Genomic DNA, 144,179 nt, shown 5'->3' with positions numbered 1-144,179 from the left:
AGGAGCAATGTTGGGGGTCCTCTTAGAGTTCATGGAATCATACTTCCAATACTGGCAACAGTATTGGGGTATGATTCTGACATGTTTGATACCAACATGCCTAGGTTCAGAGTTAGCATTATGTAGCTGGACATAGGTAATGACATATGTCCAGTACATGCATAAAATGGCGTCCCCGCACTCACGAAGTCCAGGAAAATACAGCTGGAGTTCGTGGGGGCACCTCTGCTAGTGAAGGGGTGCCCTCACACACAGGTACTGGCACCCTGCCCTCTGTGGTAGAAGGGCCTAACATAGGGGTGACTTATAGTGACCTGATGCTGTGACCTGTAGTGAAAGGGGTGCATGCACACTTTCACGCAGGCTGCAATGGCAGGCCTTCAGATACACTTTGCATGGGCTCCCCATGGGTGGCATAATACATACTGCAGCCCATGGGAATCCCCTGGTACCCCAATGCCCTTGGTACCTGGGTACCATATACTAGGAATGTGCATGGGGGCACCAGTATGCCAAATGTGGGATGTATGTGGGTTATCCAAGTTTAAAAGGGAGACAGCATAATCTCAGGGGTCCTGGTTAGCAAGATCTTAGTAAACACAGTCAAGCACACTGACAACAGGCAGAAAATGGAGGTAACCAAGTAAGAGGGTGCTTTCCTATAGAATGTATGTATGAGGTATTTGTATAGCATTAACATAGCTAAAAGTCGGTGCAGTGCTGTGCAGTACAAGGTTAAATGAAAGCTTACCGCCAGCGAGTAATAAATAGAATTATAGATGGATAATAGCAAATCACAGGGATGTTTTGAGGTTCTGAGAGACGTCAAATAGGAAACAAGTTGTGTAAGATGTCACTTAGAACCCCGAGATGAAAAACGTCTTTGTAATTCCTAATATCACCTGCCCCTGCCTTCAGTTACTGTACAGGGGCAGATCATAATGGGAGGGCTATACATAACATACCCTCTCCTCCCTGATACAAATATGAAAAATAAATATCATATCTGCTATCCTTAACCAAACCAACTGCCTTCTTTGCCTTCCTTCCCCTCACGCAGCCATACTTCCTGCTTTCAGTCAAAGTAGACAAGCAGAGCTGCCATGACAGGCTCTCAGAGAGCCCTGTCACCTGGCCTGGAAGGCCTTTATGACATCACAACAGTTGGTAACCAGTTTTGTTATCAACTGTTGTGATGTCTTAGCAAGAAATTATGACTTTCAGAAACTGAAATAAACAACAGAGGCTCTCTATGAGAGCTGTACATAATAGAAATATTATCTGGGTTTTAATAGAAGTGTGCTGTTGTTCCATCATGATACCATTTTGCGTTTAGAGGTGCGTCTTTAATGCTTTCCTAAATGTGAGCAGTGTTTGAGCGTTCCTGGTGACATGGGGATGTTGTTTTGCTACACAAACAGGAAGAAATTGGCATGATAGAAAAAAGGACTTCCTCATTAACAGTTATGACAGAGCCTGGGCCTATATATTTTGTGCCACTTCGGTTTTATTCGGTGCGATATTGTGTGCAAATATTTGTTTGGCGTTTCACTGTATTTAAAACCTGATTGTTTGGCATTCAGTCACCAATCTTCACCCATTGGCTTGTTTTGGGTCATTAACATTTTGCTTCCGCCCACTACAGCATACAGCACAGGGCAGCCTTCTTAAGCCTCTGATTAACTCTGAGTGACTGCAATTTGCTCTTTCACCATTACCACATCCACAAGCAAAGTAGTTTAGTTCCCTTTAGTATGAGTGTTGCCTGATGTGATAATAGGAAGCATTTGAAGTGAGAAAAGGGCATAATCCAGCTTTATCAGTTCCTGTCTCCTTCAAATGCATTTGTAAATTCCTTTTGAAGAGGACGTCTGCTATTTCACAGCAAACAATCTTGTTTTCCTGGACTCAGTTTTACCAATGGGTCTTTAATACATTTTGCCCAGGAAGAAAGTCAAACTTTATCAGGTTTCATTTGCAGCACATTTTTATTTAAACATAGGTGTGTGGTAATTTGGAATTTAGTATTCAATATTTTATACTGTCAACCCTTTTTTCTTCCATCTTTATTTCTTTCCTTATTTTCATAATTAAGCTAGTAACTATTCACGAAACACAAAATGTATGCGGTACTTATGTAACCGTAGGGCAAGCCTTGTGGGTGCGAGACACGGTCGTGGTCAAGGGAGCTGCACGGGGGTCTGCTGCAGCCACTCAAGGCAAGGAACGAGGAAACAAGGCCTCGAGCTGGCCATGCTGTGCACCTCTGTGTACCTGTGCAGCTTTGAAGATGGCCAGATGGGTGGTGGATGCTGGAGCGGGAGGGAGTCTGGAAGTCAACAAACTGCGGGAGAGAGGTTCTAGGCTCATCCCAGAGGACCCGCAACCAAGGCAGTGCCCTAAACAGGTAGTGCTATTGCCAATCCCTCATTTTCACTACCTGTTCCCATTTCATTTCACTCCTGTTTCGCCTTCCCTTGTAATCACCTGCCATCTGCTATGCTTTTCGGGGCCAGCTGCTGCCTGCTGCCTGCCTACTTGCCCAACACTGCTTCAAAAATGTGTAAAGTGCTATCCACTGTCCACAGAGCCTGTGGAGCCTGCTGAGCCCTGAGGGTCTGCGGAGTCGGCCTCCAGTGCTGGGTCTCACTGGGCCCCTGTTCCTGCCCACCTTACATCATCTTCCTCTTAAACTCCACTGAGGGGATGAACTCCTGCACTCACACCATTCTCCTATTAAAATCCACTAAGGGGACAACGGGAAGAGCAAGGGAGCTGGAGGAAGGGGCACTGCATGATCTACACCATTGCTGGCCAGAAGGTAGAGGTTCGAGCCGCGGAAGCCGCCTGGCCTTGACAGGCAGAATATAAGCTCTCAACCTGGCCCCATACTCATTGGAAACTGACAAATATGTCTGTAGAATGCCACAAGGTCTGTCCCTCAGCCCTACCTTTATTTATTGCTTCCATGATTCCTCTGGCCAGGATTATCCACAACCACAACATCAACATCCTCTTCTATGCTGATGACATGCAACTCAAAATCTTCCTCTTATACAAAACCCACAATGTATGTAAAAAGTTCACAGCCAGCTAGACCGAAGTTGCCAACTGGATGAAGTCAACTATCTCAAGCCAAACAGTACTAGTGATTTTCAGCAAGAACACCTCACCATGGGACTTCACATGGTGTCCAGCCGATCTTAAACCCACCCATGTCAGGGACCTCAGGATTATCATTGACATCAAACTGGACATGACTGCGCAGGTAACACCATCAGTGCATCCTGCTTCCATGCCCTTATCATACTGAGGAAAATCTTCAAATGGCTCCCAAGCAACACTCGAAAGACCATCACACATGCCATAGGCACCATAAAACTGGACAACAAGAACACCCTCTATTCACATGTACTGCATACAGAGGGTGCCAATGGGCACCATAAAAACAGTGAAGAACAGTAAATGACAATTATTGCCACAATTAGGAGGTGTAAGAAAATCAACCACCTCCTCTGGCTTGTTCTCTTGTGAGAGACCTAGAACAAACTAGCCACCTTTTTCTAAATTAACATTACATAGAGTTGGAATATGACAGTTACATCAACTGATGTGCTAAATTCCCACAGCCTCACTTTTTGTGAAGTAATATGTTTGCACAAAGTTGCAATGCAGAGCCTAATTTGACAAAGGTCTAAATTAACATCCCTGTGTTCATTTTCACCAACCCACATTCATAGTTTGGTCCATTTATATCATACATGAAGTAACAGTCTTTTCCACTCCAACAAACAATGTTCAGTACAGTAATAGCCAACGCCATTTCTTCACACAAATAAACGTAGTGCTCTGTGATGGTGGGCATAAGGGCCAGGTGCTCCATCCTAGTTAGGAATTGAACTAAATAATTCCATATCTTACATTATTACTGTTAGAAATTGGGTTTCTGGTCGGCTAGAGTATGCACCTAAGCCAGGCAGAACCAACCACACTAGTCAGGGCAAGTAAGGTACACACCAAAGATAGCCTTTGCTCACCCCCGGTAGCTTGGCACAAAGCAGTCAGGCTTATATCCAGGGGCAAATGTGTAAAGTGTTGCACAATACACTCACACCAGTGATACAATAAATACACTACAAAAGAGACTCCACTCAGGTTTATATAAAAAATATTTTGCTATATTGTATATATCACATAAGACTAAAAACAACATAAATCATAAGAGCCGTGCATATCATGTAATCACTGACACAGTACTCCTTATCCTGGTAATGCAAATTTCCAAAACAGTATACAACATACTATGAGGGCATAAAATGCAATAGTGTGAGTAGGAACAAGCACATAAATCACCATGCCTCACTGTGAGAACAGAAGTCATTACCCATCACCCTCAGCGCATCACTAACAAAAAGCCCTCAAAAGCATCAGGACCCCTGCCCTCCTATTAGCAGGGTTACGGTAAGTTCTTTCATGAGGTGAAGCCACGTCCTGGTGGTGGACAGAATCTCCGTGGAGGATTCAGCCAGCAAGGCAGTGAACCACCCAGTGAACCAATGCTGCAAGTGGAGCACACAGGGGGACATCCACTGTAGATATCAGCAGGGAGACCTCAGCCTGTCCCCACCATGCATGCAGGATTGCAAATACTGCTGCAGAAACATGGCCCGTACTGACAGGCCTGGCTGCCTGGGAAGGAGCGTGGGGCAGCAGTGCCTCCTCCGCAATCCCGACAGTACTTTGCAGCCGTATGGTCATCCACGGACACGAGTACCCTCTTGAGGACTGTTAGAAATGGGGTCTTTGGTTGACAGTCAGGTTACCCCCTGTTCAAGCAAGGACCCTCACTCTAGTTAGGATAAAAGAGAATCACCCTCAGCTAACCCCTGCTTACCCCCTTGGTAGCTTGGCAGAGCAGTAGGCTTAACCTCAGAGTGCTGGGCGTAAAGTATTTGTACCAACACACACAGTAACTTAATGAAAACACTACAAAATGACACAACACCAGTTTAGAAAAATAGGAAATATTTATCTAGACAAAACAAGACCAAAACGACAAAAATCCAACATACACAAGTCAAGTTATGATTTTTAAAAGGTTTAAAATAAAAAGAGTCTTTAGGTAGTTGTAACAACACACTAGCGCTGCTAGCGTGTAAATGTACCTGGTTTGCGTCAAAAAATAACCCCGCACGGGCGGTGTGCGTCGAAAGTAACCCTGCACGGCTGTGTGCGTCGAAAACAACTCGGCACGGCGGTGCGCGTTGAAAAAGCCAGCCACACGACGATCCGAAAGTCCCGCGGCGCAGGGTGCGATCTCTCAGCCTCCGTCAGCGATGCTGCGTGTCGTTTCTCCTGCTCCGGGCGTCGGTTTCTCGGTCGCGTTTCCTGCGGCGTCGTTTCTCAGCTGCGGAACCGGCGTCGCGTCGTTTTCTCAGCCGCGATCGGATTCGCGTCGATCTTTTCTCCGCACGGCGCTCGGTGCGTGTATTTTTGTCCTTAGGCTGCCAGCCTCTCCTTTCAGGGTCCCAGGAACTGGAAGGGCACCACAGAGCAGAGTAGGGGTCTCTCCAGAGACTCCAGGTGCTGGCAGGAAGAAGTCTTTGCTATCCCTGAGACTTCAATAACAGGAGGCAAGCTCTACATCAAGCCCTTGGAGATTTCTTCTTCAAGATGGAAGGCACACAAAGTCCAGTCTTTGCCCTCTTACTCTGGCAGAAGCAGCACTGCAGGAAAGCTCCACAAAGCACAGTCACAGGCAGGGCAGCACTTGTTCCTCAGCGATCAGCTCTTCTCCAGGCAGAGGTTCCCCTTGATTCCAGAAGTGTTTCTAAAGTTTGTAAGTTTGGGTGCCCTTCTTATACCCATTTTAGTCTTTGAAGTCACCTTCCTTCAAAGGGGACTCACACCTTCTTGCGAAATCCTGCCTTGCCCAGGCAAGGCCTCAGACACACACCAGGGGGCTGGAGACAGCATTGTCAGAGGCAGGCACAGTCCTTTCAGATGAGAGTGACCACTCCACCCCTCCCTCCTAGCAGAGATGGCTAATCAGGAATGCAGATCACACCCCAGCTCCCTTTGTGTCACTGTCTGGTGTGAGGTGAAAAACAACCCAACTGTCAACTGACCCAGACAGGGAATCCACAAACAAGGCAGAGTCACAGAATGGTTTAAGCAAGAAAATGCTCACTTTCTAAAAGTGGCATTTTCAAACGCACAATCTTAAAATCAACTTTACTAAAAGATGTATTTTTAAATTGTGAGTTCAGGGATCCCAAACTCCACCTGTCCATCTACTCTCTAGGGGAATCTACACTTTAATCATATTTAAAGGTAGCCCCCATATTATCCTATGAGAGAGAGACAGACCTTGCAACAGTGAAAACGAAATTGGCAGTATTTCACTGTCAGGACATATAAACCTCATTACTATATGTCCTACCTTATCCATACACTGCACCCTGCCCTTGGGGCTACCTAGGGCCTACCTTAGGGGTGCCTTACATGTAAGGAAAGGGAAGGTTTAGGCCTGGCAAGTGGGTACACTTGCCAAGTCGAATTTACAGTGTAAAAATACACATACAGACACTGCAGTGGCAGGTCTGAGACATGATTACAGAGCTACTTATGTGGGTGGCACAACCAGTGCTGCAGGCCCACTAGTAGCATTTGAGTTACAGGCCCTGGCACCTCTAGTGCACATTACTAGGGACTTACTAGTAATTCAAATATGCCAATCATGGATGAACCACTTACATATAATTTAAACAGGAGCACTTGCACTTTAGCACTGGGGAGCAGTGGTAAAGTGCCCAGAGTAACAAAAACAGCAAAATCAGAGTCCAGCACACATCAACAACCTGGGGAACAGAGGCAAAAAGTTAAGGGAGACCACGCCAAGGATGAAAAGTCTAACAAGGACCCAATGGTGCAGCGCTGGGCTGGGGACAATTCCTTCCAGGGATCAGACCTACCCGCCGTTGTTCTGCTCTCCTCTCTCCAGAGGTGGCTCCTAGGAAGCCTGGTTGTCCCTGCAATGCCCGGGGACAGACAGATGCCTGAAGGAGGATGTCCTTGCACCTAGTGGTGCTCTCCTTTTGCCAGTGCGGTGTTGAGACTACCACACCAACCTGGCATCGGCTCAGTGAACGGCAAAGCACTGAAAGGCAGACGGTGCATTAGGCAGAGAAAGATGCTCAGCTTGTCATCAACTGGCCAGGGAGTGTGCAACACACGCTGTTTAAAAAGAGAACAACCAAAGGCTTGGGTGGCCTGACTCAAGAGTCCCATGGCCAATGCTAACCTTTGAGAGTAGCAGTCCTCACAGTAGTGGAAGACGACGTAGGCTGTCACTACTAGGACATGCAAAAACATAAAAGTACATGTCTTACCTTATACATACACAGCACCCTGCCCATGGCGTTATTTAGGGCCTACCGTAGTGGGGACTTAGGTGTAGTAAAAAGGGAATATAGTCCTTGGCAAGTAGTTTGCATTGCCACGTCTATGTGGCAGTAAACTGCGCATGCAGGCATTGCAGTGGCAGGCCTGAGACAAGTTTGAAAAGCTACTTCTGTGGGTGGCGCAATCAGCACTGCAGGCCAAGTAGCAGCATTTAATTTACAGGCTCTGGGTATATGGTATACCACTTTACAATGGACTTCCAGGTAAGTTAAATATGCCAAACAGGTGTAAGCCAATCACGCCAAGTAGTTGTAGAGGAGAGAGAGCGCATGCACCTAAGCACTGATTAGAAGTGGTAAGGTGCCCAGAGTCCTAAAGCAAACAAAAAGAGGGTCAGAAAAATAGGAGAAGGCAAAAACTTTGGGGACAACCCTGCAGAAAGGGCCAATACCAATAATTACCTATTTGACTATGTCTAAGTGTGTGTACTTTTCTCTAGGACAAGCTTCTATCATGTTTATTTGTGTTAAAAAATGAATCAAAATCAAGATGCAAGGGTTACATTTGTGCTTGAAGATAAAATCACAGTGAAGAAGATGCTTGGCAATAAGAAAGTTGTTTCCAAGTGTAAAACATTTGTAATATGAAATCTGCTCTAGCTCTTGCGAGTTTTTAATTATAAAAAAGAAAAACCTCTAAACCTTGGGGTTTGGCATGGCACGATTTCTGCTGATCCATCAACTGAGGACAAAACAAATAGGGACAGGGTCCAAAAAAGTAAAAATAGTGATTTTTCTCATTTTAATGGTTCCAGGAGGCTGTTCACAGAGATAAAAAAACAGCTGAATGTGGAACTTTAATCAAGGAAGTACCTTTGCTTAGTTTAGTGTAAATCTGGTTAGTCGTTTTTGAGGAATATCATTAGAGAAGTGGTTTTGTAGGCCTCAAATTGAGCCAGCATGCCAATCAAGCTTTGAAGGTAAGACTTATTTAGAATGTTGGTTCATGGATGGTATATGAACGTGGGTTCACAGAATATCTGAAAGATCCATATTAAAAAAAAATCTAATCCATATTAAAAAAAAAATCTAATCCAATTGGACAAGCAGCTTTTTCTCCCATTGTCCATTTTGGGTCTGCAATCCTTAAGCTGAGTTCACTGACTCAACCCTCTCTTACTTGTTGGCTGCAACTTGATCAAACATATTCCAGCTGTCATCACAGGACATGGGAACTTAGTCCTGAGATCCTAAAAAAATGAAGGGGGGTAAAATACAGGAACAGGATCCCCTGACCGCTGGCTCAGGTGGAAGTCCCCCGAAGAGAACCCCCATGTCATTTAATTATTTTTTAAATTGCAATTTTTCTACAAGGTTTGCAGAACTGAGGCCAGGTTTGCGAACATCCCCTGTGGTCCATGAACCCTCAGCAGGAGCGCATGAACCCTTGTTGAATATTTAGTGCCTCATTACGAGGCTGGCGGTCTTGAGACCACCAGCCTCTCTGTAGCGGTCAAGGCTGCTGTGCTGATTATGACCTCATTCTCCACCAGCCTTTCTAAAAGGTCTTATGTATATATATATACATACATTTTTATAGAGAGAGATTTATATATATATATATGTACTTTTTTAAGGATATCGCCATAATACAAAGAAAGATAGAGTTGAAGATTTAAGCCCTGATTCTGCGATGTGCAGAATTTGGCTGACAATTACAGCACCAGATAAGTACTGCTACCCTAGTGTGGCTTATGTACTGGGTGATGTTACTACCTTCTTTTCTGAGTTCCCCACTTCAGAATGAGACCTTACATGCTGAATCAGCATTTACTGCACCGAGTACTGAATGTTTAGCATTAATTTATGAGCATTTTTCTCCTGATACATTTCACCAGGTTTTGCGTGGCAAAATCTGTCAAGGGAAAATTGTGAAGTATTGTTGTAGATGCACAATTCAGGATCTGATCGGTGCACAAACTTCTATTTGCTCTCTGATGGAAATTAAAAACACTTCTTGGAATTATGGTCTGAGTAAAGTCTGTAAAGCTATAGAAGGTATGGATGGTTTATGTTTCTAGAGAATTGTTCATGGACAGAGCAGAGCCAATGGCCTGGCTCAGATCTTAGAGCCTTTGCCGAGCCCTGAAATTGTTTGCTATATAAATCACATAACAAATATCACATAAAATATGATAAAGTTGTTCAAAATTCAAAAAAGTGTATTTCTCTAACATGTGAGGCATTGACATTAATATGTCTCATTAAAACACTGCACTGAGAAGTACTTAAAAGATATGAAGAAAAAAAGAGATTTGGTGAAATAGAATATTTGCCTAAGATCACACAATATAAGAAATGAAGCTGCAATTTATCCAGGTTTTCTGGTTTCACTTTGTACAAATCAGCCAGAAAATGGGTATCTCTTTGTCTTTCCTTATGCTTAGGGTTTATTTTTACCTCTTTGTGACATCTTAAATTGTTTCTGATGTAATGGCGCCTTGGGTTTCTCAAGCATTGGGAAAGCGCTGTAAAATTACATATTAACACAATATAACTGTCTTGCTCAATTACATTTTAAAGCTAATGTTATTTTACCTTTTTAGAAGTAAAGGTATGACAAGTAACGGCTGCAGTGTATTTGCCAATGGAAATAATCGAGAGATATGCTAACAAGGCCTTTCATCTCTCCCCACTAAGGCCCTCATTCCAACCCTGGCGGTTTCAAACCGCCAGGGCGGAGGGCAGCGGAAGCACCGCCAACAGGCTGCCGGTGCTTCCTGGGCAATTCTGACCGCGGCGGTAAAGCTGCGGTCAGAAAAGGGGAACCGGCGGTTTCCCGCCGGTTTACCCCTGGCCCAGGGAATCCTCCATAGCGCCGCCATGGGGATTCCAACCCACTTCCCGCCATCCTGTTCCTGGCGGTTTTTACCGCCAGGAACAGGATGGCGGGAACGGGTGTCGTGGGGCCCCCTAACAGGGCCCCATAAAGATTTTCAGTGTCTGCTTTGCAGACACTGAAAATCGCGACGGGTGCCACTGCACCCGTCGCACCCCTGCAACTCCGCCGGCTCCATTCGGAGCCGGCTTCCTCGTTGCAGGGTCTTTCCCGCTGGGCCGGCGGGCGGCCTTTTGGCGGTCACCCACCGGCCCAGCGGGAAAGCCAGAATGGCCGCTGCGGTCTTTTGACCGCAGAGCGGTCATTTGGCGGTGACTGCATGGCGGGCGGCGACCGCCGCCCGCCGCGGTCAGAATGACCGCCTAAGTCTTTGACACCTTGTAAATGGACCTATGAGAGGTCAACCAAATGGGGCACAAGAAGAAATTAAAAATAACGCCTCCTCCACTTTTCAAAGGTGTGTGGATGGCCTTCGAAGTACAATAGCCACAGCATTCATGTCTGCTGAGAGAATCCTGAGACTGGAGCAGCCTGGGCTACAGAGCACGATGGGGAGGGCTAAGCATCTTTAGCCCAACAGGCATTGCCTAGCAACCGAGATGGAGAGTGTCCCGGAATCCCCTGGACCTAAGCACTGGTAATATGGGCAATGGACTGGATCAAGACACATTGGAGCATTCAGCAGGCTCAGCCAATCCGCACTCCTGCAGGGACATGGCCGCAAACTCAAGAAATAACGGCAAGCACAGATGGGCGCAAAAGGGAAAGAGACAAAACAAAAAATATGTTGCCCAGGAAGAAGCATACCCCTTATTCAGTGCAGCTTCAAGACAAAACGGGTCGACCCCTCAAGCCCCCCAAGCGAATGAACAAACTCCCCACTCATCAGAAGAACCATTTACAGGAGAAGTTGGCACCAGAGTGCCAGACTCTAATCCCCATGGCTGTACTATACTGACAATCACTCTCGACTGTCACTGACCTTAGAATCACAAGGGAACCTTCAAGGCAGCTGTTAGCTGCTACCAACTGCCACACCGACTTCCCACCCCCTCTTCAAAGGAGCATATTTGGGAATATAATGGAGACAGACCCAGGAAACAACATCCCGATGAGGGTCGAAAAGCTGAAGCAGACAGGAAATGAGCCCAATTTAACAAGAAGAGGCACAGAGCCCATAATAGAACCAAACGCAGACGCTTACCCGGAGCAGAGAAATTCAGCTAGGGTTGAGTTTAGAACAGAGGCATTCAGACCAACCCAACAAGGGTACGCTTTATCACCCGGCCAAAGGCTTTGGAGATATGGGAATCCTACCAATACCCAGCCACATCATCAGGTCAGTACCAAAGTACTAAATCTAGTTCCAGAATATAACTCCAGAGGAAATCATGACACTCTGAACAGTGGTAATATCCTTTGGCTCTTATTATCAAACTCAAAACTCTCTGACTTGAGGTCAAGAGATAGTGCAGCAATCAAGTTTGTGTGGACTGATGAAGCACCGGGAGGAGAAGCAACTAAGGTCACTTGGACCTCGATTGAAACTGCTCAGAGACTGTGCTTGGCAAGGCTAACCATTGAGAGATGGGGCATAAAGATCTCTCCACTCCTGAACCCAAGATATCCCCTACCCCTTCTCTCCCCAGGTCTGCCAAAAGGAAGAGGTTGGGTGCATAAACCAACTCTTTCTCTGCTCAGGGGCGCAAGGGGCCCTGCATCAAGGGAATTAGTAGCCTTTACTGACCAGCAGGGATTGGCAGAATACAACACCACCACATCAAACGGGGGCAAGAGATGGACTCTAAGAACAATCATTTGCTAACCTACAAGCAGATGACAGAACCCGGTCCAGGGGCCATCAGTAGGAGCCAGATGATGCCCATTCCACCTGTGCTCAAGGAACATCAATGGCCTAGTCACCAAATTAAATGATCCCGGATTTCTAGGCTACTTGCAAATGTTCCATATCATTCTCCTCCAGGAGGCCTGGCTTGCCGATCCTGGACATATTTAAGGCTCTATGAACTTTTTTGTGCCAGCTGCGAAAATGGCCAAACATAGTCACCTCTTGGGTGGGCTGGCAACTTATATCTCTATAACGAACATTGCCTCTGCCAAATCTCTGAGTGTTAAATCTCCTGATCTTAGCACAATTAAGTTTGCCATCCTAGCTAACAAGAAAGAACTCGAAGTGGTCCTTACCAATGCCTATATCCACCTTAAAAGGAAATCAAAGACCTCAAGGCAGCTGGCACAAGGTCTTCTGAGGATTACAGAAGAGGATAGCACCTCTTACTTTGTCTCCTCTGGGGACTTTAATCTGAATTTAATGGGCTCTGCCTCAAGTGACATTGTAATGTCTCAATACGCACACTGGGGGGTCCCGTTACTAGGGAGGAACAAACTTGAGGTTCCAAACAAAATTGAAAGGTAACTGCTGGAGGACCTTGAACATCTAAATTTCAGGGCACTGAATTGCAGATTTACAGGGAATAATCTTCCAGCTGCTACATATTATTCATCCAGAACCAGCTCAACACTGGGTTATATTTTCGTCACCCTTCCGCTACTCCACGAGATCTGCCCACCTAGGCCACTCTAGGAATAAACTCATCGCACAAGGGGCAGCATTCAAGCCGCTAAAAAGGGTGATAAACAGAACACTTAGGTCCTTGTGGAAAAGATCAGGTGATGAAAGCTTGCACGTGATTCCAAGACATCAGAAGACCAAGTAAAAGAAAACTGAAGTGGGCCACTAAAAGAGCACAGGATGATGACATTTGGGCTAAGCTCTTCTCAGACTTAAAATACATTGACAGTGTCAGGTTCTGGGCCACCATAAATAAAATTCTCCAGCCTGAACATGAAAGTATCTCCTCGCATATCTCGGAGGCCACTTATTCAAAGTTTTTAACGGATCACTTCAACTATCAAGACACCAGAAGTACTCCAGTGTCCATCCAGGAAGCTGCACACCCAATCCATCTTACAGGATCGAACATGGCTGATTTGGTGTTTATTAAACAACAGATAGCCAAATGGGTGAAGGAAGCATGCCCCAGGCCCCAATGGCATCCCTCCAGCATTTTTAAAGCAGGATGCCTCTTCCTGGGCTGAAACCCTGACAGCAGTTTTTACACACATTAGGTGCCTAGGCTTACTACCTGCATCATGGAGGGCTCTATAATTTCACCCATATTCAATAGAGGCGGCAAAGCCTTACCAACAACCTATCATTTAGTAGCGCTTATTGATAATAAAGGAAAGTTCTTTGCCTGGACCTTGCTCGAAGAGCTAACTCTGTGGTCTTCTAGCAATTCCATCATCCCACTGAATCAGATTGGCTTTTCAAAAAAGTCAGGCACAGCTTTAAACATCTTGGCAATCTCTCTTCTTAGGAACACAGCAAAAAGTGCTGGTGTACTTCTGCTTCATCATCTACAAAGCAGCCTCCAACCACGATGACTTGGAGAAGCTTTGGAGCAAGCTGGGCAAGCTGGAACACTCCACAGACCCTGCTCAACATGCTGATTTTGCTTCACAAGGATACATGGGTGCAGGTAAAGCTGGGGGCTGGAACGCACCTATCCAGGAAAATCCCAAAAACTCAAGGCCTGAAGCAGGGGTGCATAATGGCGCCAACCCTTTTCAATCTTTTCTTGGGCAGCCTAGCACAACAGCTGCAATCCTGGAATACCCACACTCCAAAAATAGGGGGCACCACAATATCCAGTTTTCTCTATGCTGACAACATGGTCTTAGTCAGCCATATCCAGGTGGGGCTGCAGCAGCTTCTCAACACCACAAGGTCCTATTCTATGACCAATGGCTTGGCTATCATCCTCAGGAACACCAAGACCATGGCGTATACAAAAACAAAAAACGAGCCCCGACATGGTTCTGGGGTGGTATCTGGATTGAAAACAAGAAATACAAATACCTGAAGGTCATAATTTATATAAATGTCTCCTTTACTGCCCAGCAAGAAGCTATTAAAGGAAAAGGCTTGGCCCTGGCTGTCATATTTAAAAAAATCTAAAAATGAAAATGGCAGGGCCTTCTCTGGCACCATTTCTTTGCGTAGTGCAAGCAAAACACACACCAATGGTTACATGTGGGAGTGAGCTATTGAGGGTCAGCGATGCTAGAGTCTTGGACAGCATAATGGCGCGCTCATACAGAATCATTTTCTCTCTTCTGTGATTCACTCGTCAGCACAGATTCGGGGAGCCTACCTAATATGCTGGAATAAAATCAGGGAAGCAGAGTTCAGTACACTGAACTACGTGTGCAGGATAGGGATGTGTCACTGGCAAGGGGGTATATCCTGGAATTCCTGGAACTACTGGGCTCACACAACTTTGGGAGGCACCTACTAGCCATCAGATCTTTAAAAAACTAGTTTGGAAATCATTAAAAATCTGCTCACTTACCAATGACAAGTCCTAATTGTGTTGCAGAACCAACAGATGAAAGACTACAAGGTGCTTGCACCACTAAAATATTTCAACACCGGGTACCCAGCTTTTGTTAAGGAGCAGTTTCTATAGTACCCGCTGCTTCCCCTAAAATCTCATCTCCCTCCTTGGCTAAGGGAGGGTATACCCGACACGTGCCGATTATGTGGCTTGGGGGATGATGACTAGCTCCACTTGGAATCCTCTTGCGAAGCATTGCGGGGCGAAATGAGACAGATGTTCAAAGCCCCGTTCAATCAAAGGTGCATATGCATGCAGAGGCAGGCGGTGCTGGCCTGCTTTCACCCAGGGGATCCCCAGCTGAACTGCTGATTTGTTAAATTTATGCCGAAGGTGGGCAAAAAGCTGCCTCATAACTTAGTGAACTGCGCTTCTACTCAAGTGCCGGCTACGACCCAAGAATGAGGGGAATGACAACTTCTATGTGGACAGCTTTGCTGAGATTAGAGGCAATCTAACCATGAGTACAGTTTTCCTGTGACTGAGGAGCGGGGTTGCTAGTCATTGGTCACTGTGGGAGGGTGTTCACTACAGGCTTGCCTCTTCCTTATGTCCACTGGGCCCCTGGGGAATTCGCTCCTACTTTGCACCTTGCACTTTACCCTAGCAGTCGGTTTGATCCTCTTCTTTCTATTACCTAGAACAGGCTTCTCCTTAACAGGGTTGCTCAATGTTGGCTGTCCATCCTTGATTAGCTGCTGTGGAGAATGCTGGTACATCATCGTTTTTTAGGCTTTTTAATCTGCGACATTGCCTTTTTCATTTAACTGTAATATGGGTTTGCTTGCTTATGCTTGGGTTTTAGTTAGTCTAATTAAAACTGTTATTGGGATTTGCTTTCTTATATATGGTTTTCAACCAATTTCATTAATTTGAGGATGTTCTTTCTATCGATAATAGAATTGGTGTTTTGTGTTTTAAGTTGTTATTTGCAATTAATAAACTCAATCTATTTCTTTTTTGTCTTCTATTCTCACATATTCTTTCTTTATTTCCCTCTTTCTTAGTTTCCGTTCTGTAAGGAAAGGCCTCTTTTTTATGTTCACCCCCACATTTTTGGACTGATGCTGCTGGTTTTTCGACTCTGAGAGTGCTCTGAGGCCTGCTAACCAGACCTCAGTGCCAGTTTTCTGACCCTGTAAAAATTGCAAGTCGTACTGGATACACCTAAGTAGCAAGGACTGACTTACTTGTAAGTCCCTAGTATATGGTACCCAGGTCATGTAAGGAACAGGGCTGCAGCACTATTTATGCCACCTTATGTGTGACAAAGTACAAAATAGTCCTCAGCTGCCACTGCAAACTAGTATAACAGAGTTTTCACTGCCAGTTTGTTGTTACCATTCACACCAATGACAAAGCCACCCTATCCCTTAATACTATATGTAAGTCTCCCCTAAGGAAGGCCTATAGAGCCCCGTGGCAGGGAGCTATATGTTGTTAATTTAGACATATATTTGTAATATGTTTTAAGAGCAACACTTCCAAATTGTCGTTCTTCTGTGGATAAAGTTAGCAGCCTCATTGTATAACACAGGGCTACTGGTTAGCACCCCAACTCAGCTAACTCCTGAATAGGATTACCTAACTTGGTCATGTAAGGTATCAAATTATTCATGACATTAAACCCGACCTGATGCCCAGGTCAAATTTACCAGTATTAAAGTGTAACAACTTTTGAGAGTTTCCACTCTATACTCCATCTAGCCCAGCAGTCTCATAAATGCCCTGGCACACATACAGAGTTCTAACCACCTGGGGAGATGTGTGAATGACTTCCTAGCACAGGAAAAAAGGCAGTTGCCACAGACTGAGGTGTCACCTCCTCTCCTAGGGTGACCACTCAGAGTATTAACCTAAAAGGCAAAGTTCAAACATGAAGCCGCCTTTGCGAGGGAGGTAGCGCCCACACCCCTGAGCAGTATGCCTTTTGGTTCTGCAGACAAAATGGAGACAGGATCAAGGAGGGAAAACTTGCCTCCAAATCAGTTCTGCCGTGGGCATGTAGCCCTCTGGTAGCCATGCCTCAAAGTTGGGCTACAGAGCTCCTAACGAACACCGTAGGGTTGCGCCATCTTGAAAGGGGCAAGAATGTTGCACTCTGGGATAGCTAGATGCCACACATTACAAGATTTTAGTCACTAGGTTGGAGGGGACCAGCTAGTTATCACGTGGTTTCCTTAGGGCACTTTCCTGGGATAACTATGGCACCCCTAGCACTCTGACCCTCACATCACTCAGGAATGAGAGAGAAGTCTGAAGGACTGCCCAGCTGCCTTGGACCCACACAAAGAGAAGCTACACCGTTGGAAGGACTGCACCTGCTGCACTTTGGGCTAGCAAAGTTTGGACTGTGTCTGTGGCTCTTCGCTCAGGGAAAAGTTGATTCCCAGCCCCAACCTACAGCAGTGACTCAAAGGATCAGTTGGCTGATCCACTGGAACCAACTGTAAGGACACAAGAGCTGGAGTAGCCCAAACTGACAAGTTGGTAGCCACCACAGACATTTTGCCACTACCAGTCACCCAAGAGGACAAATCTGAAAGAGCCAAAAAAAGTTGCACTCAAGGCTTCCTGACCCGGGAGTGCTATCCAAGTCTGGATTCATCACACATAAGGGACACTAGCCCCCAGCTAAGGATTTCGCCCCCAGCTGCGGTAGAGACTGACCAGTAGCCATGCATTGGCTGGCCTGCTACTCCCAGGTAACTGTCCAAAGTGTCCACTCTGGCCACCTAGACCTCTGTCCTGCTGGAATTGGTTACCCAACCTGGGCTAGAATAACTGAACTAAGTGTTTCAAACTTTTCAAAAGTTTCCAAAGTGATCAATGACCAATGCTTGTTTGCGATGGCATATAAAGTGATAATATCTTCTAAAATCTGTATCTCCGGAACCCTCTGGTGGATTTTGTTCATTAGGTCTCTAAAAATTCATAAAAACATAATCTATTTTTAGAAATTGTTGTCTTCTCTTTTTCATGTGTTGCTTTCTTGGTGCTGTTAAATGCTTAACACATAGTTAGTTTGCTAAGCCTTACTGCTCGCAGCCACAGCTACCCAGGGTTGAGCTTGTGGTTAAGTAAACCAGCCTGACTCAGGGGCATGGCCGGACGCCAGCATGGCAAGACATGACTCTGTGAGCTCCCGCTCATAACTCCCCCATCGGTTGCCATCTCTCATTCTGCCATTGGCAGGGAGCCCTGTAAATACATCTCGACATGCTGGCACCTATTTCTGAAGCTTAGAGATGCCCGGAAAACCTGTGACTTATAGAGCATGTGGCTGAAGGCTGGTTACTACCCATGTGGGAGGAACCTCGGCCTATGCAACATGGCGCCTGCCTGCAGCCGAAGGTCGGGCTATGATTGGTGCTAAGGCTACCTGCAGCTGTGGTGGTGAGTGTCCCGGAGGCCTGTTGGGTGAAGAGCAGATCATGGGGGGCCACCCTGAGACCTTTGGGGCCTGCTGAGACAGAGTAGAGGGGCCCCTGGCACCTCTACGCCTCCTGTGATGGACTTGCATCGGAGGAGATGCAGGTCTGAACACCGCCGACTGCCACAAAGCAGATGAGGTGAGTAGCCCAGTGGGCCACGGCGGTCTGGGGAGACTGTTGCGATGCTGATCCTAGTTTGCAGCCAGCCTGCAGCTTCCTGTTGGGGGGCGAGATGAATGCCCACTACTGCCAGGGTTTGGTTTATCGGCCGGTGGGGCCTTGAGACTCGCACCGATCATTGAGGTGAAGTGGTCTTGTATTAGCCCATGACTCAGCCCCTCCAGCCCTGAAGGAATGGGCACATCGGAGGCCCTGGGTAATCCTGAAGACATGGTGGCACCACATCAGCATCGCTTCTTAAGCAAAGGAGCAGACGAACACCCGGCTGCAAGCAAAAAGGACACCTGCCCATAGAGGCCTGTGGGGTGGATTTATTGGAAACTGGAATCGGCCCAGAGAACTCAGTATTTATGCTTAGAAAGACCACTGTATGGATGACCAGGCGGCAGATGTGACCCTCTTGAGCACTGGCCTGGTGGAACGATTGGTGCTCTGGTGTCCACGGGGGTGAGGAATATAAGGTGGGAACTGCCTCCCCGGTGAGCTGACTGAGGTGCTGAGACACCAGCCCCTGTCCTGCGAGACGGCCCCCTGGTTGGAGATCTGAAGTTGAGGCAGGCATAGAGCTGATGGTGACCCTGCATCTACTTTTCCCATGTGAGAGGCAACCTCCTCCCCTGAACAATGAGGCCGACCGAAGCCCCTCTGAGTAAAGCGTTGGATGTCTGGGGGACTATGTCTTCCCCCTTGGAGTGGCATGCTCCTAATAGGCCAGCAAAGTTATCACCACACACTGTGGGATGACGGCACTCCATTTCAGTCCCAGGAAGAACACGAGGAGTGCCGTAGGCCATTTCTGTGGTGAGCCTCCTGCCCAGCCATAGCACAAAGATCGGGGCTTGATTGGGGCAGCTGCCGACTCGTTTTCATTTAGGCCCCATTGCCACCAGCATGGACAACACTGTTGGGGAAGGCCTCCAAGAAGATGGACCAAGACTCTAGGTTTCAAGATATCCCACCACTGGACAAGGGTGACACACCGGCTGGAGGGGGGACCCGCTGCAGCCGTGGGTCGCTGGGCCCGCTCTACAGGATATCATCCAGGCCAGCACAGCCTCACAGGAAGCCCTCAAAACCAAAATAGACAACTTGGGAGCCGATCTTAGCCTTTTAAAGGATGACCACAGAAGACTGCCAGAGAGGTTCACAAGGGCGGATATCTCCCAGGACCTGTCGCACATGAATGTCTCACCGACCTCAAAGCCAAGGTCTGTGTGCTTGAGGACAGGGCAGAGGATAGTGAAAACAGGTCCTGCAGAAAAATATTTAAGTTCTTGGACTCCTGGAGGGCATCAAAGGTACAAAGATGGTAGCATTCTTGGAGAAATGGCTACAAGACTCATTGGCGCCAGAGGGCCTATCTAGCTTCTATGCTCTCAAGAGGGCCCATCGAGTGCCATCTAAACTGACCCCGCCAGGAGCACCCCGGAGACCAGTGGTTGCCCGCCTACTATATTATGGGGATCAAGACCATATATTGCCGCTGGCCAGATCTAAAGGAAGCCTCCAAATAGCAAACAGTACATTTATGATCTTCCCTGACTTCACAAAGTAAACTCAAAGGCAGCGAGCATCACTTGTGGAGGCCAAGAGGCAGCTCCAAACCTGGGGCCTACAATATGCAAAACTGTTCCCAGCCAGGCTGCGAGTGACCATGCCCTGGGGGAGTGCACTCCTTTTATACCCCACAGGAGGTCTGGGGCTGGCTGGAAGACCATCAGCAGAGTGGTCCAAGCAGCCGGGCCGATGAGTCCTCGCTGTGGCACTGGAGAAGAAGAAAGCTAGCCACATGTCTAAGGCAGAATGCCCCGTCCGATGTGGAGGTGCACAGGGAGCAGAGACAAGCCCTGGAATCCATAACTGCCATGCACAGGGATGACATCAGCTCTACACCCTCACCGGACCTGGCCCAACTTGGGACTACGACAGCCACAACTGACTCAGGATCTGAGACATCAAGCATACACTTGCCTATTATTACGCCTCGGATGGCAGGCAAACTATTATGAACCCTTGTGTGCCATCCTTTATCATGAACACCACCAATGACACGCACGAACATAGTATCAAAGCTGCTTACGGCTTGTTGGGCTCCCAGGGGGCCTACTAGAATTTAAATTCTAGTTTATCAGATGGATGGCAAGCCAACCAGACTGCTCTCCCTCCGCTACGATTTCCCTGACCGTTATAAGGCACAAGAGTACATGATTGTTGGTTTCTCAAAAGTTTGGATGTGTGGGATCTACCACTTGTTTATTTTCCAGTTGAAAAGGGGGTTGTTATGCATTGCCCCTACTTACTGCAAACTAAGCCTGCTATGTTGGGGGGATTCCTGCTGGGGGGTAGGGGCAGCACAACCAGGCCGCTCATATGTCACACACTTTACTTCCAATTACTAACTCTATGGAATACAAAATACTAACATGGAACATTAGGCGGATGAACTTGATGACCAAACGTCATAAGGTCTTTGCAAAAATCACTAGACGGGGATTCAAATTGCCCTCCTTTAAGAGACCCATCTAAACACTAAAAAGAGACTCGCCCTGCAATGCAAATGGAGGGGCCAAATTTACTGCACAACTTACTCAGCATATGCAAGAGGGCCTCACATGGCCTGAACCAGGAGTACCTTTCTAGCACTCTAGATCCATCATTGATCTCATGAGTCGATATGTAGTAATTATCGGGAGGCTGGATGGGTGAGAAGTCATGTTGGGGAGTATCTCTGGTCCCAACACCGATCAAATGGGGTTCTTGTCCGCTCTTTCTAACCAATTAGCTCCACACCCAAAGGGATCAGTGCTCCTGGTAGGGGATTTCAACTGTATCTCGAACACTGCATTGGATAGGTCATACTTCCTACTGAGAGACTTACCAGTAAATCGTTCTGCCAAAGCTTTTTCAGATTGGCAACAGGAATGGGGAAGTATTGGTTTATGGTCGGTCATAGCAAGCACACCACCCGGGGGAGGAGAGAATACTCTTTCTTCTCACCACTGCATGACATACATGTGCGTTTGGTCACATTTTTCTGCTCACCAAACGTTCACGAGTTAATGCAACTGATTTAATACCTTACCAGAGCAATATTTGACCAAAATCCCCTACTCCTGGGAAACCCCCTACACCCCTGACCTCCCATACCTACGTGGAGACTCAGACCCGAACTGATGGAAGACCAGGTCTTCCATGACACCACTGACTCCGCCATAACAGCCTACTTTGAGGAAAATGAGGGTTCCATGTCCTTGCGGCTTCTGGAATGGGATACTTTCAAGGCAGTGATTAGGGGGCGCTGCATCTCAGTGACCATGGGTGTCCACAGGATGCCGTTACATGATATAATGAAGGCAGAGGAAATGCTAAGAATGTTTGAACGTCGGCGACCAAAGCCTCCAGACTGCAGTAATGGAGGCTAAGGAAAAGGTGGCAGAAGAAGTCGAAAGGCTGAGCTGCTATGACTATAGGAATTCTGAGACCCGTACTCACACCGAGGGAGATTGCACCGGCTGTCTCCTGGTGTGGCTGGCAAATCCAGCAAAGCAGAGATCGATCATAGTTGTGCTGCACATGGCCTCAAACCGCGCAGTCTACCAGCAAGCTGTAATTATTATACAGGATTATACAGTAACAGAGTTCGCCTGATGCCTGCGGATATTCAGGGGTTCCTGTCACAAATAGCACTGCTGACCCTCACTCTTCAAGATTCTGAGGCCTTGGGGCAGACCATCACACTCCCAGAGGTCCAGGTAGCCATCAGGAACAAGATCCCAGGCCTGGATAGCCTCCCGGCTGAATTTTACTCAGCCTACATGAAGGAGTTGGACCCGAGGTTGGTCACTATAAACGCGGAGGCTAAGGAGCTGGGGACCATCCATCCGTCTGCTCGGGAGGCCCTCATTGTCCCTCTTTTGAAACCTTGGATATCAGCCACAGACACAGCAGCCTATCGCCCTCTATTGATGCTGACAGTAGAGTAGAAAATACTACATTGGCCACATGTCTACTTCACCACATGCCCTCCCTGGTCCACCAAGATCAGGCAGGGTTCATACCAGGCCGCAACACGGCCTTAACATCTGTGAACTCTCAATACTCAAGGCCAACACTTATGACAAGCACAGCTCAGTGACTTTCACTGCAGATTTTGAAAAAGCTTTTGATAGCTTAGAATGGGCGTACCTTTACAAACTATTGCATAGTTTCAGCTTTGGAGAGTGCTTTGTAGCTTGGACTTAGTTGCTCTTCACGATCTCAAGAGCAAGGGTCCCCCCGGTAAATCTATCTCAGAGAGCTATGCAGTGGAAAGGGGAGCTCAGCAGGGCTGCCCGCTCTCGCCTCTCCTTTTTACCCTTGCCATAGAGCCTCTCACTTGTCTTGCCCAAAGGGATTAGGTTTATAGAGGCATACGGGCCATGGAACATGATTACTACATCGCATTGTACACCAATGACCTCCTCTTATTCTTGGGGGACGCAGAGGCGGCCCTACGGGAAGTGAAAGACTTGCTGGACTGCTTAGGTTCTCTTTCAGTACTTTAGGTAAACTGGAAGAAATCTAGCCTATTTCCTACGGTGGCTGATAGGGCAGCTCCCCTTGATGTTGGCCCCCTGAGGAGAGTCGTGTCATCTCTCTTACTTGGGAGTGCACATTTACCACCACCCCTTGGACCCGATGGAGGGAAACGTGAGACACACATTAAGGGAACTCCACAGCAGCATGGCCTTCTGTGGCTCATTGCCCCTCTTGAGGGCGGCCTAAGGGCTTTACTAAAAATGATTACCTTACCCCGGCTCCTTTATTTCATTGTCACTCTCCCACTGTGGATCCCTGCACGTTCTTCAAAGAGCTGAACTCCTTACTTAAAGGCTTCCTATAGGGCTCGGGTCGACAAAGAGCAGCACTGACTACACTCCAGAGACCCACAACGGATGGCGGTATGGCCATTCCCAACTTCGAGTCCTACTACTTGGTGGGCCAATTACAATGGCTGACCAACTGGATAGCCAACCATACAACACCTGGTAAGGAGGTGGCCCCCTTCACCCCAGATCTCCCAACCTTGACCTGGACGCTTCTTCATCTCTATCCTCCTTTTGATCCTAACTCTACAGACCTGAATGTTGCACCGCTGCTGGCTGAGATGGCTCCACAGGTTGGATTGCTCAATACCCTACGCCGCTGAGATCCCAATGCGGTTCTTGGCAGAGGTACCCCGTGGAGGGGATTGGAGAGGACTTTCAGATTGAGCAGAGGCAGCAGCGACCACCATGGGAGCCCTGTATGAGGTGGACGCCTTCCTGCCATTTGAGGACTTCTGAGCTATTTAAAAAATAGTTACATACTGGGCTTTCAGCTAGACATCATCCAGTAGTCTGTGGTTGGTGTCATTCACATGTTTCTTCTAAATGCTCCAGTATACACTAAGAGGCAATGTATCAGCCCACTTCAGACATTGGATGAGTTCACTTGCTGCACTTTCACAAACTAAAACATACAAAAAGTGATGGATGAAATGTTTGAATTAATCTCAGCCACTGGTAATTACTTGGGCTGCATCCCAGTCCATCGCTATTTAGCACACCATGCCTCCTTGGTTTGGACCCAGCTATATGCAAATCAGTCTTGACCCGGCTTCAATGGGAAAAGTTCAGCCCAAATTGCCGAGCCAAGTCTTCCCTGAGCCAGAACACAAGCTACCCAGCACCGTTTCCACCCTTGTTATGAGCTCATCAGCTGGGGCTACCTTGGTTCCATCACTTTTTGTATACTTTAATATGACTCCCTTTCACAAGCAACATATCCATACACAAAGTAGTTCCCTTCAGTGCCAGGGAGTACTATGGCATTGTCTGGTTTGTTAGAGACCAAAAAAACGTTTGTGCCTGTAGCAAATGATTTTTTTTAGATTGATGAGGAGTCGGCGAATTCCAGAACAATGACGTTAAGCCAAAACCATGACATTAAGCCAAAACCATAACTAAACAAGAATTGTGAAAAGGCTGGCAGCTAACACCAGACCTATTGGCTTTGCCAATTCATGTTCTAGAATTGTAGCAAGATTCGCAAAAGCCACAGATTCGTCCTGAATGCTAAAAATTAACACGAAGTTGTATGTGGTGTCGGACATGTAGGCTCGCTGCATATAAATGAGCTCTTTATTGCGATGTCTATATAATACCCCGTAGGCATCACAACATGCCAGGGTTCCCTACATACATGCAGGCTGTGGGTCCTTTCTGAGCTCAAGGAGTCAGTGATTGAAGGTCTCTCGCCACCCTAACTCCCTCTTCAAACCTGTTTAAAATATCTGGGATTTAACACCTGAATTACAACATTTTCGATTAACCTAGTGGTTCTTTAAGCAAGAAATAAGAAGCATTTCGTAATCAGTTTATTAATGAATATCACGCTGAGCTGGTTAAAAATGCAGTTCTAACAGAAATCCGAATAGACGACATACTGATTGGTCATCACTTTTCTAAGTTCAAATAGTGTTGCAGTAAAACTGGAACTGGTAGAATAAATATGCCATCTGGAAGCATATTTTTGGTAAGTAATTGATTCCTTATTGTCACTCGGCAGAGATGAAGGAGTTCACAAGTTGCTGCGTACCTTGCTGGAGGAATGTAATCTAACCAGTTTGAAACGATTGGGTGTCGTCCAAAATGCTGTTGTCGCTAAACGAGATAGCAATAATAATTAATTTTTAGGTTTTGAACACCAAATAAGGCAAGAAAAACACACATCTCAACTGGCTTTTACAAAACTTTGCTCGTTTCATTACCATATTATTTAACGCTATTAAAGCACTTAACCGTTCTACTCATATTAGTGAAATAAACGTGCTCTGGGAACACATTTGAGCGGGTGTCATCCAACCAAAGCACCGTCTAATCCGACAGAATTATAGTAAAAATCGTGGCTGTAAAGAGGTTTTGTGAATATTTATATAAAATCGTTCTTTCTTAAAATGATAGTGCCCTTGCCATGGGTTTAATGTTTCTTTGATGTAGAGAAACATCTTAAGGATTTTAGGGGGCTGGAGACAAACGTATTTTGGGGGCCCCTGTTCAGAACAGCTTAGACTTTATGATCCAATTTCAGCTCTTTCATACCCTATTTGGCCAGGTCACTGACAGTGCGGAGGCATACTGGTCCAGATTCTAAATGTGTTTACATCTAATATTCAGGGATAGTGACAAGTTATTTTAATATTGTAACACAGCTCACTAATATTACTGCAAATAATCTCTGTGACGCCCTCAAGTTTCTTGTATGTGAGGTCCCCTGTTTTGAACTGGTGGAAACTTTTGAATGGAAATTGCATGAAACATAAGGACATTTATTTTCAAAATGGCTGTAGTAGACTCTCCTACATTACCCACATCAAAAATAAAGAAAAACTGTATTTTCAAAAGCGCTGTTTAAGAATTATTCAAGTTCATCAGGGCAAGACTCTCTGCAGAACAGAGTTGGCTCTATCAGGGGGTCACCTGAAAGCCTTGGGGCCCTTGGCAAGAGCCATCTTTGCCCATGCTTTAAAACGTTTCTTTTTAAAAAATGTCTACAGTGACCAGAACCGCTCCGACACTATTTCGGGAGACTCTCTAGTGAGACTAGGGTGACCACCTGATGTAAGGCCAATGTCAACTTTTTTAACAATCCTGAACTTTTACCTAAAAATCATTGCTTTCTGGTAAGGTAGTCTAATTAGTTCACTAACACACTAAAGTCCATGACTGTCCATACATTGTTCGACCTTGAAGGAGGTGGTCACCCTAAGTGGGACATGTGCCAGCCAATTGCTATTGTGACGACAAGGTTAGCCGAGGCAACTTAATATACATTTAATTAAAGGTGCCTAGCGGAAGCAGGCTGCTGAGCCTTCTGCTATTAATGGGTCATTTTCTGTTTCCTTGTATTAACTACTTTAAATAAGTGTTGAATGACAGCTGGGTTAGTGCTGTAGAGTGCAGGGCAGGTGGCTTTGTAATCTGCTCCCCGTGGTGTTGAAGGGGATGGGATGGATGGTGGGCCTTCCTGTATCTTTCGCCACACTCCTATTTTTCCTCCCAATGGTGGAAATAGTTAATTAAAATCACTGCCGATTACAATGAAGCACCACAATTCTTGCAGATGTCTTGGTGGGCCTGCAAGATATGTCTACCAGTGCTAAGCCTTTAGCTCTGGGTTTTGAGCATGATTGGTGATTGCGTATGTCTTTTTGTGCAAACTGCTAAGTGAATGGGTTTCAGAATTTGTCAAAGCGTGGATGAACGATAGAGTGCATGAATGAATAGATGGATGAGTATCTGGTTTGGTGACTGGATGAGTGATTGGATGCATAGATGACTGAATGACTGAATGAATGCTTTGGTGATTGTGCACATTGATGGATGCGTGACTGTATGTATGGATGAATGACTAAGCAAATATATGCAGATAGCTACATGAAGGAATAAGTGTGTGCACGGATGGAAAAAAGATAAACTAATGAGCGAACACACTGGTGGATGAATGAGTAAGATGCTGTGGGTGTATATAAAATTTGAATGACACATGTAACAAAATAATGCATGAAGGAGCTTGACCCAATGCCTCACACAGCCTCATTCAATATCATCTCTCACCTCTTCCTCATCCAATGCCTCCTTCACAAAACCGGCATGCACAGACTCTCTCTGTCTCTGGATCAGCTGCTTCCTCACTGGGCTCACCCAATTGGTCAGCCTGATGCATTACACTTCTCCGTCTGCCAACTTGATCTACTGAGCCCCCCGAAGGATCCTGCCTCAGCCCCACGCTATTCAATGTCTACATGGCACTGCTTGCCAACATCATCCAAGCCCATAGAATTAGCATCATCTTGTATGCCCATGACATCCAGCTCATTCTCCAATGACACTTTCAACACCCACACAAAATTTGCCACCTGCATGTCGAAGTCGCCAATGGAATGAAAACCAGCTGTATAAGACAGAGGTGGTATTCTTTGAAAAAGAGACCTTGCTATGGACCCCAGTCTGGTTGCCAAGCCACCTAGGACCATCACTCAACATGCCTAAATTATTTAGGAACCTAGGAACAGTGGTGGGCAATCTACTCTCAATGACTAGCCAGATTAACATGGTTGCCTTATCCTGTTTCCACACCCTCAGAAAAACCTCTAAATGGCTCCCGCTTAACAAAGCGTCTCATAGACCATGATTACCAGCAAGCTGGACTATAGCAATGCACTCTATGTTGGCATCAGTGCACATATTACAATGAGACTAGAGATCATCCAAAAGGCAGCATCCAGGCTCACACTCAAACTCCCACATCACAACCACATCTCCACATATCTCAAAGAGCTCCACTGACTCCCAGTGCACAAACATGCACTCTTCAAGCTCCTCAAAAACACATATAAAACCCTACACAACCAACACCCTACATACTTAAAAAATGGCATCCCCTTTCACACTCCTGCGAGAAACTAATGCTTGGCCAGCCTTCTTTTCTCCACATCCCTCACATCCAGCTAGCCAAAGCCGGTGGGTGTGTATTCTTACACCTGGCCCTCAATGCTTGAAAATGACCTACCCCCTGCACAGTAGAGCCACCAGCTAAGTCCCTCAAATGTTGCAAAAATGGAAAACCTAGTTCTTCCAATAGGTTTTAGCCAAGACTAACCAAACCTTCTTCAGACTCCAGAATACCCTTCTGAGTGATACATGCCGTACAAATAAACATTACATAACATATGATGTAATGTGACCCAATCCAAAATGTGACTGACACTTGTCTTCATTTCATGAGCTCTGAGAGATATGTAAAGCAATCACACATTACCTAAAAATATTTTTAAATGGAAATAAACTCCCTTACACCAGTGGTTTAAATGTGTCCTCGTAGGTATTCAACTCGCATATACACTTACTGGTGGTAATTAAGGGAACCCCTTAGCTTGAAAAATAATGTGCACATTTAGTTGTGTGTATTTTTTCAAACCTAGAGCATACTTTGTAATTTTTAATTTCATGAACTCCCCTTGAGTTTGTGAAACCTTTTGAAGCCTAATCACATCTATCAGTCTACAAGATTCAAACTGTTTGCAAGCTATGAAATACCAGCTAATGATCTGCAGATATAGATCCAGGAGCGGAAGGGGCGGGGCGGTACACGGGGATTTCCGAATAAAAATTAAATGAATGAAAAAAAATATACACTTGCTGCTGCCACCACACCGCTCCATCCACTTCTCTGCTGCCGGCACAGGCTCCCACCCTGCCCTGTGGCCAATCCCAACGCTGCTCAGAGCAGTGTTAGGATTGGCTGGGAGCACCAGGCCAGGGTGCTCCCAAGCAGACTGTGAGCCTGTGCATGCTCCCTCCTGACGGGCAACTGTGTTGCTGGCCTGGAGAGAGCCTACTATTCATGTGTGTTTGGCCAGCCCGAGATAGCCGGCCAAGCATGCATGCGCACTGAGCGGGAGTGCGGTGCACTCCCCATCACTGCTTGTCACACCCATGGCCCCACCCCTTTACAAGAAAACGATAATAAACACTGTTTATTATCATTTTCTTGTAAAAGTTTTGCAGCTTCCGCTGCTGGCAGGAGGGCAATGCTCCTCCGCCCTAATGGATGAGATGCCCCTCTATAGATCTCCCCCTGAACTGAGGGGCATATTTGCAAGCCCCTAGCACCACCTTGCGCCACCCTAGCTTCATTTACAACATTTCACTGTGCCATTTTTTCCTTAAGTTTTAACACCTGCTCATAGCAGGTGTTAAAATGGCACACCTATTTTAATCAATGGGACTCCCTGTGCTTGCTGCACTAGCATCAACATTTTTTACACTAATGCAGCAAAGCGCCCCAATAGCATCAAAAATGTTGACACTATTGTCCTAACAACAGCCATGGTGTTCCATATTGTATATAATGTGCAACCATGGTGTTGTTCGGTGGGGCGATGCAAGAAAAGTGGTCCATCAGAACCGATGCACCCCTTTCTTGTAAATATGTGTCTCATCATAACTATGTCTTCTGGAGAGAAGTTAGGTACTTGTGAATTCTTGCAATCTACTGTTATTTTAGCCCTGGGAGTAACTGCAATTTTCTTTTACAGTTTTATATAGCGGGAACATGGCCAAAGGGTATTGCAGTGCTTTACATGAGCACCTGCTTACATTACAAGAGGTTCGATTCCTTTCTGTTTTTCTTTAGGCATGGGGAAATTAAGTGATTTGTACAGAATTACAGGACTTTGGGCAGATGCCAGTACTCAAACCTGGCTCCCCAGTTCGAATGTCAGAAGGCCTGGCTTTTGTGCCGCATCTGCTTCTAATGATCTGGCTTATTTCTCATTTTTATTTTCCTCAGTATGGGTTATGTTTTTTGGGGGGGGGTACTCTCACTATGTCTTCATTCACAAATTATGAGTTATGTTCCGTATTTATATTTATCTTGCGTGGTATGTCAAGAGAGAATACGGACCTCTGCTCGCCTGTTGGAACCAGCTTATGTCTCGTTCCCATTCCCCTTAAGTCCCAGAGCCACATACAGGATTTACTTCTTGGAAATTATGTTTAGTAAATGTATTGGTTCAGGAAGAACGAGTGTGGGTTATCATCAGCTCACTACACCCCTGTGGACAACAGCTTAGTGGGACAAGCTATTATACTGGCACATGCCCCTTTACGCACAGTGATTCTTTCATCCCGTCATATGGTGACTCTCAGATTTGCACAGCTGTGTTTCAGTGTGGAAGAGTCACTAATATGTCAAAAGAACGGCGGCTTGAGAGAACTGGAATTGTGTCCCTTTTCATGCCAGACATGACTGTGCCAGACCAATTCTGACAGTGAAGCAGCATGCATGACTACATCTTGCAATATGATGCTTAGGCAGCTTGGACAGAGGGTCATACAGTACTTAAAGATGAGTGGGCACCAGTGGACATCTGTCAAGAGTGAATGCACCCAAAGCACAGTTTGGTGGGACTGGCGACTACCGGGATGCTTACAATAAGGCACAGTGTCAAGATGATTACTGAATAAACGGTTTGAATGAAACAGGAAGATGTCACATTTCTGTCAGGAAGACAGACGTCAGCTCACTCAAATAACATGTGTGTGGTTGCATCCATTCTCATGATCCTGCTAGAGCAAACAGAAGGCATTCCATAGAAAGATATCACTAGGGGGTGTCAGGCATACATTGCAGTTGTACTCTCTGTGTGGCACAGTAGCTAGAGTGCCTCACGTCCAGTCGCTGCTTGCATCGCATAAAAGGGGCGAGGCGGGGGCGGGGGCAGCACGACGGAGAGGGGCAGGGGGGACAAGAGGAGTGGGGAGCAGGGGGAGAGAGGTACATTATTTTTTTCTTTTTAAAAAAAATGAAAAACGTACCTCGTCTGCCGACTCGTGCTGCTCCTCTCCAGTGTCACTGCAGGCACAGGCTCCCAGCCTGCCCTGCACCAATCCTGATGCTGCACCAATCCTGATGCTGTGTTGCCGGGCTGGAGACAGCCTACTGCCCATGTGAGTTTGGCCGGCCCAAGCCGACCGGCCAAACACACATGAGCTCTGAGGGGAAGTGCTGAGCACTCCCCCCACTGCACGTCACCCCTATGGCCCCCCTCTTTCAGAACAAAAGGATAATACACCTTTTGTTCTGGAAGGTTTGCAGCTTCTGCTGCTGGCGGGGGCGACGCTCCCCTGCCCTTATGGAGGCACCGCCCCCGCTCAAGTCATGGAATGGAAGATATATCTGCCACGTGGCAGCACAACAACCATCCCACTCTCACACACTCATCATGAGCTAGGAAGCCTGGCATAAGCATATGACAGAGCTGCTCGTGCACTGAATAGATGCAATGGCACACCAATGCCAACAATCACCAGTAGGGACACACTGGGAGAAGCACTAATGATCAGGCACTCAGCTGCAGGGCCAACAGAGATCCTACTGACATGCACTTTTGGAAGTGACGTGCATACAAATCACAGACATCACTCCACTGCATCACCACTTGGCATAGTCTTAACAGCCTTAATGTTCTAAAAACGACTGTGAGAATGTGCGTCAATTATGTTTATGGTATCATTTTATTGCCATCTGGGTTGCAAGGGCTGGACTAACTCAGTACAAGGTAGGTTCCAAGGCATGCTTTCCTTTTCCTTCCTAATCTGATTCACCTCTCCCTGCTTCCTAGCTAATCCCCTTTGTCCTTTCTACAGCCTTTTCCTCATCAGAACATTCGGATCGGAGTCCCTTGATGCTTTTATGATGTTAACCCTAGAGATACTTAACAACTCCCAATACCCGCTACACTGCTGTCCAAAACTAAATCAGAGATGTAGCAAGAAAACACATGTAAAATGAGTTGCATAACAAACATAGAGACAAGGTAGTCAGAAGGAAGGTCCAAGGCAGTTGGAACAATCTGAAACCTATTTGATCTCTCTCTCTCTCTCTCTCTCTCTCTCTCTCTATCTCTCTCTCGCTCTCTCTCTCCCACCTACTCCCTCCCACTAATCACCCACTCCCTTCCCCTTTTAGGAATCAGGTGTTCCCTGCTTTTCTGGAGTGTGATACAGAAAGTATGACGTCGTAGAAGGGAGGAAGGTGGGATTAACCTTGAGATCTTTCCACCACAGTTGAAAGTGTCGTGGCATTGTTTCCCAGTAAGTTAAATTCAATCTCTTTTTATGATCCTAGCGCTGTCCATGTGACATCAGGGACTGTATATTCAAATTAGACCTCATACACAAACCATTTCTCTTTTTGAACCGGCTTAGGTATGATCATTTTTTTTCACAATATCCTGTGGGCTTTGGGTCAGCCTCTTTGAGGCAGTGGCCTCTTGACAGAAGACCCTTAAGCCATTGGCTTGAGACATTGTCAGTCACATCTTTGATTAGGTCATGGGACTGTTTTTATCTCGCCTTTTTCACTGTTTGGCTGAATCCATTCCACAACACTGGGACACACGAGGCACTATTTTACATCAGACAATTATGGTCAATCATAACTCTTTTTGTTACATACAATAAATTATCTGCATGCATGCATTTTATTCCTAAAACAATCACGTTTGTACTGCAGTATAAATTTTCCAGATGCTTTTGCCGGTGCTCGTGACTGCAGCTCCCAAACGTACATGCCAACTGATATTGGATGTGGAGGCCATCTTAGAACAGTATTGTACATAGCGTATAATTATTTTATTATTCAAAGATGGCCATTGCATTTAGAATTAGTGTAGCAACACTCTTGGAGTGTTATTTACGTAATGTATCGCTGCTTTACCATTCCAGGATGGCCATCACATCTAGGATAAATATAGTAGCCATCTTGTTTTGTCCTAGTTTTAATAGTGTGAGCTCGGTCTACCCTGTGTACTCTATTTGAAGCTTGTTATCTGCTGTTGACCATGCAAAGTTTATTCTTTTGGTTTAGATGATTACTGACAATGCAATCTTTGATGTTTTTGGACTTCGATTATTATGAGTTCCACAGCAGGCATGTGACTAGCCTATTGCAGTAGTTTACTTTACTCTAATCATTTTGAAGTTTGCTGTATGTTGATGGTTTGATTACAACTCCATACCTTTGAAATCTACCTTTGAAGGATAATGTTAGATCCATTTCCTATCCGTAAATGTTAACTCGATGAGTTGTGATTGTTAAGCTTGAAAGAATTGGGTATATATCATAAAACTTTGCAGAACACACATTGGTAAAACCAGTGGAGTTGGCCTTAACGTGGTCATGCATGCACATAGCATATATGCATGCCTGACTTTGCATGTTTTAGTACATTAACGCAAGACCTATTGGTTTTGTCAATGCTTGTTTTTCAAACATTTCCTCAGCATCTCGACCACATGACATAGTCACATCTCACCTACACAATGATGTGTGGAAACATATAACACCTTTTCGCTCACGAACGTCATAACCAATTAAAGAGTGTATGAAACATAACTGAATGCAGGATACATGAAGAATGTCAGCGTGCATTTAACTACCAGTACACTCTTATAGAAACATCAGATGGATTTTATGAGTGAGTAGAAACCGAAAATGTGTCAGAAAAAGGTGTATCTAGTTATGCCCAGGATGTAGGGGAAAAATGCTCTATTGTAACTGATGTATTAATGTACATTTGCCGCAGTTGGCGACTCATAAACACTGTTATTCACACATTCCACAAATGTCAAGTCAGCAACTGAATGGTGCATGTCATGCGGTCATGCGTTGACTGACAACTGTAGCAGTTGACAGGTAAAAAGCCTCATAATCCCTATTTCACAAATCATGTAACAATCAGATTTTTTAAACTAATTTCGACACTTTTCAGATCAATGCTAGTTAGAAAAATAATTTAAAATGTTGGCAAAAAGTAAATGCACACAATCCATACATTAAAATAACAGTATCTATGTCTGGGTGTGTTAAGTCAGACACGCGCAAAAACGATTTAAGCACGAACAAAATGTAGCCTTAGAGAATGTTCAAATGGAACCTAGAACTGTTACTGTTCTACACATAATCAGAACAGTAACATTTTCTACGTGTGTGCATGTGCAACAGGACTGTTTTTTTTTAACCTGTACAATCTTTAGAGTAGGTTCAAGGATCCAATGGGCCTTTCACCAGGGTGTCTCAACCGTCCAAAATAATCGGATTTAATGTAGAAACTCCTAAAAACAGCTAAACTAACCCCCTCCCCCCATGAAGGAGATTATTGACTATAGTAGTGTAGGCATTCCCCAATTGTAGGCTCCGGGAGTGGTGTGGACTTCCCCAAAATGAATACATTGGAGATTTAGTGCAGAAACTGCAAAATGGTTTAATCAAGGAGGGGTTAAATCCCTAAATGTGGGTGGATTGTGGAGGTGGACATGGCATTCTCAGTGGAAGGTGCATGGTCCTGAAGGAGTGGGGGTCAATTGAGATGGGATGTATGTCAGAAGAATGAATAAAGGGGTCATTTTGACCTCTACAGATGTTCTTCTATACTCTCTGAGTGGCGGAGGCCATGTGGCAGATTGCTCTCCATATTTTAACTCTGTGTATTTATGTCAATGCAACAGGAGCAGTTTTAGTCAGAAATGGACTCCCAGGCGGGCCATCATGCCATGGCAGTCCACTCTGTATTATTTTTGTTTCTCAGATACAAACTCTTGAATTGGGCCTTTGTTTCCAAATGATGTAACATCCAAGGAGTTTACCCTCCCTATGGCCATTTATTACTTTTCCTGCCAAGGACCACCATACCTAGTCCTTAGCAGGCTACATATGCATCAGAAGGTCTGTATTAATCAGGGTGGGCTTTTCGATGAATTGACTGAGAGGCCATGTCACAGATTTGCCACTGGTCAAAGATTTTCGATGGTAGAGCCAGGAGAGGCTACTTGTGGTACTATACATCTAAATGAGGTAGAGAAACTGCAAATATATTGGAATGGGAGTCTCACCTATGTTTTCTTCTGTGAAGTCTATAATTTTCAAGAACCATTTTCATTGTTGACCATACCTATTTTGATGGACTTTATCTATGAAGAACCTGTTTTTTTGGTCAGTGATTTTCTCTGTGCCCAGCAATATTCCAACATCAATTCCTTTTCCAGATTTTCAACCAGTCGAGCTACATACATTCAAATGTGTCAAAAGTCTAGAAGAAAAGGGCACTTATGTGTTAATGCATTATCCCATAAACTCAGGGTGGATAAAAGCCTTTGACCCATCAGGCACCAAGTTTTGCAAAATTGTGCAAAGCTGCATTCCATTGGATCCTTACCTGGTTTGCCTGTCAGAGACGTGCTTCCGTACAACCGTTAGAGACACCTCAGTATTTATTATCAAGTTGTAGAGTTTTCAAAGCGGATCTATTTGTTGATCGGGAAATGCCTTGTGCAAGACCAGCCAGAACACCGAGTGCACTGTTTTTATTTGTTTTATAGCTACCATTGCACTACTCCTGACAGTATCTGTTTAACCTTGTCTGCCTGTCCCTTTGAGATTTTCATTATTTGTGCTCTTTGTATGTATTAATTTTAAAATTGGTTATCTTTCTTTTGTCACTTAAAAAAGACTGCAAAACGCCTGAGATGATTTGTAGATTTTCAATCAATAATAGGATATCTTTATCGTCCCTTATTTCAGTATGTTTTGGATTGCAGTTTGCAAGGTAACATGTACTTTTCTCAGAAAACTTTTGCTGTTCTTTTAGATTAACCATTTGCCCTTGTTACTATGATTATCTTTATCTATGCTGTTATTTTCATTATTTCTCAGGCTTGCAACATGCCCTTTTCCTGAAGTTTCTTCTCTTTCTCGTAGTTACTAACTTTGCCTGTGCTGCTTGTTCACTTTTGTAATTCTGGTAGTGATGCACATTATATTTCCTTCGCCAGGAGCTTAAATGGGTAATGCGTTTGCATCATTTATTTTCTTAGGTTTCTTGTTGGGATAGAAGAAGCTATAAGAATCTCTCTTCTCTGAAAAAAGAAACCTTTATTATGAAGGCTTTAAACATTTAGATCCAAATCCACATTGACTAGAACACGATCCGAGACAATGAACACCCTCAACAGGGCCACACATATTATCAAAATAGTGAGTTACTGGGGAAATATAGTCCATGGCAGCAAAAGGGTAATAAAAATGTTAAAAAATGTAATCGCACACTACCACTTCCACGGATTCGCATTAGGCAACGGGACTGCCCACCTAGATTACTTTCAGCAGAATCTGAATTTCTATGTCAGTAATTTCACTGCGGAGGTCACAAAGTCTGATTTACATGTATCTCTTCTATTGTGAGTGTGGGGATTTTACCTCAACATGAAATGTTTTGAAACTTTACCTATTGTAGTGTTCTCTTTCTCTGTGTATTCTTTTGAGAATGTTTATGATCACATTGATTCGAGTTGGACCTGAGAAGGAAGCTGTAAAGATGACGATGAGATTATCCTGTATTCACGCTTCAGTACTCCTGTGTTACGTCTCAATAAGAACGAATCGCCTTTTTTAGCATATTGTCAGGGAACTATTGTTGGAGACGGGGTCAAAGGCCACCGCAATTGTCATCAATTTCCCAGCCCAGCCGTGTTTATCATAGAAATCTGCATCATGTGTTTAACTTACTCCTTTGCATGATTAAAAGTGTCAATCAGAACTCTGACTGCTTTGGTCTTTACAGAGTCCTTTATTATTTGCCTGGCATGTCTTGTTTTATCACTTCATTTGATCTTTTTGAGTAGATACTTGCCTTTCAAGCACACCAATTAAGTGGAGATAAGTCACATAGGGGGTCATTCCGACCCCGGCGGGCGGCGGGCACCGCCCGCCGGGCGGAGACCACCAAAAGACCACACCACGGTCAAATGACCGCGGCTGTCATTTTGACTTTCCCGCTGGGCGGGCGACCGCCAAAAGGCCGCCCGCCCGCCCAGTGGGAAAGCACCAGCAACGATGAAGCCGGCTCCGAATGGAGCTGGCGGAGTTGCTGGTGTGCGACGGGTGCAGTGGCACCCGTCGCGATTTTCAGTGTCAGTTGCAGACACTGGAAATCTTAATGGGGCCCTGTTAGGGGGCCCCACGACACCCATTCCCGCCAGCCTCTTCCTGGCGGTGTAAACCGCCAGGAACAGGCTGGCGGGAAGGGGGTCGGAATCCCCATGGCGCCGCCTTTGAGGATTCCCTGGGGCAGGGGAAAATCGGCGGGAAGCTGCCGGTTTCCCTTTTCTGACCGCGGCTTTACCGCCGCGGTCAGAATTGCCCCTGAATCACCGCCAGCCTGTTGGCGGTGCTTCCTCCGTCCCCGGCCCTGGCGGTCCATGACCGCCAGGGTCGGAATGACCCCCATAGTTTCTCTTTTTGGAGCTTAATCTTTTAATTGCTAAGCTACCTATTAGTTTAAGGCTTCAAATTGTGAATTTGCTAATCAGAGTACTCATGTCACCAGTCCTGACAGGGTTGGATTAGTAAGGACCGACAGGTCTTGACCTCAAAATGCATTTTTTTTTTCTCCTGGTCTGCATCAGTTTGTCCCACCTCTCTCTCACACCCAAGATCAGCATTCCCCCTAAACACAAACCCATTACCTCCAGTATTTAAAATCAGAATACTAATGGAATCATTTATGTCTTTATTTGTTTTTTAATGACTCAAGGTCTCTAGATGGGAAGCTAGCAGAAAAGCCTCTCCTGCAGGAAATATTTATTATCAAGTTGTTGCATGTGCTGTGGGAGCTTGTTCCACAGTTGTGTGCTCAGCACTCAGAAGGACACACCACAGGTCAAATTTAAGAAAAGTGGTGCAGCATCCAATGCAGTGCCACTTTTCTTGCACCCTTTAGCGCCCTCCTAATGCCACCATGTGTGCGCCGTATTTAACAAACGGTGCACCATGGTGGTAGTTAGGGAACTAGCGTCAACATTTTTGATGCTAGTTTGGCACTTTCCAGGATTAACGCCAAAAACATTGATGCTAATCCTGCAAAGCACATTGAGGCCCATTGAAACCAACGGTGTGCCTCCTTTTAATGCCTGCTTTGTGCAGGCATTAAAAATGCCACTAAAAATAGTGCAAAGAAATCTTTTAGATTTCATTGCGCCATTTTTTGGCCCCCCTGACGGGGAACACCCCCTTTGCATACATAATGCCTAGTGCAGGCATAATGTGGTGCAAGGGGTTACAAAGTGGCACAATGCATGCATTGTGCCACTTTGTAAATATGGCGTGGCATTTTTGCCATAATATCGCCACATTAGCGTAAAAAAATGATGCTAATGTGGTGATATATGGTGCTAGGCCCTCTTAAATCTGTGCCCAAGTATTCTTGGAATGAGAGACTGGAGACAGAGGGAGAGAGAGGCAAAGAGAGAGAAAGAGAAAGAGAGAGAGAGAAAGAGAGAGAGAGAGAGAGAGAGAGAAAGAGAGAGAGAGAGAGAGAGAGAGAGAGAGAGAGAGAGAGAGAGAGAGAGAGAGAGAGAGAGACTTTTCTGCCATATTCCGAATTACCCAAATGATCTTCCAGCACGAACAGGTAGGCACTGTTACCATAGTCTACCGGGGCCAGGATCATGGAACCAACTACTTAGGCACGTTCATCCTGTGGAATAAAGTTGAGCATCTTTCTCAGCAGCCTATCCACACACACACTTAGGGCATCATTACAAGTCGACTCGTGCTGGTGGTCGGGCCGCCAGCCATGCTGTGGTCCAAGTGCCACATTATGACCGCAGCAGTTGCTCTGCGGTCGGACCACCAGCACCACCAGGATTAGTTGTCCTGGCGGTCTGGCGGTCTGGCGGTCGTGGCGGTCCTAATCCACCAAGGCAGCGCTACAAGGGGATTATGACCCCCTTTTCTGCCAGCGATTTTATGGTGGTGACATGCCATGAAAAGGCTGGCAGAGAGGGGATGCAGGTGCACGTTGCTGCTGCTTTATAGACAGTGAACATTGCGACAGGTGCTGGTGCACCCTATGCACTACAGCATTGTCGACGGCTCTATTACAAGTCGGAGACAATGCTGTAGGCCATTTCCTGCTGGGCCAGTGGGCAGAAACTGAGGTTCTGCCCGCTGACTCAGCGGGAAACTCGTAATGGGCCCGGCGTGGAGGCTGCTACACTGGCGGCAACCTATCCATTGGGATTTCAGTGGACGGGCTTTTCCGTCTGCCGAAATCATAATCAGGCCCTTAATGTGGTAATTGAAAACAGTTCCCGATCAATTTATATACCCAAGTTTATATGTAAGTTAGCTGCTGTAGGCAGATTTCTATAGAGACTGGCCACAGACTCTCTCTCTGTCCACACTGACCGGTCCTCTCCTGCCACTAGGATCTCTGTCTTATGCCAGTGTCCAAGGCATCCTAAGCTTTCAGCAGCAAAATGATCAAACCTCAAAATTAGCCTTTGAAAGCGACAGGAAGCTCAAGGATCTGATTAGTTTCCTAAGAGGCCGGACAGAGATATTAAACAGGATAAGAAAAACAACGCAACCCTTTACATTCCACATTCAGTGTACAGCTCCATGAACCAAAAAGACAGTAGGGTCACTGTCTGTGTGCATTCGCTAAGAAACTATTTCAACAACTGTAGGACCAGACCAGAGAGTCTTGCTAAAGCAGCATGGTCAATCAAGATGAAAAGATTGGCCGAATAAAAGGCAGCAAAAGGTCCAGAAAAGGCAGTCCTGCTGGGGGCCTATGTCTCCTGTACTTCATAGCTCATCAAGGGTGGACAGATAGACAATATATGTGCTATGTCTGACTCCAAATCTTGCTTGTGATGTAGCAGATATGTTATTGCTACTTTGGCGCCACAGTAATCATCTATATGTGACAGAGTTAGCATTTTGTTATTTGAAATCCAAGCAATAACTGCGAAGTGGTGCACTAAAAGCATATAATAAAGTGCATTTACTGTAGAAAAGGGATTTTAAGTGATGTGGTATAGTCCTAAAATTTTATGTATAATCAATTAACTTGATTCCATTTTTTTCTTTATGATGAAATTGATAGTTTTCACTAAAACAATAATGAATTTCCAAAAAGAAATGTTTTAAATGTTGCATGCGAATGTGGAAAATGCAATTCTTTATTATTCTTATTGAAACGTATTAACAGAGTTATTTTGTTTTAAAACTACTGTAACATGAACACTGACAGAGCTTATTAATTATGATTTTATAATTTTAATGTTATATGTGCCTTACTTGAGATAAATCAATGTGCCATTGTAATTCACTTTAGTTAGCCTATGTGAGGCCTGCAAGGCCCTCTTTCATAAACGTGTAGAAAAATATTTAGTCATTCTTGGTAATGTGATATTCTTCAAGACTTCATTCCCATGAAATACAAGGCTGGAAATAGATGGCCTATTGTTATACCCATAGTGAGCCTGAGACAATAACCTTGAACCCTGTACATTGAGGAACTGTGGAAATAAACTATGTACAATTGTTTCAACCAGTACAGATGAGCTAAGATGTTTGCCTTTTCCATATTGGTAATGGGAATCTTTCTTGATGTTTCAAGTGAAGGTCATGTGATGGACTTAGGATAGTGAAGTCTTCTGATTGATGTCATGCAGCTGATGGACGAAACATCAATCACGTTGGTCTTTAATTTACCAACCCACAGTTGGATTAGCAGCATTCTTCTTGCTCTTCCCTTTAGGAAACATCCCCTTGGACTCTGAGAGATGCAGACCTCTCTACTCTCTCCCCTTCATTTCCAATGCTTTGTGAGACTTAGATTTTTCCCCTGACCCAAGAAGATGCTTAACTGAGCTTCTGAAATGCTGACACCTTCCCTTTTTAGATACATTTTGCCTACCTTGGTTGGTCACCTTTTGCACCAGATGTCGTTCTGTTCAAATTCTTTCTTTTTCTTTTTACTTTTTGAACTCATGTATTTCAGCCCAGCACATGCACATTTGTGATTTGCTAATCTGTAGGGATTCCCGTTGCCCTAGCTAGCTAATTTAAATATCTTTTACATTGCCTTCATGCTTAAAAGACCTGAACAGTGCTTGTTTTCAACTCATCAAGTAATTCTTTTGATGTTTTGTATTGTCTTTGTTAATTGTTTAGTCCTTTTGATGTTAGTTCATCTAAACCTTTTCCAATGCCCTGGTCAACCCATGGTGATTCTGTAGCTCTATAGTTTTGTTTTGAGAATGATATATTTAAACTTGAGCATGAGTCTGTAATAAAATCGTTAACCTTACTCCAGACTGGAGTTTTCCTTATATGGCCACATGGGTTATACTGTCATTTTGAATTGTCACTTGAGTTTTGATGCCCAACCTTTCTATCTGTTTATGCAGGGTAAAAAGGCCCTATGACCATGTTAAAAGCATAACTGAAAAATGCTTTACCAAATCTGGCAGGAGAGCATTGGTTCCTTCCACAAGGGGGAAGAAATAGATAGGCATAGTGGTAGTTCCCAAATTCCAGGAGCTAGGATTTTTGTCATGCAAATTGCCCACCCTGAGAATATTTGTCCCATGGTTCACTCTGAAGATTGATGGAGTTCCAATGTTGTTCCTTTGCAGTGGATGTGTGAGTATTAATAGGGTTTGTGCTTGTGTTGCTTTGACTATGATTGTGGTGAAGTGTGACATTGTGAAGTGTTTTGCGGTGTTTCCAAAGTTTTTTGTGATTATGGCACTTTTGTGCTAAGAAGTTGTGTTGGGTAACGGGTCAATTGTGGCCTCAGATCCCATGATGATGCACAAGGGCAACAGAAACTTGGTCAAAACATTGTCTGCAGTGTAAGGTGCTTGCCGTGAGACGTCGTAGAAAGTGTCAATAGTATTCCTTGAGTCAATATGGGTGGTTGGTATTAGTGACTCCTGAATGCACATGTAGGAACTGTGTCACCCAGAGTGAGATGCCTTGTTGAGTTTCATTTTTTATGTAATAGTAGAAGCATAGTCAGAAAGTGTAGCTCCCTACAGCTTTGAAATGTTTGGTTACCCTATCCTGTAGGGAGCAGAAAGGTTGTTGGTCTTTGCTCGCAATATTTAGTACTCATTTAGCATGAGTGATAGTGAGAGACATTGTAAAGGAGGGTGAGCTGCCGCGAGGAGTGAGACTGACGTCATTGTGGATCAGATTGGTACACGTCGGTTCTTGCGAAACCGTAATTGTGGACTACATCACAGAGTGTTACGCTGGTATTGGCTGTTATCACCGAAAAGAGAATTGTGAGTTACTTCCTGATAGTGAACAAAAAAACGCCTCCAAGACCTACAAAATTTAAAGCACTTAATATTTGGGAACATATGACTCATCAGAAACGGCGGTGAGAAAAGTCCGAGAGTAGAATGAAAAATACATGAAGGACTGTTGCAGAGGCAAGATGGGTTTTCAGCAAAAAGCTTGGAGAGCAGACATCATTGAGGGACCAAGGTTGTTTCCAGCCATTACTAGTTAAGAAGGAGAAATCTCTAAACCAATGACTAAGAAAAAGACAGAAAATGCAGAACAGACAACAGATACTGAAAAGAAAGTTGAAACCTATGAGAGTGATTTGGATGATAATCAGCTATTGTGAAATCATCCACCTCCATACAATTCTGAGCAGATAGGAGTGACAGGTGAAGCAGCAAGAAATGTTACCTTTGATGTACCTACTACACCTGTTGAACAGATCCCTAATCAGGTAGTGTCAGATTCAAATGCGAGTACTATGACTGACCTCCAGTACAAATCAACTAGTTCAGAGCTTTCCCACAAATCAGTCAGTGCAGAGTTCAAACACAAATCAGCCAGCACTGAGTTTTAATTCAAATCAGTCTGTGCAGATGTGTAAGGAAATGCCTCCTTGGCATGGTTACCCCCTACCTTTTTGCCTTTGCTGATGCTAAGTTTTAATTGAAAGTGTGCTGGGACCCTGCTAACCAGGCCCCAGCACCAGTGTTCTTTCCCTAAACTGCACCTTTGCTTCCACAATTGGCACAGCCCTGGCACTGACATAAGTCCCTTGTAACTGGCACCGCTGGTACCAAGGGCCCTGATGACTGGGAGGTTCGGTATCAAACTTCTCAACACAATAAATGCACACTGATGCCAGTGTGCAATTTATTGTAACATACACCCAGAGGGCATCTTAGAGATGCCCCCTGAATACCAATCCAGATTCCAATTGTAGGCTGACCAGTTTCTGGCAGCCTGCCGCACACCAGACATGTTCCTGGCCACATGGGGAGAGTGCCTTTGTCACTCTGTGGCCAAGAACAAAGCCTGTACTGGGTGGAGGTGCTTCTCACCTCCCCCTGCAGGAAGTGTAACACCTGGGGGTGAGCCTCAAAGGCTCACCTCTTTTGTTACAGCGCCCTAAGACATCCCAGCTAGTGGAGATGCCCACCCCTCCGGCCACTGCCCCCACTTTTGGCAGCAAGGCTGGAGAAGATAATGAGAAAAACAAGGAGGTGTCCTGAGCTGATGTGACCCCTGCCTTTAGAAATCCTCCATCTTGGGTTTGGAGGATTCCCCCAATAGGATTAGGGATGTGCCCCCCCTCCCCACAGGGAGGAGGCACAAAGAGGGTGTAGCCACCCTCAAGGAGAGTAGCCATTGGCTACTGCCCTTCCAGACCTAAACACATGCCTAAATTCAGTATTTAGGGGCACCACAGAACCCAGGAAATCAGATTCCTGCAACCTGAAGAAACAAGAAGGACTGCTGACCTACAAGCCTGCAGAGAAGACGGACGACGACAAGTGCTTTGGCCCTAGCCCTACCGGCCTGTCTCCGACTTCCAAAACCTGCAACCAGCGACGCATCCGACAGGGACCAGCAACCTCTGAAGCCTCAGAGGACTGCCTTGGACTAAAGGACCAAGAAACTCCCGTGAGCAGCGGCTCTGCTCAAAACCAGCAACTTCTTTGCAACAAAGAAGCAACTTCCAAATATTTCACGTTTCCTGACAGAAGCGTGAGACTTCACACCCTGCACCCGACGCCCCCAGCTCGAGATCCAGAAAACAAACACCACAGGGAGGACTCCCCAGTGACTGCAAGCCCATGAGTAGCCAGAGACTACCCCCCTGAACCCCCACAGTGACGCCTGCAGAGAGAATCCAGAGGCTCCCCCTGACCGTGACTGCCTGTAACAAAGGACCCGATGCCTGGACCCAGCACTGCACCCGCAGCCCCATGACCTGAAGGAACCGAACCTCAGGAGTGACCCCCAGGCGACCCTCTGCCTAGCCCAGGTGGTGGCTGTGCCGAGAAGCCCCCCCTGTGCCTGCCTGCACCGCTAGAGTGACCCCCGTGTCCCTCCATTGATTCCCATCTGAAACCCAATGCCTGCTATGCACACTGCACCCTGACGCCCCTGTGCCGCTGAGGGTGTGTTTTGTGTGCGTACTTGTGTCCCCCCCCAGTGCTCCACAAAACCCCCCTGGTCTACCTCCCTAGGACGTGGAGACTTGTAAGTGTCTTACTTACCTCACAATCTAACCTTTACTTACCTCCCCCAGGAACTGTTGATGTTTGCAGTGTCCACTTTTAAAATAGCTTTTCGCCATTTAAAAAAAGACTGTATATGATATTGCTTTTATTCAAAGTTCCTATCTTACCTGTGTGAAGTACCTTGCATTTTATGTGTTTACTTCAAATCTTGAACCTGTGGTTCTTAAAATAAACTCAGAAAATATATTTTTCAATATAAAAACCTATTGGCCTGGAGTAAGTCTTTGAGTGTGTGTTCCTCATTTTTTTCCTGTGTGTGTACAACAAATGCTTAACACTACCCTCTGATAAGACTACTACTCGACCACACTACCACAAAATAGAGCAGTAGAATTATCTAATTTTGCCACTATCTTACCTCTAAGGGGAACTCTTGGATTCTGTGCACACTATTTCTTACTTTGAAATAGTAAATACAGAGCCAACTTCCTACAAGAAGTGTAACCTAAATTAAATAGGACAAGACTTAAATACTGCTTTGGCAGGACAGAGTGCAGGAATTGCAGTTCCACAGAATCCAATAAATTGCATGAACCCAGATGCAAATACAGTCCCAGTGACAATAGGTCCAGTTGTTCCTTTCTACGCTTCAGGAATAACTGGGAATAATTCACACAAATTAAATGTCCCAAATGTTCAGAATATTCAAAATGTCCTGAATACCCCAACTGTTCCAAATGGTTTTGCATCAAACAGTGCACAGTGGGCGTGTTCTGGCCCTGAGTCATGATGGCCACCTGAACCGCGAGCTCTGCGGCGCAGGGCACGAGTTGGGTGTCCCACGGTGATCATAGGATGGGCGCTGGGGGCCACTGATGTCGGGAGACCCTCCCTTGAATGACTCCCAGGGGGCCCCGATACATCCTATGCCCTACATCATGCTGGGCTTCTGGGAGCCGATGTGGCCCGGCGGCGTGCACGCGAATAGAGAGCTGCGGCCTCGCATGACTCGGAGGCCTGGCTTAGAACGGGCGGCTCCCCGGACGCACCAGGCGTCCTGAGGGGGGGGTGCAGACGGACAGAGGCGACGAGCCCGGCAAAAGTGAGGGCCCACACTGTGAATTCGGCTGCATGCAGGTGCCTCCGCTTGCCCTGCCTTACTTACTGCCTTTCAGTTTCCTTGCCCCCTCGCTGATGAGCGGGAGATCCCTGGAGTGGCACCTGCAGCACTGTTTTTTGGAGCGCATTCGAGCAGGATTTTAACAGGGGCAGGGAGTTGCCGGCCTGATCTGTCCCTGCATCGGCACCGCCTGACCCTCCCCAGCCCAGGCGGTGGCCCAGGGGCAAGCTTTGGTGCATTGGTGCGGCTTACCAAGGCCTGAACGAGGTTGCTACAGGCACAAGGGGCACGGCAGAGCAACACTACTGAGGACGGACCCCTGGCTGGCAGAGCTGGACGGGGGCCTGTGACAGGATTGAGAGGGCTGACCTCTGTGAGGTGCGGAGAGGCGCGTGGCGAGGTGGGGCCTGGCTAGCCCCTTCAGCAAGCCGCTGCTCTCTCAGATGGGGCAGTGCTTTCTACCTTACATCTTGCGGACGTGACTGAGGTGGGGCCCCAATCCCATCAAGAGGAGGGGATCACATGCAATGCTGCTAACAGTGGGGGGCCTGTGCTGCCCCCACATTACTTCGGACCATAGAGATGGTGCGCTGACAATACTTGGGGAGTCGTCCCGGCGCTGATTCAACAAAGGGTCCTCTGGTCTGTCATTTCTCTCTCTGTTGGGCCATAAGCGACGGAGCCCAATGCCGCCCACCCCGCCATGGACCTTGGACTCTGGGCTTCTGCCTTCTGCCTTTTGATTTTGACCCTCAGACCCCTGATTGTAGGTGCCCCAGTGGATGCTTTTTGGACTTCGTCAGGCCCTGCGCCTCGGGAGACGCCTCACCTCCCTCTTCCCCACCCCCTACTCAGCTTCGCTCACTGGTCCTCCCTCATCTACCTTGCCATGGGGTGACACCCTCCCGACCCCTGCTTCTATTGGGGAGCTTGAGATGCCTGGTGGTAGGACGGTGAACAGGCAAACGGGAAGCCATCCCGGCAATTACTCTTCTCGGAAGCATTGTGCCACCAGAGAGATCCGCCTCCAGAGGAGAACCCTCTCACTCCACCTAGCAGTATGGTGGACACCGCACAGGGTGTGACCATGGATCGCATCCTGCAGGAGATATCGGCGGTGGGTTGCAAACTCGAAGGTATGGACAGTGCCATGGCCTTGTTGACGGCAGAGACAAAATCCATGCGCTTGTACATCGCAGGCTTTCAGTCACAAGTTACAGGTCTGGATCAGCGAGTAACATCGGTGGAAACACATATGGCCTCCTGGGTGGACAGAGACCAAGAACTTCTGTACCTCTGTAGCAAACTGATTGACTTGGAGGATAGGAGCTGCAGGAACAACATTCATTTCCTAGGGTTCCCGGAAAATATCAAAGGCATGGACATACACTCTTATCTACGGGAGACCACTTAAGCTGACCGGCATTACTTTTGACCCTCCCCTGGAATTTCAGAGGGTGCACAGACTGGGTCCCAAGCGGCGGGATGTCACCAACTGCCCCGCCCAATCATAGCCTGTCTGCTGTGTCACGTGCAGACCCGTCAACTACTGCAAGCGGCCCGAGCGCACGGCCCGTTCCGGTCAGATGACCTTGAGGTCAGATTAACGGCCGACTTTTCCAAGGAGAAGAGCGACCGCAGGAGAGCATTCTTGGCTCTCCGGCCCGTCTCCATCAGCTGGATGTGAAATATGGCCTGTTTGAGCCAGCCACGATGTGGATCACCAAAAATGGGTCACGAAATTTCTATGACCCAGCAGACCTGCAAGTGTTCTTGGAGGGACTTCAGGATCACACCCAGTCCATAGACATGGAGACTCTGATCAGGACTCAGGACATGCAGAGTCTGCTCCTGAGTGTCGCCCTTCGGCTCCCGTTCTTGAGGACGGGGGACGGGCCATCGTGGACTCCCCTGCAAGGGGGAGAGACATGGAGAGACTCACGAAGAGCCATGACGATAGAGGTCAAGTATTGCAGGCGGTAGCAATGCATATGCAGCTCGCAGACAGGGACAAGTCCCGTTCTCCTATGAAACCAACCTTGACCCCCTACCTGAGTGCAAGAGGACAAGGTCACATAGTACTCCAACGACATCTCCCCATCGGCGGACAAGGAGTTCTGCGAGAAGTTGCGGAGGTCTCCCGCGAGGACGACGATGGGAAGAGATGAGTACCTGCCTTTATTGCATCATTGATGGTTTATTTGCAGAGGACCAGTATCTCCTCAGCTCCTAAGGCAACCTCCCTTGGCTGCCTAGCTCTGATTTAGCTTGTTCAAGTGTACTTGGTGACGCTTAAGAGTCGTTTTTGATTCTGTTTGCTAGCCATATGTCTTACCGTTGGCAGTTTTTCACTGATAAGCGTTTGTTATTGTACACTCTCCCCACTGTTTGTTTGGTGCAATATGACAGAGGTCTTTTCCTCTCTTTCTCTCTCTCTCTCTCTGGCTGGGCGAATGAGCTCTGTAGGCTTAGGTTTAGACCCGCAGGTTACAGATCAGGATAGTCTGAACCTTTGTTCTGATCTCTTTATTTCTCTTTTCCTCTTTTCGCTTCTCTTCTCTCTTCCTCCACCTTCTCCTCCTTTCCACTCTTTCATTCTCTCCCCCCTTTTTATTTTCTTTTTTTCTCTTTTTCTCCCTTTCTCTTACCCCTTCCCCATTTCTGAAGGCAGCAGAGAGTCCCTCCTACCCTCCCCTTGGCCCATTCCTCGTGTTGCTTCTCCCCTTTCCCCCCTTTTCTTGCTCTTAGCCTCTCTCTCATCCACCCCCCCTTCACTGTCTGTCCTTTTTGCCAGGACTCTATGATGGCAGGCCCCCACACGCCCTCTCCAGAACCGTTACGAATTGTATCTTGGAATGTAAATGGTCTCACACACCTTATAAAACGGAAAAAGGTTCTGTCCTATCTTAACTACAAGCAGGTTGATATTGCTCTACTACAGGAGACACATTTAGACAAAGAGGAGCCTAGTAAACTGCACAGAGACTGGGTGGGTACTGGGCTATTCAGCTGCGGCCCTCCCCGCCCGATATGGGTAGCGCCCCCCGGAAATGTGGTGTTGCATTGTTGATACGAAAAACCCTCTCCCTCGTAGTAATTAAGTCATGCACTGACCCAGGGGGATGTTATGTGTTTGCCAAATTGAAGATCGGCGACTCCTCCCTGTGTGTGTGGGCTCCGTGTACGCGCCAATTGGCTCAAGCGCCTGTTCTTCCTGAAACTCAACCGCCTTCTGACGGAGATAGCTGCAACCCACTATGTGATAGGTGGCAACTGGAACCTAGCCATGGATGCAGTGTTGGGCAGGACGGGGCCCTTGGACGTTAGTAATAATGCTGACAGAGCCCTACAGTCCGATATATTGTCAGACAATGGCCTGGTGGATCATTGGAGGCTGACGCACCCGACTGACAGAGAGTACACTTTCCTGTCGCCGTTGCATGGCACCCAATCCCACCTCGACTACTTCCTTCTGTCACACGACCTAGGGACCCATGTCTATGACACCCGCAAACTTGCATGTGGCTTTTCGGATCACTCTCCAATCACTGTCGTGGTTCAGGTAGGCCTGGTATCCCCAGGCCGTAAACCGTGGAGATTTGCTACCTTCCGGTACCATTCCCCTCAGGGCAAGACACAGGTGAGAGCTCATGCCTCAGCCTTTGCCCACGACAACCTGGGTACTGTTAAATCCGGTCGTATCCTGTGGGCTGCAGCCAAGGCAATGATCCGGGGGCAGCTTGTGTGGGAAGCAGTGTTAGCAAATAAAGAAAGAAAAGAGCAGCAAGCGGCACTGGAACTTGACATCTGCTGCCTCACTCGCTAGTATACTGACCGTCCTTCCCTTCCAGGGCGTCCGTGTCTGGAACGTGCCCGTAGGGCTCTTAATGAGCTATACACCTCTCAGGCCGAGTATGCTTTACAGCACCTACAGGGGAGGCACTATGAACAAGGCCAGAAGGATGGCCAGCTACTCGCAGCCCAGCTTTGTCAGAGGACGGCAGCTCTCACCATTCGGGCCATCCGTACCCACTCAGGAGAGGTGCTCACGCACCCACAGGCGATAGCCAACAAGTTTGCATCCTTCTACCAGCAACTTAATACACCGGAGACGGCTTCCAGTCCTACCCAGATTTCGACCTTCCTTGAGGATCTTGATTTACCATCTCTATCAGACGACAGGCTCAGCCTCCTGGAAGGTGAGATTAGCAGGCTGGAAATAGAGAGGGTTGTCTCCGACCTCCCCTACCACAAATCACCTGGAGAGGACAGTTTCCCTGCAGAATTTTACAAATGGAGGGGGGGAGAGGCGATTGACATGTTGCATGAGGCTTTGAGCGAAGCATGCAGGACAAAGGCTTTGGGGGTCATCTCCAACAATGCCACAATAGCGATTATACCAAAACCTGGGAGAGATCCCTTGCTCTTTAGCAGTTACCGGCCCATCTCCCTTCTTAATGGCGACATCAAAATCTTTGCCAGCATTTTAGCAAACTGGCTTCGCAAAGTAATACCTTCCCTGATTCATCATACCCAGGTGGGATTTGTATGGGCCGAACCTCCCGTAATCACCTGCATACTCTATGCGACACCCTATGGGCTGCCAGGGATTTGCCGGAGGCCACGCTGGCCTTGTCTCTGTATGCCGAGAAGGCGTTCGATCGCATAGAGTGGCCTTATTTGTTTGAGACGCTGACACGGGTTGGTTTGGGAGACCGATTTATTTCTGTGATACGACTGCTGTATGATCAACCAATGGCACGAGTTAATTGTGGTGGTTTTCTTTTGGACCACTTTCCCATCTGCAGGGGGACTCGGCAGGGATGCCCTCTCTCACCACTTCTATTCCTGTTGGCAATAGAACCCCTTGCCACATCTATCTGCTCATCCCCCTTAATAAAGGGCATAATTTTGCCGGAAGGCATCTCTCAACTTTATCTATATGCCGACGATGTTCTCCTGACTGTAACAGACCTCGGGCGCTCCCTGCCGGCCTTGCTGAAGATTATTGATGGGTTCGCACCCCTTTCAGGCTATCGTATAAATTGGGACAAGAGCAAGGCTTTCGCGGCTGACCACAAAAGCCGCACTCCTCGGCTTCCCATTCCCATGGACTCCGAGACGTCGCAAATATCTGGCGGTGTTGGTCAATCAGGGTTTGGTGCATATGGTGGCGGACAACTTAGACCCCCTTGTCGCACGAATGAAACTCGACTTTGAAAAGTGGAGTCATCTGGGCCTCTCTATGTGGGGCAGGGTACAGGTGGTCAGGATGGTCACAGTGCCTCGTTTCACATATGCCTTAGGGCTCTTACCACTGCAGGTACCTCTCTCTACCTTGCGTAGTATTGACACCCTCATCAGAGCCTTTGTGCGACCACGCTTGGCACCAGCTAAACTACTAGCGCGTCCCTCCCACAGGGGAATGGGACTCCCCTCAGTGGAACATTACATACTCGCATTACACCTCTCCCAACTGGCCCATACACTGCCAGGAGTGCCGGACCCACCACAGTGGGTAGCCCTGGAAAGGGTGTTGCTTTCCACGGTAGGGGGACTAGGAGTGCTCTATCGCGATGACCTCTCGGCCTCTACCACGGCTAATCCGATCCTGAGGGTAACCCGGGCGGCCTGGTGTCGGGCCCACCGCTTGTTTGGGGTCCATCCTCTCCTGCATGCCCTGGCCCCCTCATAGAACAATAATGGCCTACGGATAGGCAGGGAGGTGCTAAATTGGCCACAATGGAGCAGGGTAGGTATCCTAGACTTTGCTCAAGTTCTGGAGGATGGCGCGCTCCACCCCTTCGCTAAGCTGCAAGAAGAATTCAATCTCCACCTGCGGCAAGAATGGAGATACCTGCAACTCAAACACTGCATGCACCAGGGTGTCGACACCATCCGCTGGGGGCTTCAGACCTCACCCGTGAAGACGTGGGGACAGCATAGGGGCATCATCGCAGGCCTCTACGAGATCATTACCCGGCAGTTATACTCTCAGCCTCTTCTGGACAAGCTGCGTTTGCAATGGCAGGACCGCCTGAAGCGGACGTTTGATATGGAGGACTGGGCAGACATCCTGGAGACCTTGGACAGGGGTACCCGGGAAGCCTGATTAAAGTTCTAGCCCTTCAAGGTGTTACATGACTGGTACTGGTCTCCACGAATGCTACACAGTACGGGACTCCTTCTGCATGCAAAATGTTGGCGCTGTGCGGAGGTGCACTGTGATCTGATGCATATTTTGATTGAATGCCTGACGGTCTGGCTCTTGTGGACAGCTGTGGGCTCCACTCTGGCTGAGTCAGTACTACTGCCATTGCCGCTCTCCCCCTCTCTTATTATATTGCAGGATATGACTCCTTTCCCAGCTTTGTCTCGATGGCAAAGACGACTGTTAAAAACGGCGTTAGCGACTGCAAAGATTTGCATCCTTCGACATTGGCGATCGATGTCCGCCCCAACCCTGGAGGAATGGATAGTAGCCATGACCCATATAGCAGCGCACAAGAGAGTCATTTACAACCTGCAGGATCAGGCTCAGATATTTAACTAGGTGTGGACCCCCTTTCTCACCACAGGACTGACGTAGGTTAGCCGATCCTGCCCGCACTCGCTGAGGACTGCTTCCCCTCTTCTCCCGTGTCCCTCTCACACATCTCTGACAGCTCCTCAGTTTCTCACTGAGGTTACACCTATACGTAGACCCAGACCTATGATTCAAGCCGATGGCACTTCTGTCCCTCTTAAGCCTTTTGCTCGCAACCCCCACCCTTTCCTCCAGTACGACAGCTTCACCCTGACATGCTCGCCTCTCTTCCCCCACTCCCCCTCTCCCCTCTTCCTCCTCCTCCTCCCTCCCCTTCCCTTCCCCCCTTTTATATGTCAGGCTCTCCTCCTCCCCCCTCATCCCCACCACCCACCCCTATCCCCCTCCACCTTCAGCATTGATGGTCTCTATCAGGATCCACTTTCCTTCTACGGACCCTGCTGGTACCTATGGCACCCCCCCATCCAGCTCAATATCTTCTCCCATCTCCCTACTCTCCACTTTCCCACTGTCACCACTATCCGTTCTCCCCCTCTTCTCTCCCTCTCTCTCTTATCTACCTTTTCTTTTCCCTATTCGACAACTGAGCTTAGTCTTCTACTCTATCCCTCACAAGACCCCATTATAGTTGTGTCCTATTTATCATGTTACAGTTGTTACACGAGGCACTCATCACTGACCATGTCGGGAGCATGCCTAGACGCAAATCATCCCAACTGTTTTGATATTTTGGAATAGTGATATTTTATTAATCTGATAGCCTAATATTCTGCTATTTGGCACGAAGGAATGTAACATGTACTGGAGTTCTGTTGTAAATCGACGTTCCAATATGATTCAGGCATATGCCACATTCCAAGAGAGGATGGACGTCCCTGCCATTATGCACCTAGACTGATCTGTGTCACTATTGTCCTATTTTCCTGTTGTTCCGACCCACCCTTTTTTTCTCTTTTCTCCCCTTTCCCCTTCCCCGAGCTCCCCTTCTTCTTCCTCTCTTTCCCTCTCTCTCGCTCTCTCCCTTTCTTAATGTTCTTAATTTTTGAACTTTTGATTTTTCTCTCTCTAGTTGTTCTATTGTGCTTGTTCATCTCTCACGAAACAGAAGTATGGATGATGGTGTTTCATTGCTTCATTTGGTTTTTTTTCTCCCTTCCATGACTTATTCCGTGTCATTTTTCACTCATGCTGGGACCTTGTTTCCCCTTTGGTTTTGTATCATTTTGCAGTGTTAATAAAGAATTTCAACACAAAAAACAGTGCACAGTGATTTGTAAGCAAGTGGTTCAGAACTAGAGAGAATTTATTTGCTTCTGAGACCATTGACCCCTACACAAGTTTCACATCTGACTCTAATGAAAAGTCAAACAGGATTCCCCCCTAATGCGAGATTTCCTCAGAGATTCTCACAATATTTTGTGCCCAGACCAGAACAGAAACCGAATGTTGGTTGTAGTACCCCACATAGGACAAGGCATGTCCATTGCAATTGCAGGTCCTTCAAGAACAGAAGGATTGTCGAATACTCCAATAAGTTTATGAGGTTTACCGCTCAGCAGTTAAATGATTGGCTGAACAATTTGAGTTCTGCAGGCGCAACAGTAGGAGCGAGTTGCAGTGCAGGAGCAGAACACACCACAGAAAGAGATAGATCATTGGATGAACCCAGATTAAAATTGAAATTGAATGAGATGATATTGGGAACTGTAGACACAGCTCAATTAGCTGTTTACACTTAAGACAAACTGCAGTTTGTGTGCAAAGACATTACAAAATATACAGGATACTATGACAGAATAGTTGAATTAGTCCAGAGATATGATGTTGATTTGGAGGAATCAAACCATTGAAGAGAAATTACAGATTAGACTTCAGTGACAAGGATATATGGACCATGACACCTCCTGGAATAAGATTGTAGATTATGGAATTAATATATTACATTCAGAAAAGGTGAACTTTAGACAAGTAGGAAGGAAGATGGAAAAAGAAAAGAGATCAGAAGAAAACAAAAACAGACGTGCCTCTGTCTGGAGCAAGTCAAGTTGAGGGAAATATAAATAGACTTCCCATGAGAGAAATTCATGGTGAAACATATGTTCATGCACCTTGGTGTAAGAGTGATATTTTGTTCTTTACCAATGATTACCCGAATTTGAGAGAGAAACCAGTGGAGTGGTATAAGCAGACAGAATGATTTGTGAAACTTTCCAAATGCCTGTGGGAAGATTTCAATACACTGTTTGTCAGTGTGGCTCTGAGTGGTTTATAGAGTGAGTGTAAGATATCTGTCAATTGACCTGATAGTGAACCTCCAGGAGATCCAGTGACAAATGCGCTCTCTGAAGGGGTGATAAAAAAGTATCAGAAAGTGATTGCTTTTCGAAAAACAAGGTGTCCCCTAAAGATATTGATTGGCTGAGGATTGACAGAATGACTTAGGAATCTAATGAGTCAATACATTCCTAATATGAGAGATTGTTACAGTCTTTCAAGCATTTCAGTGGTACTGAGACCATAAAGGCGAAAGATACTGGTGTTCAGATTTGTGCAGGGATTGAAGCCAGACATAAATAACATGATTCAGCAGCATCTGATTTGTTGGCAGAACAAACGATTGATGCGATCCTGCTGTATGCAAAATAGTGCAGCAAGGGTTTGGAATTAGGGCAGGAGACGCTGATGGTGATGCAAGTGAAGGGAAACAACCTGAACAACTACGTTGGAACAACTACTTGCCTTAACAACAAATCCTGAACAACTACTAGGTCTTAACAACAAAGTTCAGAACAACTACTGCCTTAGCAACTATTTTGCGTCAACAACGAATGCCAGAACAACGAAATTTAAGGTAAGTGCTTTTTTAACAATACATTTTTAGGTTGGTTAAGTATTTTTATTTTTATTTTTTTAGGTATTAGGTATTAGGTAATAATGTAAATACTTGGGTATTTTTTAATTTTAAAAAAAATTATTCTGTGGATTTAGGGGTGGTATATGTGGGATGGAGGGGTTATGAGTAGGGATGGGTATTATTACTCAGGTATTAAAATATGTCTTTGAGTATTTTTTTTTATGGGGTGGTATGCTGTGGGTTAAGGGACGGGATATGTGGGATGTAGGGGTTATGGGTTGAGAAGTGTATTAGTAATTGGGTATTAATTTGTACACTTGGGTAATATTTTATTTGTTTTGTTTTTTTAAATAAGTTTTAAATAAGTTTAAATAAGTAATAATAAATGGGATGACAGATGGGATATATGGGATGTAGGCGTTATGGGTGGGAAGTATATTAATACTCAGGTATTTTTTATACATATGGATCATTTTTAATTTTTTTTTTTTTAAATAAACTGTGGGATAAGGGATGGGATAGATTGAATGGAGGGGTTATGGGTGGGGAAGTGTTTTAGTATTTGGGTATTAATTTGTACACGGGTTATTTTGTATTTGTTTTTTTACAAACAAGTTGTGGTATAATGGATGGGATATTTGGGATCTAGGGGTTCTGGGTGGGAAGTATATTAATACTCAGGTATTATTTCATATATTTCGGAGGAGCGTTGCGGTCAAGATAGGACGGAAGCTGAGACCTCGTTCGGGTAAGTGGAATTATAATTCTTTTTACAGTATGTTTTAGAGTATTTTTTTTACAGAAATAGTTGTTGGAGGTAGTTCTAAGGTAGGTAGTAGATTTTCGATTTTTGGAATGTTTTTGGTGTTGAGTTTTTTCTTTCCGTACAGTTTTATATACAATAGTGGTATCGTATAAAAAAAAAAAAATGTTTAGCAGTGTTTTATATTTACAATAATTTTACTGCTTTTCTAATAAATACGAACAATTGTCTTTTTGATTGTGATTATTTTGTTTTAGGGCTTTATAAGGAAGGCAATTGTTCGGTTTTTGAAAATAATATTTGGTTAATTGTAACAGCCTTCGTAATTAATTATTTTTTTGTATTAGTAGTGTCCATCATTTTGCTTTCATGTCTTTTTGTTGCTTATTAATATTTTATTTAATGCTGTTGCTTTGGAAAGTATTAATTTATTTTCTTTTTTTGGGTAAAAATTGTTTTTGGGGTGTTTTTATTATTTGTTATTTTTTTCAATTTGTGGTTTGGTAAGTTGTTATATTTTCTTTTTTTAACTTTGTATTGTATACAGATTCGTTTTTTTATCATCTATGTTATATCACCAATTTCATTTTTTTTTTGGATGATTAATGTTTTAAAAAAAAAAATTCTGCAGTATAAAATGCTTCTTCTCTATTAATGAAGAAGATTTCCTCAGCAACACGTGTTTGGATAAAGACATGAAAACTTCAAAGGTAGGAATAGTTTTGGTTGGATTAATTTAGTGTAAAAATAATTTCAAAAATGGCAATTTAATTAATGGTGTTTTTTTTTAAAACTGGCAAGTAATTTTTGAGTAGGTTATTGGTTGTTAGTAATGTAGAATGTATGCTAGACTGTCGAGGTAGTCTGTTGCCGTTATTGTATCAAATTCTTGCATTTTTGCCAAAATTCTTTGCTTTTTTGACTTGTGTGTGGGTTCAGGCTACCTGAGAGTGACTGAGCAAGTCTCATTTCTTGGAAACTTTGCTCCTACTTCAAAATTTCCATGAAATGATACAGGTTTGGGTGGGGTTTCCCTATTGCTTTATTGAAGGAGTTGTGCCATCCCTCTATGGCATTATTAGTCTTTGCACCACCTTCTAAGCAGGTCTGGTAGCAGTTCCACCATTGTATTGGAAATCTTGGTTTTTTTCTGCGACCAGATCTGTTTAGGTGTCCAATCTAGGTTTGTTCGAAATAATTTAGTAAGGGTACCAATTTGTCTTCATTTACTGTATAATAGTTAGAATCTGTGATTGTTGTGTAACACTCATCTACTTTATCTGGTTGTACAAAGCATAATGCTGTGAGTTTCCTTAATTCAAACTGTAGTATGCAGTCTGAGAAATATTCTCTACTTAAGGATGATTTTTGAATTCTACGCCAATATGCTTGTGAAAAGTGGAAAAAGCATCCTTGAATTTGGGTTTCTGGATGTATATTTTCAGTATTGTGTTTATCATTGATAATTTGAAATCTAGTATCACTTTTCTAGGTGTTTTATTTAGTGTTTTGATTGTTGATAAAAATTCAGTGTAAGTAGAAGAATGTTTATCAGGCAATAATGCATACACTAGGGGGACTGTAGTGTTATTTTTTGTGGCATGTATAGTGTAAATTTGAGTGGATGGGGTGTAGATTTAAATGTTCCATCCATCATCCAAATTGCACTATTTTGTAGGATTAGTAAATTGCGGGTTGTGCTAAATATTAAAATTATTTTTTGAGGGTTTTCGTTGCCATGCATGAGAAAAGTTTTTTTTGATAAGGTAATTTTTAGTTCTGGGGGATGTTAATGTCTTCATAGGATCGTGGTGTTACATGTTGGGGGTTACTTGCTAGTTTTTATCATTGAAACATTCGCCTAAGGTTTGGTATAGAAGGCATGCTACCTGCAATCTGTACGGGAATACTTTGTACTACCTCCCTTATAACCTGTCCGCAGGAGTCATTAGAGGAGTGTGCAATATGTTTTATTTTTTCTACGTTTTCTCTAATCTCTATTTCCATTGCAGAGGCAGAGTGGTTGTGCTCTGTTGTCCTAACAACGGTGTCTTCCACAGTAACAGCTCTGGCTCTGCAATGTGAAGAGTAGAATTGTACACACCTCCAATGACTCCTGAGGTCGACAACCTTGTCTCTGCTATAAAGATACCCTTCATACTTTAGTAGCTGGTGTCCTGTTCTTGAGGTCACGTAACTTGCTTCTCCTTGCGATGCTATTTGTGAAATATCTGTAAATAAGATTAAAAAATATATATTATAAGAACTTTTTAGTTTTTAATTTTAGATATTTGCTGGAATTCCTTTATAAAATAGTAAATTAGTTAACGTATACTGCATGTTCTTTGTAAGTGTTTGGTGTACCTGGAATATTAACTTTTATATTTGGTGATTATGTATTATCTGTGCTGAGGTAAGTATTTTGTGGATTTAGATTTGTAAATGTGGGTCTACTCTGTGAGTAGTGTCTGTTCTGAGGTAAGTACTTGGTGGAGTTGTAATAGTACATTTTCTTATAGTCACTGTTCAGCACCTACCTTTACGTAAGTATGTAGTGAAGTTAACATTTGTCATCTGCTATCAGGTAAGTAATTGGTGGTAAGTAATTTTAGTGCTATTTACTGTTCAGTACCTGCTGTGAGGTAAGTACTTGGTGGAGTTGCAATAGTATTTTTTTTTATAATCACTGTCCAGCATATATCCTAATGTAAGTATGTGGGGAACTTTTAATGATTAATTTGCAATGTGCTCAATGTGTGCCATAGTAATAGTAAAATAGTAATTTTAGTTATGTATAGTGTCCAGCATGTGCTTTGAGTTAAGTATTTGGTCGAGTTGTAACAGTACATTTTTTTTATAGTCACTATCCTGCACATACTCTCATGTAAGTATGTGGGGAACTTGCAATGGTTAATTTGCAATGTGCTGAATATTTGCTATCTGCTCTGAGGTAAGTACTTGGTGGAGTTGCTATAGTAATTTTAGTTCTATTTAGTGTCCAGCATGTGCCCTGAGGTAAGTATTTGGTGGAGTTGTAATAGTAATTTTAGGTCTGTTTAGTGTCCAGCACCTGCTATGAGGTTAGTGGTTGGTGGAGTTGTAATAGTAAAAAATGTTTATAGTCACTTTGCAGCACATACCCTCACTTAAGTATGTGGGGAATTTGTAGTGGTTAATTTGTAATGTGCTGACTGTCTGCCATCTGCTCTGAGGTAAGTAGTTGGTGGAATTGGAATAATAATTATAGTTCTATTTAGTGTCCAGCATCTGCCCTGAGGTAAGTACTTGGTGGAATTGTAATAGTAATTTTTTTTTTTAAGTTACTGTCCAGTAACTACCTTCATGTAAGTATGTGGGGAATTTGCAATGGTAAAATTAGATTTTGTTGAATGTCTTACATCTGTCCTGTGATAAGTACTTGGTGGAGTTGGAATAGTAATTTTAGTTCTATTTAGTTTACAGCTCTTGCTATGAGGTACGTACTTGGTGGAGTTGGAGTTGGAATAGTAATTTTAGTGCTATTTACTGTCCAGTACCTGCTGTGAGGTAAGTAATTGGTGGAGTTGTAATAGTATTTTTTTTGTCACTGTCCAGCACATACTCTAATGTAAGTATGTGGGTAACTTGCAATGATTAATTTGCAATGTGCTCAATGTGTGCCATCTGTCCTGAGGTAAGTAGTTGGTGGAGTTGGAATAATAATTTTAGTTTTATATAGTGTCCAGCACCTGCTTTGAGTTAAGTATTTGGTGGAGTTGTAATAGTAAATATGTTTTATAGTAACTCTCTTGCACATACCCTCATGTAAGTACGTGGGGAACTAGCAAAGCTAAGTTTAAGAAAAAGTATTGGCAAAGCACGTTGGTCTCCCATTTTTAGATCTGTTGTAGACAGTGCATGTGCTGTGTTTTAGAGATAATTTGTTTAGTGTTGGTGGATTTAAAGTGTTACATTATTTACTATTACTGGGTTTCAAAGTCAGTCCTCATTGTTTGGTTCCTGCCGGAGAATTCTGCAGTTAGCACATTTATTTTTTTGCATGTGACCATGCCCTATAGCATTTGTGAAGTACTTGTGTTTTACTGTTTGTACTTTTGAGAGATTTTTTATTGCGCAGCTCTACAGACTGTGGTGGTCATTACAACCCTGGCGGACGGTGTTAAAGCGGCGGTAAGACCGCCAACAGGCCGGCGGTAAAAAAATTGGAATTATGACCGTGGCGGAAACCGCCAAAAAAGACAGCCACTTTAACACTCCGACCGCCACGGCGGTACAGACAAACAGCTTGGCAATCACCGCCAACAGACAGGCGGAAGACAAAGTACTGCCCACAGTATCACAACCTACCAATCCGCCACCTTTTCCGGGGCGGATTCACCGTGGACAAAAACACGGCGGAAACAGGATTTCGAAGGGAAAACGCTCACCTCTACACACCCTACGAGGAATCCGGATGCCATGGAACCCGAGCTGCACATCCTGCCAGCCCTCATCTTCTTACTCCTCTACCAGGAGCACGAACGCCAGCGGCGAAGACAACGGTGAGTACTGCACCTACGACACAGGGGAGGGGGGAGGGGAAAAACAGGGACACACACATGCAACACCCCCACCCCCACCCCCACCCTCACCCACTACAATACACATATTAATACATATTTATACATTATAGTTACATCCCCCAATCCCCCCGGAAAAATGCAAAGACAAAAGAAAATGAGTGTAACCATAGAAATATATTAAAATCAAGTACGCAAAAATATATATATACACCATAAACAAAATATACACCAAGCTTAATAGTCCAGGTAGTGCTCCAATGAAGTCCATGGAACACTGGGCCCACACGGTATGGGCGAGGCCCACACAAGAACCCCGACCATGACGGAGAACACTGCAGGGGCATCAGAGAGCAAGAAAACAGGCACCTCAGGTGGAGGGAAAGGGGGGGGCACCTCAGCCGTTTGAGTGCACAACGCCAAATCCACGAGGGGGCCACATGCCCACTGTTCAATCCTGGGGAGGGCAATGCCACTGTCTCTCAAGTCTATACAGTGGGTGGGTTGCCCATTGTTCAATCCTGGGGAGTGCAAAGCCACAGTCTCTCAAGTCTATATAGTGGGTGGGTTGCCCACTGTTCAATCCTGGGGAGTGCAAAGCCACAGTCTCTCAAGTCTGTACAGTGGGTGGGTTGCCCACTGTTCCATCCTGGGGAGTGCAAAGCCACAGTCTCTCAAGTGGATGACAGTCTCCACTGGTTCTGGAGGGGGCATGGTGCCTAGAGTGCTTCATCCTGCTAAGGACAGAGGTAGTGGATGTATCTCTCCACTGGTTCTGGAGGAGGCTCTGTGCTCAGAGTGCTTCATCCTGCTCGTGATGGACTCAGTAGCGTCAGTGCCCTTGGCGCTCATGGGCCAGCGGTGGTTGTGGCAGCGGTGCCCTGTTCAGCGGTGCTTGTAGCGGCGGTGCCCTATTCAGCGGTGCTTGAGGCGGCGGTGCCCTGTTCAGCGGTGCTTGAGGCAGCGGTGCCCTGTTCAGCGGTGCTTGAGGCGGCGGTGCCCTGTTCAACGGTACATGAGGCAGCGGTGCCCTGTTCAGCGGTGCTTGTAGCGCCGGTGCCCTGTTCAGCGGTGCTTGTAGCGCCGGTGCCCAGTTCAACGGTGCTTGAGGCGGCGGGCTCCTTTGCAGTGACTCAGCTGCTGGCGGTCCTCTCTGTCCCAGCAGGGCTTGTGCTGGCGGTCCTCTCTAGCCCAACGGGGTTTGTGCTGGCGGTCCTCTCTGGCCCAGCAGGGCTTGTGCTGGCAGTCCTCTCTAGCCTAGCAGGGCTTGTGCTGGCGGTCCTCTCTAGCCCAGTGGGGCTTGTGCTGGCAGTGGCCTCCTGGGCAGCAGAGAAGGTGCTGGCGGTGGCCTCCTGGGCAGCGGGGATGATGGCAGTGGCCTCCTGGGCTCCGGGGATGATGGCGGTCTCCTCCGCCATGCTGCTCTTCCCAGACTTTCCGGGTTTCTTGTGACCCTTCCCCGCCTTGGAAGGTGTCGAAGCTGACTCCACACTCCCACCGGGACCCCCGGAAGCGGCTTTGGTGACTGGAGTCTTCCCCCTCTCCTGCCGGGCACTGGCCAACTTTTGATGCTTGACAGGTGGGGGACTGTCCGTGCTGTGGCTCCGTGCCACACTGGCTGCCCTGGTGGCCGGTGCACTCCAGATTCCGGTCACTACAGGCACCACTGGTCCCGAAGATGTTGTGGCTGAGGTGCTAGGTTGGGACCTGGAGAGTCGGGCCCTAGGAGATGGACGGGGTGGGGGAGGTGTGGGAAAGAGGTTAAGGTTGGACAGGAAAAGTTTTTGGGAGACACTGGGACGGGTAGCTGGAGGGGGTTTGGGAGTGGAGGAAGAGGTTGTGGTTGTAGGAGGTGTTCGTTTGGTGATTTTGGGTGAAGGTGCATGCACTGGAGGCTGTCGTGAGGTGGATGGCTGTTGGGTGGGTGTGTGCCTGCGTTTGTGTATTTTGGGAGGTGGTGTCACAGACACACTGGGAGAGGACACAGGGGACGTGTGAATAGTAGTGGGGGTGGTGACTGCACATGCGCGGGGTGTGCTGGTGGGTGTGCTGGTGATGGCAGTGGTGGCTGTAGATGTAGTGCATGCAGGTGTGAGTGTAGACGAGACTGGGAGGGAGGAGGGAGACGAGGAGAAGGGGGACACAGTGGAGGCAGTGGATGTTGGTGTGTCTGCATGTGTGTGATGCTTGCGTGAGTGCCTGTGAGATGTGTGGTGCTTATGTTTGTCTGAGCTTCCCTTGTGTGTTGACATGTGTGCATGCTGGTCTGAAGGTGTGCTTGTGATAGGCTGGGGTACAGGGGATTGGGTCTGGGTGGAGGAAGTTGGAGGGGGAGGCTAGAGACAGGGACAATGGCTGCCATCAGTGCTGGGGCAAGAGTCTGAAGAGCTCGCTGAAGGGCTGCCTGACCAGAATGAATGCTCTCCAGGAATGCATTGGTTTGTTGCAACTGCCTTTCGACACCCTGGATGGCATTCAAAATGGTAGACTGCCCAACAGTGAGGGACCTGAGGAGGTCAATGTCCTCCTCACTGAGGGCAGCAGGGGAGACTGGGGCAGGGGCTGAGGTGCCTGGGACGAAGGTGATGCCCACCCTCCTGGGTGAGCGGGCACGGGGCAAAGGCTGAGGGGCTGCTGGGAGGGTGGTGCTGGTGGGGGGGGGGTGGCAGCTGTACTGTAGATGCGGGGGGCACAGATGTTGCCGCCACCACAAGGGATCTCCCATCAGAGGACGAGTCCGTGTCGCTGGTGTCAGCTCCTGCCCCTTGCCCTCCGTCCCACTGGTGAACTCCGAGTCCGTTGTCTCGCCCTCCAGGGCCATGTGGGTTGCAGCTCCCTCATGCTCCGGTGCCACTGCTCCTCCTCATGATGATACTAATGCACACAAGAACAGGGAGACCACAAAAAGGAGGGGGACGACAGAAGAAAGATATGTTCAGTGCATGACGGACACGACAGACACAGAAGCCCCCTGCACTACGCCGCGCTCTTGGGCTCCACTTTTCAATCCCTGGGAAATGGCCTACTAGGCTATGGATGACATCTGCACACATGGATGACACAGAGACATGACTAGGTGTACTTGGCACTCTACAGAGGTGGGGTGGGGTGCCACATGGCTTGCCTTACGGAGGGACCTTGCCTACTAAACTCGCCCTGGCCTATGGAAACCCACAGCCCACCTCCCCCACCCAGACACCTCCACTGTGCGCAAAATCAGCAGGATGAGAGTGTACTCACCCCCTTGTGGCTGCTGTGATGCCCTCAAGTGCCCATCCAACTCCGGGTGTGCCACCGTCAGGATCCTGAACATCAGGGGGGTCATGGTGCGATGGGCAACCCTTCCACGTTGGGGACCATCCCCAGCTGAGCCTCCGCCGTCTTCTTGCTCCAGCGGCGAATGTCCTCCCATCTTTTCTGGCAGTGGGTGCTCCGTCTGTGGTAGACCCCCAGGGTCCGGACATCCTTGGCGATGGCACGTCAAATATCTTTTTTCTGGTGGGTGCTAACCTACATGAATTGTACAGGGGGAAGAGAAACTTATTACCAACTGCACTGTCACAGTCATTGGCCCCCATCCCTACCCTTGCCATGTGGCACATGCACTCACTGTCATTTCATGCACGCCACAATCTCCCCCCCTTCTGACATCCACCCCACTCCACACAGGCATAGCCCATACAGCATGCTCCCAGTGTACTTACCTGTTTGTCTGGAGAACCGTAGAGTAGCGTGTACTGGGGGAGGACCCCGTCCATGAGCTTCTCCAACTCCTCCGATGTGAAGGCAGGGGCCCTTTCCCCAGACACTCGAGCCATTGTCTCTTCCAGACCGAGGTCACAGCAGCACTTGCAGTGTAGGTCCTCTCCTGTCGAAGATCAGGTATCGAGTGATTGAACAAATAGAAAATGACGGTCACGTCCGCGGCGGTGCATACCGTCACCGCAGGCGTACATCGTCATTGGCTCCTGGGACCCATAGGGTCCAATGTTAACCAATGCAGCATTGCGCCGCGGTCTTCGACCACCTACCGTGACGGTGTGCAACACCAGCGCAGTTACCTCACATTCCATTGTCCCACTTTAGAGGTCAGGCAGCCACCATTTCAGGGGCCACATGGCTTCATTTTTAACTGCGTCACACATACCTAGGCCTAGACTCAACACACATACAGGCCACTTTTCGGATTAGGATTTGTGTTCTGTGTAAGCTGTGGGTACGTACCTCTGAGTTGTTTGACTCTGTGCTCGCTGTTGTCCTTCATAGGCACCGTCCGTTGGGACATGTGAGGAGATGGCGGCATCCTCCGGTGTACAGACCGCTGGCGGACCTGTCAACAATGGAGGAAAGACATGTGATCATCACATACAGGCTTGACCGTGTCACAATCCAGGAACTGTGTACCCAGCTGGAGCCAGACCTGAGGTTAGCTATGAGGCCCATGGGCGAACACGGCAGATAATCGAGCAGACCTTCTGCCTCCTGAAGGCCAGGTTCAGGTGCCTCCATATGACAGGTGGATCCCTATTCTACTCACCAAAGAAGGTGTGCCAGATCATCGTGGCCTGCTGTATGCTTCACAACTTAGTTTTGCGACGACAGGTGCCTTTCCTGCAGGAGGATGGTCCAGATGGCGGTGTTGTTGCAGCTGTGGAGCCTGTGGACAGTGAAGACGAGGAAGCAGAAGAAGAGGACATGGACAACAGGGACTCAGTGATCCTGCAATATTTCCAGTGAGACACAGGTAAGAATACAAACCTGCCTACTACATGTACTTTAACACTACTACCTCTCTACTGTCTGTCGTTTTCACCCAGTGTATGGTCACTGAGTTGTCACTTTCCCTTACAATTTCACAGATGTGGGTCCCACTGTGTGACATTTGCTTTGATTCCTCATGGACTAGAGCTGTGTGACATAGGTATGTTGACATTACAATTCAAAGAGCTTTTTGCCACAGTAATTTCTAATACACTATTCTGAAATCACAGACCGACTCCAGATTGTTTTGTGCTTCAAGGGTGTCTATTTAAGTGCAAAATATTGGAGGGGGTTGCAAAATGGTGAGGGGTGATGGTGGAGGAATGTCCATGGCAGAGTCCAGTCTATTAGTCTCACAGGTGCATTGCCCAAATGGGCATAGGAAGTGGAGATGGGGCAGTTTAAGGATGGAGAGGGTGACACAGTGGGACAGAAGGATGACATTCAGGGTGGTCTCATTTCTTGGCGGTGGTCTTGGCATGGTTCTCTGTCTTTGATCTCAGGGACCATTTGCGGGGTGGTTCTCCCTCTGCAGGGGGTGGGGTGCTGGTGTGGTGGTCCTGTGGCGGTGCCTCCTGTCCACTAGCGCCGGCGGAGGTGGTGGGGAGTTCATCGTTCATGCTAGTGTCAGGGGCCCCTTATTGTGCCACAGTGTCCCTCCTGGTGTTGAGTACTTCCTTCAGCACCCCTACAATGGTACCCAGGGTGGAATTGATGGATCTGAGTTCCTCCCTGAAGCCCAAATACTGTTCCTCCTGCAGGTGCTGGGTCTCCTGAAACTTGGCCAGTACCGTTGATATCGTCTCCTGGGAGTGGTGGTAGGCTTCCATGATGGAGGAGAGGGCCTTGTGGAGAGTGGGTTCCCTTGGTCTGTACTCCCTCTGTTGCACAGCAGCCCTCCCAGTTCCCCTGTGTTCCTGGGCCTCCGTCCCGTGGACCGTGTGCCCACTGCCACTGCCCCCAGGTCCCTGTTGTTGTTGGGGTGGTGGGTTAGCCTGGGTTCCCTGTAGTGTTGGACACACTGCTGATTGACGTGTCCTGGGGACAGAGGTATGGGCCCGCTGGGTGGGTGCTGTGCTGGTGTTTCCAGAGGGGGAAGCTCTGTAGTGGCCAGTGACTGTGTGATGGGAACCCGCTGTCCCGAGGTCCCCGATGGGCCGGGCTGGTCATCTAGATCCGGTTGGACAGAGCTGCTGTCATCACTGTGGGCCTCTTCTGTTGGTGGTGTGGACATGTGTGGACCCTCCTGTCTGGTGACATTGGGTAGGGATCCTGCAGGGGTATAAAAGGGTGTTTATTACATCTGTGTATGCCATGGTGTGCAATGGGTGGGTGACTGTGTACCCCAGTGCTTGCATTCCTGTGTGGGACCTTGTGTGATGATGGTTTAGGGGGGTGTATGGGTTTGTGCAGTGGGCATGCTTTGGTGATGGGTGTCCATTTGTTGTTGCATGCAGGGCTTGGTGTTGGGATGTGTGGTTTGTGATGTTGGGACATTTGTGAGGAGTTGGAGTGATGGGGGTGAGGGTGGGGGTATGTGATGGCATGCAGGTAGGGTGGGGGATGTAATAGTTAAGATTTGACTTACCAGAGTCCATTCCGCCATCTACTCCTGCAAGGCCCTCTGGATGCAGAATCGCCAAGACCTGTTCCTCCCATGTTGTTAGTTGTGGGGGAGGAGGTGGGAGTCCGCCGCCAGTCTGCTGAACCGCAAGGTGGTGACTTGAGCCCACGGAACGCACCTTCCCCCATAGGTCGTTCCACCTCTTCCTGATGTCATCCCGATTTCTTGGGTGCTGTCCCACTGCGTTGACCCTGTCCACTATTCTTCGCCAGAGCTCCATCTTCCTTGCAATGGAGGTGTGCTGCACCTGTGATCCGAATAGCTGTGGCTCTGCCCGAACGATTTCCTCCACCATGACCCTGAGCTCCTCCTCCGAGAACCTGGGGTGTCTTTGCCGTGCCATGGGGTGGTGTGGGTGATGTGTGGGGTGGTGTGTGTGGTAATAAGTGTGCTGATATGTAGTGGGATGTTAAGTGAGGTGCGTGGAAGTTATGTTTGTGATGGTCTGGTGTGCCTGTGGATGCTAGTATTGTTGATGGTGGTGTCTCTCTGTGTGCTTCTTTCTCAATTGTTGTCGTAGGGGTTTGTGGGTGTGTGTTTTTTTATTGAATTGGGTGTGTGGGAGTGGTGAGTGTATGTGTATCAGGTGTGTGTATTTTGAATTGTCCAATGTGGCTGTGTTTTGTATGTGTTTGTGTGTATTTTGAGCGTGGATTCGTGTGTCGTGGTAGTGTGGGTGTATTTCTGTCGCCGTGATGGTGGAGGTTTTGTTTTCGCCAGTTTATCACTGACCTTTGGTGTGGCGGACTTGTGTTGGTGTCTGAATTTTGGCAGATTCCGTGCTGTGGGTCATTAATAGCTGTGGCGGATTTCCGCGGCGGTGTGTTGGCGGTCTTTTGCATGGCGGTAAGCGGCTTTTACCGCCAAGGTTGTAATGAGGGCCTGTATGTTTTATAGCTTTGTTCTCTGTGTTTGGTTGTTTACTATCATTCTCTCGGACTTTTGTGCCGTACCCTTGTTTATTTAGCTTTCACCTCTTTTTTAACTGCATCTTGGCAGTATACATACTGTGGGCCTGATTCTAACTTTGGAGGACGGTGTTAAACCGTCCCAAAAGTGGCGGATATACCACCTACCGTATTACGAGTTCCATAGGATATAATGGACTTGTAATACGGTAGGTGGTATATCCGCCACTTTTGGGACGGTTTAACACCGTCTTCCAAAGTTAGAATCAGGCCCTGTGTTTTCTAAGTATTTTTAATTTGCTTGACTTTATGTGAGTTTGGAATGAGTGTAAGGGGTCTTTGCAGATGACTGTTTGTTTAGTGTTATCACATTAGAATGACTGCTTGCATGTTATATACATAATGTTACACTTACTTTAAATTTTTATTTTTTTGCTGAGCTTCTTTTTTTTTAAGTTGAATTTTTTCAATTTTTTACATCTGCTGGTGGTTTTATTTGTTCCTTGGAGTCTAAAAGAAATAATAAAGAGTGTATTATTAAGTTTTTTATTTTGTATTATTAATGATTAATTGGCTTAATTTAGAAAGTAATATTTTTCTCTAGCTTTGAATTTTGAGGTGAGTAATGTCTTGCCTTTCGATTAAATTTAGTAGGTGAAGTCATTTTTTTTTACTAATTTGCACTTGAATTATTTATAGATATATTTTATTTGTATCATATTTTTTTTTTAGTAGTCTTATCATACTTATTTGTTAACAGTTTTTTAAATATAATTGGTAATGGTTTAATCAAATGGTTTTTTAAAAATGGAAATTGTTTACCTTTGATAACACAGGTGTTGGTTTATTTTTTGGTGACTTTCATGAAATATACGCCTATAATACAAAAGTGAAAAATTACCTTAATTATTTTTTTTTCGCTGTGTTATAGGTTTGTATATTTATTTATATTTATTTTAAGTATATTTTACCTTGCAATGTCAGTAGATGGTGCTGTTGGATGAAATATAGATTATTTTCTCTCTGTAGTGGTTTACACGTCCTCTGTAAGCTGTTCGGTGTATTAATGAATACAAAATGGAGGTGGTTGGTATATATATATATGTGTTTTTGTCAGTAATGTTATAATTGTAAATGAAATATGTTTTGGACGTGTTTTTTTATTCTGTACTCGTTTGTGACAGAACATTTATATAATTTACAAGTTCGTAATGGAGTGGTACCCATATTCGTTATAAAAGAGGTCGTTGTTTAGACATAATTCAGTTTATGCGTTTTTTTTTTGTTGTTTAGACTACGTTGTAAAACAATTTGTTGTTTAGGCATTTTTGGTGTTGGGCAGTCGTTGTTTAGGCAGTCGTTGTTTAGGCAGTAGTGGTTCAGTGGCATATTCGCAAGTGAAAGCTGCACAGAAAGCTAGTTAGAATCAACAGTGCTGTCACAGAGACAGCAGAAACCAGTTCTACAAGCCCCAATGTCCAAACATCAGACAACTTTTTCCAGAAAAAAAACAGGTTCCAAATGTAAATGCAAATCAGTTGACAGCACAGTTTCCTTTAATTGATTTAAGTGATGATGATTTTTCAGACTTTTTTGTAGTTAAGATGCCCCAAAGAATAAGAGAAGTGCATGATTGGTGCTTCTTTAGATGTAGATCAGCAAGGACCATATGTGGATGGTGGTATAAATAGTCACCATTTACCATTTCTAGCAGACACAGGTGCCACATGCTCTACTGTCAGAACAGAAGAAGTACCAAACTTGCCCCTTTCAGGAAAGAGAATTCAAGTTGTAGGAGTTGCAAATACACAATTGTCTAACCCAGTAACAGAATCTGCCTCCATAAAAAAATAGGTTCCTTTGAGGATGAACACCAAATTGTGTCCTGTAAGTTTGCTTGGAAGCGACTTGCTATGCAAGTTGAATTGTTCCACCATTTGCACCCCACGTGGTATTGAGATCTATACCAATGATGAATACACAGCATTTAAAATTGTGAATCAAACCCTGAGTGTTGCATTGTACCCAATGTTGACATGTAGTGACTTACAGAAGATTTAAAAGATGTCTCCCCTAAAGTTCAGGACTTTTCAGGAAAAGAGATAGGACTCACTAAAGGAGTTGAGCCAATCAAGATAATTGTGAAACCAAATTATGTGTTCCCGAGAATTCCTCCATATAACATGACACCTGAAAAAATTGCAGGAATTACCCCGATGATTGAGTCTTTGATAGAACAGGGAATTCTAAGAGAGATAATGGGTAGTCCATGTAACGCTCCCATTATGGGACTGTGGAAGACAAGTGGAAAATATTGCATAGTCCGGGACCTTAGAAAGGTGAATTAAGTTATTATTTCATGTTGTCCCATAGTATTGAATCCAGCAGTGATTTTATTCTAAATTCCATGTGAAGGAGAGTGGATTGTCTTGTGCCAAGTGTTATTTTCCATAACATTGCATTTTGGTTTGGCAATACCACTTACCTAGTCAGTGAACTGCTCTGCCTCCCGTGGCTCCACCTGCTAAGTAGAGCCCTCGGTCCTCACTCCTCTGAACTCCTGACCCCGGTCAGGAGTTCAAGGCCTTCCTCTACCCGCAGGCTTCTGCCTGCACCTCATCCCTGGTGTCTAGTGGGAGAGCTCTGCTTTCCTACTAGGCTGCCTCTCTCCTCCTCTTCCTCTACTTTTCTCCGTGTGCTCTCTCTTCCGTGTCTGCCCCCCTGTGCCCCTTTTTGCCGTTTGTTGTCTTCTTTGCACCATTGACTTTTGCTTTATATTTGCTTTATTTTGCTTTACTTTTGCTTTAATTTGCTTGACTTTTTAGTTACTATTGCTTTCCCTCCACTCTCTCTCTCTCCTCGCCCTCCCACCTCTCTCTCCCCAGCCGCTGCAGCCCCCACGGCAACGGCCCCCTCCGCTCTCTTGCACCGCTCTCCTGCCGCTGCTGCCCCCACGGCTCCCCCCTTTTTTTGTGCCATTTTCATACCCGCTCCTGTCCTCTCAGCCCCTCCTCTCTACTTAATGCCAGCCGATGCGCGGTAGGTTGAGCAATACCACTGGTCTAGACAGTGAACTGCTCTGCCTCCCGTGGCTCCACCTGCTAAGTAGAGCCCTTGTTCCTCACTTTTGTGAACTCCTGACCGCTGTCAGGATTTCGAGGCCTTCCTCCACCCTCAGGCTTGCCTCATCCCTGGTGTCTAGTGGAAGAGCTCTGCTTTACTACTAGGCTGCCTCTCTCCTCCTCTTCCTCTACTTCTCTCCTGTGTTCTCTCTCTTCCGTGTCTGGCCCCCTGTGCCCCTTTTTGCATTTGCTTTCCTCTATGCCCTCTTGACTTCTGCTTTACATTTACTTTATTTTGCTTCACTTTTGCTTTAATTTGCTTTACTTTTGCTTTATTTTGCTTTACATTTTCTTTACTTTTTAGTTAATATTGCTTTCCCTCCACTCTCTCTCTCACTCTCGCCCTCCCATCTCTCTCTCTCTCCCCCACTGCTGCTGCCCCCATGACCCGCCCCTCTCTGCTCTCTCGTGCTGCTCTCCCACCACTGCTGCCCCCGCAGCCTAGCCCCCTTTTTTCATGCCGTTTTCATCCCGCTCCCGCCTTCCAGCTGTCCTCTTCTCCCCCCTGCTTACTTAATGGCAGCCGCTTCATATCCGTGCCCCTGGCGCGCCAGAGGCATGCCAAAGTCAAGCCCATCTGCGCCCTTCTATGCCTGGACCACACCGAGCGCCGGTACCCCTGGCTCTCGCCCCCCCACCATCACCACACCCGTCTTCATTATGACCACGCCACCCTCCGTGCCCTCAACACGGGCCGCTCACCAACCTTCCATCAAGCCACCCCGCACACCACCCACGGACCCTTCTCCTGCCGGAGCTGCCCCTTCACCAGCCTCCACGCCAACGATCCACCCACCAAGGCAGGATGGAACCATCTCAGATGCATCCTTCTCAACACCCGCTCCGTACACAAACATGCCGTCGAACTATGGAATCTACTTGATTCAGCTTCCCTAGACGTCGCCTTCTTGACCGAGACCTAGAAGAACACCTCCTCAGCGCCAGACATCACCATAGCCATCCTGGACGGTTACAAGATCACCTGCAGGGACCCCTCCAACAAACCAGGAGGAGGCATCGCCATCGTCCACAAAAAGACCCTCTGGATCATGACCAGCACCAAAGACACCCTCAGCACCACCGAACACCTGCACTTCCAGATCCACACCGACCCATACACCACCCTCCGAGGGATCCTGGTTTACAGACAACCCAGCCCCCAACAGCAGTTCAGCGACTCCATCACCAACGTCATCAGCATGCACCCTCTCACGTCCACAGGCTACATACTCCTGGGGACTTAAACTTCCACCTCGAGAACACCAACAATAACAACTCAACCACCCTGCTGGACAACCTCTCCAACCTCGGCCTCAAACAGCTTGTCATGACACCCACCCACTCCGCAGGTCACACACTCAACCCAATTTCTCCACCAGCAAACATGTCTCCTTCAGCCACACCACCAAACTTGACTGGACAGACCACCGCTGCATCCACTTCTCCTTCAAGAAACCCACAACTCACCATCTCCCGCAACGGATCCCACACCACAGATGGAACATTTCACCGAATACCAACTTATCGCTACCCTTTCCCGGAACCCACCCATCGACACTACCGACACTGACACAGCGCCCCGCAACTTTAGGCAATGGACCGACGACTGTGCCATTACTCTTGCCCGATCAAAAATCCCTCCAACAGACACACTGACAGAAAGGCCTTCTGGTTCACCAACGACATCCAAGAATCTAAGCAAACATTCTGAAGACTTGAAAAGAAGTAGAGCCAAGATCAGACTCTGGACAACCACACAGCCTTCAAAAATGGCATCGGCAGACACCACCAACTCATCCGAACCACCAAGAGAACCGCCTTCAAAGAATGCATCAACAACCATGCACACAACCACAAGGAGCTCTTCAACATTGTGAAGGAACTCTCCAACCGAAGTTCCAAAGCCAACGACATCCCGCCATCACAAGACCTCTGCAACTCCCTAGCTGCCTACTTCCACCGCAAGATCGCATCCATGACAGCTTCAGCACTCAGACCGCCCATCAACCACCAACACAACAGACTCACCACCCTCCAGCCTCCTGCTCTCCTGGACCCACATCAACGACAACAACACCATCGAAATCTTGAACACCATTCACTCCAGCTCACCATCTGACCCCTGCCCTCACCATATCCTCAACAAAGCAAGCTCTGTTATTGCACGCCAACACCGGAGGATCATCAACAGTTCCTTCGAATTTGCCACCTTCCCAAAGAGTTGGAAACATGCTGAGATCAACGCCCTAGTGAAGAAACCTAAGGCGGACCCAAAGGACATCCAGAACTTCCGTCCCATCTCCCTGCTCCCCTTCCCTGCAAAAGTCATAGAGAAAATTGTCAACAAACAACTGACCCTTTTCCTTGAGAAGAACAGCACTCTGGATCCTTCCCAATCCGGATTCCACAGCAACCACAGCACCAAAACTGTCCTCATCGCTGCCAGCGACGACATCAGAACCATACTGGACAATGGCAAAACTGCGGCCCTCACCCTCCTGGACCTCTCAGCCGCATTCAACACCGCCTGCCACCACACCCTACGCATATGCCTCAGCAATGCAGGAATCCGCAACAGAGCCCTAGACTGGATCACCTCCTTTCTCACTTGCAGAACTCAGACAGTCTGCCTCCTTCCATTCTGCTCTGAAGCCACCAAAACCATCTGCGGCGTACCCCAGGGTTCGTCCCTCAGCTCGACCCTCTTCATCATCTACATGGCTCCGCTCACTAACATCGCTCGATCTCACAACCTCAACATCATCTCATGACACCCAGCTGATCCTCTCCCTCACCAAGGACTCCACCAAGACCAACCTCCACGAAGGAATGAAGGCCATCGCCGAATGGGTGAAGAAAAGCTGCCTTAAACTGAATACCGACAAGACTGAGGTCCTCATCTTTGGCTCCACCCCCTCCTCATAGGATGACTACTGGTGGCCTGCCACACTGAGAACCTCTCTGACACCCACCAACCAGGCACGCAACCTGGTATTCATCCTGGACTCCTCACTATCTATGACCCAGCAAGTCAACACCATCTCCTCCATATGCTTCAACACCCTCCGCATGCTCCAAAAGATCTACAAATGGATCCCCATTGAAACCAGAAGAACAGTCACCTAAGCCCTTGTGAGCAGCAAACTGGACTACAGCAATGCCTTCTAAGCAGGAACCACGGCCAAACTCCAGAAAAGGCTGCAATGCATCCAGAACGCCTCTGCACACCTCATCCTAGACACCCCCTGCCACTGCTATATCACAGGACACCCGAGAGACCTGCATTGGCTCCCCATCAACAAGAGAATCATCTTCAAACTCCTCACCCACGCTCACAAGGCACTGCACAACACCGGAACAGAATAAATCAACAGACAGCTCTCCTTCTACACCCCGACCCGACTGCTCCGCTCCGCTGACATCGCCCTTGGCACCTTCCCACACATCCACAGATCAACCACCAGCGGCAGATCATTCTCGCATCCCGCCGCCAAGATATGAAACACTCTTCCCACCCACATGCGCCAGACAGAGGACTTCCTTACCTTCAGGAGACTTCTCAAGACTTGGCTTTTCAAGCAGTAGCGACCCCCCCCCCTCAGCGCTTTGAGGCCCTAACGGGTGAGTAGTGCGCTTTACAAATTCCCTGATTGATTGATTGATTGATGTTTTGGCATAGTGCGGAGTCTCGCAAGGGTCTACTGAGAGCCCTTCCATCTTTAAGCAGATCTTGCAAAAGAATCTGGAAATGCATTAACATTCATTTTTAGTTCACTATATTGATGAACTACTAGTCTCATCAAATACTAAAAAAGCATGTAGGAGAGATACAATTGCCCTGTCGAATCACTTAGCTGAGAATGGACATAATGGTTTGCCCAACTAAATTACAGTACTGTAAGAAAACAGTCTTGTATTTAGGACACCATATTGAGAAAGGTGCAAGGAAGGTGTCACAAGAAAGAATCTCATCAATTCTGAAATGAATCCCCCAAAGACGCAGAAGAAGTCAGGATGTTTTTGGGAATGGTTGGCTACTGTCACCAGTGAAACCCAAACTTTTCCCTTTTGGCTAAGCCTTTACAGAGGCTGGCATACAAGGATGTATCTGATCCAGTACCATTGGATGACAACTGCAAATGTGCCTTCACAGAGCTGAGAGAAAATCTCTGTCATGCTCCTGCTAAGGGAATGCCTGACTGCAATAAATGTTTTACTTTGTACTGCTGTGAGAGGGAGGGATGTGCTCTCTCAGTTTTGACTCAAATGCATTCAAATGCCAACAAACCTGTGGCATATTTATCTTCCACACTTAATCCTGTGGCTTCGGCTTTGCCTGGTTGCCTTAAAGCCATTGCTGCAGTCAGCATCAGCAGTGAACAGTGAGAGCATTGTTATCAGTCATCCTTTGATTGTTTTTGTCCTCCATTCCGTGGACATTTGGTTAACACTCACCAAAAGCAGCATTTGAATAGTGCACGTCTAACACCCTATGAGCACCCTATGAGCAGGTCATACCGGCTGCACATAACATCTGTCTTAAATGCTGTAATACTTTGAATCCAGCAAATCTCTTGCCATTACCTGTGAATGATAAAAATGTAAAAGATTATGTTGATGAAATTGAGCATGACTGTCTAGAGGCCACTGAGCTATGCACCAAGCTAAGGCATCATATTCAAGACATTTCACTGGCCGAATCTGATTATGTGATGTTTGTTGATGGCTCCTGTTTAGGAGACAATGATTGTGCCCTGAGAGCTTGTTATGAAGTTTCTACAGTTTCAGTGGTAGTCGAAGCCTCCTGGCTTCAAGGGTTCTTTGCTGCCCAAGTAGCTGAATTAGTTGCTCTTACAAAAGTATGCTATGTTCCTGAACAACTGACGGTGACAATTTTCACAGACAGTCAATGTGACTTTGGTGTCGCTCACGACTTTGGCCAGTCGTGGTCCCAGAGAGTTCTATGACCTCTTCTGGCTCACCCATTCACAATGGAGATAAAGGGGGTCATTCTGACCTCGGCGGTAAAAGGCGCCTACCGCCGGTCAGAAATCCTCCATAATCCCGCCGCGGTCGCGGAAACCCGCCACGGTCATTCTGACCCGCAGAAGGCAAACCTCCGAAAATCCGACCGCCACAACAGACCGCCAGACCAGCGGTCGGCGGAAAGGTGGAGGTGACCAAACCTCCACCGCCACGCCAACAGAAATACGCCCATGCCATTACGACCCACGAATCCACGCGGCGGTCATTCAAACGCGGTATTCCATTGGCGGGACACACCGGCGCGGTCAGAATACACACAAACGAACAAAACTCACCCACATTGGACTATTTGAATCCCACACACCTGATACACATACACACACCACTCCCACACACACAATACAATATAAAACACCCACCCACATCACCCACAAACCCCTACGCTTAAAAATTCGTAAAGAAGACAAGAGCGAGACACCAGCATCCAAAACATAACAGCCACAGCCACTCAACACCATCACCCACACACTATCCACACACAAAACAACACACACCACCACACTCAACTCACTTAAATACACATACTCCACCCCACACATCATACACACCACCCCATGGCACCCCAAAGACAACCCCGCTTCACAGACGAAGAACTCAGGGTCATGGTGGAGGAAATCATTCGGGTAGAGCCCCAGCTGTTCGGCACACAGATACAATACACCAGTATTGCCCGGAGGACGGAGCTATGGCAGAGGATTGTCGACAGGGTGAACGCAGTGGGACAGCACCCCAGAAATCGGGAAGACATCAGGAAGCGATGGAACGACCTACGGGGGAAGGTGCGTTCCATGGTATCCAGGCACAACATCGCTGTGCAGAAGACTGGCGGAGGACCCCCACCTCAACCCCCACAATTCACATCATGGGAGGAGGAAGTCTTGAACATCCTGCATCCTGACGGCCTCGCAGGAGTCGGCGGAGGAATGGATACTGGTAAGTTGAAGCTTCAATACTGCTTCCCCCCCACCTGCATGCCAAATCAGACCCCAACCCTCACCCCCATCCTCGAACCCCACCCTCACCCCCACCCCCATCCTCACCCCCACCCTCACCCCCACCACCATCCTCACCCCCACCACCATCCTCACCCCCACCACCATCCTCACCCCCACCCCCAGCACACCTATTCCCCGCCAATGTCTCACCATCACAACCTACACATCCCAAAACCTAGGCCTGCATGCGTCCACTAAGCATGGACACCCATCACCAAAGCATGCCCAATGCATATACACATCCCCCCCACAAGCCACCCTCACCAAAGCCCCCACACACGAATGCCAGCACTTGGGGACACGAGAACCCACAGATACACCCATATGCCACACATTGAAACTATAACCATACCTCTATACCCCTGCAGGACCCGACCGTCAACACACCGCGGCGGAGGGGCCAGAATTCTCCACACCCCCCACCCAAGAGGCCGTCAGCGATGACAGCAGCTCTGTCGACCTGGACACCGATGACCAGCCCGGACCATCGGGGACCTCTGGACAGTCGGTTCCCCTCACACAGGCCCAGGCCACTACAGACCCTAACCCCTCTGGGAACACCAACACAGCTCCCACCCAGCGGGCCCATGCCTCTGTCTCCAGGGCGCGTCAATCTGCGGTGTGTCTACCACTACAGGGCACCCAGGATAACCCATCACCCCAACAACAACAGGGACCTGGGGGCAGTGGTAGTGGGCACACCGGCCAGGGGGCAGAGGCCCAGGGAAACAGGGCAACTCGGCGGGCAGCTGTGCGACAGGGGGGGGAGGAGAGGCCCAGGGAACCCACTCTCCACGAGGTCCTCACCACCATCATGGGAGCATACAACCGCTCCCAGGAGACGATGGCGACGGTACTGGCCCGGTTCCAGGAGATCCAGGTGCTGCAGGAGGAACACTATCGGGGGTACAGGGAGGACATCAGAGCCATCAACACCACCCTGGTTACCATGGTAGGGCTGCTGCAGGACCTCGTAAACAGCAGGGCGGACACTGAACAACACCCAAGGGCCCCTGCCACTAGCCTGGACCAAGAACAGCCATCCACCTCCGCCGGCGCTAGTGGACAGGAGGCCCCCGCACAGCAGCAGCCCACCAGACCCCCACCTCCTGCAGGAGAAGAACCACCCCGCAAGAGGGCCCTGAGATCTCGCAAGAAGACAGAGTAGGATGTCAAGACCCCCGCCAGCAATGGATACCACCTGATGTCATCCCACTGTCCCACATTGTCACCCTGTCCATCCTTGAACTGCCCATGCTCCATCTCTCCACAGGCCTCTGGACAATGCACCTGTGTGACTGTTACTCTGGACTCTGCCATGGACATTCCTTCACCATAGCCCCCACCCACTTGAAACCACCCATCCCATTTTGAGCACTTCAATAAACACCTATTTTGCACCAAAATATCAGGAGTCTGGCTGTGATTTCAATAGATTGTAATTGACATGACAGTGCAAATATGTCCTTGTACATGGTGAAGTCAACAAACAGCTGCCACAAAGCTGTAGTCCATGGGGAAACGAAGCACAGGACTCGTAGTGGGGACCCCAGATCTGAAATAGGGAGGGAAAAGCCAAAACTCAGTCATCATACACTGGGGCAAATAGACAGGCAGCAGAGATGCTGCAGAGTAGTTAACATTTACTAAATTATCTTTGAAATGTTACCTGTATCCTATTGGAAGTACTGTTCAATGATTCTGTCCCTGTTGTCTGTTTCAGCCCCGTCGTCTTCCTCCTCGTCACTCTCCTCAGGTTCCACCGCTGCCACAACACCACCGTCTCGACCATCCTCCTGCAGGAAAGGCACCTGGCGGCGCAAAGCCAGGTTGTGAAGCATGCAGCAGGCCACGATGATGTGACACACCTTCTTAGGTGAGTACATTAGGGATCCACCGGTCATATGCAGGCACCTAAACCTGGCCTTTAGGAGGCCAAAGGTGCGTTCGATCACCCTCCTAGTACGCCCATGGGCCTCATTGTACCGTTCCTCTGCCCTGGTCCGGGGATTCCTTACTGGGGTCAGTAGCCACGACAGGTTGGGGTACCCAGAGTCCCCCACTAGCCATACACGGTGTCTCTGTAGCTGTTCCATCACATAAGGGATGCTGCTATTCCTGAGGATGTAGGCGTCATGCACTGACCCTGGGAATTTGGCATTTACATGCGAGATGTACTGGTCAGCCAAACACACCACCTGGATGTTCATTGAATGGTAATTTTTTCTGTTCCTGTACACCTGCTCCCTGTCTCTTGGGGGAACCAAAGCCACATGGGTCCCATCAATGGCACCAATTACGTTGGGAATATGTCCAAGGGCGTAGAAATCACCCTTCACTGTAGCCAATTCGCCCACCTCAGGGAAAATGATGTAGTTCCTCACGGATTTCATCAGGGCAGACAACACTCTGGATAACACCTTCGAAAACATGGGCTGAGACATCCCGGAAGCAATTCCCACGGTTGTCTGAAATGACCCACTTGCCAAGAAATGTAGTACTGACATGACCTGCACCAGAGGGGGAATCCCTGTGGGTTGGCGGATGGGGGACATCAGGTCGGGCTCCAGCCGGGCACACAGTTCATGGATAGTGGCACGGTTAAGACGGTAGGTCAGGATAATGTGGCGTTCTTCCATTGTCGACAGGTCCACCAGCGGTCGGTACGCGGGAGGATTCATCCGTCTCCTCGCCCAACCCAGCGGACGGTGCCTAGGAAGGACAACATGGAGCACACAGTCAAGCAACCCACAGGTACGTACTCACAGCTAGCACAGTATACGATTCTCTATGCAGTGAATGGCGTGTCTGAGTGGCTATGCAAGGCCTAGGCCTGTGTGACGCAGTTGAAATTGAGCCATGTGGGCCCTGGAAATGGCGGCTGCCTGACCTGTGAAGTGTGACAATGGGATGTGAGGTCAATGCGCTGGCGTGGCACACCGCGGCGGGCGGCGGGCGAAGACCCCGGCGCGAAGCCGCATTGGTTAACATTGAAGCCTATGGGTTTCAGGAGCCAATGGCGAAGGGCGCCGGCGGTGGCGGGACGCCCCGCCGCGGTACGCACCGCCGCGGACGTGACCGCCATTTTCTATCTACTTATCCAATTGCGACTTGAACTTTCACAGGAGAGGACCTATACTGCAAGTGTTGCTGTGACCTCGGTCTGGAAGGGACAATGGCTGCTGCGACTGGGGAAAGGGCCCCTGCCTTCACTGGAGAGGAGTTGGAGAAACTTGTGGATGGGGTCCTCCCCCAGTATGCGCTACTCTACGGTCCTCCAGACCAACAAGTGAGTTTAATTCAATATGGATTTGGGGCCACTGGCTGGCTTGGGGGCCTGGCGGGGATGGGGGGCATGTTGGGGCTGGCGGGGGGCCTGGCGGGGGGCCTGGCGGGGATGGGGGGCATGTTGGGCATGGCGGGGGGCATGGCGGGGGGCCTGGCGGGGCTGGGGGGCATGTTGGGCATGGCGGGGGGCCTGGCGGGGATGGGGGGCATGTTGGGGCTGGCGGGGGGCCTGGTGGGGGGCCTGGCGGGGATGGGGGGCATGTTGGGCATGGCGGGGGGCATGGCGGGGGGCCTGGCGGGGCTGGGGGGCATGTTGGGCATGGCGGGGGGCCTGGCGGGGATGGGGGGCATGTTGGGGCTGGCGGGGGGCCTGGCGGGGGGCCTGGCGGGGATGGGGGGCATGTTGGGCATGGCGGGGGGCATGGCGGGGGGCCTGGCGGGGATGGGGGGCATGTTGGGCATGGCGGGGGGCCTGGCGGGGATGGGGGGCATGTTGGGGCTGGCGGGGGGCCTGGCGGGGGGCCTGGTGGGGATGGGGGGCATGTTGGGCATGGCGGGGGCATGGCGGGGGGCCTGGCGGGGATGGGGGGCATGTTGGGCATGGCGGGGGGCCTGGCGGGGATGGGGGGCATGTTGGGGCTGGCGGGGGGCCTGGCGGGGATGGGGGGCATGTTGGGCATGGCGGGGGGCATGGCGGGGGGCCTGGCGGGGATGGGGGGCATGTTGGGGCTGGCGGGGGGCCTGGCGGAGATGGGGGGCATGTTGGGCATGGCGGGGGGCCTGGCGGGGATGGGGGGCATGTTGGGGCTGGCGGGGGGCCTGGCGGGGGGCCTGGCGGGGATGGGGGGCATGTTGGGCATGGCGGGGGGCATGGCGGGGGGCCTGGCGGGGATGGGGGGCATGTTGAGGCTGGCGGGGGGCCTGGCGGGGGGCCTGGCGGAGATGGGGGGCATGTTGGGCATGGCGGGGGGCATGGCGGGGGGCCTGGCGGGGATGGGGGGCATGTTGGGCATGGCGGGGGGCCTGGCGGGGATGGGGGGCATGTTGGGGCTGGCGGGGGGCCTGGCGGGGGGCCTGGCGGGGATGGGGGGCATGTTGGGCATGGCGGGGGGCATGGCGGGGGGCCTGGCGGGGATGGGGGGCGTTGGGCCACTGGAAAGGAAAATGCTGAGTAACTTGAACGTGGTATTTCTCCCTCCCTGTACGTGTCACATAGGTCCGCGCCCATGAGAAGATCGGGATTTGGCGTGCCATCGCCAAGGAAGTCCGGGCCCTGGGGGTCCACCATCGACGGGGCACCCACTGCCGCAAGAGGTGGGAGGACATCCGCCGCGGGACCAAGAAGACCGCCGAGTCTCTGCTGGGGATGGCCTCCCAACGTAGGCGGGGTGCCTGCCGTCAACTGAGCCCCCTGATGTTCCGGATCCTGGCAGTGGCCTACCCTGAATTGGATGGGCGCGTGAGGGCAGCACAGCAGACACAAGGGGGTGAGTACAAGCATTATCTACTCTGTTGTCGCGCAGTGGAGGTGTCTGGGTGGGGGAGGAGGGCTGGGGGTCCCCCTAGGCCAGGGCGATATCTGTAGGCTGGGCACCCCCGTAAGCCCCTGTGTCCCCAGCCACCACCCTCAGTAGTTTGTCAGTACAGCCATCCCTGGGCCGTGTCATCCATGGGTGCAGTTGTCAACTCTAGGCGTGTAGGCCATGTTCCACGGAATGCGTAGCGTACCCCAAGTGCGCAACTTAGTGCAGGGGGCATCTGTGTCTGTCATGTCCGCTAACTGTACCGGAGATCCATGTACTCAATATCCCTTTATTTCTCTCCCCCCCCCCTTTTTGTTTGTCTTTCTGTGCTTGTGTGCATCAGCATCATCAGGCGGAGGAGAAGTGGCATCGGGGCAGGAGGGAGCTGCATCTCACATGGCCCAGGAGGGCCATGCCACAGAGTCAGACTGGACCAGTGAGACGGAGGGCGAGGGGAGCTCCACGACGGGGACGACTGGAGCCTGCAGCGACACGGACACGTCCTCGGAAGGGGGCTCCCTTGCGGGGGTGGCACCATCCGTGCCCCCCGCCATTACAGGTACAGCCGCCACCCAGCGCACCATCTCCGCCCTCCCAGCAGCCCCTCCGCGTTCGCCCCGTGCCCGCTCTGCCAGGAAGCCGGGCATCTCCTTCGCCCCAGGCACCTCAGGCCCTGCCCCTGTTACCCCCGCTGCCCTCAGTGAGGAGGTCATTGACCTCCTCCGAACGCTCATTGTTGGGTAGACTACCCTTTTGAATGCCATCCAGGGGGTGGAGAGGGAGGTTCATCGCAGCAATGCGTACCTGGAGGGCATTCATTCGGGTCAGGCTGCCCATCAGCGATCGTTCCAGGCTCTGGCCTCAGCACTGACGGCAGCCATTGTCCCTGTCTCCTGCCTGCCTCTACTAACTCCCTCCTCCCAGTCTCCTGTTCCTCTGCCTGTCCCACCCACACCATCAGACCAGCCTGCACACACCTCAACACCCAAGAGAAGCTCATCCAAACATAAGCACCACAGATCACGCAGACATTCACACACGCAACATTCCGATGCAGACATGCCAACAGTCACTACCACCTCTGTGACCCCCACCTCCTCGTCTCCCTCCTCCCTCCCTGTGACGTCTACACTCACACCTCCATTCACCTCACCATCAGCCAGTGTTTCCATCACCAGCACACCCTCCACTCCAGTCCGCACACGTGCAGTCACCACCCCCACTGCCATTTACACGTCCCCTGTGTCCTCTCCCACTGTGTCTGTCACCCCCTCTTCCACACCACACAAACGCAGCCACCCACCCACCCAACAGCCATCCACCTCACGACAGCCTATCCCTCCTGCACCTGCACCCAAAGACAGCAAACGTGACTCACCTACAACCACATCCTCTCCCTCCACTCCCATTCCCACTGTACCTACCACTCTCCATTGTCCCAAGAAGCTCTTCCTCGCCACTACTAACTTCTTTCCTGACCCTGAGCCCCCCCTCCTTCTCGTCGGGGTAAGAAGAGCACCTCAGCCACCACCAGCCCTGCAGCCCCCTTGACAAGGGTGCAGGGGTATTGGAGCCCGCCAGCCCGCATGTCTGGATCTTCGCCCAGCAGCAAGGGGACAGCCAGCCCACCCCCTGGGAAGAGGAGCAGAAGGCGGAAGGGGCGCCGCAGGAGCCCGCCTTCTACATCCCCCCCGGACACCACCCAGAGACAGTCACCAGCCACAGCTCCAAAGGGAGGAAAGGGCCACAGGCCGACGACTAAGGAGGGCAAGGGCAGCAAGTTGGAGAGGTCAGGCAGCAGGCCTGCTGCCCAGGAGGAGCCCACAACCCCCATAGCCGCTGCCCCGGGAGGAACCGGCACAGCTGCCCCGGGAGAGCCCACCACCCCCATAGCCGCTGCCCAGGGAGGACCCAGCCCAGCTGGCCAGGAGGGCCCCACCACCCACAGCCCAGGTGGGCAGTGAAGGAGCACCATCCCCGCTGCCCAGGAGGGCACCACCAGGCAATTAGCAGTTGGCCATAGACCGTCCACCGTCTCAAGAACCGCTGAACTGGGCCCTTCAAGGCAAGAACCGCTGAACTGGGCCCCGCCGTCTCAAGAACCGCTGAACTGGGCCCTTCAAGGCAAGAACCGCTGAACTGGGCCCCGCCGTCTCAAGAACCGCTGAACTGGGCCCTTCAAGGCAAGGAGCGCTGAACTGGGCCCCGCCGTCTCAAGAACCGCTGAACTGGGCCCTTCAAGGCAAGAACCGCTGAACTGGGCCCCGCCGTCTCAAGAACCGCTGGACTGGGCCCCGCCGTCTCAAGAACCGCTGAACTGGGCCCTTCAAGGCAAGAACCGCTGAACTGGGCCCCGCCGTCTCAAGAACCGCTGAACTGGGCCCTTCAAGGCAAGGAGCGCTGAACTGGGCCCCGCCGTCTCAAGAACTGCTGAACTGGGCCCTTCAAGGCAAGAACCGCGGAACTGGGCCCCGCCGTCTCAAGAACCGCTGAACTGGGCCCTTCAGGGCAAGAACCGCTGGCCCTTTGGCAGACGTGGCAGGGCAGGATCTATCTCGGGCAGGGCTGCAGGATGTCCTCTGGCCAACTTGCCTCCTCCAGTGGCAGTGGGGTCTGTTATGGACTGTATGGACTGTGGCTTTGCTCTCCCCAGGATGGCCCAGTGGGCAGGCCACCCACTGTATGGACTGTATGGACTGTGGCTTTGCTCTCCCCAGGATGGCCCAGTGGGCAGGCCACCCACTGTATGGACTGTATGGACTGTGGCTTTGCTCTCCCCAGGATGGCCCAGTGGGCAGGCCACCCACTGTATGGACTGTTTGGACTGTGGCTTTGCTCTCCCCAGGATGGCCCAGTGGGCAGGCCACCCACTGTATGGACTGTATGGACTGTGGCTTTGCTCTCCCCAGGATGGCCCAGTGGGCAGGCCACCCACTGTATGGACTGTATGGACTGTGGCTTTGCTCTCCCCAGGATGGCCCAGTGGGCAGGCCACCCACTGTATGGACTGTATGGACTGTGGCTTTGCTCTCCCCAGGATGGCCCAGTGGGCAGGCCACCCACTGTATGGACTGTTTGGACTGTGGCTTTGCTCTCCCCAGGATGGCCCAGTGGGCAGGCCACCCACTGTATGGACTGTATGGACTGTGGCTTTGCTCTCCCCAGGATGGCCCAGTGGGCAGGCCACCCACTGTATGGACTGTATGGACTGTGGCTTTGCTCTCCCCAGGATGGCCCAGTGGGCAGGCCACCCACTGTATGGACTGTTTGGACTGTGGCTTTGCTCTCCCCAGGATGGGCCAGTGGTCATGGAGTCCCCTCGTGGATCTGGCATCGTGTACTCAAGTGGCTGAGGTGCCCCCCCTTCCCTTCCCCCTGAGGTGCCTGTCCTATTTTCTTTCTGATGCCCCTGCAGTGTTCTCTCCGTGGAGTTCTTGTCGTGGGACTGGGCCTTGCCCCTTTGCACAGGACCCCTGTGATCCACGGACAGTGGTTGGACTACATTTAGTAGCTGTATATATTTTGTACATAGTTTATTTATTTATTGGGATTAATGGTGTACATATTTCAATATATCTGCCCGTTTATGATCTCTTCTTTTGGTCTTTGCATTATTTCGGAGGGGGGTGGTTTGTGGGTTGTGACAGTGATCTGTGGGAATGCATTGATGTGTGTGTTGTAGTGGGTGTGGGTGGGTGGGTGTGTGCCGGTAATCTTTTCCCTCCCCTGTGTCGTAGGTGCCGTACTCACCGTTGTCTTCCGCGCCGCCGGGCGTGCTCCTGGTATATGAGGAGGAATAGGAGTGCGGGGATGACCTGCAACTCTGGCTCCATACTGCCGGAATCTCGCGTGGAGTGCGTAGAGGTGAGCGTTTTCCCGTTCGTAGTCTGTTTCCGCCGTGTTCTTATCGACGGTGCTCCCGCCCCGGAAAAGGTGGCAGATTGGTGGGTCGTAATAGGGTGGGCGGTACTTTGTCTGCCGCCGGGCTGTTGGCGGGAACCGCCGCGCTGTTTGTTTGTACCGCTGTGGCGGTCGGAGTGTTAAGTTGGCGGGCTGTGTTGGCGGTTCCCGCCAGGGTCAGAATTGCATATTTTAGACCGCCGGCCTGTTGGCGGCTTGGCCGCCGCTTTATCACCGACCGCCAGGGTCAGAATGAGGGCCAAAGTGTATACACTGTTGAATGCATTACAGTTGCCTGCCCAAATTGTGTTTGTGAAGTGCTCAGCTTACGGCAAAACCACTGATTATGTTACTCTCGGCAACAACTGTGCCAATGAGGTAGCAAGATACTGTGTGCTGAATCATACTGCCTTTAATGGTGAAAGCTCCAATGAGTTAAATGATGAGACAAGCCACAATCTTCTCTTAATTGCTACAGATACCTCGCAGGAAGGTAAGAGGTTGCAGGAAGAAGTGTCAGAGGAAGAACAGCAAGCTTGGGTTAGAGCAGGTTGTATCAAAAGAAGTGAAGATGATGTTTGGGTTTCAAGTGATGGGAGAACTGTGATGCCTAATAGTTTGCTACCGCCCATTGCAAGGCATTACCATGGCACAGCTCATGTTGTCTGTGATGCTATGGTTAGAACAAGGAAACAGACATGATTTAAGCCCAGATTCATATTGATGGCAGAAGCCCTGTGACGCAGATGTGTTACATGTCAGTAGATGAATGAAAGCAAATGTACAGCAGTTACACTGAGTCACATAGGCAGATCAGGAGGACCCTTCAACAGGATGCAGCTCAGTGTTATTGAGCTACCTGTGTTCAATGGACTGAGATATATCTTGGTCACAGTTTGCATTTTCTCTCATTGGGTTGAGGCTTACCCGACCAGGAGAAATGACAGTCTCACAGTTGCTAAACTGTTACTTAGAGAGTTGATTCCGAGGTTCGAATTCCCAACTTCTTTAGAGTCAGACCGAGGGTCCCACTTTAATAGTGGAGTCCTGAAATTACTGTGTGTGGCATTACAAGTTGAGCAAAGGCTCCACTGCAGTTGCAGGCCAAAAGCTGATAGATTGGTGGAGCAAGTTAATAAAACTCTGAAGTCCCCACTGGCAAATGTTTGTGCCTCCACCTCATTGAAATGGTCTGATGCATTACCTCTTGTTTTGATGTTTGTTCAGTACTCCAGACAGAAAAACAGGATTGTTTCCGCACAAGGTTATCATGGGGCATGCTTTGAGATTGCCAGCTATTCCTGCAAATACATCACAGATGACTTGGTACTCACAGATGACTTGGTATTGGATTATTGCAAAGGACTAGCTGATGTGGTTTGTTCTGTGTCTCATCAGGATGGAGATGCTACCATCCAGCAGCAGAACTGCTGCCATGACTTGTGTCCAGGTGACTATGTCATGGTGAAAAAACATTCACGGAAGTCCTGCTTAGAATCGCGGTGGAAGGGGCCTCACCAGGTCATGCTGGTAACAATGACAGCTGTGAAGTGTGCTGTTCTCTCCAGTTGGGTATGCACAGCTAATACTTGCAAGGTTCCAGCTCCCCTTGATGATACAGCACCTGTCGCTGAAGGGCAGGTTACAGTGAGACGAAGGGAACAGGTTAGTCAAGCTCCTGGGAATGCACAAGTAACCATGACAGCACAATTACGGTCTGAGTTGGGGGGGGGTCTGAGTGAGGTAATAGAAGTGGTTAGTACAGAAGGGCTAAGACAAAAACAGTTGGCACCAAAAAGTTTAGATGCTAATGAAGGACCTAGTGCTGTAGCAAAAAGAGTTGCACTCTGACACAGATGGCCAAGTGTACAAACAGCGCCAATAGCTTAAGCGCCCCCAACGATTCCAGAAGAAACTCAAGAATCTGGTCAGAGCAACAGTGATACAGGTAGACCAGTAGCTTGGAGATCCAAGAGAGAGTACCTTGTCAAAAGAAGGGTCCACCTGAATGGATATATTTTGCAGAAAATGACTGGGAGAAGGAATTTAAACCTTTTGCTTTAATAATATGTATCCATTGAACATTATTGATTTTGTTCTTCTGGCAGGAATGAACTTTGAAAATTTTCTGCCACTTGATGAACTGAGATATTATAGGCTTCATAACGAGATTGGCGGTCTTAAGACCTCCAAACTCTGGGTGGTGTACTTCTGGTGGCCTGACCACATGGCGGTTTGACTGCCAGGAGAACGCCACCATCACCAGGATCAAGGATCCCGACGGGGTGCCGGCAGTCGAAGTCAATGTCAGCCACAGTGGTGTCCATGTCGGCACCCCTCTGCTGATCATGACTTCACTTCCTGCCAGCCTTTCCATGGCGGTTTCACCACCATGGAAAGGCTAGTGGCAAGCCAATGCTGGGGCCACAGGGGGCAACTGCACTGTTTTTACACATGGCATGGGCAGTGCAGGCCCCCCCGCCAGCATCCTCAGAATGTGAACTGCCTGCTCTGCATATAGTGCGCATTACGAGAGCGCAGGTGTATGATCAACCAAGTCCAATGCCGTTGCACTGCTTCCGCCAGGCTGACTGTCCAAAACGTCATAATATGAAGTTTCTGCTGGTCAGCCAGGTGGAAACATCATAATACAACAGTGGGTGGGGCCGCCAGAATAATGGCAACCTCAGCCCGAGAGTTTGGAAGTCCGACAGTCAGACTGCCAAACTCGTAATGGGCTCCCAAAAATCCTGGAGGTCTTTATTGGTAATTTGTGATATGCACAATAAATAGAGAACTTTCTAGAAGATCAAGAAGGGGTTTGCAAATAGCATTGTACTTTGCTGAAGAGACAATTTTTGCTATTTGGTTTGCTCACAAATAAAAAGGTTCTATGACACAATATCAAAACCACAAATATCATGACAGAGAAATATTGTGTGAAAAATATTGATCACAAAAATATCATTTAAATACACATATAATGGTAAGTACAAGAATATTTAACTAAAAATATTAACACTACTATAAACAAATATTGTTTTTTAGTATATATGTATTTTAAAACAGTACATCCTAAATATTTCAACATATAATATTAATATAATGCAAGTTAAGTATATGTTAAAAATTACATACATTTATTCACATAAATAATATAAAATTAAATACAAACACAATAGTAATATATGTTGAAACAAAATTAGCAAAATTATTAAAATATAGCAATAATAAATATACTACTCCCACTCTGATCTATACAACAGTAGGGAAAACACTGGACTCAGTAGGGGTAAATTTTACTATTCTCATTCCAATCTGTGCAACAGTAGAGAAATCGTTGGACACTGGAAATATAAAATTTACTATTCCCACTCCAGTGTGTGCAACAGTAGAGAAAGCGTTGGAGTCAGGAGCGGTGAAATTTACTATTCCCACTCGAGTATGTTCAACAGTAGGGAAAATATTGGACTCAGGAGGAGTAGAATTTACTATTCACACTCCAGTGTGTGCAACAGTAGAGAAGGTGATGGACTCAGTATAGGTGAAATCGACTATTTCCAGTCAAGTAAGTGCAACAATAGGGAAAACATTGGACTCAGGAAAGGTAAAATTTACTATTCCCAATCCAGTAAGTACAACAGTAGGAAAAATGTTGGACTCAGGAGAGCTAAAATGTACTATTCCCACTCCTGTGTGTAAAACACTAGGTAAACCGTTGGACTCAGGAGAGGTTAAAAATTTACCATTCCCACTTTAATAAGTGCAACAGTAGGGAAAGAATTGAACTCAGGAGGGGTAAAGTTTACTATTCCCACTCCTGTGTGTGCATCAGCAGGAAAAGCATAGGACTCAGGAGAGGTAACATTAACTATTCCCACTCCAGTGTGTGCAACACTAGGGAGCTGTTGGACTCAGGAGAAGTTACATTTTCTATTTCCACTCCAGTCAGTGCAACGGTATGGAAAGCATTATACTCAGAAGAGGTATATTGTACTATTCCCACTCCATTAACTGGGACAGTACAAAGAGAATACTTCACTTCAAACAAACAGCATATTTTAACACCTCTGTTAAACACCCCAAATATAAACATCTACTTATAACAATTAAATCTCTTTGTTAAAAATAAAAGTAAAAATAGCATAGTTATGACAGATGTTAATAGTTTGTATCCATTAAAACAAATATTATGATATATATATTTGAAATGCCAACACTATATTTCCACAAACATAACAACCAACAATTAAAATGTAATAAAAAAGTATAACACAATTAACCAATGTAATAATTAAAAAATAAATTAAAAAAGAAATTGAAAACCTTTTTTTAAAAAGTCTAATTACTTAAATACCTTCTCCTCCATTACTGTACAAGCTAAATAACACACATCTAAAATATACCTTAACATAATTATCAATTAAAAATAAATAATAAAGTAATAAGTAATTATCAATAAATTATTTATTAATTAACTGCCAGCACTGCAACCCTAAAAACACCACACAAACCTGAGATATAATCGAAACAATCTAATAATTACAGAATTTAAATAATTATTTATCAATTAAATCATTAATAATAATTTAAAATAAATATTAATTAATTGTAATTTATTTACTTCCCACCCTGCACCTCGATAAACCCCACAACCCGCACCTAAAACAGAACTGAAAAAATAATACATAAGAGAATTTACATAATTAAGTATCAATTAAATATTTAATAATAATGATTAATTAATCATTTATTAATTATAATTAAATTACTTCCAACCCTATACCCCTACAAACATCCACAACCCAGTATAACACTAAAAATTACAATAAACAATTAAGTGAAAAAACAGCTAAACATTTACAAACTTTGTTAAAAAAACATTAAAAACAGGTATAAAATGTATAATACATACAATTAAAACAAATGCTAAAACACATATTAAAAAAACAATATTATTGAGAATGATATTTTTGCAAACAATGTTAACAACATAGATATTTTTAACATCGATATTAACAACATAGATATTTTTGTAAATGATATAAACAACATAGATATATTTAACATTGATATTTACAACATAGTTATTTTTTTAGTTTCAATATTACTTACCTCTAAAACCGATATTGTTGTCAACAATATTCCTGCATCGTGATATTTGTGAATCACGATATTTAAAACTTGATATTTCTGTATCTTGATCAAATTTAATATTTTGTCCAAATATCAAATAAAAAAGAACTGGAAGAGACAGTTGATATTTTTGCTGCCGCTATTTGCATTTTTCTATTTTTTATTTTTTCTATTTTTTCTTTTTAATTTTTGGTCTGAAATTAGAGAACTCATGGAGTCAAATAGAAACATTAGTATTAAGCTTAAGTACGTATGCCCTGATTATGATATTTTTAACATCAATATTAACAACATAGACATTTTTGTAAATGATATTAACAACACAGATATCTTTAACATTGATATTTACAACATAGTTATTTTTGTAATTTCAATATTACTTACCTCTAAAACTGATATTCTTGTCAACAATATTCTTGCATCATGATATTTGTGAATCACGATATTTAAAGCTTGATATTTCTGTATCTTGATCAAATTCAAAATTTTGTCCGAATAGCAAATAAAAAAGAACTGGAAGAGACAGTTGATATTTTTGCTGCCGCTATTTGCATTTTTATATTTTTTATTTTTTCCATTTTTGATTTTTCATTTTTGGCCTGAAATTAGAGAACTCATGGAGTCAAATAGAAACATGAGTAGTAAGCTTAAGTACTTATGCCCTGATTATGAGTTTAGCGGACGGGAACACCCATCATCATGGGTCTCCTGTAGTTTCAGAAAGCCTGAGTGCCATTTCACAAGGTGTTGATCTATTATTTTAGAAAAGGCAGGTGAAGTAATTGGTCTGCAGCTCTTCACATCCCCTTGAATGTTGTTTGGCATTTTTGAAAGAGTTTGACAACTACATTTGTAGGTTTGAATGTGTTTACTGAAAGCTTAAGTACCTCCAAACCTCAACCTTGAGTGATAAATGGAAAAGTCTAAACCACAAATTTAAGCTCACAAATCAAGAAATTCAAGATTGGGCCCGATACTTGACAAAATTATGAATGTTCCCGTCACTAGCCAATAATCCTGAAATATTACGCAGTAACTCCACAGAATTAGGTACAAAAGAGAGGACAGTGGAGAGACAATAAAAGGTTCCCTCGTTTCTATAAACAAGCCAATACTATCAATATTGGAAATGCACTTTTAAATTCACAACAAAAGTGCATAGATTACATCAATCAGCCAATCAATATTCTCATTCAAATAATTGTCTTCCTCAGTATTCCAGTAGTCATGCAGAGGTCATCAGCCTCCAATATATTTAAGATGACTGTCATTTATGCTTAAGTGACACACTTACATAGACTACTAACTTTCAGATAAGTTAAATGTCAAAGGCCTTGGTCTGGTCTATAAGGTCACTGTCAAGAAAGGGCAATGCCAAACACCATTAGAACTACATGAGCTTGCTTTCCCACTTCCAGTTCTCTTAAGGCACCCCAAGTTTATGGACAGAGATTGACAGGTATGATGTTTACGCTCAAGGGACTCTCCTTTGAAATTCTCTTACTTGCAGATTCAAAGACATCGAGCGCCCTCCGGAGGGCCCCATGCGGCTTTTCACTGTCTGCCATGCAGACAGTGAAAAGCGCAACGGGTGCAACTGCACCCGTCGCACGGCCGCAACACTGCCTGCTCCATTTGGAGCGGGCTCCCATGTTGCGGCTCCCATCCCCGCTGGGCCGGCGGGCGGAAACTTGGTTCCGCCCGCCGGCCCAGCGGGGATGTCCAAATGGGCACCGCGGGAGTTCAGCTGCATTGGCGGCCGCCCGGCGGTTGCCAAAGTTGTGATGAGGCCCTATATGGTTCATTTAGACCCTGCCAATCAAGGTACAACATGAGTTATTTACTTATGGTAGCATGGGTGCAGTTTGCTGCTGCATCGGAAGCTTGATTATAATGGTAAGTAAATTGACATTTTGTATAACTTTGAGTCACCTTGCGCCACGTGGAAATAAATTACCCCTATCTTTATTGAATCTAGTTTTATACTACCACACAACTATAGCCTACTGCAATATGAGCTTGCTTATGGTTTGTGCTTGTACTTATCACCAAGTTTCATCTGAGGCGTAATACTAGTGAAAAAGCAGAATTAAAGAGAGTAAAAGGAGCATGAATACTATTTGCGTGCATCTGTCACCATTTAGAGATTGAGCACAAAACTCGGAAAACCATCAGGACAAATTTCAACTCCTCCAGAATTTCTGAAACATGGTTTTGCGGCGCACTCTAAATACCCCAATTGGGATCAGAAAACAGCTGTGCACAAAAAGCAAGTCCAAATATTCCATGACTCAAATAGCATTTGTACTCAGCGTTTTCTGAAATGTGTGCCAAATGTCTGCGAAAAATGATAAATGGCTCAACTTAAAGGTTTTTGATGCTTTTTTCTTGCACCTTATTTTTTTCTCAGACATTTGCACTTGCAGTTGGAACTAGTAAAAGTTGGTTGTAAGTGCTATTAGTGAGCACAGTTTACACTCTTCTCTTTATTATCGCTCTGGTGCTAACAATTTGTGACTATTGTATCACTTCTGTCAAGTGGAAATTGAGTCCTGCACAGAGTTTCATCAGTACAGGTCTACAAACCGGAGTATTTTTCAGTAAGTTGTACTGCATGCTCTTGCAGGTAAATATAGAAGTCCATTGTCAGCAGTGGCAGTTCCTCCGTAATGGCGGAGGAGCATTGCCCCCTTGGTCAGTCAGGCAGTGACAAATAAAATGATAATAAAATAATTGTATTACTGTTTGACAGCATGTCTAGGATGGGGCCTGGCCAGGCCACAAGGAGGAGGATGAGTGGTGGGCACTATAAAATGTGCATGTTGGTTTGGCCGGCTGTCTTAGGCTGGCCAAACCAACATGCGCACTTAAATTGCTCCAACCCAGCTGTGTTACACAGCCAGGTTGGAGAAATGGCATAGGCTTCCTCTGCCTGAGCAAGCATCAAACCAGCCCACTCAGGCCAATCCCGGCGCTTGCTTTCATGCTTGCTTTAGCATGATAGCAGTGGCTGGTTTGGGAGCCTGTGTCCCAGTGACTGCTGGGAGGACAAGGAGTGACATAGGCGTCGGGGAGCAGCAGGCAGGTATGTTTAAAAAAAAATATTTTTAAACCCCGCCTCCCCCCCCATGGTAAACCCCCCAGCCCATCTCCCTTGATCAGCAGCAGGTGATTACCTCACCTTAGGCCAGATGTATGAGGACCTTCCGTTTGAGACCGGTAAAAGCCTGTTTGGCATGTACCATCCCCATTTTGCAAGTCGGTAACCTATTACCAACTCGCAAAATCAGTTTGCGACTTGCTATTAGGAAGTGGCGTGCCAAGGATGTTCTTTCCTAATAACAACCCACAGGCACATGTAAGATTGTTTTGCACACAGGAATGTGGTTGCAAAACAATCTCAATTACCACGAACTTGAAGTTGGTGATAACCTATTAACAAACAGGATAGGGTTCCCATGGGACCCCTTCCCAATTGCAAATGGGGTTGCAAACATTTCTTAAGAGCAGGCTGCCTACTCATTAAAAATGAAAAGAAACTTTGCAGTTTTCTTTTTGTAATGCATCCCGTTTTCCTTTAAGGAACCGGGCTGCATTGCAAAAAAAAAGTGCTTTATTAAAAAAGCAATCACAGACATGGTGTTCAGTTCACCTCACCAGGCCACCATCCCTCAGATTGTAGCCATTCACAATGAGTCGCAAATTGTGATCTGCCTCATGAATATTGATGAGGCAGGTCCCTTTGCGACCCACTGCGAACCAATAACAGTGTAGAGGACATTGTAGTACATTTTGTATTGTGACTCACAATTTGTAATGTACAAGAATTCGTGAATTGGGAGTCGCAATACAAAATGGCAGTACACCTGGCCCCTTATTTCTAATTACATACAAGTTTCATGTTCTAATGTGTGCAGTGGTTTGTGATTTCTTTAAACATCTGGAAACTCAACAAATATTAGCTTACCTTAAATTCTGAGACAGGAATGCACCTTAGGACTCGTACACACAGCTGTAGACATATTTTTGCATCTTCTTGAATGTCTACCAATTCGTGGTCATCCATTATTCTTATTCGTGAAGGGTAAAATACAATTTTAAAAACAATGTCCTCTGGATTCTTTTCTCTTTCTAGGATGCCATATTGTAGAAGTATTTTTAGGATACTTGACTGCCTGGTCTGGGCAACATAAAACAAAGGCGTGATGCCACTGGTTGGGCTCGGGCAATATACTGGTGTAAACGTTCTGCAAATTAAAAAGAAAACCATTAGCTGATCCACATGGATACTCGTTTATTCCCTTTTTGTTGTGTAAAATTGAATGGTGTTTGCTACACTTGTGAATAAGGATTCTGGCAAAAAAATGTTTTCTGGTGCTTGTGAGAAATCTAATACTAATTTCCTAATGCTATTTATTACCTGCACTTATTTATATCTGTGATTACTCACTGCAAAGTAATAACAAACATCTATGTGTAAATGGGAAAGTGGTGGACTTCTTATATACAACTGAATTTATATGAGCTATTTTCATACGAGCATATCTCAGGTTTAAATATATGTATGGCGGGCTCAGTGAGTGAAGCACTTAACACAATCTTATGAATTCTTTTGACCGCAGATTTCTCAACTTGTGAATCTCTCCTTTGCAAGACCGCCCCTGAAAACTCCTTCACTAGCTACTGCACATTGGTAGGTAGCACCATCGACCTCCATTCCTTCTCAGTCCCACCTCTGGCCATAACAACATGAAGCTGCATTTAAGTGCCATTGCTGGACACTGACAATAGTTCCTCTTTATTGTGCCTTTAGATGTGGATCCAGAATAACGATGATAGGGTTTAAACACTGTCACACATTTCGTAACAGGCTTAGGTTACAGATCTGCATAACCTCTTCATGTAGTGTCTCCACATCAGAAACTCCAATTTCTGTGCAAGTGCTACCAGATGTTTCCCAAGGCTATGAGAGAGTAGGAAGCCCTACAACTCCACACTAAAAGTGGGGCTGTTCCTGGTTCAGATTGAGAAACGAGCCTGCTTCAGGTATCCGCCTTTAGGTAAGTCAACGAAGCGGGGAAAGTAAAAAAAAAACTTAGGAAGAGTAAACAATGGTGTTCAATGTCCATAACTCCAGTTCTCAAGAGAGACTTCAGTTGGTGTTCCACAAAAAGGCCTTGCTCTGCTCCATAAGACCATAATCAAACAACTGTCCACTGTGAACTCCATTTAAACTATGGGCCAGATGTACCAAGCCTTTTACCGGTTGCAAACGGCCCACTACTTTTTGGCATGTACCAACCCTATTTTGCGAGTTGGTAACCTATTACAAACTCGCAAAATAGGGTTTGTAAGTCTCTATTAAGAAGGGGCGTACAAAGGTCCTCCCTTCCTAATAGCAAGTTGCACTGGTATGTAGGAATGTTTTGCAACCAGGAATGCAGTCACAAAATATTCGCAGATTACCACCAACTTCAAGTCCCGAAGAAACCCCTTACAATTTGTGAATGTGGGTGAAAACATTTTTTAAGAGCAGGCAGTGGCCCCGTGGACCACTGCCTAGTCTTAAAAAGTGAAAATACAACTTTTCAGTTTTCTTGTTGTAATGCATCCCATTTTCCATTAAGGAAAACGGGCTGCATTACAGAAAAAAGATTGCTTTATTGAAAAAGCAATCACAGACATGGTGGTCTGCTGACCCCCGCAGGCCACCATCTCTGTGACTGTGGCCATATCCAAATGTGCCGCAAATTGAGACCTGCCTTATGAATATTATTGAGGCAGGTCTCTTGCAACACATTTGGGAATTGCAAACAGTGGTAAACGCACTGTTGTTCACATTTTTTGTGATTTCCTAATAGCCATTTGCAAAAAATTGCTATTAGAAAATTGCAAACATTAAGCTACTTACATCTGGTCACATATAACCTTGCTTCCCCACTTCCAATTATCTTAGTAAATCCTAATTTCATGAACAGTGATTCAGAACCATGACATTTTCTGTTAAGAGATTCTTCTATGAAATCTTCTCACTCGCATATTCAAAAACATTGTTCACCTTTTGGATATGATCTCAAGACTGATCTTTTTGGGCTCACTTTCCTGATTTCTTTCCTCCACAATTACATACCCCTCAATTAAAGTAGAGAAATGTATTTAACTTCACTTGCAGGGTTAATGTTTCAGCATCAGTGCTTAATTTGTGTTTACTGTTTCCGGTGCTGAGCACCGGCAATTACTTTTGAGGGCCGGGGCTTATTCGTCTGCCTCAAGCATTTACTGCGAGCAAAGACACATATGGGAAAGACGGAGGAAGGTAAAAACGAAAAGTCGTCACAAAAGTAGAAAGCAGACAGCTGCCAGAGTGACCTGAAGGGGCTAGGAGTGGCTGTAAATGGATTAAAGAGGCCCGAGATGGCTTCAGGATTACTGCCTCAGTATTTAGTGCTCGCACATTTAATTGCAGCAGCCTGTAGTAATGAATGATACCAAGAACAACGATGTCCTTGAACAAGAAACCTTTATTGGAGCACTCACACATGCTCCTAACGAACAAAACGCTTCTCATCGTAAGCCAACAGAAAACGTTCCATTCTAAACATTCTAAAATCTTAATTCACTATTACACATCTCCTTCTTTTCAAACAAACAAGATGAAATAAACAGACCTCGTAATATCATTTTTTTAAAACACTAAACAAATGTTGTCTAATACATTATGTAATCATTGTATTTGTTTGGTATTTTTTTATGTGTGCTGGCCCGGACACCAAACTCATTCATATTAACATTTGAAGAACTATATTCTTCACGATGACCCAACAGAGTATTGTCGGTATAACCTGTTGTACTGTTTGAATAAGCCTTGACTGATTCACACCCAAAATCAGGATCAGATAGATGACTTAATTCGTGACAGCCTTCAAAGTTTACACGTGCTTTTCTGATGGATACAACTACCTGTGGATTCCTCACCTGATGAATACTCCCATGGCGCCAGCATTCGACGGAAATCTTCTTACTAGTCTCTGCACGTCGACGAGGACGTCACTCCAGCCCACGCGACGCCGTCTGACGTCATACAGGCAATAAGAGGTCCTCGCCGACGTGCCGATGACAGTTCCCTTTTTTCCGTGCATTCGAAACGGTTATCTTCGAGGGAGCTACTGTTACCTTCGTGGTTACAGTGTATTGTCTGCTGCGTAGTCTTCTCTGCAGTAATAATGTCTCAGAGGAAGTCGGGTTTCAAGCCCTGTCGAGAGTGTGGGGGCAAGATGTCAGTTACAGATCCTCACTCCGACTGTCTATGGTGTTTGAGCTCCGACCACGACGTCTCGACTTGCGATTCATGTCAACACATGAATCCGAAGGCCCTCAAAGAGCGTGAAGCCAAGTTATTTATGGCAAAGTCAAAGAAGAAGGAGAAACATCATAAGAAGTCTTCTTCGCCAAGGTCTCACCGGCGCCGTAGAGACTCACGACGTCATTCCAGCAAGGAGTCTCGTTCGAGGTCACCTTTGGCTCGGCGTCGGAGGACTTGGGAGGTCAGCCCCACGGTCACGCCGCATCCGTCGACGCCGTTGCCCTCTCCGGCGTCACCGACTTCGCCTGGTCAGGCGTCAGTGATTGAGGTGGTGCAGCCTCTTGTGTTTTCTCCGGCGTCGCAGACGTCGAGGCCGGCGTCGGGGTCGCCCTCGATCCAGGCACCCCAGTATCCGGCTTTTCCCACTCCTGGAGCCGATAGTACCGCGTTTCTTAATGCGATGTATACCTTACATGCTCATCTGTCACATGTTTTGTCTTTTGCACTGTCTCTAGCGCAGAAAGGTTGTGCAGTGGCTACCATTAAGGGTTATTTGTCGGCCTTGTCAGCCTTCATTTGTCTTCCAGACCAACCATCGTTATTTAAATCCCCTATTGTTCTCAGATTCTTGAAAGGTCTTCTGAATCAATATCCTCCAAAACCATTCGTTATGCCTCAATGGGATTTGTCCTTGGTCCTGACTTTCCTTATGGGGTCCCCTTTTGAGCCTATGCATTCTTGCCCCTTAAGGTATTTGGTTATTAAAACAGTATTCCTGGTAGCTATAACATCTGCAAGGAGAGTGAGTGAGTTGCAGGCCTTATCGGTTAAACCCCCTTATATAACGTTTTATGGGGATAAGGTGGTGTTGAGGACCAAGGCTGCTTTCCTTCCGAAGGTTGTTTCACCCTTCCATTTGGCTCAGACAATCACTTTGTCCACGTTTTATCCTCCGCCTCATCCTTCAAAGGAGGAAGAAAGACTACATCGCCTGGACCCAAAAAGGGCGTTGAGCTTCTATATCGACAGAATGAAGGATATCAGGCTGGAGGATCAGCTGTTTGTCGGATACGTGGGCAAGAGGAGAGGAAAGGCAGTCCACAAGAGAACACTCTCCAGGTGGGTTGTTCTTTGCATTAAAATCTGTTACTCTTTGGCAAAGAAGGATCCGCCTGAGGGCATTAGAGCTCACTCCACCAGAGGTAAGTCGGCCTCTTCGGCCTTGGCCAGGGGTGTTCCTGTGGTCGACATCTGCAAGGCCGCAACTTGGTCGTCCCTTCACACTTTTGTGAAACATTACTGTTTGGACTCTGAGGTCAGAAGGGACGGTCATTTTGCACGGTCAGTGCTGCAGGATTTCTTGGTTTGACCATTTAGGCACCCACCGCCGGGCGTGGTACTGCTTTGGGACTCTATTCATCAGGTGAGGAATCCACAGGTAGTTGTATCCATCAGAAGAACGAGTTACTTACCTTCGGTAACGACTTTTCTGGTGGATACATTAGCTACCTGTGGATTCCTCACGGTCCCACCCGCCTCCCCGTTGCCTTTTTGGTCTCTCCAAGCAATCCTTGAGTGTGCTCCTTTTGGTCTTCAAAGTTGCAATACATTTTGCACATATGATATTTGTATATATGTATATATTTATATATAAATCTATATATATTGTGTATATACATGATTCGTATGTATAAATATATTTATTTGTTTAAAAAAAAAAAAAAAAAAAAGAAGGTTATATTAAATCTACAGCTATTTTATTGCAATGTTGTGTGATTTACAATATTAAGAGATGTTGCTTTGCTCTTTCATTACATTGGGTTATTATTATTCTCATGCACGTAACAAATGTTGGTACTGTCATCGGCACGTCGGCGAGGACCTCTTATTGCCTGTATGACGTCAGACGGCGTCGCGTGGGCTGGAGTGACGTCCTCGTCGACGTGCAGAGACTAGTAAGAAGATTTCCGTCGAATGCTGGCGCCATGGGAGTATTCATCAGGTGAGGAATCCACAGGTAGCTAATGTATCCACCAGAAAAGTTGTTACCGAAGGTAAGTAACTCGTTCATCTGGAACAATGCAACGATGAACCATTACTCAACATAGCTGAAGACCTCCCAACCCTAATAACTTTGCAAGGTTTTGAATACTTTGATTCTCCCTTTCTGACATGTGTGGGTAGCTTGATCTTAACCCAATCATCAACATTAAAACTTAGACTCCTTTGTTCATTTTCCTTGCACTTATTTTTGTACTTAAACTCAACATTCATCTTGGCCTCATTGTATATCCTATTCATGTCATAAATCTGTACTTTGTTTTGCAACCAAGATGGATTTAGACCTAGTCTTGGTTTCCTTCCTTTCAACATCAAAAATGGTGAAAATTTAGTTAAGCAATGAGGTGTACAGTGATAAGACCAAATCATTTGTGCAACATGTTCCTTAACATTAATCTTAGCATTTAATGCCAGTTGTACTGCCTCTACTAAAGTTCTATTGAACCTTTCAACTAAACCGTTCATATTGGGTGCATATAAAGCAGTTAGTTTATGATTAACTCCTAAATTAGACATGAAATCTTGTAATTTAGAAGACGTAAACTGTGTACCATTGTCAGTAGTGATACTATCAGGATAACCTTCTTTTCTGAAACAATCGTTTAGAAACTCAATTACTTCATCAGTACTGGGTCGCTCAATCCACTTATACTCAACCCATTTGGAGAAATAATCAATAATAACCAATATATATACTTTTTCGAAACTAATACCTTCATAAGGACCAAGTAAATCCATAGCTAAATCCTTCCATGGTTGTTCTGGAAACGGTAATACATTAACCTCAGTTTTCTGTGTCTTCAAAACTTTATCAGAATCCTGACACAACAAACAATTCTTAATGAAAACAACTACCTCTGAATCCATGTACAGCCACCAAAACTGATCTCTCAATTTTTTTATAGTTCCAGATTGTCCCAAATGTCCAATATGGGCTATAGAAATCAACTTTCTTCTTATTTCTGTAGGAGGTACGAAACATTCACCCTTAAGTAACAAATCATTTTCTATGGACAATTCATTTCTAACTTTCCAGAAAACTTGTAAATCCTTTGTTAAAGATTTCTCTAGTGGCCAACCTTTTATGATAAAACCCTTCACAATTCCAAGAACTTCATGTTTGTCATATGCTGAAACCCATTCTTTTTCTGAAATGACTTCAGAAATCGACAATACTGCATCTTTCACACTTGCAACAACACATTCTTCAATCACTTCAGAATCTGTAGACATTTCCTTACTGCCAGATAATCTTGATAAACAATCCGCTCTAGTATTCCTTGTACCTGGCAAATAAGACACTGTAAAATTGTATTCATACAATTTTGCTAAAATACGTATGAGTCTTGAAGACGCTCTACCCATACCATTTTTAGATAATAAAGAAATCAGTGGTTTATGATCAGTTCTCAATTTGAAATGTTTCCCTCATATATACATTTTAAAGTGTTCAACAGACCACGCACAGGCAAGTGCCTCACGTTCAATAGTTGAATACCTACACTCAGCTTCAGACAATGCCCTAGAACCAAAACCAATGGTTTATTCAACATTCCCTTTGACTTGAGTTAATACTGCTCCTAATCCTGTTGAACTTGCATCCACAGTAATAACATTTACTGCATCACCAGAATATGGTGAAAGTGGTTTAGAATTTACAATACACTTCTTTAACTTGTTGAAAGCATCAACCTGATCATTAGACCACCTAAATGGTTCATTTTTCTTTAGTAATACACGTAAAGGCATAGCTAAATCGCTAAATTTTTTGACAAATTTAGAATAGTACTCACATAGGCCTAAAAAGGAATGAACCTGGTCTTTGTTTCTGGGCTCCTCAATGTTTTGTATCACCTGTAGAGAATTTTTAATAGGTGTGATACCTTTTCCTGAAATAGAATGACCTAAATAGTCTATTTTATTAGTTAACAATGTACACTTGTCCAAATGAATCGTCATACCCCTATCACTTAGGATTGACATCACCTTGTCCAACTTTGTATAGTATTCCTCTTTTGTAGCTGTGTAGATCAAAATATCATCCTGAAAAGCAATGACATTCCCAACATCCTTAAATAAACAATGCATCAATTTTTGAAAAACAGAAGCAGCTGATGCCAAACCAAAAGGCATGCGTTTATATCGAAAAGCACCATCTGGAGTAATAAAAGTGGTAATGCAACGAGACTCGGAGTTAACTCTACTTGATGGTATGCTGCCTTCAGATCAATCTTTGAAAAAAAATTAGAACCCTCTAACTTTGTGAAAAGCTCTTGAATGAGTGGAAGTGAAAAACAATCCACCAAAATTTGCTTGTTCACAGATCTTAAATCAGCACACAAACGCACATCTCCTGATTTTTTCCGCACCAGAACAATTGGGGACACCCATTCTGCAGCATCAACAGGCTCAATAATATCTTCCTTACACATTCTGACTAACATCTCAGATAACTCCTTACTGACCGAAAGTGGAACATGCCTTAATTTGTGTTTGATAGGAACAGCATTTTTTTTAAGGTGAATGTGATGTGAAAACCCTGTCACCTTACCTAACTCTTTGCTAAACAAATTTTTTAATTTGTATAATAACGACTCCAATTTATCTGTACTTGTGTTCAAAACGTGTCCAGACTGTATATTATCAGACAGATACACTGGATTCTTGGCATTTGGATTGAGCACCATTCCCATTTTCATTTGATGATGCCAACCAATAACATGTAACCCATCAATGGCAACATATACTTTTCCAATAATTGCCCTGTTTAAAAATTTGATATCCGCTATGAAGAACCCAAGCATATCAATCTCTTTGCCCCCAAAACCATATACTTTGACATCATTTGGTTCTAACTTTTTATCACCCCAGTTTTCATAAAAAAACTGATCTGACAAGATAGTATATGGTGATCCAGAATCTGCCAAAACTTTCACATTCAAACCATCAATGACGATTTCACAATCAGGTGGAATATAGGGTTCTTTGTCAATTTCTGTGCAGTTAATACCCTTCCTGGTCTTTTCTGTATCAGACTTATTTATGCATGAAACCTTTTCCTTAAGTCTTAGAACAAAATGATCTTCCACCTTGTTATCAAACTTTGATTCCTCCAGCGTAGATATTCTTCTGTTGGCTACCGATCTGCAAACATTGCCAAAATGACCAATCTTCTTGCACGTGAAACATTCTTTGCCTTTGGCTGGGCAAAACCTGAATTGAGATGCATGTGTTTTGGAACCACACTTATCACAAAATGTCTTACTGAACTTTGTTTGTTAATACTGACTTGTTTTCCTTTAGAAAATGTTCCTTTGTTACTAGCCTCATATTTCTCTGTATCATTTAAAGCTACAGCTGCAATTTCTTTGTTAATGTCATCCACATTAATAGCTTTGAAAGATTTTATTGTACATTCAACACTCTTAACCGTGTCAATTGCTTCTCTCAAAGTGGGATTGCTTGTTTAAGTAATTGTTCCTGAATCTTTTTATTCTATCAGAAAATAATTTACTGATCTCTAATATAAATATCCGCTGTTTCTCCAAATTCACAGTCTGCAGCCAAAATTCGTAAAGCAGAAATATATGAGTCAACTGACTCATTAAGTTGTTGATGACGTGTGAAAAACTTATACCTTTCCATAACAATGTGTGGTTCCTCTGAAAACCTTTTTTTAAACCTTTCTACAGCTTCTGAAAAACAGTCATAATCTCTGGCGTCTGTGCCAGATGGTGGTAGAACTGGAGGTAAATGCTCAAATATGTCTTCAGCTTCCAAGCCAATTAAGTTGAGTAGTAGCGCTTTTTTTCTGTGTGATTCAAATGAATCTCCATTAATTGCCAACATGTAGTTTTTAAAATGTCTGAACCATTTTTCCCATTTCATAGTAGCCTCATTAGCAGAGTTTAAAAATGGCGGAGGAGGATTACCACAAATGTTATTCATTATGAATGAATAGTCAAGGATAGAAAATAAAAATGAGAGTTTTTCTTCTTGTTTTATTTTTTAAAACCGCAATAATGTGCCTTTAAATGCACTTTGGTATTGCAAAATAAACCCTCTTCACCTAAGATGGCCGCCGATTAATGACGTTGTTCTGTTACTAATCTTTTATACAAACAAAACTGTCTCTATGATGGCTGCCAAACAATTGCCAATTCAGATAAATAGTATGCAGTTCAGTCAAAAATGTTCTGCCTCATCACTTCCAGTTCCTGAAAGTATAGCATCTATCCTCCGAGAAATCCAACATCAGCGGAATGCAGGGACACTCCTAAACCGTCTCCATCTGCCATCTAAAAGGTGCTGAAGATGGTGAAAATCGTTGAGTCTGTGGTGAGTGCTCCTGGTTTATAAATCGTCGCCAAAATGTAGTAATGAATGATACCAAGAACAACGATGTCCTTGAACAAGAAACCTTTATTGGAGCACTCAAACATGCTCTTAACGAACAAAACGCTTCTCATCGTAAGCCGACTGAAAACGTTCCATTCTAAACATTCTAAAATCTGAATTCACTATTACACAGCCGCAGGTTTAAGAGGAGAGCTTGGGGCACCGGCACGTTTTTATTTATAACTTAAGCACTGTTCAGCCTAATGAAGGAGCGATGGACACAATGCTTCTCATTTAAACCTTGCCAATCATTTTAAAAGTTGAGTTATTTATTATAGGTAGCGTTGGTGCAGTTCTGTGCTGCATCTGCAGGTTTTCATAAGAGTAAGTAAAGAGACACTTTGTGGCACTTTGTGTCGCATTGTGACCCGCACAGAACCTTAGAAAATAGCACTCAACATTTGATCGATTTTTTTACTACTGCCTAATTAGAGCTTAGCGCAATATGAACCTGTGTCTAGTTTATGCTTCTCTTTCTAGCAAATTATATTTGCGAGCCTAATATTGGGGACAAAACTGAATTAACACAAGTAAAAAGGAGCAAAAATATGGTTTGCATCAGTTGCCTTTTTTCCTTTAATTTATAAACTGAGCACTAAACTAAGAAAGCCCTATGGACATATAAGAATTCCTCCAGCATCATGATTTTGCAACGCAATCTAAATGCCCCACTGGGGGGAAAAATTGCTGTATGAAAAAACTGGAAGCAAAAATTCCCTGACACAAATAACATTTACAAAGGGCATTTTTTAAAATTTGTGCCCAATTCAGATACCTGTGAAAAAAGAAATATAGCTCAAGTGAAAGGTAGTCATTCGTTTTCTGCCCCTTATTTTTTCAGAAATTAGAGTTTGGAGTTAGGACCAGCAAAAGTTAGTTGTAGATGCTCTACTCTTTATCGTTCTAGTGCCAAATATACAAGTTGTGCCCATTGTATCACTACTCTTAGGGCCAGATGTAGCAAAGGGTTTTACCATTCTGTGTCTATGGGAAAATGTGTTCGTACATATGCCCTTAGTGTGGAAATTAAGGCCCATATTTATACTTTTTGAGCGCCACATTTGCGCCGCTTTTTAACGCAAAAGCGGCGCAAACTTACAAAATACAATTGGATTTGGTAAGTTTGCGCCGCTTTTCCGTAAAAAAATGCCGCAAATGCGGCGCTAAAAAAGTATAAATATGGGCCTAAGTCCCATATAGAGTATCACCAGAATGACTCATGCAAACCTCAGTACTTATCAGGAATATTACGTGTCAACTACTGTGCCTTAAGGAAGTACATAATTTTACTGATAGATGACTATCTCACCTTATTTCTAATTACATGTAATGTTTGAAATTCCTTTAAGCATCTGGAAAACCAAGAAATCTTTGCTCACCTTTAACTTTGCAACAAGAATGCATCTTAGGGCTCGTGCACATAGCTGTAGACATATTTTTGCCTCTTCCTGAATGTCTATCAATTTGTGATCATCCATAATTATAATTTTTGTAGGGCAAACTATAGTTTTAAAACAATGTCGTCCGAATTAGCTTCCTTTTCTAGGATAGTATGGTGTGCGACGTAATTAAGGATACTTGTCTGCCAAGTCGGAGAAATATAAAGTAAAGGTCGGATGCCCGGGTAGGCTCGGGCAATTCATTGGTGTGAAAGCTCTGCAAATTAATAATAAAACCATTAGTTGAGCCACATGGAAACTTGTATAATCCCCTTTTTATATTGTGAAATAGAATGGTGTTTGCTTCACTTACAAATCAGGATTCTGACAAAAAGGTTTTTTGTCTCTGAACTCTAAGAATAACTTCATATTTGCGACCTTCACTTGATCAAATTTGTGACTGAGTGGTAACAGCACACATTTATGTGCATATAAGAGAGTGCTGAACTTTTTATATCCAAATGAATTTATCTGGACTACTTTCAAACGAGTATATTTTAGATGTAAAATATATGTATTTAGTGCTCTGTGTGTGAAGCACATAACACACATTTCCTATAGATGCATCAAACCGCAGATTTCTCAATTTGTGAGTCTCTCTAGGCGACTAACTGCAACTGAAAAGTCTTTCATTAACTTCTGTACACTGATAGGTGCCATCATCGGCCTCCACTGTGTATCAATTCAGCTCTGGACATGACGAAATAAAGCAGTATGGACCCCGCAACCACGTGCATGATGTTATTTCCTCTTTTTGTGCCATTATACATTGATACACAACTCTGCTCCTTCGATTTCAGTTGTTACAGAAGTCCTTTCATTTGGCAGCGTGCAGGGTTGTCAGCCCCAAAGATAATAGGCTTCAAACCATGTTGTGCAGGCCTTAAACAGATATTGATATGGATTCGCATGGCTTCTGTTTGCTGTGCTTCAGCATCAAGCTTGTCTCGAGTTCCTGTGGCGAATGGTCCCTGATGCATCAAGAAAGCTATAAGGGAGCAGATAGCCAAACTAATAGTTGGGGCCAGGCACTGCATCAAACACCCCTCCCCCAAGCATAGGCGGCTTAACCTCACCACGAACAGTCTTTGGCCGTGCATTAGATGGGGTTGGCAGCAGGGACCCTCGTGGGCATCCAGCTCCCTGCAGGTAGACAAATCTACATTCATATTTCCTACAACAAATCCACTTTTTTATTAGAAATGGAAAGATTCAGCAGAGGCCAAAAATACAACAGACTGGCACAGGCAATACACACAAGAGAACCAGAAGGGGGAAGAAAAAAAGGGGTAGATTCAGCAAACCACAAGATCAGCCATGCGCAACATGAAAAACTAGAAACTCCCACAACCTTTAGAGATGATCTATGGGTCATGATCTATCGGACACAGTGTTAGATGATCAGCAATTGAGTGTCCTTAAGAAGGGTTTAGGATTTGTACCAATGTCATTTCCGGACTTCACAGAGATGCATATTGATCTCTTTAAATTTGTACGGAAATGCAAATTGTTAAAAAAATGTGATCTTAAACAGCAATCTGACCCTAATCACGGCCATGACATTGATACATGTGATTTCTCTATTGGTGATATAAGGGACATACAGACCTTACTTTCCATAGCAGGAGAAGATGACAGTAGTAATGGAACCACTTGTGATGACATCTTAGGAGACTTGGGCATTAATAGCTCTGCCACATGCACCAGTGGATTAAAACCTCGATCCAGATTCACACCCATTCTCACATCAGATAATTCAATAGGTGTTTTCTACAAATTAGTCACCAGAGATCTTCATAAATTGGAAAATCAATACATACTTGGGCGCAAAACCTGGGCGCACAATTTGAGTCCACAGGAACAGAAGGCTCTATGCTCCTTTGATGACATTAAAGATATAGTTATCAAGGAAGCGGACAAAGGTGGAAACATTGTCATCATGAATCGCAAGGACTATGTCGGTGAAATAGATAGACAACTTCAGGATCAGAAAGCCTATTGTAAGCTCTCTAACAACCCTATAGGCAGAGTTACCAGAGATATAGAGACCAAACTGAGTTTCTGGAGAGACAGAGGTCTACTAACAGATTCTGAATACAAGTATCTCTTCAATCCCACGCCCATGTTCCCTTGCATTTACATTCTCCCCAAAGTCCACAAAACACCACCCTTTCCCCCTGGCAGACCTATAATATTTGGGATTAATTCACCCATGGAAAAACTTTCTGAATTCATTGATCTTTACTTACAACCGTTTGTTTGTAACTTACCGTCATATATCAAAGACACCACACATCTTCTCAGCCTCATTGCGGACTATGAATGGACGGAGGGTCACTTTCTAGCCACACTGGATGTTACCTCTTTGTACACATGCATACCCAAAAAAGAAGGCATGGCTGCTATCCAGTATTTTTTGGATAAAAGAGAAGCAACATTTCTGACACATTCTAACATGCTGATGGATTTGATGAATCTGGTCATGGACAACAATGTCTTCCTGCACGAGGGGACACGGTACAGACAAAAACAGGGGGTTGCGATGGGGGCGAAATTTTCGCCGTCCTTCGCTAACCTATACATGGGGTATTACAAACACCATCACTTGTGGACCAATGGTCCACCAGAACTTACGCAACACATCCTTTACTGGGGTCGGTACATCGACGATGTGCTCCTTTTCTGGTCAGGAGATCACGTCTCTTTAGAGCTGTTTACCAAGTACCTAAATGTCAACCAATACAACATACACTTCACTAGTTGTGCTAGTTTAGTGAGTGTGGACTTTTTAGACTTGACACTATATACTGAAGGTAGCCATATTTGCTCAAAGTTATTCAGAAAAACGACAGCATCGAATTCAATCTTACATGCCAGCAGTGCACATCCACATTCTCAAATTTAGGCTATTCCTTATGGGGTAGCCGTGAGGATCAGACGCAATTGCCAGAAAGACCCGGAATTCTTTAAACAGCTGGAATCATTAGAGCACCGCTTTCTCAACAGAGGGTATCCTAGTAAACTGTTAAGCAATACACGTGAAAGGATTCTCAAGATCGATAGAGCATCTCTTTTTCAGAAGAAAGCATGCAAAAAGGTTGATAAAACGAGGGCCCCAGCATTCATAACTACATACACTTGTGCCAGTGCAGAAGTTTTCAAGATTGTTAATAACAACTGGCACATTTTACTATCTGACAAAACCCTTAAACAAGGTCTTAGAAACAGACCAGACATGATCCACCGCAGGGGTTGCACGTTGAGGGATAAACTGTGTCATAGTTATCTACCGATGGTCACCAATTATAGTTTGCTACCCGCACCACCCTCGGGTTTCTACAAATGCGGCCATTGCCTTGTGTGCAGTTATGCCTTGGACAAAACAAAAAACTTTTGCTACAACACTACAACCACATACACGATTAAACAATTCATGAATTGTAACACTAAGTTCACTATTTACTGTATCATTTGCATATGTAGAAAGATCTATGTAGGCAGCAGAATCAGACCATTCAGGGATAGACTGCAAGAACATATCCGGGCGATTAAAAACAATAACAGTAATTACCCCCTTTGCAGTCCATTATAACTTGGCACACCCTTTACATGAGAAACCAGACAAACTCATGGCATTGCCACTGTGGGCAAGTGTCCGAGGGGGGGTAACAAAACTCTCCTCCTGAGGCAACTTGAGAGCAGATGGATTGTGAGATTGCGTACAGTGGAAGAAGGGCTCAATTCCGATAAAGACCTACATGTATTCCTGTAGATTACCAACCTTGTGTTAACATACCGAATTTGGAATTTTCAATTGTGTACTGTGGTTCTATTTGTATTATTTGTAATCTGTCTACAAGGCTGCTGACTTCTAACATGTAACATCACCACAGTAGGTTTATTGCATCTTGTAGCCTCATATTGCCCTTTATTACAAGTTTATACGCATGTGGTGCTTTAGCAATCGTACGATTATCTTGTTTTAATCCACATGTTCTTTTTAACCCTGTTCAAATATCCATGTGCTGATATGTTATTATTCCTTCTCTCCAACAATAATTTGTGAACGTGGTTGAATTGCATGCATTCACCTTATTCTCCATGGTGGCTCATTTCTTTCTCTTCTCCTCTTGATGTCACTTAATTACACATATGCATGTCATGGTTTATATACGTGAGCGTATTCACATTCACTGATTTCTTGTTCTCTTCGTGATTACTTTCGTTTTCCTTCTCAAGATGGCGGACTCTACCGCCTTAGGGCTCATAGTCCACTGTCTATTTCTGGTTCCGGTCGCTTTCGGGATTTAAATCCCAGTAACGGGTTGGCGCAACAGTGTTGATCTGTTTTTGGCCCCCATTTTCTTTCCTCCCTATTTGAGTGTCTCTTATTACCTCCATTATTAATATGGTTGGGGGCTACATTACACGCATAACTTTAGCAGACCAATGTAAGTAATAAACTAGGTCACTGCCCCTTGGATAATACGGACAATTGCCAAGTGAATCTCTTTCATTAATCAGCTGTTAAAATACATGCTGCAATTTGGTTCTCTTTTTCCTTTTTACTGTTCATCGTTGCCTTGTTGGCTCGTTTTTCTGATTGCTGGCTCATCATTTTCCTTTACTTTCACAGACGTATCATGGTCTCTGGACTCCCATTTGACTCATGCTACACCTTGCACACTTGTCCCATATCCTTGAGAATTGGAATCTCTTATTATATATAATACCTCTATATTGTTAAAGGTATGTTAATTTTTTTCTCTCCTTTCTTCTTTTCTTTGCATGTCTTTATACACATGAGTTGCTTTCTTAAACACCATGTGGGTGATTTTCTTTATTTTTAGAGCACCGAATACAATATCTCTTTGTTGGCTGTATGATATTCTTATGGTTTCCTTTTCTGGGATATCCCTTGTTATACTTCTTATTGATATTCACCATTTCTGCCTGCTGACACCATAGGTCTATCATTTAAGTGTTTTTCTTTACACACGGGGAGCAGAAGGGGACTTCTCTCTCTGCTTTTATGGTAGTTCTATGAATAAACAACTCATCTTTGGCACTTGGTCTCTCTTTTCTACTTATCAACAAAGGGTTTGATTCACGGTTTACACCACAACTCAGTATGTCAATAATCCGTTGACAATTTCTGTTATTTACATATTCCATTTGTATATGTTTACAGCCTTGAAAAAGTCAGGTGTGGCGAAACACGTGTCGGCTGTTTTCTCTCAACCATGAAAATTGAATTGGCCTGTAAACCACTTACCTAGTGTATTTCATTGGATCAGGTTACCAACTTTCCTGTCACAGCACTAAGGAATAAATGGCTTGCACTATGACCCTGAAATGTGCCGTGGTTTTCTTCATTTCCTACATTCATACTTAACAACTCACAGACCCCCATACCAGTTTTTTTAGTTTTTTTTGTGCTGTTTTTCTGGTCCAGCAGGAGTTCCATAGGAGCTAGGGGCTGAACCGACTACACTGGAGTCCACACTGGCTCCCATGGGATCACAACTCCCAAAATCATTTTTTATTACATTTGACTGACATCACAATTAACAAGTTCTGTAACAATATTAAGACAGCATTACATGCCCATCAACATGCATTATTTATGTGATTAAATGCCAACACCAAAACTGTAAAAACAATAGGTAAGTCAGGCAGTGAATGACGTTTGTGCACAATTCAGAATCTCAAAATCAACAATAATAAGAAACTTGACCAGCCTGTAGCCAATCATTTTACCTTATGGACCATTTGTTATCAGATTGTTCCTCTGGAATGTGTCTTAAAGGAAGAACTACTAGGCTCCAGAGAAAACTTCTCAATGTACTGTTTAAATTCACTGCATCCAGAGGGACTAATTATCACTGACAATACCACCTGATTACCGCATATCCCAAGGGATCTCAGTATTGCATTGATTCCATATTGCAAGTGAAATCCTCACTTATTATGTTTTTTTTAAAAATTCAGCAGTGTCTTCTATACAGCAACTGAGCAAACGATCTTGTACTACCCGAGGAAGGTAACAGCCGAAACATTGTAGTGGAAATCTATCTATCTATCTATCTATCTATCTATCTATCTATCTATCTATCTATCTATCTATCTATCTATCTATCTATCTATATATCTATCTATCTATCTATCGCGGGTACACTAGCCCATCCAAGAGCTTGATTACAGTAAGGTGCTATTGCTTGCAACATTCAGACTTATTAGGGTATATTCATAGCATCCATGAATATCAAGTCTACAATAATCAAAGCTTGTTAAATGTCCCATTTTTTATAACCAATGCTTGTTGATTATACACATTGTATTCCACCTGCCGATCTTGTGGCAGCTGTAATTGGCAATACATGTGCTCTTCAAAATGTGATCTGTATTGAACATGTGCCAAAATCAGGAGGATAATTGTTCATTTCCTTAACAAGCAACCAACTGCCTTTCCACCTGCTCCAAGTGTAACTGCCAAAACACGTGCTTTTCACAATGTGAAATGTATTGAACATGCTCCACAATCGAAAAGCTAATTGCTTGTTTCCTTAGCAAGCAATCAACTGCCAAAAAGCACATGTGCACATTTGATTATTTACGGATGCTTGTGCGTATGAGGCCTTGCTTGAGTCATAGGCCTTGCTTGACTTTGAATCTATTGCTCTGCTCACATGTTTCCATTCAAGTCAAGCTCCTTGTCCTCTAGCCTACATCCAGTGGAGTTCCAGTGCAAGTCAAGTTAAGTCCTCCAGCCTGCCTCCAGTCGAGTTCCAGTATTTCTCATTTTCCAAGTAGCTTCCAGTCAGGTTCAAGCATTTCTCATCCTCCGGACAGCCTCCAGTCGAGTTCTGGCCATCCTTGCCCTCTAGTCAGCTTTCTGAGGCGTCTTGGTTCTCCTCTTCCGTCTTCTGCCTATGACCCTTTATTTCCTGTAAAAGAGAGAAAATAAGAAAAGTGATAAAACCCAGTTTGGAAAATAACTTAATTTCAAGGTAAAGAAAGATTGATCACTTAAATGAAACAAAACAGAGCTCTGTCTTTTTAATAATTTATGACAATAAGAACTATCATGATTTATGGTTTGGGTAGGAATCCAAGATACCGCTAAACAAAAATTAAGGAAAGACGTATTTCTTGTAACAAGCTCTCCCCTGAGAATTATGAGATCGGAAATACAGCAAGTTTATCAAAACTATTACTGGAAAGAGATTATGCCAGAACACAAAAAGCCCTTTAGTCAAGTTGACTGTTTTTGAGTTTGGACATTGCTTCAGAGACTCTGAAAGTATTGTAAAAAGAAGAAAAGACTTGTTCAGCCTTATAGAAACGTATGCAAAATGTGTCAACAATAACTGACATTATGCAATGTACAATAGTTTATGCAAGTTCAATGTATTAATGAAGGAATTCATTTGTAGCCCAGAATCCTAAAGTCCAAGAACCCAATATTTTGAGAAATCAAAAGTCCTGACACCCAACAAAACACGCAGTCCAAGGTCCAGCAGTCCGATTCTGCAGTCCTCAAAGCAGAAGCTGCTATTTTTCTCTTGTTCTCTTCTTAAAACCCCTTCCCCTTGAGGACTTGCGAGAGGGCAATGTACTCTTCATTGCAGTCACATTAGTCCCCACTGGGATGGGGGAATTGCCATCACCCCATTGGAACACCTGAATTTCAGGTGAGTAGCTCACACAGAACAGAAAGCCAAGCCACAACATTAAAGTTCCCTTGGAGCGAACTCATCATGGATCATGAGTCTGTAATGGATTCAGATCATTTAAACCCTACTGAGCAGTTGGCAGTTCTAGTACAAAATTTACAGGAACAAGTCCTAAAATTACAAGCAGAGAATCAAGAGCTCAGCGAGACTCTAACATGTTCCACATCCTTTACACAATGGAGGGATCTCTCAGGTCCACGGTCCATTATTAATCCCCCAATATTTGGTACTCAACCCTCCACTTTCACTCCTGCTAATCCCTCTGACCAGAATCTACAAGTAACAGTGACCACTCTGACACCTGTGCTATTGGCCAACCCTGAAAAATTCACTGGGGATAGTTTCAATTTGCTGCTTTCATGAGCCAATGCCAATTGCATTTTTGTGTAAACCCCAAACATTTGCATCTGATGCTGCTAAGGTAGCTTTTGTGGTTTCCTATCTTGGTGGTGTTGCCACCAATTGGTCTATTCCACTTATTGAAAACAATGATCCAATCCTATATAATTTTGCCACCTTTAAGGCAGGCCTAACACAAGTGTTTGTGAAACATGTTTTTATTCAGTCTTGTGATAACAAATTATTAAATGTATGACAAGGGTCCAAGGACCTCCTAACTTACATTACACTTTCAACCAGTTAATAACTGAGACTAGATGGTCTGAAGAAAAATGCGCCTCACTTTTTTTACAGAGGCCTGAGGAATGATGTTAATGATAGTTTATCCCATATCATTGAATTACCAGAAGATTGTATTGAATGTAATGATTTATTAGTAAGACTAGATCATCGGTTAGGAGAAAGGAAATCTGAACATCCTCGGAGTGAAACCAGTGTAGTTGTTTTAAAAACAGATAAAAAAGAAATTGAAGAAAAATCATAGGAACCAGAACCTATGCACATTGGGGGAGTCAGAGGTCCTTTATCTATTGAAGAAAAGGAACGGCACCAGAAGGCCAATCTGTGCCTATTTTGTGGTAAATCTTGTCACTTCGCAGACTGCACACTTAAACCTAAAAAGAAAAAAGCTGTTGCTAGCTTGAGTGCTCCCAAACTGCAGCAGGAAAACTAATGCTCTCTGAGAGAAATTAAATTGCCTCTCCGAGAGGGTCCCTTTCCTAGATCTCCCAATACTTGATTAATGTCATAAACCGTGTACCTAGACACCTGACTATTAGAGTAACCCTCATTCTATTGCCTCAAAATAGACAAAGACTGTCAGTGCTTATAGACTCAGATGCTATAGGTAACTTCATTGATCTGGCCCTAGCAGCCAACCTTGGAGCGTCACAAGTTACCAAGGGAGTACCCGAACCAGTTAGGGCAGTTGATGGCTCAGCCTTGTTCTTTGGCCTTGTTCGGTTTCACAATAATCTGTTAACCATAGTATGTGACAGTGGTCATAGAGAAGATACAACCTTTGACTTAACTGGTACCCCCAACATTAGCATTATTTTTGGTATTCCCTGTCGAGAACACCATAATCTAAAATTGATTGGGTTTCTCAAACAGTCACCTTGGACTCCCCCTTCTGCATGACCACATGCTATTAAGAAGCCTGCTGTCCTGTGACGCCCCTACACTGTGCTGCAACAAATGACTCTTCTCCCACTATTCTACCAGAAGAATATGAGGTTTCCAAGATGTCTTTGACCCAGTCAAAGTAACTCAATTGCCACCCCATAGAGTTTATGATTGCAAGCTAGACCTAATTCCTGGAGCAGTCCTTCCTTGCAGTAGAATATATGCATTGACAGAACCTGAGAATCAATATCTGCGCAAGTATTCGGATGAGTTGTAGGATTTGAGGTTTATAAGACATTTTACTTCTCTCATTTCGTCACCTCTTTTCTTCGTGGCAAAACAATCCGGAGATTTGCAGGCTTGTATTGATTACAGAATGGATAAGAAAGCAACCATTAAAAGTTGTTACCCCTTGCCTCTGATACCGGACCTGTTGGACCAAGTCCGGGGGTCCACCATTTACACCAAGGTAGACTTGCGAGGTGCATATCACCTGATCCATGTCAAGGAAGGAGATGAATGGAAGACCGCCTTTCGGCAACGTTTGGTTTGTTCGAATACACTGTGATGTCCTTTTGCTTTGCAGCACCCTGGCAGCATTCTAGTACTTCATCATTGATGTACTACATGACTTCCTAGATGTCTGTGCTGTCGTCTATATAGATGACATCTTGATATTCTCTAAAAATAAGCAGGAACACACTCAGCACATTAGGGCCATTTTGCAACATCTACATGAACACTCACTGTATGTCAAATTAGAAAAATGTACCTTTAATACTGACTCAGTAGAGTTCCTTAGATATCACTTATTGCCCAGCTGCATTACCATGGATCCCAAAAAAGTAGACACTATTCATTCATGGCCAACCCCTACATCTGTTAAGGATGTCCTAAAGATTCTTGGTTTAGCCTATTTTTATAGGCACTTCATCCCACAATTTTCACAAGTAGTGGTCCCTAAAACTACCTCATTAAAGAAGGGACAACCATTTATCTGGTCTCGAGCAGCAGAGCAGGCTTTCACAACTCTCAAAAGAAGTTTCACCTCTTCTCTCATTTTACGCCACCCAGATCCTGAGCACCCATTTTATGTTGAAACTGATGCTTCTCAATTCACTCTGGGAGACGTGTTATCACAAAAAGATCCACAAACAGGGCATCCCCATACTGTATCCTTTTATTCTAAAAAACTCCTTCCACCTGAAAAAAATGATACCATAGCTGAAAGAGAACTATAAGCTATTAAAACAGCATGTGATGAGTGGCAACATCATTTGCTGGGAGTAAAGCACACTGTCACCATCTACACTGGTCATAAAAATATGCAATTCTTTAGTTCTGTTAAGGTTTTGACCCTTAGTCAAATGTGCTAGCTTCACTTCTTCATAGATTTTGATTTTATTAATCACATACAGACCAGGGACCAAACAACTTCAGTCAGATATCTTGTCATGTATAGGGCACCCAGAGAATGCTAATTCTTGTAACCCTCTGAGTATAATACCTGCAGACAAAGTACAAGCTCAAACCACACTAGATACATTTATGGATAATATAAAGACGGCATTGCATGACCTCCCCCTGAACAGTGGCTCAGAAAATCATATAATATGATTGAACAGGACTATTACTTACATTCAGGGAAAATGTACATTCCAACACAGGAATTGCAACATCAAGTACTAGTCTGGAGTTGTGATTCCATTCTGGCTGGATACTCAGGTATACAAAATACTTTAGAAAACTGTTTACAAACATTTTGGTGGAAAACCATGGTCAAAGTAGTTTATAACCATGTAAATTCATGCCCAACCTGTGCTCGGAATACATCCTTACACCTCCCTCCCACTGGTCTTCTCCAACCCTTGCCAATTCCCCCAAACCATGGCACACAGTCAGCATGGATTTTATTTACAGACTTACCACAATCTAACAAACTTACTAGAATGTTAGTTGTAGTAGACCTCTTGTCAAAAATGGCACATTTTGGGCCACTCAAGAAATTACCAATGGCTGAACTTAAAACTCTGTTCCTACACCAAATCAGTCAAACTCCATGGCTTGCCTGTGAAAATTATGCTCAATCGTGGGAATCAATTCACATCAAGATTTTAGACAGCCTTTTGTTCTTCACTTAGCATAGAAATAGCCCTGTCCACTGCTTACCAGCCTCAAATGGATGATCAAACTGTGAAAGTTAATCAGACATTAGAAAAAACACTCAGGTGCCTCCTGTCCTCACTAACAGGGACTTGGGACCAAGCCCTACAATTGGCAGAATTCACATATAATAACATGATCCACTCAGGGTTAGGGCGCTCTCAGTTTTATTTTCTCACTGTCACCCATCCCCATAGCCTCCTGGTAACCCTTCCAGACTTAACCCCTTCAGTCCCCTCCGTCACTGAACAATTAAAGATTTTACAGGTCATCCAATGGAAAGCGAAAAACATGCTAGCTAAACCCAAGACCCAAATGAAATTACAAGCTGACAAACACAGAAGCCCTGAACCCACGTACCAAATTGGAGATTTAGTATGGCTCTCTACTCGTAACATTACCCTAGCAGGTCCCAGAAAATTGCAACCACATTATCTAGGACCATTCAAGATCACACAAGTCCTAGTGCCAGTTATGATGAAGCTGCAACTACTTCCCAAATATACAATACACCCAGTACTTCATGTATCTCTGTTAAAACCCCACCACCCAAACACCAGACCAGACTCACCACCCTCTTCATTCATTGTCAATTGGAATCAGGAATACAAGGTACGTCACATTTTAGACACTAAGCGAATCCATGGTAAATTGCATTATCTGATAGACTGGAAAGGATATGATCCTTCTGAGCATTCTTGGGATCCTGCATCTTTCGTTCATGTCCCTCGTTTGGTGCAACAATTTCATCTGTTAAATTTATGACGATAAGAACTAGCAAGATTTATTTTTTCGGTGGGAATCCAAGATACCACCAAACAGACATTAAGGAAAGGTGTATTTCCTGTAACAAGCTCTCCCCTGAGATTTAGGAGATTGGAAATAGAGCAAGTTTATCAAAACTATTATCAGCAAGAGATTATGCCAGAACAAAAAGAAGCCCTTTAGTCAAGTTGATTGTTTTTGAGTTTGGACATTGCTTCAGAGACTCTGAAAGTATTGTAAAAAAGGAAGAGACTTGTTCAGCCTTAGAGAAATGTATGCACAATGTGTGAACAATAACTGACATTTTGTAATAGTTTAAGCAAATTCAATGTATCAATGAAGTGATTCTTTTGCAGCCCAGAATCATAAAAAACCAAGAACCCAGTATTTTGAGAAAAGTCCTAACACCCAAAATGACACACAGTCCAGGGTCCAGCAGTCTGATTCTGCAGTCCACGAATCAGAAACTGGTATTTACTCTTCCCAAAACCCCCCTTCCCGTTGAGGACTTGCGAGAGGGCAATGTACTCTTCATTGCAGTCACGTTAGTCCTCACTGGGATTGGTGAATTGTCATCATCCCATCAGAATGCCTGGAATTCAGGTGAGTGGCTCAGACAGAACAGAATGAATTGATAGACAGGCAGATAGATGGAGCAGTACAGGAAGTTCGGAGATTACTCCAAGGTTGTTGGCTTGTGCCAATGACAAACATCACAGGCGTTCCAGTTGCCAATGCAGATTTTTTGTTGATCTAAGGGCAGAGCCAAAGGAAAAGTACAGCCGCTGCAGCACCAATTCTCTTCATCCTCTTCCCCAGGCAGTGCTTCTAAACACCTTTGGCATTGTGAGGGCATGTAGATGGTAATGCTTGACTCACTGGCACTCAATCACTTCAGAATCATGGGCACTCAAAGTTAGTCTTACTGGTTATGTAATTTCCTTTTTGATCAACCCCCTCCTACCCAACATTCCCCCTGTTGACACTTGCACATTGGAGGATCACACCAGTGTTCTCCCAGGGATATGTTGTTGCTCAACAAGGAAGAAGGGCTGTTACTGCTATTATTTTCTGGTAACAAAGAAGAAATGGGACTTGACCTTAGTTACTAAACCTGATCTTCAAGATGGAGAAGTTCATGATGACTACCCTTGCATAAGTTTTTTTTTTGGACTTGGACCAAGACAATTAGATAGTGTCACTCAGGGGCTCATTCCACCAGAGCTAAAAAAGCTTCTAGGGTCTTGGCTCATGATGTTCCTGTGCTGTACATTTGCCAGGTAACCACATGGGTATCTCACCTTACTTTCACCAGGCACCACTGCATCAGTTTTTTAATGTCTGCTGAGAGGGGTTCTTTGCCCTCTGGTCTTGCATGATTTCCTCATACAAGCCCACTCCTTGGATCCACATCATTTTGGAGGTCATTAGGTGATACATCTGCAGTTAGAAGACTGAGCTGTTTGCCTTTAGTAATGTTTTTTTCTAGTGAACATACTATCTAACTGCAGATTCCTTACTATAGCTCACCTCCCTAGCCTGTTATTTGGGCTTTTGAAAGGTCTCATGTTAGTCTGTGCACACTTCTAGTACAAACACAGTCTTGTCAGCTGCTCTGCACTTCTGAGGGCAAGGGAAAAGATTCCCAGATAACATAGTCCAGGGTGGCAGCTATATGCTGCTCTGTATCATCATGTCTGGAGGTGGATGGATTCACACCAGTGGTTGGTGGCTTCATCTTCAATTGTGCAGAAGTTACATGAGTTTCCGGACACAGCCTAGCACCTGGGATAGTGAGGCGCTGAGGAACTTGTGGTAAGATAGAACATTCACCTGAAACAACGCTACTAAGGTACTTAACTTAAACAACAGTGCCTCCACTCTAACATTTCACTGATAAGGGGAAATAAAATAAGGCAGTAACACATATAAAAACAAGAATGTCTAAACAAATATAAAATACATAATCTGCTGCAAAAATTTGCAAATCATAAATTGCAAGATTAGATAGACGTCTTTCTACATATGTAGTGTATGTTCCTAAAAGGTAGGGCGGATGGAGATGGGAGGGTGGAGTTTACTGAGATGGAACAAAGAGGAATACGTGCTCTAGAATATTAAATTCAGATTAATATATCGACAGTTCATGACAAATGTCTGGGCTTCTGTAATTGCACTTCTTGTCATGTAAATGGCTACTTCCCCTTGGAAGAGAACTTGGGCACTCAGGGGACCTCAACAGTGATGAATCAGAACGGACAGAAGATATTGAGATGATTTCTTAGATTCTACATTGCTGTCTCTTTAACTTAGAATATCACAGGGTTGCTGATGCACTGGGGTTCTGTGAAACTCTGTGGTCTCAATGTTCTCATTTTACATACTTTTTCCCATTCTTTTACCTATTCTTCCCAGGAGGGCTAGCTAAATTTGCATGTTTCCCCTTCTTTAAACTCTATTTGTCTTTTAAAGGTCGTCATTATAACGACTGTTGGTGTTTTTGAGTTTTTATTTTCTCGAATGCGTACACTGTGTCTTCAGTAGTATATACTTAATTTTATGTATAATATTATTAAATAAAAATATATTTAAAAATAAATCAATAAAATGCAGCAAGCAAACTAGAACGAATTAAGTTATAGCACAGGAAATGTATGCATGTCAGCCCTACTTACGTCTTTCTCGATATAGAAGTGAATGTAAAAGCAAAATATTTAATTGCTCACAAAGGGTCTGGTGCACAAATATATAAAAAACACATAAATAAGGGCTAGACTTTCCAATTTCTTTTTCGGAAACATATGTAATTCTAAAATACTCAGATAACATTTTGTGGAAACAGGTTGTACCGAGCTATCTTCCTTTTAACAATCATACCTTACACTTTTCACGTATATCCAAACCAAACGTGTTTTCCGGTGCGTATATAGTACATTCCTAAAAGGCATCCCAAAGCTACAAAAAGCTTGGGCATTTTGGAGTCAAATTTTTAGGCAATTCGAAGTTTACATGGCTAGGCACCTCACCTATTAGGATAATTCCTGGGGTCCTCTATAGCTGGCCTCGGTAGAAAAGCTAGGAGAACCTTTTTCCCTTGAATTCAAAAGTGCTGACAAAAAGGAATTGCATCCGTTTACCAGACTGAGCCTACCTTCCAAAACAGAACTCAAAACACAAAGACCGAGATGATGTGGAATACAGTGTCAGCCACTAAAGACTAAAAAACAAATCCCCAATCAGTACCAAAGGAAAACCACCAAAGTATACAAATCACGTGTAGCGAAACTAATCTTTTCGAAACGATTCTGGGCACTAAGGCACATATTTATACTTTGTTGCGCCACATTTGCGTCAAGTAAAAGTGACGCACACTTACAAAATACAATTATATTTTGTAAGTCTGTGCCACTTTTTGCGTCAAACAAGGGTGAAAATGTGGCGCAAAAAAAGTATGAACTTGGGCCTAAGGCCCTTGCGCCCCTTAGCACCACATTTGCGGCAAAATCTTTGCCGCGAATGTAACGCTAATGGGCCACTACCGTAGTGGCATATTTACAAGGTGGCCCAAACTAGGTTTGTGCCACCTTGTAAACCCTTTGCGCGACATCATGCATAATATATGTATGATGTATGCAAGGGGGTGTTCCCTCGTTAGAGTCACAAAAAATGGTGCAATGGAATCTACAAGATTCCATTGCGCCATTTTTAACGCCTGCTTAAAGCAGGCTTTAAAATGAGGCTCCCATTGATTTCAATGGGCCTCTTAACACTATACTAGATTAGCATAATTATTTTTAATGCTAATCCAGTATTGCGTTACAATAGTGTCAAAAAATTATGCTATTGCCCCTAGCATGCCCCATGGTGCACCGTATTGTACATACGGCGCTACCATAGTGGCATTAGGGGACGCAAGGGCCCTAAGTGTCATGAGTAGAGACTCAACATGATAATTGGGGTTGTTGCACTGCAATTTGCCCCAACAGAAGTAAAGTTAGAGGGGTTGCACATATTCAGACGACACATAGTAAACTCCCAGAGAAAGAAAAATAATTGGGGTAAACATCCACAAGCATGGAAACTGTAGCAGACGGAAATAGAATTGAAATTCTATTTCCCATCTGCATTCTGAGAATCGTTTTCCTCAGACGGTATTTCAAGAGTTCCGTGTTTATCCTGTATTCAATGACTGTGGCCCCCATAACAGCTGAAATTGAGGCGGTATAGAGAGATCTGCAATGATCCCATCCATGGTGAACGGGATGTGTCACTCACGTTTGATGGTTCATTTGGTGAGCCATATGTTGATACAGACACTCACTGCACTAGGTTGTTTGAGTTTCAATTTGACCACCATGGGAGATATTCATGGGGTTTGTCCTGGTACTTTCTCAATGATGTCCATCGTTTCTAGTCACACCAGTTCTTTTTTTACCTGTGGCCCCAAGTGGAAAAGCATTCACTGGTACTGCAGACCGACTGACTGTATTGCTTTGTAGGGATGCATTTCACTGTGTAGTCTTTGAGACGGCTAAGATCTTTCAATAAGTGTTCAGAGACTTTGAGGATGTTCTTGACCTTGCAGTCGTGTATTTGCCAAGTGCAAAAGACTAGCTGTTAGACCTAGCATCCTTGAAATGGTATTTCCCTAAATCTCTGCCCTTCATTCCTCCTGTTTTGCTGGATTCATTTTTGATGGCTTTAGGAGTCTTTGCACTTTACTACTGCTAACCAAGTGCTTTTGCTCTGTCCCCCAAACATTGTAAATTTGGCCTACACATTTTTGGCACTTTTAATTCACTTTAGGCCCCTGGTAAATAGTACTACATGCACCTGGGGCCTGTAAATTAAAAGCTAGTAGTGGGCCTGCAGTACTCATTGGGCCACCCACTGAAGAAGCCTTTTGAAACATGTCTCACTGCAGCCTGTAGTGCAGATTAAAACTGCCATTTTGACCTGTCAAAATAAACCTTGTGCCAGGCCAAAATCTTCATCACTAAGGTAGGCCCTAAAAGCTCATAGTGCAGGGTGTATTGAGACTCTACTGTCTGTGATGACGGCCAACGCGAAGTTCTGGTGAGAATTGATTTTCATGCTACAGTGACTGCCAGCGATAACCAGCAAAGCGAGAGCTGCACTTCGCAGTACATTAACGACAGCCTGTGTTGACAGTTAAGGTGAAGTTACAGCAACAACTGTCAGTGACACCCGCCTGGCTCTTTGTACAACAGAGATGATATTCTGAGACACCAGTCCTGCTTTTCATGCTACCTCGACAGCCATCCACAACACTCTCCTCTCAGCATCCTCCACCAGATATGGAACTTTTTGCTCTGGACTCAGAAGGTAACTCTTCAGCGTGGTTAACTTGATCCCTGTATGCGAACAACCCTCCATCATGGTCAGCTTGAACTTGTGACTTTTGCCCGGTCTAGTGCAATCACATGACCGTGAGTGGCACTTTGTGCTTGAAGGCATATTTGTTTTTACAAACAACTGTAAAATTGAATACCTCTTGTTCTACTGAATGGACATTTCCCATTCTGGCATCATTTTATTACCTAAAATATGCTCGCTGTTTCTAAATTGGTTTGGTACTTTTCAGATATTGTGTTTCCACTTTATTACTGGTTGTGTTCTTCATAAATACTTTACACATTGCTTTTAAGTCAGTCCTAACTGCTCTGTGCCAAGCTACTAGAAGGCTAAGCACAGGTTAATTTAGTGAGTTTTGTGTTTCACACTGACAATGATTGTGGTTGTTGCCTCAGTGGGACTTCTACTCCCCTCAGCCAATGACCCTATTTCAGACACTTTTCTTAACTCTTCAGTTCTGTGGCAGCATAGCAGTGTTCTTCCTCCTTCAGTGGTGATATGGAACCTTGTCTCAATTGTTTGTTCTCCATGACGAACATGCCTTTGAAACATTTCTGGGAGGGGCAATAACTCTTGACCGCAATAGGCATACATTTGTGTCCTGGTGGGGCTCATCTTGGGGCAGGGCTCAGAACTGACAAAAGTCCATGACATTCATTTAGGTTCCTGTATGTTTATCAGTGTTCCTGCAACCTCTGCTTAACACATGGGCTGAGGACTTATTAGCTTCATCCTTTTACCAAAATAGGGTAGTAGTAATACCTCCTCTCCATCATCATCTGGTTAGTCCAAATGTGGTTTCCAGGTCTCACCTTGCCTCAAAATGTGCACTGGTGAGAGGGTGTTTGTAAATCTGGGAGGTCTTCGTTCTCTCCACCTGCCTCTGCACATGTGTATGAAGTAGTTCATTCTGCCACATTTGGAGCATGTTTTTCAGTGCTTGGCATTGCAATGGTGGGTGTGACTCTAACCCACAGTTCCAAAAGTGTTTGGCGGCACTCGTGGTAGCCATGGCTCGAGGTAACCATCTTTTTTGTATTGTGTTGACTGTTCCTTTATTTGTGTTGTCTAGGTCTGGTTTTAGGGACACATGGAATAAAACCACCTCCATTTACTTTGGTTTACTAATCAAGAGTTTATGTGATGGGGTATTATTAGCATACCTTGTATCCACAGTTATTGGATGATCAGCTTGAGAAACTCCAATTAATTTCATCCTGTGCTTCCTTCGCAGAGTTGTCTTTAGTGCAAATGCTAGCTGTTTTATGCAGGCATGTGTAGAATCAGTCAGTTGTTTCGTCCCCCCACTGTCTTGCTTGCCACAATTTGAACCATTCATATTTCAGGTTGGCCTAAGGCTCAAAGTTCATGTTGAGATAGACAACCACAACATCATAGTCATGGTCGTCCCGGGTGTTGGGAAGATTCTGAAACAGTTTGTAGACTTCTTTGCCTGAAAAGTGCAGCAGCAAAGACTTCCTCATGGCCATGTCCATTTCTCCTGTGGTACAAAAGTAGCTGTGAAGTCTGCTCAGCCACATGTTCCATCTTGTTACAACTGTAGCTGGGTCTGCTAGGTCACTGGGTGAAGGTTGCCATTCCACGGGTGTGTCAATGTGCCTTCAGGCCCTTGTTCAGTTACAGCTGCTCTCACTGCCACACCATCATTTAAATTAGGTGCTGGCACATTGCTGAGTAGCTAGTCATCTGCCATCATAGGGAAATACTTTTTTGATAGGGTTCAAATGCCCTGGTGCATGTTTCTCGGTCATGTGAATTGTTTCATGCAGTTTTTGCAATCCAGTTCTATGGTTTGCAGTGGTTTGTGCTTGAATTACTATAGAGGTGACAGGATGCAAAAGCTGGGCCTTCTGCTGAGTGTTGTCGGTTTCTGGAGTCTGTTATGTGTTTCTGCCCCGTCTTTGTAAGTTCTGGGGGTGAGGTCTCCAGTGAGAAGATTGATGTTGGCTGATGCAGCTCATTAATTGCTTGAAGGTCTCATCAGGTCCCTTTTGCCGCTGTGAACGAACAGTGGAAAGGTCTCCTTTGGCGGGATGAGTTTAATCTCTCTCTCTCTATTTCTCTCCCTCTCTCTCTCTCTCTCTCTCTCTCTCTCTCTCTCTCTCTCTCTATCGCCCTCTCTCTCGCTCTTTCTCTGTTTCTCTCTCTCTCACCCTCTCTCATTTTTCTCTAGCTTTCTGTAGATTTCAGAAGTGTCTTGGTCTGGTAGGTTTTTCGGGGTGGCAGCGTATCCAAGCCCAAAAAGTGCAGCCGTTCACCCTTGCAAGTTTGACGATACTGGGAGTTAGCTATACTCTCCTGGCCCATACTTAAAATAAACACCCAAAAGAGTTAAATGTCCTCTTGCTTACCATTGGGATGAGATGTTTTAGTCTCTCAGGCACATCCAATGTCCTGATGGTGACCCTGGTAATAATTGTGGGATCAAAACGTCATTGAGTAAAGTTCCCTGACTCACAGTGTTGTAACTAAGTTAATGTGTGCGAGCATGGGCAACACTTGTAATTGACTTACTCTATATTTCTGTCATGTCACAATGAACTTGTCTCAGGATGGTTATTTTTAATGCTTTTGGCTTCCCACATTGTTTGTCTATTTAAGAAACACAAATACCATTTTGAAACAATTTACTTACCTATTTTCATAGATTTCATTGCAACTCTATGATTATTATGTTCATCTTATTTAATTCAGGGACCATTGTTCCTTTGGAGTTAGTACACAGGGGGAGCAGAAAGACTGTTGCTACCTTCAGTTGGGGGTGCACAACCATGCCCATGGTGGTGGCCAGCCCTCACCCCACCATTTTTAAAAAATTCCCTGGCTTCTAACGGGCTGTCTGCACCCATGAGGAGAGGACCCCTATACACCTCCCAGGGGGCAGAAAGACTGTGTTCCCATTTATTTGGGGTGGGGACATGGCCATGCCTATGGTGAGCAGCCTCCAGACCTCTTTTAAAAAACAAAATACTCCCAGGTGTCTACTAGGCTTTCTCCCCCACCCCCTGGAGGGCAGATCACAGGTAATAACCCCCATCTGCTCACATGGGGGCAGAAAGACTGTGCCCATTTTTGGTGAGGATGGGGGCATGGCCATGATAACCCCTGGTACATACTGAGAATTTATCCCCCCGGAGGAGAAGATTGAGGGGTATTGCTTCATCTAAACCCAGAGGGGCAGAAATACTTTGGTGCCCATTTATTTGAGTTGGAGGCATTACCATGCCCATTGTGGGCAGTCTCCACCTCTCTTTAAAAAACAAAAACAATAATTTCCTGGTGGCTAGTGGGGCAGATTGGGGGGCTAATGCCTCCATCAGTCTCTCGGGGGCAGAAAACTGTGCCCATTTCTTTGGGGGGCATTGGCATGCTAATTCTGGGCAGCCCCCACCCCAACACTAAGAAAAACTAGTGGCTGGTGTCTACTGAGCTTTCTGCCCCTGAGAAGGTCGGCAGAAAGACTGTGCCCATTTTTGGGGAGGGGGGACAGTGACACGCCCATTCTGGGCAGCCTCCACCCCTACACAAAGAAAAATAAAATCCTGATGCCTAGTGGGCTTCTTGCCCCCCTGGGGAAAGACTGAAATTTAAAGAATTACCCCTGACCGAATCCATTGCCCAAGGAGACGCTCCTCCATCCCTAGTGGGTAGTGGGTGAATTGCTGCTTGGGGATTACCTTCCTGTGGCAATCCCCAAGCAGGGATCCACTGGGCAGAGGTACCTTTGGAAAGGGAAGATTCTCCCCTTTCCTACGGTAACGCTCCCATTTGAATCAGTGATCAGGGGACTGAGGTAGCCCCCTAAGCACTGATTATTTTTACTACAATGACATCAGCGCATCCTACACTCGATTGTCATTGTAGTAAAGAAAACAAATACTTTAGACTGCTCAGGAGCTCTTCCCTAGCAGCCTGAACAAAAATAAATAAAGGACTCCCTCTTGTTCTGAGCAGCAGAGGGGCCTTTAAATCCCTCCGTTGTGAAGGCCCATGGCCGTCAGACGCACCAGGGAGGGTATGTGTGTGACGGCCATTGGCCGTCAGACGCACCATTGGTGTTAACAGACCTAGCACCTTGCTCACCTGAGATCACTGTCAGGCACTGCTACGTTTCTGCAAGCTTGAATACAGAACTGACATGACCAGCTTGGTAGTGGTCCAAAGCAGCTCCCTGAGAGCTTGGTAGAGGTTCGAATGATGCTGCAGGATCTGGAGTCTCTCATAAAGGGTAATTGCATGGTACAACCTGATTTATAACCATCCAGCTTAATGAGCTGTTTGTGCTTTACAATTAACTCTGTTGAATTTTTCCCTTTTGCGTGCCCCTCCCAATAACTCTACATGTCACTCAAACAAATTTTATGGGTTAGATGGATCCGAGGTCTGAAGGATGTCACTCTACTGATTGAAAAAGCGAGGACACAGCTGTGGCCAAGCTAGGCTATTTGAAGCTTGCGTGCTGTTCTCAGTCCTGCTACCACAGTTACTTATAGGAATTCTGTATGGTGTACCCAAGGCTGCCCTAAAAGCAGGGATCTTAGCTGGGACAAGTGGCAGTTTGACATGGTTGTGTGTGTTCCAGATGGGCTCAATATATGACTGTCAATTATATCTAATAGGTTCCAGACAGTACAAGAATACAGAGAAAGGGTCACTTTCTGCTTCTGCCTAAAGGTCTATATGATCCTATAATGTTATATAAGCGAGGCTCCTGCTGCTTCAAACTTTTGTTTGTGGCAGCCCTTCTGTGGTATATATGTGTATAATATGTCACCCTTATATTGACCATTGGAATAATTTCCAGTGATACATTATGAACATGCATGGCTCATCTTATCAGCCATCCTGCATTCCGGGCTCACAACCACTTTTAAGGAGCATACAAATGCATAAACTTGTCTGTTCGCCAGATCGAGGCAGGGCACTGAAATAGCTTATCTCCTCCTCACTCGGAGTCTCATTGCTGAGGGCTTTGATACAAAGCTCCCTAAAAGAGTACATTATCTCTCAGGTAAATGGAAAATTTGGTTTAGGATTAGCAAGTGACTTCATGTCACTGACAACATGCGTCATGTTACTGACAGCATCATATTTTCCCCTTGAGATTTTGTTTTTCTGCTGAATACGTAAAACCCCAGATTCTCACCTTGCTGTCTGCTCATAGGTGGGATCATGCAGCTACATGCTAACATCATTCCACTTTCGAAATGATGCGAAGAGTCGCATTGTAGCAGTACTCATGCACAATGAGATTACTTATTTTCTTTGCACACCTGCAAACGTGGATCCGGATCGTCTCCTTGATATTTTTGACCATTACTTTCACCCAAACTATCCAGCTTGCAAGGGAAAATGTCACCACCTAAAACAACAGAGTTTAAACTGTGCAGGGACAGTTGTAAGTAAATGTCTGTGACAGACTCTGGTTATGGTGCCTGGTATTGGAACACGACTCCAGACCCTGCGATGTCTGCCCCTAGACACAAGTTCAACCGAGATCACTTAGCTCCAACTGGCATGCAGTCACAAAGCAATCCTTCAGATTTTAGTACCTTGCTCTTGCCACATTGTAGGGTCCAAACGTAACACAAACTTTTTAGCACTGACTCACACAATGATACTTAAGATGAAGGGGATGACTGTGTTCTCCAATATGATGAGGTAAACTAATATGAAGAATTTCAATGTGCATTGGGATGGATACTTTCACATATTCTAGCCTTGTGTTTCCCTCAGGCCTGCCACAATGGAAAGTGCCTCTTTTGCTGTTTTCATGGAAAGAGCAATAGACTTTTTAGATGTACAGCTCCCCACTATGGAAGTGAAGGCGAATGTTTTGAGTGATGTACTTCAACCTGGTCAGGACCCCCCAGAGCCCCTGTAATCATATAATGAGTCCCTCACTTACACCCTTTGGGCACTTGTTCAAAACCATGTTCAGCTTTACTTGTTAATAAGCAAGTTGCTTGTCGTCCCCCACCAGGTGATCCTGCTTTCCTTATTCAACACCCAGCATCAGAGAGCCTGGTGATACAGATGTCTAACAGAGTCAGTCTCATTGCTTTTCCTACCACTCCATTTAATTGTGAATCATAAAAAAGAGCCATTTGGCAAACTGATTTTCTCTTCTATGAGCCAGGCCCAGGGGTCTGTGAATGCCAGCTACCTTCTAGGCTGCTACTCTCATGCCCTTTGCCACTGTGTCACTGGAACCAAGCTATACCGGGCTGATGAACCATAATAAGGGTGAAACCAGTCCTAGAGTGTTTGTGGTCTGGTTCAGGGAAGACTTGGCTAGGCTGGATTGCTCTCAATTGGAGCACAGTCAAAACTGATTTGTATATGTATGGCTCCAAACTGAAGTGGCATGGCCTGCAAAATAACGATGGACTGAGATGGCTCAGATTAATTCAACCATTCCACCCATCACTTTTTTGTGTACTTTAGAAGTGTAGACCTTTTTGGCTAAAAGGGGTCATGGAGAGGCTTCCTACTTCCTTGTACTGCAGAATGACAGAGACTATAGCCCTATTTTAGATCTTTGCCCTCTTGATGCCTTCCTCCAGAAGGACAAATTCAAGATGCTTACATTAGCACAGGTCCTGTCTCCCCTAGAATCTTGAGATTGGATGGTGGCATTGGACTTGCAGGATGTTTATTTTCATATGCTTGTCCTGTAGGCCCACAGGGGCTACCTCTGGTTCACAGTGGGCCAGGAGCATTTTAGGTTTGCAGTGCCTCATCTGTATGCCTCATCTGTTCATGAAAGTGATACACTGGTTGCAGCACTCCTTTGGAGGTTGCAGTACCAGTCTTCCCTTACCTCAACAGCTGGCTGCTAAAGAAGGCTCACCTCAGGGAGTCATCAGCCACCTCCAGACAATAGCAAACCTCCTAACATCATTGAGGTTCACTGTCAACATTCCAAGTCACACCTGTCTCCTTCTCAAACGTTCAAACATATTCTGGATATAGTATTGTTTTGTGCCTTTCCCCCCAGTGCAGAGGGTTCCAGACTTTCAGACTAATAGCCAGAAGTTTCAGCCTCAGTCCTGAATCTCAGTGCGGTTGACTCCCAGGCTCCTAGGGTTGTTGATTTCCTGCATCCTGCTGGCCAAACATATCAGTCTCCAAATGCCAATAATGGACTTCTGCTTTGCTTTTCAAGACAATGTCTTCTTATCTCTTTCCCCTTGTTGACAGTACCTGCCAAGAATGTAATTCATTCTTGTCACCCCCTTGTGAACTTTTTGTTATCTGTTCAATTGGGTACTTTTTTGCTTTACTCCATGAAAGTGTGTTATTTATGTTCCCCAACTGTATTGTGTGTAGATTATCATCAGTTTTAAAATGACAATCAGTCTATTTTCTATTTCCATTTTGTTTCTGCAGCCATATTGCTTGCCTCTACCTCGCGTTAGATGCTAGAGGATGACTGACAGTGAAGGTACACTGACTGCTATCCCGCATGTCAAACTGCCTTGGCCGTGTGGACCCATGAAAGTTTCTGCCTCTTTTACCCCATTAAAGGGATTATCAGACTCTTTACTGAGTGCCAGACCTATCTGGCTGATGCAAGTTCACTTTTTCTTGGCACTGGATAGTTGGAGCATACTTTCAATGCTTTTTAACTGTGTTCTTTGTTGTTGAGTGGTCCGCTCTATTTAAATATTTATTTTATACTAATTCCTTTCCTTTACCAAATGAATGCGCTGCTGCTTTAATGTTAGGTTATTCATCCAAATAAGTGAGTACATTCCTTTATACTTTGTGGTGTTATTTTTGAGAACCTGAGGACTTTTTCTATATAGCTACGCAAAGACTATCCATTACCACCACACCACATATTTATTTATCAGTCCTACTGATTTTTGTGCAACTATTATGGACCCGGTGGCCACCTAATCCTAGGTAAATTCTTTTTCTAGCCTGTCAACATTAATACGGTCATGCATATAGTGCCCTTAGTAAATATATTATTATTCCTCTCAATTGTCATACTGTCCTGAAGAGAACACCATAGCCAAACCAAGCACGAAACAGCAGCATTCTAATTGTTATTGGATTAAATAAATTGTTCTTACAAAGTTTGACCATATGTGTGCTTTAGAAGATGCATACTTGAAGGATGGTTCTTTTATTAGTTTGATCTGCTTAATTCTATGTGTCTTCACACTGGGACACTGATCACCTATTTTATATGTTTTGCATTTTGACTAAATGTGTATATTACTGGGCTGTATATATTTTTGTTTTGGGTAGTAATTTATTTTAAGGGATTGCACATACCTTTGAGCAATTAAAAGTTCAAAAAACAACTACAGGGCTTTATGGTTAGTTTCTTACTATGATTGTTGTCTTATGTCTACTCCTTTACATTAAATGAATTCTTAAAAGACAGCTTTGCTGACTTATGAAAATATATGCTTAAAAAACAGGTGGACTATTGCTTCATGGTTAAGTTTATTGCCTAGGTTCACACTGGTGTAAGTGCTGCTCTTTTTTATGTACTCACTTAATCAAACATACCAAGTGGCACATGTGAATTTTGCGGCAAGAGCTCAAATCCCAGTGGGTAAGCATCAGGGGAATCTGATTGATTGTGTCCAGATTTTAGAGGAGATTGCACAAGATCTGTAGTGGTGGCTACTGTACTGTGATTGGGTCAGTGACAGTTCCCTCTTCTTACTGTCCAGTGGTCCAACTGTCTGAATTTGGAGGAGGTAAGTCCTAGCCTCCCCTCCCCAGACAGTAATCCTGTGCACCGCGTGATCTACAGCTACAAGGGCTTCTGTGCACATTTCCAAGAAATTCTGCACACACAGCTGAGCCTAGGACCTCAGCTCCCTGAGTAGATCTCCGGTGTTGTGGGACCTCTCTTTGCAGTGTTGAGACAACCGCCATGTTCAGACTTCTTGAACCTGTGTTCAAGGACTTCTGTGGGTGCTTCCTGTCTGTGCACGGGTTCTCTACATTGCTGAGCGTCCCCTCTGTCTCCTCTCCCAAGTGGCGACCTCCTGGTCCTTCCTGGGCCCGGACAGCACCCCTTTTCTCCAACCGTGACTCTTGCAGCTAGCAATGCTTGTTTGCAGTATTTTGCCAAGGAAACAACTTTGCATCCTCCAGCGCGTGGTGGGACATCTTCTGCATGAAGGTGAACTTCCTACCACCTTTCGTTGTTGCAGAATCTTCAGCTTCTTCCAAATGTAGGCAGCCATTTTGCACCTTCATCTGGGGTCTAGTGGGCTCCACCCCCCGGACACTTTAGCAACTCTTGGATTTGGTCCCCTTCCTTTGCAGGTCTTCAGGTCCAGGAATCCGTCTTCAGTGCTTTGCAGTCTGTTGTGGTCCTTGCAAAATCCTTTATCACGACTTTAGTGTGTTTCTGGGGAAATAATAGTACTTTACTCCTACTTTCCAGGGTCTTGAGATGGGGTATCTTTGACACCCTTAGTGTTTTCTTACACTCCCAGTGACCTTCTACACACTACACTAGCCTAGGGGTCCATTCGTGGTTCGCATTCCACTTTCTTAGTATATGGTTTGTGTTGCCCCTAGGCCTATTGCATCCTAATGTATTCTACAGTGTTTGCACTACTTTCTGACTGTTTGACTTACCTAATTTGGTTTCTTGTGTATATTTTGTGCATTTTACTTACCTCCTAAGGGAGTATATCCTCTGAGATATTTTTGGCACATTGTCACTAAAATAAAGTACCTTTATTTTTAGTAACTATGAGTATTGTCTTTCCTATGATATAGTACCTATATGTTATAAGTGGTATTGCTTGAGCTTTGCATGTCTCCTAGTTCAGCCTTGGCTGCTCTGCTATAGCTACCTCTATCAGCCTAAGCTGCTAGAACACTACTACTCTACTTATAAGGGATAACTGGACCTGGCACAAGGTGTAAGTACCATTGGTACCCGCTATAAGCCAGGCCAGCCTTCTACAGCCAGTCACTAAAAGGGCAAGATTTAAAAAAGTAGGTTCGAGGGTGTAATGTTTTGAATATTGACCACTGATGTTGTGTTTTAGCTGCCTATTAGCTTTAACGTGGCATTAGACATTATTCAGGTTAGCTGCCTATTGGCTTTAACGTGGTATTAGACATGATTCAGGTTAGCTGCCTATTGGCTTTATTGTGGCGTTAGACATTGCAGTTGAAACATTGAGATGAGCTGTGTTTTTCCACATTGTAAACCAAGCTGTGTCTTTTTTCTGTATTTTGTTCTCACCGAACCCTAGCATGATAAGGGAGCACATATATATATTTTTTTTTCCCCTCTAGTCAGCCTTGGGAAAGGAACGGGCATTGGAGACCTGGCCAACCTTTGACGCTTGTTTTTTTTCCCAACTCTGACCTACAGTAGTCAGTATTTTTTTATAATTCTCCTCTAAGGGGGAGGGCTTCCTAGAAAGTTCTCTATTGAAAGATACAAAAAAGATGACTGTTCAGTAGCGTGGAATTCCAAAACCTCAGTCAGGAGCGGGCGCCGTGGGGGTGGAAAATTTCTCGCAGTTAAACAGGAGTCATTCTTTTTGCTGGCATGAGAAAGATGAAGCATTTGGTGGGCCCTACTACGGTAATGATTTTTTATTAATTATTTGCTTTGCATTGCATATGAATATGAATTAATATCTATATATCAATACATAAGTGTTTGTACCCTTGCATGTATATATTTGCTGTTTATAGATTGGAGACTTTTTATACATAGTCTCACATTGTGGTTGCACATTTTGGAAGTACACTTTTTACTAATCAAACCTTCCTTCACGAACCTTGCAAAAAGCTAGAATAAATGTCTTCTTCAGATTAAGAAGTGCATTCCAGAGAATCTTTTTGACTCCTTTCAGTGTGCATATCTTGGCTCAGTCAAAAGTAAAGCAAAACAGAGGGTGTGGCCAAGTCTTTGTATGGGGGTGGAAACATGTTGAAAGAGGTGTAAACTGTCCAAGTCTCCAGCTAGACCAGAAGCTGCTGAGCAGGTGATGTCGTCAAAGTGCATGTTAAAATCCCCTACTACTATGAAGTTAGAATAGTGGAGTACTAGTGGAGACAGAGCATCACCTAGAGACATAACAAAATTTGAAACAGGTCCAGGGAGGCGATAGATCAGAGTTCTTGATACCGTAATATTGCTAATAAGGGCTAGAAAAATAAGAGCCACTTCGCACCCCTCCATAGAAAGCTCAGAGAGGATGCAATGTAGTGTCTGCTTCAAAATTATGGCAATCCCTCATGCTCTCCTTGGGTTTGCCTGCCAATTCTCACAATAGCAAAACTTTGGGGGATGGCTTGTATTAGTTCAATGAGCCAGGTCTAGGTCAAAAACACTGCATCTGGCAAATGCCCTTCATAGAAAATCATTAACCTAGTGTTTTTGCTCAACTAGAGATCTAGAATTAATGGAGAAAACCTTGGCAGAAGACTGAGGCAGGTAAGTTGTCCTTACCTCTGCGTTTGCAACCAGAGAAGGCAAAAATTAAAACCTGCATTTGTTGCAGCAGGTCGCATCATTATCAAGGTCTAATGTGTGGTAGCAGCATTAGGTAGAGAAGAAGCGAGGTTCAGCAGCTAAAATTGAAAGTACTGCACAGGGGCTATTCCAAAATCACCAGGGGTCCTGGCCCCTTGTGCCATTTGGGCTCAGCAGGGTATAGACAGGCTTACATTTGGCCCACCTTCGGCACACCAGTGACACATCCACTGTGCTTCCGCACTGTTATGGACTTGATATAGGGGTGAAGGGAGGGAGCTCTAGAGTGCTAACCTTCAAGATGGCGGCAGAGGAGGGGACCAACCAGGAAGTGGGGCGGCACTGCCTGACGAATTGTATAATTAGTCCTTTCTGCTCAAAGATCTGAGGCTGCAGTGGACAGATGGACAAACAACATGAATGGCAAAAAACCCTCCCCCTAAACAAGACCCCAAAATAAGCTAAAATCAACAGTTGTTAAAAATAGATAACAGCATGCGGAGAGCCTGTACCTAGCCTCATAATCATAATTCCTCCTTCCGCCACATCACAACAAAGCAGATGCAAGGCCCAACTATAAGGTGGGGTCATTTTAAATGTTGGTTTTGTCAAAGGATCACCACATTAATCAAAAACAAAATCACGATCATACCATTAGAATCAATAACCCTATTTTAAAGCATCACAATATTCACCAATAATCTTTGCCAACAAGATATGTTGAATAAAACATTGCAAATCAACATACCATTTGTTAGAGTGTTTATTTACACTCATAGAGAAATGTAAGAAGTAGCCACAGACCCAACAAGAGACCCCTGAACTCTTGTGCCCTAGAGCAAAAGTTCCACCTCTAGGGTGCTTTGAACAATTTTGACAAGCCTCCCCAGGTCATGTATCATATGACCTGTGAGACATTGGGTTAATTTTCCACAGTAATCCCTCCACAACACCGGCTCGACATACCTCAACGAAAGAGTGAACTTTCACACTCCCACCGCAACCTCCGATCAGCCAACCTCGCCCTAGCCACAGTCCCCCGCATCCAACGCACCACCACAGGAGGCAGGTCCTTCTGCTACCTTGCCCCCAAAACCTGGAACTCCCTCCCCACCAACCTCCGCAAAACCAAAGACCTCCTGCTCTTCAGAAAGAACCTCAAAACATGGTTGTTTGAACAGTGACCCTCCTGCCTCCCCCCCCCCCCACAAGTGCCTTGAGACCCTCACGGGTGAGTAACGCGCTTTATAAATTTTTGATTGATTGATTGATTGATTGAATTTTCTTAAACAAGTGTGGAGGGGCTGCTGCCCTCCCTGCAGCCCTCAAGCTCCTCAAAGTACCATTGATGGTGTCCGTGCCCAGACTAGGCCAACCACAAGGAAGACCATAATGCAAAATGACCCTGTCACAGGCCATTATGGATTGCTCATCTGCAAAAAAAAAATGCATATTTTCATAGCTGCTCCTGCTGCCTTTCTGCTGCCTTGTCTCTAGTGATTTTCTCTGTTTTTCTGTTTAATTTATTTTGGAGGGGTGGCCTGGTCCCACCAATAGAGCTATCCATCCATGAGAGGGTGTGGGGACACCCATGTCCCCTGCAGCCCCACTGGCTCCCCTTGGTGCTTCCACTGCAAAAGCAAATCCTTCCTCTGCTCTATGGGTGGGAGCAACTCTCTGTTGTTGGGCTTGGCCACCACTGCATTGTTGGGTTCGACCACCCCTCTCCCAAAAATGGGTAGGGGACGGCAGCAATGTGCCCTGTACAAGGGTTCATGCATCAGTGGATGAGCTCCCAGGGGCAGGCAATGATTCAGTTCTGTGGTTCTATTTTTTATTAATTTGCGTTGGCCTTTGAGGAGGAAAGGTCTCCTGAGAGTAAACTTGTGCTTGGGTAGGGGTTTCTCTACATGTGCCCCCTCCCCATGGAATTTAAAAACATAAAGCTGCACTGAGTTACAGTCCTGGCCCACCCCAGGGGAAATTATTTCAAATTACAGTGAAGCCCCACACATTTGTTTACCCATTTGTCATATTTAAATGGGCAATCTTCAGAGGTGCATAACTCGGGCCCCATAGGGTCAGTTGTCTTGATCTTGGGCTCATTGTGCTACTGGTGGTGAGCTATAGTAACTTGCAACATTTTTAACAAGCTTCTTAGCCTCTAAAAGGGTGTTCTGTGTGGAAAGCGGGTTTCACTGGCTCCCTGTACCACCCTTCTCCTCTGCTCTCTACAGGTCCTATTGCCTCCTAGCAGTCTTGCAGGGCATCTGGGTGACAGTCGAGTCCACTCCTTCTCCTAATTGGTCATCAAGAGGCATAAGGGGGTGAACACCACTGGTCATGGAGAGACCACCTATTTCTGGGAGTAAAAAAGATGTAGACAAAGTCCTTAGCCCATCAGGGACATCAGGTGGCTTCTCCTTCCAGCTTTCCATGATTTTGCTGTTGGTGTTATTCAGGTCCAGTGTCTTGCTCTCTGTCTCTCTCTTATGCAGGGGTTTGGGGTGGAAAGCTGTAGATACCAGGCATCCTTGGCCAATCTTAGGATGCCACATCATTTCTCCACTACTACCCCACCCCTCCTGAACAGAATTCGGGAACAATCCAGTTTGGTGGAACCCTTCCTCCTTTGGTCAAATCTTCTGTGCCCATCCCTCAGTGTGGCTATGATAATGTGCCAACCCTTCCTCATAGTCACTCCAAGCCTTTTCTAGAGCACTTCCCCCTCCCACTGGTTTTAGAGCCTCTATGGCTAAAGGGACAAAGGCGGGGGTCAGGTCGGGTGTCAGGTTCATATTCCTGTGACACAGTAGACTTCTTTAAAGGGTAACTAGTCCTTGGGCACAGCCCGCAGGCCATTTTGTCAAAGGAAGGCCATCACCTCCTGTACCCAAGCCCGTTGTCCTCTGTCTTACAGCAATCCACATCTAGCTACCGGGGAGCCATCCAGCTGCCAGGTGACAGCTGAATACTTACAAGCTTTAGGCAGTAAAATGGTAGCCTTTTAGAAGTGCCTTTTGCTCATTAGGTAGAAAAAGTTCGATTTCACTATTAAATTGGATTTTGCATAACTATAAAAATGAGCCCTTGACTCATCTCTCTAGCTGTTACCAATTAAAAATTAGCATTTATTAAATGTAACAATGTAGCCCAGTGTTTCCCTATGGAAACAGCCAGCCTTGTCAAAATTAAATTATTTTGGGGGCATATTTCACTGCAACAACATGCTCAACATTAACTTTTACATGTCCTACTTTAAAATACCATGCATCCTATCTTCATGGGCAATACGGTCAACTTAGGGGTAACTTATTATTATTAATATTTAAAAATGAGGTCTTAAGCCTGTCAAAATGGGTTATTTTGATGGATCAAACTTGCAGTTTACAGCTGCCACAGGAATGTTACCTATGTGCAGCTACCAGCATGACAGTACTCTCACGGGCAGCCTCCACACATGCCCGCATTTGTAAGCACACAGGTTCATGTGCAACAAGCTGAATGCCCTTTAACCTACCTGTACTGCCATGGACGTATCTTAAAAGGTAGACACTGGTAGTAAACACACTCAGTCTAATTACAATGAAAATACAGAAGTGAGACTGAGGTAGTGAGACACCCACAGTAAAGGTTTGAAAACTGGGTGATCAAAAGCAAAAACTGCTGGTGGCCTAAATGAGGGGAACCCATTTGCAACAATTGTCTTTCTCATTGCCAGAACATCAACTAGACTTGTGAGCAAGCTACAGGCTGTTACTGTCAACCCAACGTATTCTGCTTTCTTCCCAATTAAGTTAGTGTTGAGGATCCAAGCTTTGTTTCTACCAAAAGTGGTCACTCTTTTTCTTGTTGGGCAAGCTATCACCCTTCCTGCATTCTTTGCTCTCCTTATTCCTCTTAAAAGGAAGAGAGACTTCATCTTTTAGACTGTAAGCTTTTCTATCACTCATATCAAGAAATATAGAGTGGATGAATGGCTATTTGTAGAATTTCCTGAGCAAAGAAGAGCACTGCAGTGAATAAATGACTGCTATGGTATGTATTCACAAGGTGAGGAACCTTTGGTTAGGAGTATCCATCAGAAGAACAAGTTACTTCCCTTTGGTGTGACAAAAGGAAGTACTTAGATGTAAAGCTCCTTTGCGCAGCTTGGTGCTTTCTAGAATGTCACTGCTTCATGAGGTTTTAAAAGACTGACAGTGCATTTAGGAGTCCTCACCTCTACTTTATGTACATCTTTGAATTGTCTTATTGTGTTCCCCCATTTCACTGTGCTCTACCTCTGGGATGTCTTTGGACATATTTAAGGCAGCTCTGATGGAGCCAGAGACATAAGTGGCACCTTCTGTGCCTCCCTCTGAACAAGGCTCTATCCTGCAGCCCGCTTTCTACAACACCGCACAGGCTGCTTTAGCAGTCTGGTTCAAGTCTCTTCAGCACTCCTAGCAATCTCTGTCAGTTATGTTCAGCCTCCTTAGGTGCCTTGCGGTCTCACCAGCATTGCAGGTGTGACTCTTCTCACAACCACTCATGGGCAAAGCTTCTTGCATCTGCTTCCCGGCCATAACACAAGGACATTACAGTCTAGAGTGCCATGTGTGCCTCCACAAACTGGGCATATTTACTCATGTTACACATAGCACAGGTTTGTAAGCAAAGTAACTGCACTGCTTTGTGTGAAAGAGAAACAGCATAAATGTGTCAACTCTACTAAGATATTGTGCATTTCCTCTGTCTCCTAGCTCTGGTGCTCTGTGTGCAATATGGTGCCAATGCAAGCATCCTTGCACAATAGTGCAAGGGTGTCTGCAATACAGGAATTGTTTTGTGCAAGAAGGGAGACATTCTTCTTTCTATGTGTGCTGCACAATGCAGCATGCATGGAAAGAGAAATTAATGAAGAGAAATAAAGATATTTCTCCTTGTTACACCTCGTTATGCTTCTAGGAGGTGTAGCTATTTGATGCATTCCCAGGTTTACTAGCTTTAGTAAATTTGTCAATGCACCAAAACCAATGGGTGGATGCATGGAAATGCCCACGCTCTATTCATGGAATGCCTCCTAGAGGCAAAGTAATGCACAAGCAACTATGCTTTCTCAGAAAAGGCAGCTGATTAAAATATAAAAACAATGAGCTGAAAAGCAGGCTGTGCTGGATAATATTAAAAGGATTAAAAGGAATAAAACATGTACATGTCTTTAAGGCCACAGGCTATACAGTATGTGCTTAAAGCTTAAATAAGGATGTCTAGCCTAGGTACTAAGGGGAACCCACAACACACTCCCCATTGTCGGTACAAGAGTGCAGGTTCAACAATCTAAACTAAAGAAAGTGAGTACTGATCTAAAAGCTATCTAAAATATACATTAACGATGTAAAATGCTGAAGTTGACAAACAAATCAGGCACAAGCACCAAGACCAAATTAAAAACAAGTAAATTCAAAAGTATGCCAATTTTTTAAGTCATTGGGATCCCACAGGAGGTCACCAAACAAATCAGTGGAGACAGAACCCAAGAAAGACACAGGCGATAGAACTACCAGCTTGTCAGTTAAAACTTGGAAGGAGCATACGTGGTCCATTGCCTCAGCCATAGTCCCGGTCGAGGAGGCAGCATTCCATGCAGTGCCAATGCAGATGTTGAAGCAGATGGTGAGGCATCAAGAGCCACTATGTCCACTAGGGGTGGCTTAGTGAAGGTAATGCATAACAACTGCAGTCTCATGGGACACTTCCAGCAATGAACCCTCATCGAGAACATCATCAGATTTACATCCACAGAAAGTACATATTGCAACGCAAGACACACTTCCATTGCACATTCAAATCGGCACCATAAATAGTGGAAGACAGGCTGTACACAGCTAAGAACTGGTCTGAATGACAGTAAACAGTTCTTGTCAAGTTCCTCCAATACTGATGCTCCAAAGTACTGCATCATGAATCCACAACACACCTGGGCTACTTTATACACATTTTTAAGTAAATACCATGTCGCCTTCAGGAACTGACATTTGTGCTTTTAACATTTTTGGATTAAAAACCAGCTACAAATCCAAACCTGCGTTTCTGAAGGCAGCAGTAGGGTGTTCTACATTCCATGAATTGGTTGTGGTGTGTGCAAAGGAAAACTGAATAATGCACAAATTGTACTGCTTTCACTGGAAAACATTGCACATAACCAAACACTTTTTAAAATGTCCATTTCAATCACCTACAGTCATGGGCTATGGTGTCGCGGAACTGAAGAAACTGCTGTTTACATCATTCACAAATGTAAATTCCAGAGGGTTTCGATTCCCTTTAGGTTTTGCATCACGGTTGTTAACAGAGCATTATTAGAACATAGGTGCCACCTCCTCATGATTTTCATCTCTTGAAGCACTAGTTCGGCATTCAACATAGAAAGATCAAACCTACTGGCTTTGTCATTGTTCGTCCTCTGTCATTTCTCTGCTCGATTTCTACTGGACCGTCCTCACTGCTTCAAGGTACATTCCGACTCCAGTCTCCTGCTGCCCCACTAGTGTTCATCTTAACACACCTCCTTATTCCATGGTATCTCTCCGCTCCAATATCTTTCTCTCCCCGATTTCAGTTCAGCGCCTCCCCAATTCAGCCTCTCTCATCCCACTTAAGTGTCTCGCCCACACACCTCCCTACCATACCCTGCCTCTAGTCTTTCCACTTCCCGTCTCCCTTCTTCATGGCACCTCCCTGCTCCCAGTCTCTCCTCATTTCACCATTCCCACGCTTCTCTGCATCCATCACATCGCTTTCTGCACCCTACTTCAAAGTGAGACAGATTGGCTTTGCCAGTATTTGTTAGAATTACCTGCTGTTGGAGAGCGACATGGAGTCCTCACACAGTCCATCAACGATACTGCAATTTGGATTCAAGTATGATATATGCTTTGCATTATTGGTGAAAAAACATAAACTATGTCCTAAATTTGATAGAATGCCACTAAACTATTTTGGAAGTGACGATTGTTAACACAAAACCACTTTTGATCATCCTTATTAACAGTAGAAACCAAAAACAGAATGAATATCCCCTACCAGAGCTCGACGGGTTGCTCATGATTCGTATTAAATCATTTAAATGATGAAATCTAAAACACATGCAGAATTACATCACCTCAAAATCAGGGCCAAACTGCAGTTTCTATCTTGACAATATTCTTTAGTTTTCTTCATCAGTAGTTCAACCAGCTGAGGGTTACCTTTTCGTGCAAATATCCAGTACAGAATTGTGTTTGCACAAATTTCACTGAACTCGTGATTAACCTGCTTTGCATGCAGATATTGCGATCTCTTCACAAATGTGATGTAATCGGTGATCAAAATATCAAACTCTTCCGGTCCAATGTTCCTCAGTATTTTTGTTAGAGTTCTATAAACCCTGGGCTCATAACATTGATATCCCCATTGGCCTGGGAACTGTAAAGATGGTCTTCTAACTATTCTTTCCATAAGATCGATGAATATATTGTTTTTCAGCCAAGAAAGCTTACAATTAAGCCTAAATAAATCGGACATTGCTGCTTAAAATACAAAAACGTGAAGCCTTCAAACAGGTCATGGTGTAATAACATGAGGTCACAATGTTGTAATTGTCTGCTGTAGCCAGCTTTTCATCTAGCATCAAAGTACATTTCATACATATGGCTAAGTGCTACGCTGTGCTGCTACAATATTGCTACATGTAAGTAAAATGTTTTATTACAAATTTATGAAAAATATGTGGGGCTTCTAGATATAACATTTTTAGCAGGTTAATTGCAAATGAGTATCATAAATGTTTTATTTTCCTGAAGCCTATTTGCATACAATGATTGAATATGTGACACGAATTAATGATGTTGGTGTACAGTTCAAAAATCTTTCCAAGAATCATTTGTCTCAAAAGTATGTTAGATGTTATAGTTAGAACAAGGATGCAGCAAAGTGGAATCAATCATCAGACAGTAGACAGCCAGGGAAATGCAGGCAGGAGGAGTCAGAATCAGCTGAGAAAAGAACATAAAAAGCGGGGGTGGCAGTTCATTAACTAAATTGTATTCACTGGAATATATAGTATCAGAGGTGTTTTCGCTGCGAAAAATGTTACGGAGAGGACGCATAGTGGTTGCTTTGCATCTGTAATTATTATAGGCATAATTGGAATGACTGCTACCAAATTCAGTGTGTGAAGAGCTAAAAATTCCAACAGCTACAATGTCAACCAAAATAAGAAGCAATTGTACCACCTTTATGAGAAAGTAGAAGGGGAGCATGATGCTTACTTGGCGGATCATACCATGCCAGTGCTTCAGAAATAACAGCTAATAACAGGAGGTGAACTGTGAAGCAGAGTTTAATAGCAAGGAACACCTTCCCACAATGTTGTTCCCTGCAAGTTATTTACATTGTAAGTGTATGACTATAAGATTAACTCATGCATATTCATGTAATAATACACCCAGCTTCATGGGGCTTGATGTCAGACCGATGAGCTAATCAGTTGGTGAAATGTTTTTAGGTGAACGCCACGTTTGGACAAGGTGTGGGCTTGGAATGAAAGCAAAAATGGATATATGTAGAATTAGTCAAATCAGACGTCTTTGAGAGGGAGGTTTGTTTCCCAAGCCCTTCTAAACCTCTGCCAGTACCTGATTTGTCTTAAAGGTATGACAGCTTCGCACCACTGACAGAGATTTGCTCATCTCAAAAGAGTAGAACATGCAAAAGTAGCAGTGAAAATAGGGTTGTGGGTGGCCCACCAGACAACGGGTTGTGTCCCAGCCCATTAATGGGCTTAAAGTCTGTCCGCCACCTGAGGGGCAGGAAAAGAGGCAGAAAGCCCACAAGAAACCAGGTAAATATGTTCTAAAAAAGAAGAGATGGGTATGGCTTAACCATGTATGAGGCAAGTGCTCCCCTCCAATTAAAATACATGCTTTCTTACCCCCATCCAGCTCCCTTGGTGGGCAGAAAACGCACTAACACTAGTTAGTCTAGGGCCCAGTCTCTCCGTCGCATTAGTAGTGGTAGTGGATTGGGAGGGTTTACCCCCATCTACCCAACTCTGGGGCACTGGACCACTACACACCAGGTAAAAGTGATAAAGAAGGGACAGGAGTGGCCCGCCCAGGCACCAGGCAATCCTCCCATAATGGGACCAGCAGTTCTTCTGTCTTCTGTGAGGGCAGAAATCCCTTTACACCAATGGATGTTTTTGTAAAAAAAAAATATGAATGGGGTGGGGTCACGCTTGCATCGAGCCATGACTCCCACTCCTAAAGCACCAACTGTCTCACTCCTAAAGCACCAATGGTCTTTCTGCCTCATGAAGGAATGTTATAGGATTTATTTCCAATCCGCCACCAGGGAGAGATAAAAGCACTGAGGCTGCTAGAGATATATTTTTTTAAATCAATGAG

The 144,179-nt window shown here is 45.3% G+C and overlaps 1 protein-coding gene across 1 annotated transcript; it reads right to left on the bottom strand.

The window, feature by feature from the left end:
- Positions 1 to 24,873: 24,873 nt before the first annotated feature.
- ASB17 (ankyrin repeat and SOCS box containing 17) lies at positions 24,874 to 142,296 on the bottom strand. The gene is made up of 3 exons (XM_069233216.1): positions 141,896 to 142,296; positions 94,448 to 94,727; positions 24,874 to 25,080 (listed from the first exon to the last, which is right to left on the bottom strand). The coding sequence occupies exons 1-3, from the start codon at positions 142,294 to 142,296 to the stop codon at positions 24,874 to 24,876; spliced, it is 888 nt and encodes a 295-aa protein (XP_069089317.1).
- Between the last annotated feature and the right edge of the window lie 1,883 nt (positions 142,297 to 144,179).

Source organism: Pleurodeles waltl, chromosome 4_2 (genome assembly GCF_031143425.1).
Source record: "Pleurodeles waltl isolate 20211129_DDA chromosome 4_2, aPleWal1.hap1.20221129, whole genome shotgun sequence".
In the NCBI taxonomy this organism is placed as follows: Eukaryota; Metazoa; Chordata; class Amphibia; order Caudata; family Salamandridae; genus Pleurodeles; species Pleurodeles waltl.
This window is presented reverse-complemented; position numbering and strand designations above follow the sequence as displayed.

What these genes read in the sequence shown, in the direction of transcription:
- ASB17 (XM_069233216.1), bottom strand. Translation starts at nt 142,296, where the DNA reads ATGTCCGATTTATTTAGGCTTAATTGTAAGCTTTCTTGGCTGAAAAAC. An exon ending in AGTTTGGCCCTGATTTTGAG is followed by an intron (nt 94,728 to 141,895) that starts GTGATGTAATTC and finishes TTTAATTTGCAG; the next exon opens with AACGTTTACACCAGTATATT. An exon ending in TTCCTGTCTCAGAATTTAAG is followed by an intron (nt 25,081 to 94,447) that starts GTAAGCTAATAT and finishes TATCTCGTTTAG; the next exon opens with CGACAACAGCATTTTGGACG.